The 144,179-nt window shown below is 41.2% G+C and overlaps 1 protein-coding gene across 1 annotated transcript; it reads right to left on the bottom strand.

Moving 5' to 3' along the window:
• Window positions 1-72,248: 72,248 nt before the first annotated feature.
• Window positions 72,249-142,430, bottom strand: FAXC (failed axon connections homolog, metaxin like GST domain containing). The gene is made up of 6 exons (XM_012444296.3): window positions 142,209-142,430; window positions 136,449-136,584; window positions 127,031-127,227; window positions 117,345-117,568; window positions 84,362-84,478; window positions 72,249-75,082 (listed from the first exon to the last, which is right to left on the bottom strand). The coding sequence occupies exons 1-6, from the start codon at window positions 142,313-142,315 to the stop codon at window positions 74,793-74,795; spliced, it is 1,071 nt and encodes a 356-aa protein (XP_012299719.3). The 5' UTR covers window positions 142,316-142,430; the 3' UTR covers window positions 72,249-74,792.
• Between the last annotated feature and the right edge of the window lie 1,749 nt (window positions 142,431-144,179).

Here is a 144,179-nt window from a genome sequence, read left to right as displayed (position 1 = left end):
GTGAGCTAAATAAGCCTCTTTCCATTATCAACTTCCTAGTCTTCAAGTGTTATGTTATAACGACAGAAAACAGACAGGTCAGGCATAGTGACTCACACCTGTAATCCTAGCACTTTGGGAGGCCAAGGTGCGAGGATTGCTTGAGCCTAGGAGTTTGAAATCAGCCTGGGCAACACGGCAAAACCCTATCTCTATACAAAAAATAAAATTAAATAAATAAAAATTTAAAAAGAAAACAGACTAAGATAACCTCACTACAGATAAAGACTTTCAAGTTAAAACTACATGGAAAGATGAAATCTCAAATGGAAAAGATCCTATAACTGATTATCTTCAAAATAATAAGGCTGCTGACAACATGGATAAATAGGTGCCGCAGTTTGAAGTATTTGGAACAACTTATCCACAGGGCAGTTTGGACACAATCATCAAGAGTCCTTTAAATGCTCATTTGCTTTGACTCAGTAATTCCCCCTTAGGAATTCATATTAAGGAAATAAAATATACTCTTCTCCACACTGTTTTTCATCACTAAGTTGTTTGAAATTCAAAAAAAAGAAACCTTGGAAAAACTTAATTCCAACAATAGAAGGGTAGTTAAATAAATGATGCTGTCATTTTAAAATATGTTTTTGAAAAGTACGTAACAAAATAGGAAAATGGTGAAAACACAATTTTAAGTAAAAGAGCAAGATCCAGTCCCATCTTTAAATTTGTTTCATATATTGAATTATCAGTAATTTTTATAATGCTTCTTATTACTACTACTCTTATTCATGTGGCATTAATTACCTCAGGGACCAAATGACACAGCATAAAGTAGAAAACACAGGAGTCAGTGCTTGGCTCCAAATGCCTCATCCCTGACATAGATAAAATAATTGGGAAGAGGCACTGACAAGAAAAGCAAAGCCTCCCCTACACATTCTACCCCAAGATTAGGTAAAGATCCTCTTGCATGGGATAAGGTAAAACTGAACGGGAGATAGAGAAGTAAAAAGCATATACGGATTGTGTGTGTGTGTGTCTGTGTGTGTGTGTGTGTTAGAGAGAGAATGAAGTATGATGATCCATTGCAAAAACAGTGCAAAGAGACCCTAGCCCTTCTTGGACAGAGACCTGGGAAAACAGCAAAGTAATGTGGAGTTCCTAATGCCCAGGAAAGAAATGGCCATGTGCTATGTGTAGGCTGATAAGTCCTTCAATGCACACACACACACCTCCCAGAAAAGCAGGGAACAGAAAGACAAATTAGTGTGTCCAGGTGTGACACAGAGTGAACAAGCCCTTTGACACCCTAACGAAATCTCCTGCAATCCAAGATGGCATCCTACCCAAACAGCTATACCTGCATGATAAGAACCAACAGTGCTGACCTGAGAGGAGGGAATTGGCAGAAAGACCAAAGCCCTAACAACATCTATGGTCAGGAATGAAGCAATCAGGAATGAGGGAAGATTCAGCAGCAGCCTGCTTGATCTCTCAGTACTGGTGACATTCAAGGGACTAGGGCTCACCCTCCCTCAAAGCTTTAACATTGCACCAACCATCTTCATTCTTTCACCAAAGACCAGAAAAAGCGTTCCCTCCTGCTTTGCTTATCATTGTCACTGACTCCACCAGAATCAAGTTTTCAACTTTTGACCTACATCCAGTCAGATATCAAGTCCCTTATCAGCCAAGTCTTTCCACTCTCACTGTCCCACTCAGATGCAGTCCTCCTCCAATATCACAACTGGACTGCTGGGCACAGGTTAAGGCTCTCTTTCCCTCTAGGCTCATGGAACCTCACTGCTCCTCTCGCATGCTGCAGACGGAGTCATTTTCCTGAAACACTTATCTCATCACCCTGCTCAGAAGCCTTCGGCAGGTTCTCAGCCTGGAGCCCAAGCTTCACCTGGCCCTGAGATCACGTGATAACCAGAGCAGTCCAATGTGTTCACCTTAACTCCCCATTCTCTGCAACAAAAACCCTATTTCCTCTTGCTTGGAACATCTTCGCAATCCAAACTAGCCACCCCTCAAATCCCAAGTCAGTCCCACTGTCTCCACAGTACTTCATCCTTTCAGCCCCTACCGCTCTCTCCTTTCTTATTTTCCTATGGCACTTGTTATCTGAATCATTCCCCCAATACCATAAGTATATATGGCCTCACATTTTTTTCATAACTGAAGCCTCTGTAGCTCAACTGCCCAACTAAGTCAAGCTCCCAATGGTCAGGAAAAGGTCTTATCTTTAAGTTACCCAATGATGAGGGCACAGTACATGCTCTTTAATGTATTCATTAAATGTCAACTCCTTCTTGAGTCTTTTATTACCAGCTTATTGTAGGGCAGATGGGAAAGGGAGACAGACTACAATAGGGACAATGGGCAGAGTGTACTTCAGATAGGGACAACGGGACAATGCCCAGGAATGGATTCCCAACAGAGGGTATATTTAAGACTACATTGGTGAGAGAGATCTAAATGTTCTGATAGTGCTAATGCACACTTCACATTTGGGATGGGAAGAAAGGCAAAGTTTTAAAAAAAATAATATGAGCTCTGGATTTCTTTACTAAAGGAATTTCAGCACAGTTTATCAAATAATGGTGCAAAGCAGAGATTACAGAACACCTTTGTGTGTGTTTGTGCACCCACACACATACTTATGGCCAAGAGAGCTAAAAGCTGAGCCATCACAGTTTATAAGAAAATGTTTAATACAGGCGTTCTCAAGTCCCGGGCCATGGACCAGTACCATTAGAAACTGGATGGCACAACAGGAGGTGAACGGCAAGTGAGCAAAGCTACATCTGTATTTACAGCTGCTCCTCATTGCTCACATTACTGCCTGAGCTCTGCCTCCTGTCAGGTCAGCAGTGGTCTTAGATTCCCATAGGAGCACAAATCCTATTGTAAACTGCACATGAAGGGATCTAGGTTGTGCACTCCTTATAAGAATCTAATGTCTGATGATCTGTCACTGTCTCCCATCAACCCAGATGGTACCATCTAGTTTCAGGAAGACAAGCCCAGGGCTCCCGCTGATTCTACATTATGGTGAGTTGTATAATTTTTGCAGTATGTATTACAATGTAATAATAATAATAAAAATAAAGTAAATAATAAATGTAATGTGCTTGAATCATCCCAAAATCATTCCCTTACCCCAGTCTGTGGAAAAATTGTCTTCCATGAAACTGGTCCCTGGTACCAAAAAGGTTGGGGACTGCTGGTTTAATAAATATATATTGAGACCAAGAAAGGAAAAGCACACCCACCACATCAGAAAAAAATAGATAAGAAACACAAACAGGAAATTCACACACACAAAAGTTCAATAAACATAGAAAAACTATTCTGCCTCATTAGTAATATCAAAAGTCTTTTTTCCTTCCTAACTTCTTCCTTTTGACCTATGGGTATTATAAATGTGAATTTCTACAAACAAATTCAGTTAAAGTTTGCTTTAGGTCTATTACATGTCAGACATTGGATAACGACAGAAAGCCACCAACAGGTTCAAGCAAGAAGGTGGGTGTGATATGATCACCTCTATCAATTATATTCTATTTTATTATGCTATTCTAATTGCCCACTAGAATGATGAGGACAATGGCAGTGGTGGTGACAACATTTGCTTCAAACTCAAGTCATTCTCTTCTTTTCTCTAGCCTATCTTCTCATTCTCTAATTTAAATTCACTACAGTTACCAATATTACAAGTACTGCAGAAGGGATGTTTTTATGAAAGGCTAAAAAAAATTCACAAAAACTGTTTCTGGCTTTTACTTTTTACCAAAGTGTTAAATTCTAAAACTTGGGAGTCGTGTACAAATTTACTCAAATTCAGAAGTGAAAATGAGCCATGTATTTTTGCTGCCTGAGTTAAGTGAACCAGAGAGCAGTAGACAAATACTCCCCAGATAAAAATTCAATTCACTTAGTTAAGAATCATTTTTCTTTAATAAATCATATAGCATGATTGTAAATCACTTTGCCCATATCTAGTGCTGCATGACTGATATATAATAATAATAATAGCATTGGTGGTCATCCAATCCACAGCAAGTTGCTATTTGGTACAGAAAGGAAGAGAAAGACATCTAGGGCAGGAGTCTGATCTTAGATCTCAAACTACAAAGGTGTTTGTAGATGTAGAATACATCTACTTTAAATGTATTCTGTTTTACTTCGTTTTGCTTTCTTTCTCCCTTCCCATCAAGTAAAACCAACGCTGGGTGTTATTTTATGAGAAGTCCTAGATCTTCTCATAAGAAATAAATAGCAGAAGTTCAGCTCTTGAGAGCACCTGTTCACCTCAAATGCTTCCCGCAGCTGTTGGAGAGCATGAGTGGAATCAAAGGCCAGATTGAAATCTGTGGTGACGGGCTCTCAGCTTCCACAACTTCTAAAGGAGCAATGTCAACATCTGAAGGTGGGATTTGGCTCTGAAAGAACATGACATTCTGTTAAAGATGTACATATTTGTGCCCTGGCTGTAAGTGAATCCAGGTCTGTTGTTTTTGCTTGGAAAGAGTACTTGGATAAACAGAATAACGCAATACATTGAATCAACTCAGCTGAAAAATATTCTGGAAAGGGGCTCAAACCTCAGTTCATGTAACTGAAGAGAAACTAGGAGCACTCCACAGTTCTCTCCACATGAACAGCACGCAACAGGCCAGTTCAGGAAAAGTCAAAATCAGTTAATCAAATTACTTGGCATCACTGAAGCATAACCTTAGTGTTCAAAGGTGGATGCACTCCAGGGCCCTTAATTGACCAGAAGCCTGCCATGGTTGGCTACTTTTCAGCAGTTGAAGCTGTAGAAACTCCATTTTACCTTTCAAAATTGCTTTTTGGTAGACTACACATTTGAGTAGTGTACACTGCTCAGGTGATGGGTGCACCAAAATCTCAGAAATCACCACTATTGAGCCTATTTATATACAAAAATAAATAAGAAACAAATTTGCTTTTTGGTACTCCTGTTCCAAAGGGCATTCACTCCCACTGCAATATCATGTTCCATTTCACCTGCTATTGTTTGAGCCCTTACCAGGTGGCAGGCATCGTGCTAGACACAGTAGAGGCAAACAGGATGTAAGGGCTGCCTCAGTGGAGCCCAGTAAGAAAAGATACGGTTTTACTACTAAGGGTCACCTTGTGGTCTAACAATGTTTATAATTATTTTGTTAGAGGGGGAGAAAAAAACTTAAATCTCCCCCAAATTATCTTTTTGGTCAGCTAATGAAAATGTTTTGTAACTGAGAGCACTGATGAAAATCCCTTGCAGGAAACTTTCACTTCTAGTAAAGGTAGCACTCAAGGCATTTCCAAGTGAGGAGAGAGATATTATGAAAATGACAAGATTACCATGAGAATAGCTATTAGAAAAAATGTTAAAGAACCTTATGACAAAGGTCCCATCAGCTTCAGGTGACTATTCACCAGACTATAGAGTCATTTGCAGCCATTCACACCATCTGATAAGGAGAAATTTCCAGAATCCACTGTAGGATCTTAGGAGCAGATGGCTTCTATTCAAACGCATCCATGTTTTGTGCCTTTTTGAGCTGTAAAAATTGCAGTATCAAACTTTTTCTCCCATGGACCCTCATTCACGGAAATAAAATCACGGAAAAATGACCCATCCTTCCAAGAAACCTAGGCGACACCAACACACAAAGATAATAAATATTTAATACACAGTGTGATACCTGCCTATCTTTCCCTGGGCTTCAACAACACCATCCACATCCCTGCTTCTAGCACTGGCCATACCAATCCGTAGTCATTTACGTATACATTTGTCTCCACCTTCTAGAGTGTGAGCTCCCCTGAGGCAGAGGCTATGCCAAATTCATTTATGTGAATGCCCCAGAATGGCCAGATGAGCTGATGCATGAGTGGGTTTTTCCCAGTCTTAGCACTATACAAGGAGCCTCTGGAAGATACATACATAGGAAGAGATGCTGCAGCCCTTCCCCTAGGAAGAACCTCAAGAGGGGATATGGTCTCACAGACCCTAAGCCAGAGGGGAGCATGAAATAGAAGAGATGGGCTCCCCTAAGACAATTCTGTCACTGAGACAAGACACAAAATTTGCAGAGCCTGGTGAAAAATAAAAATTCAGTATCCTTTGTTCAAAAAGTATTAAGAATTTTGTGTCTTAGTCCATTTCATGATGCTACAACAGAATACCCAAGGATGCGTAACTTTTAATAAGCAAAAATTCACTGGCTCACAGTTCCAGAGGCTAAGAAGTCCAATGTCAAGGTATTGGCATCTTGTGAGGGCCTTCTTGCTATGTCATTACATGACAGAAGGGAACAAAGAGAGCAAGCAAGAGAGCAAAGACAGAGAGAATGAGAAGAAAAGAGAGAGTTTGCAAGAGGGAAAGAGGGCCAACCCCTGCCTTCTATAAAGGCATCAATACTACTCATGAGGTGGAGCCCTCATGACCTAAATACCTCTTATATGTCCAACCTCTTAATACTGTTACAATGGCAATTAAATTCCAAAATGCCTTTTGGGAAACGACAAACATTGAAACGATAGCAAATTTCAGGACAGTGACAGCAGAAACCAAATGTAGAGCCCTTCTGAATATGGAGCCCTGTGCAACTGCACAGGTCAAATACCCATGAAACCAGCCCTGCTTGTCACTTTCTTTGCTTCACCCACACAATGCCATCTAGTTGCACCACTGCTTATGCCTGATCAATTCTGACTCCAAAGTTTTTGCCTAAAAAGAGAAAATGAAGTTAATATTTATGATATTTTTGTGACCTAGACAAAATCGTAGCAATAGAACAGTGTTGCTCTCAAGTCCTTGGAGAATCACATTTAGGCAGTAACAAAACAATAGATACTATTTGCTACTAGATGGCAGGCAGTATGCAAAGCATTGGCTGATGTCATCCTTAGAATGACCCTATAAGGTACACTCTATTAGGGTCTCCATTTTACAGAAAAAGAAACTGAGACTTTAAAAGGTTAAGTAACTTCTTTTTTTTTTTTTTAATTTTGTTTATTTTACTTTAAGTTCCAGGATACATGTGCAGAACATGCAAGTTTGTTACACATGTATACATGTGCCATGGTGGTTTGCTGCACCTATTGACCCATCCTCTAAGTTCCCTCCCATTGCCCCACACCCCCCAACTAGCCCTGGTATGTATTGTTCCCTCCCTGTGTCTATGTGTTCTCATTGCCAACTCCCACTTATGAGTGAGAACATGCGGTATTTGTTTTTCTGTTCCTGTGTTAATTTGCTGAGGATGATGGCTTTCAGCTTTATCCAGGTCCCTGTAAAGGATATAATCTCCTTCATTTGTATGGTATTAGTATTCCATGGTGTATATGTACCACATTTTCTTTATCCAGTCTATCATTGATGGGCATTTTAGTTGGTTCCATGTCTTTGCAATTGTAAATAGTGCTGCAATAAACATGTGTGCATGTGTCTTTACAGCAGAATGATTTACATTCCTTTGGGTATATACCTAGTAATGGGATTGCTGGATCAAATGGTATTTCTGGTTCTAGATCCTTGAGGAATCGCCACACTGTCTTCCACTATGGTTGAACTAATTTACACTCCACCAACAGTGTAAAAGTGTTCCTATTTTTCCGCACCCTTGCCAGCATCTATTGTTTCTTGAGTTTCTAATAATTGCCATTCTGACTGGCATGACATGGTATCTCACCATGGTTTTGATTTGCGTTTCTCCAATGATCAATGATGTTGAGCTTTTTTAAATATGTTTGTTGGCTGCACAAATGTCTTTTTTTGAGAAGTGTCTGTTTATATTCTTTGCCCACTTTTTGATGGGGTTCTTTTCTTTTTCTTGTAAATTTATTTAAGTTCCTTGTAAATTCTAATTTTCTCCCGTTCTGTAAGTTGCCTGTTCACTCTGACGATAGTTTCCTTTGCTGTGCAGAAGCTCTATAGTTTAATTAGATCTCATTTGCAATTTTGGCTTTTTTTGCTATTGCTTTTGGTGTTTTCATCATGAAGTCTTTGCCCATGCTTATATCCTGAATGGTATTACCTAGGTTTTTATCTAGAGTTTTTATGGTTTGAGGTTTTACATTTAAGTCTTTAATCCGTCTTGTGTTAATTTTTATATAGGGCATAAGGAAGGGGTACAGTTTCAGTTTTCTGCATATGCCTAGCCAGTTTTCCCAGCACCACTTATTGAATAGGAGATCCTTTCCCCATTGCTTGTTTTTGTCTGGCTTGTCAAATATCAAGTGGTTGTAAATGTGTGGTGTTATTTTTGAGGTCTCTGTCCTGTTCCATTGGTCTGTATGTCTGTTTTGGTACCAGTGCCATGTTGTTTTGGTTACTGTAGCCTTGTAGCATAGTCTGAAGGCAGGTAGTATGATGCCTCCCACTTTGTTCGTTTTGCTTAGGATTTTCTTGGCTATATGGGCTCTTTTTTTGTTCCAAATGAAATTTAAAGTTACTTTTTTCTAATTCTATGAAGAAAGTCAATGGTAGCTTGATGCGGATAGCATTGAATCTATAAATTACTTTGGGGAGTATGGCCATTTTCACAATATTTATTCTTCCTAACCATGAGCATAGAATGTTTTTCCATTTATTTGTGTCCTCTCTTATTTCCTTGAGCAGTGGTTTGTAGTTCTCCTTGAAGAGGCACTTCACATCTCTTGTAAGTTGTATTCCTAGGTATTTTATTCTCTTTGTAGCATTTGGCTCTCTGTTTGTCTATTATTAGTGTATAGTAATGCTTGTAATTTTTGCACATTGATTTTGTATCCTGAGACTTTGCTGAAGTTGCTTATCAGCTTAAGGAGATTTGGGGCTGAAACGATGGGGTTTTCTAAATATACAAACATGTCATCTGCAAACAGAGTCAATTTGACTTCCTCTCTTCCTATTTGAATACACTTTATTTCTTTTTCTTGCCTGATTGCCCTGGCCAGAACTTTCAATACTGTGTTGAATAGGAGTGGTGAGAGAGGGCATCCTTGTCTTGCACTGGTTTTCAAAGGGAATGCTTCCGGCTTTTGCCCAATCTGTATGATATTGGCTGTGGGTTTGTCATAAATAGTCCTTATCATTTTGAGATATGTTCCATCAATACCTCGTTTGTTGAGTATTTTTAGCATGAAAGGTGTTGAATTTTATCAAAGGTCTCTTCTGCATCTATTGAGATAATCACATGGTTTTTATCATTGGTTCTGTTTATGTGATGGATTATGTTTATTGATTTGCATATGTTGAAACAGCCTTGCATCCCATGGATGAAGCTGACTTGATTGTGATGGATAAGCTTTTTAATGTGCTGCTAGATTTGGTTTGCCACTATTTTATTGAGGATTTTCACATTGATGTTCATCAGGGATATTGGCCTGAAGTTTTCTTTTCTTTTTTTCCTTTTTTTTTGCCTCTGCCAGGTTTTGGTATCAGGATGATTCTGGCTTCATAAAATGAGTTAAAGAGAAATCCCTCTTTTTCAATAGTTTGGAATAGTTTCACAAGGATTGGTACAAGCTCTTCTTTGTACCTCTAGTAGAATTCAGCTGTGAATCCATCTAGTCCTGGGCTTTTTTGGTTGGTAGGCTATTAATTACTGCCTCAATTTCAGAACTTGTTATTGGTCTATTCAGGGATTCAACTTCTTCCTGGTTTAGTCTTGGGAGGGTGTATGTATCCAGGAATTTATCCATTTCTTCTAGATTTTCTAGCTTACTTGCATAAAAGTGTTAATAGTATTCTCTGGTTGTAGTTTGTATTTCTGTGGGGTCACCGGTGATATCCCCTTTATCATTTTTTATTGTGTCTATTTTATTTTTCTCTCTTTTTTATTTTATTAGTCTAACTAGTTGTCTGTCTATATTTTGTTAATTTTTTCAAAAAAAACAACTCCTGAATTCATTAATTTTTTAGAGAGATTTTTGTGTCTCTATCTCCTTCAATTCTGCTCTGATCTTAGTTATATCTTGTCTTCTGCTAGCTTTTGGATTAGTTTGCTCTTGCTTCTTTAGCTCTTTTAATTGTGATGTTAGTGTGTCAATTTGAGATCTTTCTAGCTTTCTGATGTGGGCATTTAATGCTATATATTTCCCTCTTAACACTGCTTTAGCTGTGTCCCAGGCATTCTGGTACACTGTCCTTTGTTCTTGTTGGTTTCAAATAACTTCTTGATTTCTGCCTTAATTTTATTATTTACTCAGGAGTCCTTCAGGAGCAAGTTGTTCAATTTCCATGTAATTGTGTGGTTTTGAGTGGGTTTCTTAATCCTGAGTTCTCATTTGATTGCACTGTTGTCTGAGAGACTTTGTTATGATTTCAGTTTTTTTGTATTTGCTGAGGGGTGTTTTACTTCCAATTATGTGGCCAATTTAAGAATAAGTGCCATATACACCATGGAATATTATGCAGCCATCAAAAACGATGAGTTCACGTCCTTTGTAGGGACATGGATGAACCTGGAAACCATCATTCTCAGCAAACTGACACAAGAACACAAAATCAAACATCGCATGTTCTCACTCATAGATGTGTGTTGAACAATGGGAACACATGGACACAGGGAGGGGAGCACTATACACTGGGGTCTGTTTGCGGGGAGTGGGGGGGACAGCGGGGGGTGGGGAGTTGGGGAGAGATAGCATGAGGAGAAATGCCACATATAGGTGAAGGGGAGGAAGGCAGCAAATCACACTGCCACGTATGCACCTATGCAACAATCTTGCATGTTTTTCACATGTACCCCAAAACCTAAAATGCAATAAAAAAAAATAAAAATAAAAAATAAAAAAATAAAAAAAAAAGAATAAGTGCCATGCGGCACTGAGAATAATGTATATTCTGTTGATTTAGGGTGGAGAGTTCTGTAGATGTCTATTAGGTCCACTTGATTCAGAGCTGAGTTCAAGTCCTGAATAACATTGTTAATTTTCTGTCTCATTAATCTGTATAATAATGACAGTGGGGTGTTAAATTCTCCCACTATTATTGTGTGGGAGTCTAAATTTCTTTGTAGGTGTCTAAGAACTTGTTTTATGAATCTGGGTGCCTCTGTATTGGGTGTATATATACTTAGGATAGTTAGCTCTTCTTGTTGTATTGATCCCTTTACCATTATGTAATGCCCTTGTCTTTTTTGATCTTTGCTGGTTTAAATATATGTTTTCCAAGACTACAATTGCAACCCCTGCTTTCTATCCCCCATTTGCTTGGTAAATATTCCTCCATCCCTTTATTTTGAGCCAATGTGTGTCTTTGCATGTGAGATGGGCCTCCTGAATATAGTACATGGATGGATCTTGACTCTTTATCCAATTTGCCAGTCTGTCTTTTAATTGAGGCATTAGCCCATTTACATTTAAGGTTAATATTGTTATGTGTGAATTTTATCCTGTCATCATTATGCTATCGGGTTATTTTGCACACTAGTTGATGCAGTTTCTTCATAGTGTCATTGGTCTTTATATTTTTTTGTGTTTTTGCAGTGACTGGTACCGGTTTTTCCTTTCCATATTTAGTGCTTCCTTCAGGAACTCTTGCAAGGTAGCCATGGTGGTATAAAATCCCTCAGTACTTGCTTGTCTAGAAAGGATTTTATTTCTCCTTTCCTTATGAAGCTTAGTTTGGCTGAATATGAAATTCTGGATTGAAAATTCTTTTCTTTAAGAATGTTTAATATTGGCCTCCAATCTTTTCTGGCTTGTAGGGTTTCTGCTGAGAGAGGCACTGTTAGTCTGATGGGCTTCCCTTTGTAGATGAACTGGCCTTTCTCTCTGACCAGGTCACCTACATTTTTTCCTTCATTTCTACCTTGGAGAATCTGATGATTATGTGTCTTGGGGTTGACCTTTTTGTGGAGTATCTTAGTGGTATTCTCTGTATTTCCTGAATTTGCATGTTGGGCTGTCTTGCTAGGTTGGGGAAGTTCTCCTGGATCATATCCCAAAGTGTGCTTTCCAGCTTGTTTCCATTCTCCCTGTCACCTTCAGTTACTACAATCAATTGTAGGTTTGGTCTTTTTATGTAGTCCTATATTTCTCAAAGTCTTTGTTCATTCCTTTTCATTCTTTTTTCTCTAATCTTGTCTGCCTTATCTCAGCAAGGTGATTTTCAAACTCTGATAGTCTTTCTCCCACTTGGTTAATTCAGCTACTGATACTTGTGTATGCTTCATGAAGTTCATATGTTGTATTTTTCAGCTTCATCAGGTCATTTATCTTTCTCTCTAAACTAGTTATTCTAGTTAGCAACTCCTCTAACCTGTTTTCAAGGTTCTTAGCTTCTTTGCATTGAGTTAGAACATGCTCCTTTAGCTCAGTGAAGCTGGTTATCACCCATCTTCTGAAGCCTACTTCTGTCAATTCACCCAACTCATCTTCCATCCAGTTCTGCGCCCTTGCTAGAGGGCATTGCAATCATTTGGAGGAGAAGAAGCACTCTGGCTTTTTGGGTTTTCAGTGTTTTTCATCAATTCTCATCTTCATTAGTTTGTCTAGTTTTGATCTTTGAGGCTGCTGAACTTTGGATGGGGTTTTTGTAGGGACTATTTTGTTGTTGTTGTTGTTGTTGTTGTTGTTGATGCTGTTGTTGTTGCTTTCTATTTGTTCATTTTTCTTTCAATGGTCAGGTCCCTCTTCTGCAGGGCTGCTGTGGTTTGCTGGAGCGTCAGTCTAGGCCCTATTCATCTGGTTTGCCCCTACGCCTGGAGATGCAACTCAGGGAGGCTGGGGAACAAAATGAGTGCCTGCTTCTTCTTCTAGGATCTCTGACCTTTAGGGGCATCAACCTGATACCAGTAGGATCGCTCCTGTATAAATTGTCTGACAAAAAGGTTAAGTAACTTTCTAAAGGTTATACAGGAAGTTGCTGGCAAGACTCACATATAGGTCCTTCTGGAAACAAAGTTCATGCTTAATATACTTACTACCCCTCAGCAACCCATCTGCTATGAAGTACTCCAGTCAGCCATTCATGCAAGAGAATTCACCTACAGAGCTGCTTCCACTGCATACAAAACTCTTTCTTTCTTGTTCCTTGTCATGTTGATTAACCCATTTCTTCTCTCCTCCGTCCACACTTTCTATTTACCCCTATTATTGTAGCACTAATCCTGAACTGAAATTTGCTTACATGTTTTCCTGCTCAACAGTGAGTCCCTTGAGTGTAAAAAATATATCTTGTTGATTTATTTTCTCAACTATTGATATAATATCTGACTCATAATAGGTACTCAATAAACACAAATTGGATTTAATTCAGTGGAATGAAATAGAATAGAATGGAATGCTATGCCTTTTATTTATCTTCTTATCCAGGGTTTCCAGAAAGCTTTGAGATAAAGAGAGGTCTGGGGAACGTGGTTTGAAAAAATTTATGATTCTGTGGCTATGACTCTCCCAGCTGTTGAAAAATGGAAATCTAATTTATCTTTGGAAAGTAGATCCATCTCTGCACCTTCTCTGTCCTTTCTGAGTGACAACACAGGTTAAGCAAGACATTCTAGGAAGGAGTAGAATAGACCCCATGACTTTTTGAAAATATTTTCATCTTCTGAGTATAAATATTCATTTTAATCCTTAAAAACAATTATTTTACGATGTTTTGCCTAATGGTTGCTTTTAAAGGGAAATCCCTTCTTAGAGCAACTCTGTGGGGTTTGCAGCTATGGAAGACCTGGGTCAGTATGACTCCCTGCCCTGCACTCCCTCAGTTCTTACCTCTTACTAATTGACTCTCAGAATCAGTGTCATCCTGAGCCCTCTTTAGCCAGCATTGGTTTGCTCTGAGTAGCACATTGGTACATTTTTGTTTGCACTGTAATTAAATCTCATCTGTTAAGGTGTCAGTGACCCATCTTGGCAGCTAAAAGGTAACATGTGAAAGTTAATTTTCTAAGGTCCTAGAGCACAAAATCCTGACAATGTATAGGGGATACACTTTTGAACTCATTTCAAAAGAAGTGTGTTTGAACTGTCCTATTCTGAGTGAACAGAGGTGGGGGGAAGACTGTCTTTGATCAATGAGAAAATGTTTATAAAAATCAAGATAAGCCAACTCATTAAGTCTATTTGTCTTGACTTAAGTAGTTTATGCTGTCACATTCTTTGGAAGTATGTGAAGCTAATGGGGAGATTATTTATATGGGAGGAAGTATTTAATAAGCCGGTTTGTACTAAAGAATCCCAGAACTAAATGCACTCTAAGAGATCTGAAGTCATTAGTCCAGTTCTCCACTACCATATTAGTTTCCTATTGCTGTTTGTGGTAACAAACTATCACAAACTTGGCAGCTTAAAACAACACAAATTTATTATTTCACAGCTCTGCAGACCAACATAGGTCTCACTGGGCTAAAACCAGGGTGTTGGCAGGGCTGCACTCCTTTCTGAAGGCTGCAGAAGAGAATCCATTTCCTTGCCTTTCCAGCTTCAAGGGGCCACCACATTCCTTGGCTTGTTACCCCTTCTTCCACCCTCAAAGCCAGCAATGTTGCATCTCTCCAACCATTTTTCTGCAGTCACATCTCCCTCTGACCCAAGCCTGGAAAGATTCTCCATTCCTGAGAATCCACATGATTAAACTGGACCCATGTAGATAATCCAAGCTAATGTCACATCTCAAGGTCCTTAACTTAATCGTATCTGTAAGGCCTATTTTGCTATGTAAGGTAAACATATTCACAGGTTCTTGGGATGAGAACGTGGACATTTTGGGGGCCATTTTTCTGCCTCCCCTAACTACCAAGGGAAAAGTGCTCCAAAAATGTGAATATAGGATGGGTATCCTCACCAGAACTCTACTTCAGGGCCTTATTCACATAAAGTTGTTTTTTCATCATCTAACCTAAATCTCTTACTGCTATACTTCCAGATCAAAAGATTCTCACTCTCAAGCCTATAGAAACCCCTAGGCTATCTGTCCCCATGGACAATATGACTCTATACCTAGAAAACCCTAAGGACTCTGCCAAAAGGCCCCTGGAATTAATAGATGACTTCAGTAAAGCTTCAGGATACAAAATCAATGTACAAAAATTAGTAGCATTTCTTCTACACACCAATAACATTCAAGACGGGAATCAAATTAAGAATGCAATCCCATTTACAGTAGCTGAAAAAATATATATATATACCTAAAAATACATCTAAGCAAGGAGGTGGAATATCTCCAAAAGGAAAACTATAAAACACCACTAAAATAAATTGTAGATGACACCAACATTCCTAACTGGGCACAGTGGCTCATGCATATAATCCCAAGACTTTGGGAGTCTGAGGTAGGTGGATCACTAGTTTGAGACCAGCCTGGGCAACATGGCAAAACCCCATCTCTACTAAAAATGCAAAAAATTAGTCAGGGCATGGTGGATGCACCTGTAGTCCCAGCTACTCAGAAGGCTGAGGTGAGAGGATCACTTGAGCCAGGGAGGTCAAGGCTGCAATGAGCTAACATTACACCACTGCATTCCAGCCTGGGTGACAGAGTGAAACCCTGTGTCAAAATAATAAAAAAAAAAAACTCCATGCTCAGATTGGAAGACTCAATATCATTAAAATAGTTATACTGCCCAAAGCAACCTCCAGATTCAATGCTATTCCTATCAAGCTACCAATGTCATTTTTCACAGAACTAGAAAAAAACTATTCTGAAATTCATGTTAAACCAAAAAAGAGCCTGAATATGCAAAGCAATCCTAAGCAAAAAGAACAAAGCTGAAGGTATCACATTACCTGACTTCAAACTATACTATAAAGCTACAGCAACCACAACAGCATGGTACTGTTACAAAAACAGACACATAGACCAATGGAACAGAATAGGGAACCCAGAAATAAAGCCACATACCTACAGCCATCTGACCTTTGATAAAAGTTGACAATAATAAGCAATGAGAAAGGACTCCCTATTCAATAAATGGTACTGGAATAGTCTAGCCATGTGCAGAAGAATGAAACTGGACTCCTACCTTTCACCATATACAAAAATTAACTCAAGATGGATTAAATATTTACATGCAAGACCTCAAACTATAAGAATTCTAGAAGAAAACCTAGGAAACATCGTTCTGTTCATTAGTCTTGGGAAATAATTTATTACTAAGTCCTAAAAGCAACTGCAATAAAGACAAATTGACAAGTGGGACCTAATTATACTAAAGAGCTTCTACACCACAAAAGAAACTATCAACAGAGTAAATAGACAACCAACAGAATGGGAGAAAATATTCACAAACTACGCATCCAACAAAAATCAAACATCCAGAATCTTTAAGGAACTTAAACAACTGAACAAGCAAAAAAAAACAAAAAACAGGCAAAAGATATAGATAGACAATTCTCAAAAGAAGACACCTAAGCAGCCAACAAACCTATGAAAAAATGTTCCACATCACTAATCATGAATTCAATTCAAATGCAATTTAAAACCACAATGAGATACCATCTCACACTAGTCAAAATGTCTATTATTAAAAAGTCAAAAAACAACAGACGCTGGTGAGGCTGCAGAGAAAAGGAAACATTCTATGCTGTTGGTGAGAATATAAATTAGATCAGCCACTGTAGAAAGCAGTCTGGAAATTTCTCAAAGAACTTCAAATGTTTAAAACTACCATTTGACCTAGAAATCTCATTACTGAGTACACATCCAAAAGAAACATTTTGCAAAAAAAAACCCACATGTACTCACATTCATCACAGCACTATTCCTAATAGCAAAAACATGGAATCAATCTAGGTGCCCATTAATGGTGGACTGGAAAAAGAAAATGCAGTACATGTACACCGTGGAATAATATACATCCATTAAAAAGAATGAAATCATGTCCTTTGCAGCAACATGGATGCACCTATAGGCCATTATCCTAACTGAAATAACAAAGGAACAGAAAACCTGATACCGCCATTCTCATTTATGAGTGAAAGCTAAACATTGAGTACTCATCGACACAAAGAAGGGGACAATAGAAAATGGGGACTAATAGAAGAAAGAGGGAAGAAAGGGGGCAAGGACTGAAAAACTACCGATTGGGTACTATGCTCAGCTCCTGGTAGATGGGATCATTCATACCCCAGACCTCAGCATCACACAACACAGCCAGGCAACAAACCTGCACATGTACTATCTGAGTCTAAAATAAAAGTTTAAATTATAAAAAAGCCATGTAAACAAATTAATAAAGTAAAAGAAAACATAGTTGCCAACATTATAAACCAAGATATGACTGAAGAGAGTTCTTGCTTACCTGTAACAAAAGATTTAAAAATATGTTTTCTCTCCTTACCAAAGCTGATTTTGTCTATAAATTTTTACTTTATTTCATTGTTCCCAACCTCCCAACAAAAATAAAATTATGAGAGCTCATTACCTATGCAACATTCCTGTTTCTGTGTTATCCATTATATACTTAAATTAAAAGCTTTTTTAATAGTGAAAATTATGAAGTCTTCCACAATACTTTTCTGAGTTGTTTGGGTTGCTCCCAGGGGATTCTGTCTCTTTTTTTAATTAAGTATTTATCTCTGCTTCCTTTCAGGAGGCAGGAATGTGCAAAGCCATGTCCATCAACCAACTGCTTCTCAGATCTTCACTTTCTTTTTTTCAGAGTCTCACTCTGTCTCCCAGGCTGGAATGCAGTGGTGTGATCTCAGCTCACTGCAATCTCTGCCTCCTGGGTTCAAGCGATTCTCCTACCTAAGCCTCCCGAGTAGCTGAGATTACAGGCTTGCTCCACCACATCCAGCTAATTTTTGTATTTTTAGTAGAGTTGGGGTTTCACCATGTTGGCCATGCTGGTCTCGAACTCCTAACCTCAAATGATCCACTTGCCTCTGCCTCCCAAAGTGTTGGAATTACAGGCATGAGCCACCACACCTGGCCAAATTTTTCACTTTCTTAAGCTCCCACATCTGACTAAGATGCCTGCCTCAGAAACTCAGTAAACCTGAGAGCATTCACTTCCCAGAAACTTCTCAGGCTCCATGGTCTAGGGTCAGAACTGACTGTGGCCAAGGCATTGGAGTGGGAGAAGAGTATTTCTCACCATTACCTTTTGGGTCTCTAAATCCCGGGACCTAGACAAGCCCAGGAAATTTGAAGTAAAGTACTCTCTACCTATGAGTGTTCTTGAAAGGTAACTGTGGAACATACATATTTCTACATGTGTCTCTGTAATGTTCAAAAAACAGACGAGTCAATTAATAGTTTGTAAATGCAATTTAGTTTATAAATGATAAGTATAAAATATAGATGCTTTAGTAATATTTTATAGCTTATTATTCTTTCTCTCAAGGTGTAAAGGAAGTGAGAAAGAAAATGGAAAAGAGAGGAGACAAAAGTTCACAAAGGACGTATTTTGAACGTCTACTGTGGCCCAGGTTCTTTGCATATATCAGCTCCCATAACCCTCCTAATTGTCTTAGGTAGTCATGGTTGTTCCCAGTAACAAGGAAGACAACCAAGGCTGAGCATTTTTGCATCACTTCCACATGGTCCAAGGTGACTGCAACTCCCAGCGCCACTCCCTGAAGCCACTTAATGCACGTTAGTGCCTTGCCCTCATTTTTGGTGAGGTCTATTCCTAGCACACTAACCAATTTCCTTGGCACAAAGAAATAGGTGTCACTTCTATCACCCTGGACCCTGGGACATCAACCAGCAAGAACACACTTCAAGTAGCTGAAAGTCTGAACTGGGGCCTCACCATCTCCTCAAAACTCCCAAAACCCAAAGAATTCCCCAGCCCCCCCACCACCCAATCCCCAGAGGAGTCCAGCCAAGCCCCAGTTCTCCCAGGGGTTTCTTTAGGCTGAGATCAGGCCCTAGGGCACTGTCTGAGGGATTTTAAGGCTTCCCCTCAGTGGTTCAGAGTCGTCTGAATTTTATAGGCTGCAACTTGAGTTGGTTTCCTACCTCCATGGGCAGCTGGCAGCTGTCAGGGAGGCAGGTCTCCCTCTTGCCGACGGCCAGTCCTGAGGCTCATTCACAGAGACAGGGACAGAGTCCAGACTGATAGACTATTTTGGCTCTTTCTGTGAGGCCCCAGCAAACTGGGTTTGGCTGCGAACAGCCTCTTAAGTCAGCAGAACATGCGGATTTCTCGAATACCATCGGCTCAACTGACCATGAACTGGACATAGGTCTGGTTGTAGGCTTGGCTGTCCCCTCCTATAGATTGCTTTGTTTCAGCCAAATATGCTTTTCTTTCATGCCACTAAAATGTTTTGAGCTCCTCCCACATGCTAAAGACTGAGATGTGTTCTACCTAAACCTGCTCTGATAAAGTATAAAGTGGGAGGGAACTTTGTCATTCATTCATTAGTTCATCATTCATTCATTCACTTATTCAATAAAGAGATATTGAATATCTGCTCTGAGGAAAGTACTGTGTTAAGCAATGTGAAAAATAAAAGGAGAATTCACCAGATATCCTACCCTCAAAAACATCATACATTAATAGAGGAGATATGTCAGAGATAGAACTTTCTCTAAGACGAGGTAAAACATAATAGATGCAATAGGAAAGGTACAGGTGGAGTCTTGGGAGTAGGAAAATATTACTTGCATTTGGAGTATCAGGGAAGTTGTCTAGAGTTTGGCCTTCCCCAAAAGCAGATCCTGATACAAGGATTTGGGTGCAAGTAGTTTATTTGGGAGAGAAAGGATGTCAGGACACACAAAAGGAGTAGAAGTAAAGACAGCAAAGGAAGAAAAACCAATAAAGGATTCTTTAATGAGGAGGTTACCCCTGTGAGCAACTGGAGCTCTGCCACATTGGGGAAACTCGGAGAGTGAACATGCCTCAGGGTCACTGCAATAAGAGAAGAAGCTGGAGTGTTTATCCCACAATTCCCGTTCCTTAAGATTGAGGGTTGTTCCTGGAGCATTAAGCCCCTTGCCCAGCATCCCAAAACCCCACTTGTGGCCTGAGAATACCCTCCAAAGGGAACAGGAAGCTGCAAGTGAGCTAAGGGACAATGGGTGAGGCACTGCCAGCATATGCTCAAAAATCTTCACAGAGAATCAGCACTTGAGAAGGGTCTTAAAGAAAGAATAGGATGTGGCCTAGTGGGGACAGGGGAATTTCAAGTGAAGGAATGCCCAAACAAAGACACAGTGGCAAGTACAAAGGGAACAGTGAGTAATTCAGCAAAGCTGGACCTCAGAATCCACATGGCGAGGTTGGGAGAAATACAGAAGGTCAGGCATGAGAGAGTACATTATATATCAACACGCTATAAAATCTGTATGTATGTGGATATTTTGAAATAATTTTTAAATAGAGTTGATATTTTAAAAATTAAATCCCTACATAAAGAACCTTATTCTGCCTCAATAGCAAACCACTTACCTAGAGACAGGCTCAAATCAAATCTACTTTGCCTTTGTGGCTAAAATAGTGTCTGTAAGTGGCCTCCTACATTGATTGTGAAATGTTCCTGCCAATGAACTAAATTTCATCTTTACAGTTCCAAAAGGTGCTTCAAACATGTCAGTGGTGTGACTCTTAGTGTTGATAAATAAGGACTTCAAGAGCAATGCAAATTAGCCCATTCTTCTCTTATATGTTAGGAAATGTCTTTATTGGGTATATCACTTCTTACTGAAGTCTTGCCTCTCTGTCCCTTGGCTGCTCCAGAACTAGAATCTCTCCCTACAGCCCAAGTACTCACAAGAACAATCAAATGTCTACAGGGAAGAACTCCCAGATCATGAAGGAAGGCGCTAGAAGGCCATGGGATTCACACTCCCACATGTATTTCACAACTATCCAGGGTCCCCATTCAGCCCTGCCTGAGAACAATGCAAGGACTTTGTGTCCCAGGACTAATGTTCCACCACACATCCAAGGTCACAGAAACAGAGTTAAGGCTCTACAGTGGGTGAGCTGCAGAAGGACTTGAATTCCGATCTCAGGAATTTAGGTTTTAGGTCCATAGCAAAACCAGGAACGTTTCTCTCCTCCTTAGAGTCAGGGAGCCATATACTCTCTGACACTACAAGGAAAATCAAGTTTTTTTTTCTTACTAACTTTAATCAAAAAAGAAATATCTATGTTCCTCAATTCATGAAATTAACATGTTCCAAAAAACTGATGCAAAGATGAATTTCCCAATGTTGGATCTTATTTTTAATTCAGTACAGAAACTTTATCTTTAAAATCATTTTTCCTATGTAAAATCAGAACTCATTTGTAGTGTGAATTTTAACTTGCTTTATATTCAACCACCATGTATCTGTTGCACAATTCTTTTTGTTCTTTAGGTTTTTGTAGAGTGGAGCACATTCATTTAAAAATGTTATTTAATATTCAGGTCAGCTCAACAACCCTTTGTCAAAGGCTGTTAAGAAGAGGCAAGCACTGAGCTAAAGGTCAGGGACACAGAAGTGAGTGTGGCACAGTCCCTACAGGCTTCAAGGAGGTGGCATCATTATATATATATATTATAACACACACACACACACACACACACACACATATTTGCTGAATGCTGTAGTGGAGGCTATGTAGTGACTATAGCAAAGTGGAATTTTTTTTTTTTTGAGACAGGGTCTCATTCTGTCACCCTGGCTGGAGTGCAGTGGCAAGATCTTGGCTCACCGCAACCTCCACTTCCCAGGTTGAAGTGAATCTCCCACCTCAGCCTCCCAAGTAACTGGGACTATAGACAAGCACCACCATGTCTAGCTAATTTGTATATTCTTTGGTAGAGAGGGGTTTTACCCTGGTCTCAAACTTTTGACCTCAAGTGATCCACCCACCTTGGCCTCCCAAAGTGCTGGGATTACAGGCATGAACTACCACGCCTGGCCGAAAAGTGGGAATATTTTCATGCAATACTGAAAGGGATACCAGATAGTAATTTTATGGACTAATAAAAAAATATTGACTTCAATAGATCTTCTTAGATGATTTGCAAAGGGTATAAAAGTGTAAGAATAGGTCCATACTTGCTTAACTGACATAGACAGTATGTGAGATGAACAATCTTTATATTTTTATTGTCTCTCTAAATAAACATTTGTAATTTCATTTCTTTGCAAGAATTTCTAATGCATCTTAGAATTCTCCCCACAAGTCAAACTTTAATTGCTCTTCAGACCACCTAATTCTTTTCTAATCTTTTTCTAGTCTAATCTTTTCTGTGAGCTTCCAAAGAGAAGCCACTGGAAAAGTAAGTAGAAAAATGCAATGGGAATATTGTGCTAAAATTCTTATGAACGGTATGAGACCCCGCCTGGCTTCCAGCCTCAGCACAGCAGTTCCCTTCACTGTGACCACCAGTACTCCATTTGCAAGCCCATCCTACTCCCAGTTATAACCCTGAGCCGGGACAAAAGAATTTAAGAATGTCCCTTTGTGTGTCTACTCTGTCCTGAGTGCATTATACAACTTACTGCACAGAGCTAGCTCGTGTTACGCATACTCACAGGTGAAATACCTCAGGATTTTACCAAATAGCACACAGTGGTAAAGCCAGGATCAAACCAGGTATCTGACTCCAAAACCCATACACTTTCCACTGTACCACATGGCCAATGGTACTCCACTCCTGTGCTAAGCATCCACCTTCTCTGAGCCTTCACCTGGTGGTCGTGCCCTGCTACCCACTGACTGGCCTCACAAGCAGTTCAGAACACTGCCAGCCCAGGACTCCCCCTGCTGGAACTGGCCTCTCTGCTGGGACCATGTCCCCCTCTCCCCCAGCTGCTTTGTCTTGGATCTCCCTCACTGACTGGCCTCTGCGAGGCTACTTCCTTGCTCCCTGGAATCTCTGCTGCTCTGCCTAGAGCAGTCCTCCCTCAGCCCCTGAAGGCTGACCAACCAGGAGCATATGGACCTCTTCTCACTTCCCCTCAGTCTGCCCCATCTGCCTGCGAGCCCCTGATCCAGGGCAATGTGGATCCTGAGAAATGACAGGAAGCATCAGGACACCAGAGATGTGTAATCACATCTCTGATAATCAGTTAAGGTAATCAATTAAGATAGAACCAAATCCAAGAGGCTGAGTAGAAGCTAACTTTCGAAAGAAATGAATAGGCTTTTGCCCAGAACTTTCTAGTTTTCCAAACCTTCTCCAAACTTTGCTTAGAAATTCATTTGCTATGGACAACCAGAGCCAAATCAGCAGTAACAAAAATGGAAGAACTAAAGCAATTTTCTTGAATAGCAGTCACCAACCTTTCCAAAGTGAGGCACCACACCCGGCTGTTCCCCCCTGATGTTCAGACATGCCTGAGCTGCAGCGAGGAGGTGCCCACTCTTCTCAGGGGGTAGAGAAGCCTGCCAACTCTCAATGAAAACCACATGCTGTAGGTTCCTACCCCAATTTAGAAGACTGCTTCTGTTCAAAGCTGGATCATTCCATCTCAGAAAGCATTCTGGCCTCTGATTGTCTTAAGCCATAGCTACAGTAATAAAGAGGTCTATTGAGCTGATGCAATTTCCTAAATACTTCAGAACAACCAAGCAAAATATTTTCTCTTTAATATCCAAGCAAGAGAGACCAAAGCAGGATGTTGCTTTTCGAGCAGATTGGGAATCACACATATTTTTAATGCATCAAGGAAAACAAAGCCCATGGCTTACCCAAAAAGTGGTTTTAAAGAAGTGATTTTCTCAGTTGAAGGAAATAATGGGAAGGATTATATGGTCCCCAATATATTCTTGAGCATCCTTTAAATCAAAAGTTTCTTCAGTTCGAATATGTTTATATACTTTTTTCTGATTACCACAATAATATATGTTTACAGTAGAAAATTATAAAAGTATAGAAAAACACAAAGATAAAAATTTAAACTAATCATAATCCAGCAACTCAGAGACAATTTCTGTTATCATTTTAGTGAATAGCTATTTCAGTCTTTTCTGTGCATACGTATTTGTCTCTCCTGTTTTTATTTTTGTTTTTTATAAAAATGGAAGCATATAATATACACTATTTGCATCCTGTCTATGCCACTTAATGATATAAATTAAACAGTTTCCCATAACATTAATGTTTCTTCTAAAACATAATTTTAATGGTTGTGTAGTATTTACTGTCAGATATTTAAGTTGTTGCTCATTTTCTCCATCAGAAATAACATCAGTAGTAAAAGTTCTTGTGCATAAATCTCTTTATCGTATTATTTCCTTATTTCTTACTTATTATTTCTCTAAAATTAATTCTTTGAGATAGACAAAGGCAGAGAATATGCATGTTTTTAAGCTTTTGGTTCATATTAACAAGTGCTCATCAAAAATTGTACACACTTGTAAAGTGTGCCCTATTCCCTACACCTTTGCCAATGGTGGGCATTTCCTGGTTTTGCCAATTGAAGAGATAAAATTGAGAGCTTATTGTTTTAATTGCCATTTCTTTGTTTACTAGTGAGATTAAACATTTAGCAATGTTTTTTGGACATTTGCTTAAATATTTAAAACCTCTATCCGTTTTTATACTGTAGTATTTCTCTTTTTCCTATTAATTTGTAAGAGTTCTTTATGCATTAAAAATATTCATTTTTGCTCTACCATACTGGTTGTCAATATTTCCCCCAGTCTATCATTGCTTTTTAACATTATTTAGGGTATTTTTGGCATGAGTTACAATTCACATGCCATTTTGAAAATGCTCCAAGTAAGAGTTAAGAAATTTTCTGTATATAGAGCCTAATTCCCACTGGTGGGCCCCAGTATTACTGGAAGCTATTTGAACAACACACCTGGCATACCCCGGAATGCACAGCAGTATGCAGTGGCCCTGGATTCCAAATACATTGTTCACAGAGACTGCAAAATAAATAAATATAGCTGCTGAGAGTAACACTTGAGCTCCTACTGGAACAAGTTGACTTCTGACCAGGGCTATAGGACAGAGTGCAACCAGACAGTAACTATTTTAGGCTTTGAGGGCCTACATCTCTATTGTCATTGACTCAACTCTGCCACTGTAGCATAAAAGCAGCCATAGATAATACATAAACAAACAAGTGGAGTGGCTTCATCCAAATAAAGCTTTATTCACAAAAACACTGCAATTTGAATTTCATGCAATTTTCATGTGTCACAAAATATTCTTCTTCTTTTTTATTTTTTTCAACTTCTAAAAAGTCTAAACACCATGCTTAGCTCATGGGCAGTATAAAGCCAGGCAGTGGTCCAGATTTGGCCCAAGAGCATTAGTTGGCCAATTCCTAATGCAGGATGAATGTCTGCTTTGTATAGATCTGCTAGAGAAGCCTGAGGAAAAGGACATGTTCTGATTTATAAGCAGAAGAGATGTGCACCCCTTCCAGGCAGGATCTTTAAAAGCCAATACGCAGCTCCATTATATTATCTTTTGCCTCAATTCTACAACATCCCTGCTAGTCAGCCTGGACCCAAAGTGAAGATGGAAAGAACAAGGCCACAGCCAACCTATAGTGAACATGAAACCTGGTTGAGAAATAAACATATATTGATACAAGCCACCAAGATTTAGGGATCATGTTGTTACTGCACATACATTAACTTCTGCTGACGGACACATACCTGAACAGCTTGTTTTGCATTTGTACTTGCTTGAGACCTATAGGCATTTTAGTTTAAAAGTCACTTCATCACCCAGGCTGGAGTGCAGTGGCATGATCTCGGCTTACTGCAACCTCTGCCTCCTGGGTTCAAGCAATCCTCCCACCTCAGCCTCCTGAGTAGCTGGGACCACAGGGGTGTGCTACCACACCTGGCTAATTTTTTGTACTTTTGGTAGAGATGGGGTTTCACCATGTTTCCCAGGCTGGTCTCCTGAGCTCAAGCAATCCACCCTCCTTGGCCTCCCAAAGTGCTGGGATTACAGGCATTAGCCACTGTGCCATCATTTCTTAAGTCATCAGAGCTTTCATCTCTTCATCTATAAATCTGCAATATTATATACCCTCACAAGGTTGTCATGAGGATTAAAATGAGTTATTATGTGTGAGAAATGCTTTATAAATTGAAAGCATTATAGAAAAGTTTTTATTACTTTTATTATCAAATCACCATAAAATAAGACAGACTTTATCAGGTTCTACTACAGAATTAAAAAGTACCATGAGGAGGGAGGTGCTCAAGATGACTAGGATCACAGAAGCCTTCAAGATATTAAAAGACTGGCAGGATTCTAGTAGAAACATGCACACAGGTAAGTAGCAACAGCCCATATTCTGATACACACTTGAATGCCCTTTGTCCTTGCCCTTGTTTAAAGTCCTAAGACTGGTATCTATTCATTAAATTTTGAGAAAGAACAAAGAAGTTCTATTACAGGTAAACAGTGTGTAATAGAAGAGGACTCTGAAATGTTCATTCTGAAATCTGATGTAATATTTCAAATTATTTCATTTCAACTCAGAGTAAAAACAGCCCAGAGGAGTTAGCTATATAATTGCTCTTTTAACAGTCCTGGCCACCCTTAGCACATTTAATTATTCCATAATTACTCATACTTATGGCCTAGTATGGAAATTATATGTGGATTATTGATCTTGATGATGAATATAAAAGAAAAGCAGTCATTACTCTCTGTCCCCAAAAGGTCTCCCCTGTCTTCCCCAGAGAGGACAAACAGCTCTCTCTGGCCATTGGGGAAAGATAAGGGCAAAAGCACCATAGCTGTGAGCTTGGAGACCTCACAAAGGGTAAAGGCATAAAAGGCTTACACGTTTCCAGAAATATTTCACCTTTGGTTTATCTTACCCAGATTCACAAATCACAAATGCTCCCTGTGACACCCAACTGTTCCATTAGAAAAGGTCCTGCCAAACACAAATGTCACGAAAGTCAAAAACATCCCAGCACACTTCTCTGTTCCTTTCAGTCCCGCCTCAGAGCTCACTCTTCCATTGCAAAAATAAACGTGAGCTTTAAATCTTTTGATGCACCCATGACTAGACTTGAAGTCAGAGTACTTTACCCTTACATCTTCAGTTAGACTTTTAGCTTCTCCTGACGCACAGCTCTGCAATTAATAGGAAAGACAATCGATGGCAATGAGTGGGAAAATCATACAAATAACATGACATATGCATCGTGAATCCTATAGTTACAAAAATAATACCAGAAAGAAAGGGAAAGACCTGCCCACAGCTGCTGCCACTCACAGAGCTTGATTCTGTGTTCCTGCAAGAGCACAAATTCTCTGCAACTCTAACATTTCATTATGTGTTTTAGGAAATAATTTCAGGAGAGTAGAATTTGTATAAGACTTTTCATAAGTGAGTGAGCTGTCTGCCTATATTCAGTATTAAATCTCAGATCTTACCTATTTCAAGAGACACCAGGAGCATCCCAAGTATCCAGGAGGAGCACTACTTAGCTCTTTTGTGAATGTTGTTTAAGAGTCAAAAAGTGTAAAATAAAGCTCTCAGCCTTTTATCCCTTCAGAGTCTCTGACTGAGGGACCATTATATTCATACAAAGCCTCTTCCCTCTTAGAGCTTATAATCTAGTTAGGGAGCAAGGCAGAGAGATGAGTCATGAAGAAGCAGCACAGGACTGAGTGGCAGTACACAGCAACTTCAAGGTCATCCAGGCTTAAACAACCAAAGAGCAGTTCTTCAATAATTAAGAGCAAGAGAGAAATCTCTAGGGTCTGTAATGGCCATGGGGATTCTTAGATAGGAGGTGGAATCTGTTCCAAGGCTGGATGGATTTTTTTCTTTATTTGTGAAGAAATGGGCAGAGGCCAGGCTTGGTGGCTCATGCCTATAATCCCGGCACTTTTGGAGGCTGAGGCAAGCGGATCACTTGCCTGGCCAACATGGCAAAACCCATCTCTACTAAAAATACAAAACCTTAGCCATGCTTGGTTGTGCATGCCTATAATCCTAGCTACTCAGGAGGCTGAGGCAGGAGAATCGCTTGAACCTCGGAAGCAGAGGTCGCAGTGAGCCGAAATCATGCCACTGCACTTCAGCCTGAGCAACAGACTGGGTCTCTGTCTCTAAAATTAAATACATATGAAAGAAATGGGCACACAACATTCTCAACATCCCCAATATGCCCAGTGTCAAAGGAGGAATGTGCATCATGAGCTCAGGGACAGTGAGATCTGTTGCATTTGAGTCATACCTGAAGATGAGTTGTGCAAGATAATTAAAAAGACAAGTAGGGGACAAATTGTGAAGGACCTGGAATGACTACCTAGGTGTGAACAGCTAGCATGATCCTCTGATTGGGTCTGTAACAGAGATTAGTGGCAAAGGGCTGAGCCTCAACTTCTCAGCTTTTTGAAATAGGGATAATATTCTCTAGGGTAAGAAAGGTAAAGCAAAAAATAAAAAGAATGAAACTGGTATAACAGTACCTACCTTATAGCAGTATTGATCCAAGAATAAAATGACTATATATACATATACCTATATATGTTTTATATATATATTCTACATATATATATAAGCTGAATGTTTGTGTGTGTATTTATGTGTGTGTGTATATATATATATAATATATATTTATATGTGTGTGTATATATATATTATACACACACACACACACACACACACACACACACACACATATATATATATATATCTTAAAGCAGGACCTGGCAAATAAGTTCTAGGTACAAGTTTGTTATTATTTTATAATTGGGGGTACTATTCCATCATCTTTGGATATGGCTAAATAGGCATATTTCTTTCTTTCTCTGGATTTTATTGACTAAAATAAGAATAATTCTCTTAGTCCAGGACAGCTAGAGACCTGTTTCCTGGCTCTACAGCACTCCAAATAGAAAACGGGCATTCGGCAGAATAAAAGGCCCTGAATCTGCACTCCTGTGAGTACCTCCCTGAGTGCCAAGCCTGTTTCTTCCACAGCCTTCCCCTGGCACCCGGGAATGTCGAATCTTGCCCATTAGAGCCCAGAAACAGTGATTAAGATGGACATCTTCTGAAACAAATCGGAAACTTTTTTTAAAGGAGGAAAAAGACTGAACTTCCACAGTATAAATATTACTAGATGGCCTCGGGCTCAGATGCCATTCACAAACTCCTCAAGCTGTGTGCTCGCAATTTATGACATTTAACAGAGCCCCTGGAGAGACCTTCAGTCCTGCCTGCACTCCAGAGCTAAATATTAGCCTCCTCGTGTTAATGAGGCCGAGTCAGGGAGGAGGAAGAAGGGAGATCATTGGAGTGATTTTGCTTGTTAACCCCCAGCCCTCTTGGCTCTTCCCTTTGCTCCTCACTCCCTCCCTTTAGAGAAAGCTGGAAGCTTTAATGACAAGGATTCAGTGTGTCCCCTTCACCAAGCACCAGGGCTAGATTACCCTCCACCCTCAGTGCCATGGGATGCAAAGCCCCCAGACCCCAGGGCATGGCTGAGAAGGGAGGACAGAAAATACACAGGGAAGAGGTCCTACATCGTGGAGGTCCTACATCGTGAGCAGGGTCCCAGCCTCACCCAGGTCTGCCTCTACTTACCTCTCATACTAGCCTGTACACAGACGTGGCGATGGTGAATCTCTAGGCCCCCAGCAAGAAAGGATCTATACTTGTATACAAGATAGTCCAGCCAAAGCCCACTTCTGGACAAGAGGCCATTCATGTGAACCAGCCCCACCCTTACCTGCTTCCCCTCATCAGGCCTGACCATCTCCTGGGTAGGGCAGTTATGTTCTCCAGGCCTAAGGCTGCCAGATTTAGCAAAAATGAATTCTTGTAATTTTTTTTTTAAGAGATGAGGTCTCTCTCTGTTGCTCAGGCTGGAGTGCAGTGGCACGATCATAACTCACTGTATCTTCAAACTCCTGAACTTTAAGCAAACCTCCCATGTCAGCCTCCTGAGTAACTAGGACTATAGCTACATGTGACCACTTCCAGCTAATTTTTTTTATTTTTTTTGTAGAGACAGGGGTCTCACTATGTTGCCCAGCCTGGTCTTGAACTCCTGGCCTCAAGCAATCTTCCCATCTCAGCTTCCCAAAACACTGGGACTACAGGTGTGAGCCACCATGCCCAGTTTATGAATTAGTTTTAATATAAGTATGTCCCATGCAATATTTGAGATATACTAATACTTTAAAATGACTCTTTTTTCATTTGAATTTCAAATTTGATTTCGCATCCTGAATTTTATCTGGGGATATGGTTCGGCTCTGTGTCCCCACCCAAATCTCATATCAGGTTATAATCCCCACGTGTGGGAGGAGGGACTTGGTGGGAAGTGACTGAATCATGGGGTGATTTTCCCCACACTGCACTCATGATAGTGAGTGAGCTCTCATGAGATCTGATGGATTAAAAGTGCGTGGGCAGTTACTCCTTGCTCTCTCTGTCTCCTGCTCCACCACGGCAAGATGTGCTTGCTTCCTTTTCACCTTCTGCCGTGATTGTAAGTCTCCTGAGGCCTCCCAGCCTTGCTTCTGCACAGCCTGTGGAACTGTGAGTCCATTAAACCTCTTTTCTTCATAAATTCTTCAGTCTCAGGTAGTTCTTTATAGCAGTGTGAGAACAGACTAATACATCTAGAAACCCTGACACAGCCTGTTTCCTCATTGCTATATGGAATATTAAACTACACCAGTGATTTCCAAGCTTTTTAAGTTCAAAATTCCTGTTAAGAGAAATCTTACCCAGAAGCACAATATATGAAACAGATAAGAACAAAGCCACCTAGATTGAGGCAGAAGTGGCAGCCTAAGCCCTCCTCCCATGTTTTGCTGAACCCAGGTCTATCCTGGGTTCTATTTCAACACCAAGGGAGTATATAACCCTGCAATTTCATCTGTCTCCTCCACCTGGGTTTTCAGTGGTCTTCACAAATGAAGATCCTGCAAAACTTTACACATTGATGTCTGTTTGCTTGGCCACTAGAAATTCTTCACATGTACGGTCATGAGAGGTAAGAAGTTTGTCTCCAAATACTCCAGGTCATAATCCCAATCCGCAAACCCCTGAGACATATGCTAGGCTCCTCCTCTTTGGGCACATGTCATAGTGATGAAGTGCCTCAGAGACTGCCCAGAAAGGCTGTGTGTGGCAATGGAGAAAGCATGGTCTCCACTGCCACTGTTTAGCTGGGTAACTAATATGGTTTGGCTGTGTCCTCACCCAAATCTCATCTTGAATTCTAGCTCCCATAATTTCCACATGTTGTTGGAGGGACCTGGTGGAAGAGAATTGAGTCATGTGGGTGGTTTTCCCTATACTGTTCTCATGGTAGTGAATAAGTCTCATGAGATCTGATGATTTTTAAGGGGTTTATCTTTTCACTTGGCTCTCATTCTCTCTTGCCTGCCACCATGTGAGACGTGCCTTTTACCTTCTGCCATGATTTTGAGGCCTCCCCAGTCATGTGGAACTGTCCATTAAACCTCTTTTTCATTGTAAATTACCCAGTCTCAGGTATGTCTTTATCAGCAGCGAGGAAATGGCCTAATACCTTGGAATGTAGTCTCTGAATATCAGTTTCTTGATACTAAGGTTATTATTATAATAATTAATATTTACTTATATTTAAAATACACATATGTTTTGATACATCAGTTTCACTTGCAGAAATATATCCTTCAAGTATTAGTATAAAAAACACAAAATGTATTACCTAATTGTTTAAAATAGCCAAAAACTAAAAATAAGCCATCAAAAGGGGATTGGTTAAATAAGTATAGTACATTCATCAATGCAACCAATCAAAAGGGGTTTGGTTAAATAAGCATGGTACATTCATCAAGGTAAATATCCAGTATATGTTATCAAATATAAAAGTTAATAACCCCAATAGTAGATAAAATTTTATAAAATAAGTATTGGCTATGCATGGCAAAAAAACCCTAGAAAATACTAAATTGGAGGCGATTCGGTGGTTTTCCTCTTTTACACTATAAATTTATATATTGTTTCAATTTTTATACCAACACATATTAGTTTTAGAATCCGATCAATCAATAAAATTTTTTAAAGAAATTTAGAGACTTCTTAATTTTTTCTTTATTTCATTGTTGAAGAAACTGGAGCCCAGAGAATCACACAAGGAATGATTTCTGCTTTTTACATTGTTCACTTTTTTGGCTATCCTCTCATTCTTTGGGAAGCTAGCTTCCCTTCCCTATCTGGAAGAGAGAGATCTATTCTCATTTAATAAGTCTAAGGTGTGGCCTGAGCACTGGGATTTTTTTAATCTACCTAAGTGCTTCTGAAGTACAGCACCCAAGTTTGAAAACCACTGTTTCATGTAGTATGTAATTATTAAGTAGGATTGATTGTAATTATAAATTTGATGAGGTCCAAATGACTGTGATCATGCCTAACATGCATCCTATACCTTTCTAACATAAATCGCATACACCATGCTGTAATAAAGAGCAGAGAGAATGTATAACTTAGCAGCTAGCTCTTACCTAACACTTTCTTCAAAAAGCAGAAAAAAATGTACCATGGGCATATAATTCTGGATGGCCAATTAGAATACACATCCTGCAGGACATAAAGCTTGGTTCAGGGATGAATATGTGACACAAACACAGTCGATTCAAATCATTTTCAGGAATTCACATAGATACAGAGGGGGAGGACTTCATTCCTTTTACCCTCAATTGCTATTTATGAGTAAGGTCTAAGTTTGAAACTGCCTAGGCATATATTTTGCCACAAAGTAGAAAAATTCAACCTGAAAATGACTCCAAAGAGAAAAAGAAAATCTGGGAGAGCAACAATGCTCTATTGACATCCATAGAGCTACTGGATCCAGTTGGGCCTATGGCTTGCTCTATACTCTTGAAATTCCTGTTTTTGCTAACTAGTGTGAGGGAGTTTTGCAGAAAACAGTAACTACAGATGATTGCCAACATCCCAGAGCTCAAAGTTGCAGAGCGAGGGTTAACTCCCCATCCTACCACACCCCCTCCAACCCGCCCATTCCAGTGGTTGTCCCACCACACAAATGCCCCATCACAAGGCCTGGGGAGGCTCTGGTGTTCAGATGCTACCTCTTTGGTGCAAATTTACACTTGCATAAGTCCTCTGGAAGAAAACTTCACAAAATGTATTATGAGCCTTCAAAATATCTGCACTTCTCTGTGACAAGGGGAAGCCGTTGATGAATGGTCTTTTTATTATATTTCGCATTATCGATGAATACATTGCCTTTCTGATTGTAGAAAGTAGTGTTTATACTCTTTGACTCACTATTGCCACTTAGGAAACAGATCCTATGGAAATTTTTTTAATTATGAGCAAAGATTTATGAAGAAACAGGTTTATATAAAACAGAAAAAAGATATCCTAAAGCCTGATGATAGTGAAGCAAGTTATAACATATCCAAAGAATGGAATATTAAACAGCAATTTTAAAAACCTGTTGCACATTCATGGTTTTTAATGACAAGAAAAAATAATTAACTGAAAAGGTAGGGTTTGTTTTACCTATTCCTTTCTACCATATCTAATATGTCTTAGAAGCATTTCATTAAAGCCATCTCTAATTTGGGAAGCAAACTGACACAGTATAGACAAGAGTTAGATTTGTGGAAGAGACCTACAGTGGCAGATCATTAGTATTATTTGGTTGAAATAATATCAGTACATACAATATACATTGCTGAGCACATTTCCAGTCATATCAAATATTCTTCACATCCTAGCTACCAGAGTTCCTATGAATTGCTTACACAAAATCTTTGTACAAGTAGCCCCAGAATGATGCCCTTGAGGCAAACAACTGAGCAAGATGACAAGAATGTATGAAGAATTACGTGAAGCTCCCCTACAGGCAATTTTGGTTCTTCCAGACCAGTTACCGAAGTCAGGCACACTAGAGCCCCCACATAACTAACTAAGGATATTTTCTTTTTAAAATGAACATTCAGTGCATCCCCTGGGACTCACTCATAACCAAAAGGGAATATTTTTATCCTGCCTCCTGCCTTCTGCATCAGTAACTGAAAAACAACTCTTTACCTTACTCTATTTTTTGCTAAAAACTATGTTTCATCAGACAATCTTGCATTTAATTCTTTTCTTGATAGATAGAGTCAAAGGGTTTTATTAACAGGGTAAAGGTTTAAGAATTATTGTCCATTTGGTTTACTACAGAAAATATCAAAAAATCTATACTTCAAAGTAGTGTGGTGCTATGGGGAAAGACTGTGTTTTAGAGTACCACAGACCAGGGTTCAAATTGTGGCTGAGCCTGTTTCAAGCTATCTAATCTGTCCAAGCTTTAATTGTCCCTAAAACAATACTGAAATGTCGCTTTGCTGGGTAGTGATAACTTTAAGCCTTCCACAGTGCCCAGCACATTGTGGGAGCTTAATAAATTGTTTATAAATGAATGACTTTAAAATGCTTAGCAGCGTGCCCTTCAGAGTCCATCAGTGCTCCTGAAACCTTAAAGTGCATATGAAAACATCTTGGGCCAGGCGCAGTGGCTCACGCCTATAATCCCAACACTTTGGGAGGCCAAGATGGGCAGACCACCTGAGGTCAGGAGTTCAAGACCAGCCTGACGAACATGGAGAACCATGTCTCTACTAAAATTACAAAAAATTAGCTAGATGTGGTGGCTCATGCCTATAATCCCAGCTACTCAGGAGGCTGAGGCAGGAGAATTGCTTGAACCTGGGAGGCAGAGGTTGCAGTGAGCCAAGATCGTGCCATTGCACTCCAGCCTGGGCAACAAGAGTGAAACTCCATCTCAAAAAAAAAAGTAAGAAAGAAAAGAGAAAACATCTTGGAATATTGATAAAATTCAGGCTCTGATTCAGTAAGACTGGGATGGGGCGTGAGAGTTCCAACAAGCTCTCAGGTGATACCAATACTGCTGGTACACAAACCAAGCTATCAGTAGCAAAGCTATATATCACAAGTTCTCAAACTTGACTATACCTTTAAATCATCTGAGGAACGTAAAGAAATACTAAAAATTGAGTTCCATCCCCAGAGAGCCTCATTAAATTGATCTGGAGTGTGGCCTGAGTATTGGGATTTTTTTAAATCTCCCTAGGTGATTCTGAGGTGCAGCACCCAAGTTTAAAAACCACTGTTCCACATAGTATGCACTTAATAAGTAGAACCTATTGTAAATTTGATAAGTGCTCAGATGACTATGATTATACTTAACATATAAGACTACTCTATAATAAATAATATATATCATGCTGTAATAAAGAACAGAGAAAATTGTATAACTTAATAGGTAGATCTTAGCTGAACAATAGTTTTTAAAGCAGACTAGAATGAACCAATCAGAGTCTACACCGAATTTAGAGTTTTCTAAACTATATGTGTAACTACTTTAAATGAATGTACATGCAACACTTTAAAGAGAAGTGCTTTGTTTTTTAAGAGTGTCTCTTCAAACGTATTCCAATGCATGGCACACATAAGAAGGTTTCCGTCCTATCTTGTTAACTAAAATGTTTGGGGTTCTTTTAACTGTGCATTCTCATTTCCAGCAGAGAGTGGGAGCACAAGACACATGATACAATAGGGAAAATGTCGAGACAGCTCTTTCAAACATAGTCATCCAAATGTGAAGGGACATGCAGTTCAGAAGAAACAGAGTAAGATGATACAGCAAGAAGAGAGGAGAGCAGGTGACGCAATGTGATGTGACGCTAACATGCCAGATCAAAGACTCTGACGGGACAGAAACATTTCATTTGGGAATCAAGGGAATTGTTATAAAGTTAAGAGAGAGAAGGAGGACTGTGGAAATAATAAGATGGGCTTTCAGCCACCACATCTAAGGACTTTGCCCAGAGGAACTAACTATTCAAGTGCTCATTCAGAATACTCTGACTGAAAGCTTAAATGGAAAGGATCTGGGATTCCAGTGGGATCTGCTTGTCTTTAAATGTCTCCACCCTAATTCAGGGACCTCTGTCTACAGAATGTCACGCATATTCCCACAATCTTCCTCAAAGCATACCAATCTCTTGCTCTTGAGAAATTCTAGTATTCTACCAGTTCAATGACTTTAGCACTTAATTTTACATTTAGCACTTGCAATTGGACTGACTTATTATACATGCCATTATTTTTTAAGTAAAAACTACTTTGCCATGTTTTTAGACTATTATGTCTTTCTATACTCCCTTAAACCAAATAATTTTATAATGTCTTTTTAATTTTTTAACTTTTTCCTACCACTTTACTGTTTTGCATAACAAACCCACTGCTTCAAAGAAAACAATTTTAAGCAATTTATTTGGAAAACTGAAAAATAATACCTATTGAGCAGTCTGAAGAGAGAGCACTGAATGGTTTTCCCGCTAGTTTTGTCAGTCTTTGAGGCTGTTTGAATTTGGCAAAACACTATTCTTTTTGACCTTGTTTTTTCCATTCATAAGGAACTTTAAAATACGAGAGATTTTGACAAAGTGATACAAAATTTCTCAGGCACAACATTAAAACTTTTAAGACAAAGTAGGAGTGGAATTAATATGAACTAATTGTGCAACTTAAAGAAATTTGAACTTATCTGAAACAATAGAATCATATATACATTGACCAGATCATGAATCTTAATAAACAAAGTTGAAAAAATGTCACAAAGTTAATAATAACAAGTTTAAAATGTTCAACTACATATTTCCATAATGGTGACCAGAGTCATAAAAGAAAAAATGAAAAAGTTGAAGATTCTGTCACATGCGGGCAAATGAGAAATCTCAGTAAAGTAAAACTAGGAAGAGAAGATGGAAGGGCCTGACACTGTGGAAGAATGTTCCATTCCTGGACCCACTCAGTGGAGCTGAAGGATAGACGTGGTTGTATGTGCTGGAGCTGTCAGGTGCAACGTGATCTCTAAAGAGTATAGTCACAGAAGATGATGCCTGGCACACAGGGGGGACTCAGTAACTTCTGGATGGATGGGTAAATGAATGTGTCTTCCTATTCAGAATCCAAAAAGAGGTATGAGTTATCAATTTATCTATAAAGGGGAATGAGGGATGCAGGAGAAACGCAGCAGCCCCGACAGGCAGGCAGCATCAGAGACATCCATCAACAGGTGGAGGAAGGTATTCAAAGAGAGAGAACAGAGAGAACTACCAAAATAAATGGAAGATTGTTGAAACAATAATTTACACACAGGGAAATAACAAAAAACTAAGAAGAAAATAACAACAAATAGATATTTATTTCTGCAAGAAGAAAACAACAACAAATGGATCTTTAGTCCTAGACAAAAGCTCAATTCTCAGACCTAAGGTGTAGAGCAAGGTATCTCATGACCAGCACACAGCTTCAGGAATCAGAACTAGCACCAAAGGCTGCTTGCTGCTGAGATCTGGAACTCCTTTAAATCTCCCCCTGCATGGGGGCAGGCTTAATCCTCAAGGCCAGGACAGAACTGAGAACTGCAGGTTTGTCCAGCAAGATACAGCCTTTGGGAGAGGAAAGAACAAAGGCAGAAAACCAGACAACCTGGGAAGCAAATGGGATCCTAATGACTCCAGTGAAGAGAAACAGAAAGTGAAATGGGATTCCAAAAAAGTTGAAACAGCAAATCCCATGGACTATTACAAATCATCTAAAAACACAGTCACTCTGCAATAGCTCTGTGGTTAAGAAGCTTGAATCTTCATGTGGTCTTACTTCTATGAGCCCCAATTACATTAGTAGCCTAGCATACTAGTAACACAGTGGCACCAACTGTCAATACTCCCTGACTTCCCTTCCATGCAAAGAGCCCCATCCCAGGCTTCTGTTACAAAAGTTAATTCCTATGATTTAGAACAAACTACTGACAGAAATGCAAAGACTGAACAGGGATTACATGAAAAATATCCAAGGTTTTCTTTTCCAAAACCAAAACATAGACCATTTCACATCAGGAGTAAGGATATCTGCCATCCATTGGGAAGAATGGAAAATAGCCTGTTGAGCCCATGGGAATACTGCTTGCTGAAATAAAAGAGCCAGAGTGTGCACAGAAATTCCTCCCTTTACAGCTCCAGTCCAGATCTCTTATACCATCATCAAGTCAGGCTCAGTGGCTGAGTCTGTCTCCAGCTAAACAAAGAGGAGAGCTGAAGTCATTGACTCCGTGCCCCCGAATGGGAGCAGTTTGCTCACATGGAAAGAAGTCCCCTCTCCTGCTCTGTCAGCTGCCCATTCTAAGGAGCCTTCCTCACATCAGTATTCTGAAGGGGCCCTCTGATGCTCGGTGGCATTGAGGCTGAGCAGTTGTTTTTGGTTTTAGTCCATTCTGTATTTTTAGCCCCCAGCATTGCCTCCAGCCACTTGCACTTGTTTAAGAGGATCATTTGCTACTGATGTTTGCTCGGAGCATCAGCAAGATGTGATGGTGCTGCCTTTGCTTAGCAAATAAACCCAGTTTCAAAGAAGGAAGACAAGCCGCCTTGCAAACCAGAGCCACTGTGGAGGATTCCATAAGGAAGGTTCAGGCTTTCCAGAACCAGGCTTTTTGGTGCCTCATCCCACAGCTTTGTGAAGCTGCTTGCAGCAGCATCCTCACCCCTGAAGCAGAATGTAGGTCTAACAAAGTAAAAGAAATGCCTCCCCCAAAGTCTGGCTCCAATACTAAAAAAGGAACAGGGGAACCATCTTAGCTCTGAATGTTAATGAACCTTTAAAGAATAGGAGAGCCTTTAAATAATAGGAGAGCACTCTCTACACTAATGGAAGATTCCTGTATCCTCCCACCATAGCACCCTTGATACTGGCAATGATGCCATGAAGAGTTCAGCCCAGGGACCCACTTTGCCGCCATGCCCTCGGTGCTACTCAAAGAGCCAAAGACAAATTTGGCCAGGCCACTCATGTCTCCTCCCCCATGAAAAACTGCTCATGTGTGTGTCAGAGTCTGGATGATTAAGATGAAGCAACTTTACTCCATCTGCCACCTCCTTCTGAGTTTACTCAGTCCTTTTCCTAGCTCGAACTATTGTCATCCTCTTTTTCTGCCTTTCCTTCTTCCACCCCTCTTCTCCCTTCCTAGATTCTCAAAGGGGACAGGTAGGATTAGGAGAAAGGACAAAGAAGCTAAAGAGATGGATGAGGTTGAGGGTGGAGACCTATCCAATTAATTTTGGGGGCACTGTTAATGCTAGCTGTATTAACAGCTTCTCCCATTGTCACCCTGGCAGAAAGTTAAAGACCTCTCTTCTTTGAGCCTAGGTTTCCTCCACTGGGAAACTGAAATGGTAACAACTGTATTGCACAGCTACTGAGGGAATTAAATGGTATGATGAGTGTACATTGCTCTGTACACAGGAGTCATAAAATAAATAGGAACAGTTATGAATAAACTTTTCATTCTCTCTCCTGAAAAGTCATGCAAATCAGCACCCTGTATACTACTGTTGCTTTCTCTACAACTAGCTACCACACATATCACACACAGTTCAACTTCATCACACAAAACAGATGCAGCAATACCTGCATCTGGCTGCCTTCAGCTGTGGCCCCCAGAGAACAGGTAAATTCTCTCTTATCAAGGCTGCACAGCCTCAGAGGATAAACTAAGCTTCACCATCAAACAGAACGACCTTTAACCTCAAATTGAAATGAAATGAGTTCTTTTGAGAGTTCAAAACATCCCGTACCTCTCCTTTTGATTTCATAAAACATTCTAGTACTTGCAATTATAGGCTGGCTTCAGAGAGCAATGTTGTAATTCTAAGGCCAGACTGTATCAATATTTCTGACCTACCTAAAAACAAGGAAGTGTCCAAGAAAATCCTGGACCCTGTAAGATTTACAGACCAATTTTCTAAACCAAAGTGGTTTGCATAGGCTTTGGATAAGAATCTGAAATCGAGTTTTCTTATCTAAACTGGACCACTTTAAAAGAAGAAAAGGAAGAAGATACAGTATTAGCTTTTCGGGGAGTGGTTTGCAGCAATACAAGACAATGGAAAACAATTATCTGGAAAATGAATGTTACAAATCAACAGTTCCTATACAGAAAAGACATGACACCACATTTCATAGAGCTTGAGAGTATACACTTGAAAGAACTAGTATGAAACAAACAAACAAAAAAATCACCAGTTGAACTCAAATTGTATCATTTATTTGGACCCTGACTGCTATCTTTCAGATTATGATGAAAGGGATGTGATAAGAGGAGATACTCCCTATCTGAACAGTGACTGGGGCTGGCTGGGGTCATAAATCTGCTGGGGTGTTAACCTCCCATTACAGTCTGTACACACCTCTCACCATGGAAGTAATGGTGGTCATGGGGCCTATCTGTCTCAGACGGAATGGAAGCATGGGACTCCACTTAGCTACAGAGGAGGTCAGTGGTTTCTTGGGCATAATCTCCCCCTCCACGACGCAGTACCACATGCCCCTAGGACAAACAGGATTTTATTGGGAAGACTACAGGCATATTCTTAGAAGTGGAAGTAACCCACACAACTTAGAATATTTGCCATATTGAACTGGAAAAATGAAAGTTGTGCATGTAAGAACAATGGAAATAAATAATAGCCTTAAATGGGAAATCGATTTTCAACAGATTTTTCAAGTATTTCTCATCTTTGTGGACCATTGAAGGGCTTCAAACATCATTTTGGTCTTCAAATGAATTTTGAACTATTATAACATTTGTTCATAAATCTCAAAGTGGTTTCACAAATTAGTAGATTCTCTATTTCCCTCAGAAATGAATCTCTGAGACCATTTTAAGGCAGATCCTAGAGAAATAGAATCCCAATGCACTAGGAGAAGGAGAGTGTTAAGTGGGGAATATTTAAGAAAACATCTGAATTCAACGTACTGAAATGGTACAAAATGAATAGTTAAAATATGGAACAGTTCTCTCTCATTCACTCTCACATTCCTGCCTTCTGGAAGGGCTTTGCCTCATAAACTATCATGTCCCTGCTAGAGAGATGTTCCTAAAGTAAGAGCTGTCCAGAGAAACCTGATTCCATTAGCAGTGCCCTTGAACCCCATCTCCAAGCTTCACCTACTTTTCTCCACCCAAAACAACTTGCCTCGTTTTTCTCCTTTCTACTAGATCCTTCTCAGATAGGGAGCACCTACAATACCTGGGAGCACGTTAGAAATGCAGACTCTCAGAACTCACTCTGAAGTACCAAATAAGAACCTGCATTTTGGCCGAGCGCAGTGGCTCACACCTGTAATCCCAGCAATTTGGGAGGCTGAGGCAGACAAATCATGAGGTCAGGAGTTCGAGACCAACCTGGCTAATATGGTGAAACCACATCTCTACTACAAATACCAAACTTAGCCAGCCGTGGTGGCACGCACCTGTAGTCCCAGCTACCCAGGATGTTGAGGCAGGAGAATCACCTGAACCTGGAAGGCGGAGGTTGCAGTGAGCTGAGATCGTGCCACTGCACTCCAGCCTGGGTGACGGAGCAAGACTCCATTGCAAAAAAAAAAAAAAAAAAGAATCTGCATTTTATCAGGATCCCTATGTTATTTTCTTGCACATAAAAGTTTGGGAAGCTGCCACATTACTACATTCTTCTTTTTCCTGAGCCCCTTTCCACCTGGCCCCCTGAGCCCTCCCTTTTCTTTTATTAACATCCTAAAGTTTTTCTTAGTGAATTTGTTATGATTTCAGTCACAGGTCTCTCCCTATTGCTATTCTGTCCCATCTCCCACAGTATATGAAGCTGTGTGTAGGAAGATATTACTTTTATTTTCTCTTGTGCTTTTCATTATTTGTGCTTAGCCAGGTTTGCCCTGTCTCCTTCATTACAACTTGAAGTTCAGCTCAAACCACATGAATTCTTTGTCTATTCTGTGCCAGGCATTGCAGCAGGTGCAATGGTTACAAAGGCAGCTAAGATGTAGGACAAGGACATGTCCTCCAGAAGATGCAGTCTAGACTCTCTCTTGCCATTCATTCCAACAGCAGGCTCTCCTGTGAGCACTCCAAGGGCACCAAGAACTGAGAGAAGATCTTCACCAACAAACTAGGCAATACCAAGAACTGACAACAAACAAATTAGAGATATTATAGGTAAAAATTCATTTTTTATTTGGAAAAGTGCCTCACTCTCCTTTCTATACTTTGATTAGATGGTCAATGCTCAAAGCAGAAAGACCACCATGCACCCTCTTCGGTCCACTATGCTTTCTGGTTTCCTCCTAAAAATATTTTTGCAATGCATGCAAGACCCATTCGACACTTTTACCAAAGGTACAGAATGAAGAAATTGCATACCCTAGAATCCTTGGGGTGAGATCTAGCTCTTAGCCTGCTTTCACCAACATGACCAGTGAACATACAATACATGGTACAGACAGCTGGCCACAAATTCTGTCACTCCCCCCATAAAACTGTAGTTTATTAACTCTCTCTGTGATCTAGGCTGTTTCTGTGCCTCCTTAATAAATAGCAGTGACAATGTGCCAGTTCCAGGCCTAAGTTTTAAGAAGGTCTGGCAACATCCCGTTTGCTCCTTTGAGGGCCCTGAGCTGCCATTTAGGTAATCTGGCAACCCTGTTGGAGAGACCCACGGAGAAGAGACGCCAGCAGCTACGTGGAGAAGGAGGGAGGTTCAGCCTTCCCAGCATCCCAATCCAGCCTTCAGACAACTCCAGTTCCACTCACCATCTGGCTGCAGCCACATGAGAGACTCCAAGCAACTAAGCAGAACCACATTGTTGAGCCCAGTCAACCTACAGAACCAATCAGAAATGATAGAATGGTTCTTCTTCTAATCCCCTAAACTTCGGTAAGTTCATTACAAATCTATAAATAATACGTTGAAGCAATATACTTCTGGTAAGCCAGAAATGGCCTTGGGATCTCAAGAAGTTCAACCTACCTATCAGCAATCTACCTTATGTGAAAGAAAACAACCAGCAGTTCCAGATGGTCAGCCTTCAGTCGATTGCTGTGCCTGCTGCAGCCCCAGTGCTTGTGGAATAAACACTCTAACACTTAGCTAAAAGAGGATGACTGATAAAGGACAGGGAAGTCAGGGTCCAGCTACACTTGCTTCAGAGTGAACATGACTGTGGAGAAACATTAAGTTTACCCTGCCCCTATGTCTCCTTTGTGGAGGATACCTCGTAGCTTGTAATTAGTCATAGGCAGGTAATAGCTGCCTACCTGGTATATTCCTGAGTTATGTGTCTATGTTGAACACCTGTGTATTAATAAGAATCACCTGTCAAAGAGCAAATAAATGCATGGATGAATCTCTGCTTGGGGCCTTCAGTCCAGGAGAGCTGTAAGCCCCGCAGGCTCTCAGGCTGCTGGTCCCCAGAGTAGATCCACTCTGTTGGCTATCTGGGTATCTGCCTCTCACTGCCTCTCAATACCTTTCAGCCTGCCTGGGTGGGAGTCTCCTGGCTGAGCTGGTTCTTGGCACATGACTACTGCTTTCGGGTGTGACCAGCCAACTCTCAGCCACCTGAGATAATCTGCCACCTTCCCCATAAACTATGTCACCTTCGTCAATGTTGACCCTCAACTGTGTCACTCCACTCGAGAAGGAGAGACTCAGCAAGAACCTGCTAAGGCTATTTGTAGACATGCCAATGAGGGATCAGGAGTTTTCAGTGAAGAGTGTTGGACCTCCTAGAATCAAAAAGCCCTAGCAACTTTTTTCTGATCAAGTGTGTCCACCCATCTGGTCATATTCCTCCACTCACTTCTCAGTGCTGAGGGAAAAGCAACACACCCATGACCTGCCATCAACTAAACAATCATTTGCCATTAGGTCTCAAAGGGCAGTTAGGTGAGTGCAGAGTAGACCAACCTGAGGCTGATGAACTAGAGACGCTGGATAATGAAGTCAGCAACATGCAGCCAATCAGCATCCCACCATTCAGAGTTCAATATAAAGCTGTGAAAAAGAGAAAGGTCGATGTCCATGATGTCCCAGCATCTTTCTCATGTGACAGCACCTGGAAAATCAAGGGAGATAATCTACCTGAATCATTGGCTGCAAAATAGCACCTAATCCGTGGTTGACAATGCCCTGGAAAAGATGCATATAAAAATGTATATCGAGATATAATCAGCCAAAATTAGAGGAGGAGTAATTAAAGTAACTAGGGTATATTTATGTGAAATTTAATGTTGCCATTAAAAATGATGCTATGGAAGAATACTGATGAATGTAAATGCTCATAATATAATGTTTTCTAGCTGAGTGATCTTGGACACATAACTTCAGGTTTCTGTGCCTCTGTTTCCTCATCTATAAGTGAAGATAACACTACCATATTTAATTAATTTTAAGATGCTTATTTTGTCACATCTTAACATTTCTGGGGAAAAAACAAATTATAATTTATAGTGATTTAAAATTAGGGGTAGTGTTTTCTTCTTTCTTTCTTATTGTACATAAGATACTCTAAAGTGATGCATTTTAGAACCCACAGCATCTTAGACTTGATGAAAAGGTAGGATCTACTATATTAGGTTGTTGTGATGATTCAGAGTTGAAATAGATGGACAAACCTGAAACTGTGTGTCACAAGGGGCAAGCACTCAAAAAACTTAGCTGTTATCACTGTTATAAAATGAAACCTCCTTGTACACATGTACTCATCTTAGGAACAGTCAACTGCCTGCTGGAGAGAGCTGAGCAATGCTGCTAGGCAATCCCACCTGAAACAAATGTACACCTCTCTTTATTTTGGTGCCTGGACTTCACATCACCCATCCCTTTCCATCCACAAAAGCATGGCTTCCCAACTCTGGTTGCACAGAGGAATCACCTGGGGAGTTTTTTAAGTGCCAGTGTCTGGGACACCTCCCTCACCCAAACACACACACACACACACACACACACACACACACACACACACACATTCTGATTTAACTGGCCTGGGAATAAGGCCCTGAAACTAGGATTTTTTTTTTTTTTTTTTTTTTTTTTTTGAGACGGAGTTTCACTCTTGTTACCTACCCAGGCTGGAGTGCAATGGCGTGATCTCGGCTCACCGCAACCTCCGTCTCCTGGGTTCAGGCAATTCTCCTGCCTCAGCCTCCTGAGTAGCTGGGATTACAGGCACGCGCCACCATGCCCAGCTAATTTTTTGTATTAGTAGAGACGGGGTTTCACCATGTTGACCAGGATGGTCTCGATCTCTTGACCTCGTGATCCACCCGCCTCGGCCTCCCAAAGTGCTGGGATTACAGGCTTGAGCCACCGCGCCCGGCCCTGAAACTAGGATTTTTAAAAGCTCCCCAGGTGATTCCGATGTGTGCCCAAGTTGGAAAGTCACTGCATGAAATTATGAGGTCTTTGAGACAAAAGGCTTTCCCAGGAAGAAACCAGTATAATGGCACAGTAGGTCCTCGACTAGCTAAGTGACAGATTGCTTAACTTCTCACAGCCTCAGTTTCTTCATCTGCAAATCAGGAATAAAACCAACCCCATAGGGTTGTTCTGGAGATTCATGAAATGTCAACAAATGAGCTAAGAATATACATTTAACAAGTAAGTTATTAGTGCCATTTTATGACCTTTTTTGCCCCTACCTAGTGACTTGGTACTTAATAAATATTTGTTGATTTGAATTGTGATATGAGAGAAAGACTCTTTCATGATAGAGAAGGACCTACAGAAGAGGTCATCAAAGGATCACAGGTAAGAGCCAATCCCAATTCAGTCTAGACCTGTCTGTGCCTCACATGGTAGGAACACATCCTGCACCAACAGGGTAGCATTCAGCTCCATGGACCTTCACCCTCAAGACATCCTCTCCATGTTCAGGCTCCTGGGTAGGTAAACTGACAATTGACCAGCATCTGATAATTCAGTCAGAGGCACAATCTGAGGGGTTTTTACAAACAAGGGACATTGAAACAAGAAAAGATATATAAATACTCAAGACAAAATGCAGGGCTCAATGTTCCTTTCCTTGGGAATAAACCCCGACCTCAAAAGCTGAGCAGACAGAAAGGCACCATTCCCATAGGCCTTTCCATCCTGCATGCCTGGGTCAGGAGACCACCAGCCAGGACTTGCCACACTCTGCAGTAAGCTGTACTAACAAGGATATGCAGGGAAATGAAACCAGGTCCCATTCCTCACATCAGCATCAAATTTTTATTTCTTGACTACATAGAAGCTCTGTGTCAGAGAAGCAAAATGACTTTTAAAAAGAAACAAAACTAGAATGGAAATCATTTGCTGCCCTCTTGTGGGTGCCTTGGTATCCTGTCTGCTGCTTGCCAAGGGAAGTCTGGGTTATCCCTTAGCCTTGGAAGAAATTGTGGAGGAGGAGCAGCAACAAAAGGCCTAACTTGTACCACAAGAAAATTCTAAATGCTGTGACAACACTGAGTCTGGGCTCCTGGCTTAACCCTGGGCCATTCAGAAGTGGTGGGAGGTAGGAAAGAGCTAGTAAGATGAGGCATTCCAAGACGAATCCCTAGTGTTACATCTCCTCTCAAGAGGAGGTCGGGGGCTTAGGTCAATTATGAAATTTTGGACTAGATCAACTGTGAAACCAAACCAGACTTCAGGGAGCAGGAGGTGAGGCTGATTCACAGTGAAGGCAGCCTGAGCTGGGAGCAGGTGCTGTGCCCCAAACTGCAGCTCAAGTCCTGTCCACAGTGGGCCAAGCTAGACTTTAGCCCATCAGGAGCTAAGCGAATTGTTTTGTTTTTAGGAACATTGAAAGACACTCTCTGTAGCTTGGAATAGACCCAAAGTGTGTGTTGAAGTCATAGTCCCTCTAGAGATCACCCTGTGCTAATGAAAGATTTAAGATTTCCCTGTTAGCTGCCACATCATTTGCAACTTAACTAGAGACAGAAAAAATGAACCTAAATGGATTTTTTAAATTATTACATTCTTAATATATACATCAATCTTACAGAAATGTAACCACACATTTAAATAATCTAAGAAAACAGAGGAGCCTTAATGAAACAGTATTTTATTTACTATTATCTTTATATTGATATATCACAATACAAAGGCTACTAATACTATTGCTGGACTAGTGGTTTTGAAGTAGCATTTCATTTTTATCCCATAAGCATTCACAATAGAAAAGCCTGTTTTATGAGCATCCTCTATCCTAAGATAGTTGTTTTCATTCTAAGGTTGGTCCGTGCAGAAGTCAAGCAATAAATTTTTATTTTTTCCTTACTTGATTGACTGTCCTAGCATTGCACAGATACAGCTTCATATCAATGATTCCTCAAATGATGACTCGTTAAACACATACCTGACTGCATCACTCACCTACCTGGAAACTCCCATGGCCCCCATATTCCTGAGCTGCACTGTCCAATATTGTAGCTACTAGCCATGTTTGTCTAAGTTTATATTTTAATGCACTAAAATTAAAGTTTCCTCATTGTACCAATCACTAGGCCCTTTATTGTTCAGTAGCTACATGTGGCTACTGTAGTAGTGCACCTGTTGAACATTTCCAAGATTACAGAAACGGTTCTTAAACATAGGATATTGATGAAAATCCTCAGCACAACAAACAAAGCCATTTACAGCCTGGTCCCAAATGCCTTACTCTCATCTCTGGCCTATTCCTCCAAATATCCCCACTACATGGCTCCCAATCCCATCACTGCCACTGATCTCCCAGGGATATCTCCCCTCTACTTCCTACCCCAACTACCTGGGATCTGTTTACTCATCCTGTAAGACCCAGGTTCCTTAAATATCACCTCCTCCCTGCAGCTCTCCATAACTCACTTTCTCTCACCACACAACTATAGGAGTCTCTTAGGAGTAATTTCATAGCTGTTTCTTTTTTAATAAAATATGTATTACTTGTTAATTGTTCTTAACAATATATTTTACTAATATATTTTGTTATAAAATATTTTATCTTTTATTAATATTATTTAGAAATTTGGGGAACTACTACTTTTAAAAATAAATGTGAGCTTTGATTTCACCCATGTTTGAAATAGAGCTCTCAGAAAACACCTCCTGTATCCTCAGGGTCATAGTGAACTGGGAAAAGGAAAATTGAACTGGGGTCAAATCCTGGCTCTGGTCTAACTAGCCGTGTAATCTGAGGCAAGTCACTAAACCTCTCGGTTTTCTCATTTGTCACGTGAGGATTTGGGTCTGGTGATTTCTGAGTTCTTCTAGGACCTATGTCTAAGCAGGAAGCCAGTGGAAGAATGATGGGCAACACAGGTGAAATTGGAGAATAGAACACCCCTCTCTTTGTAATGAAGCTTTGGGAAACCAAAGCTAAATGTCTGCTTATTCTCCCCAACTCATAACAAGCTAGATAATTCCAAGAACTGTTGTCTCAGTCAAGCCACCAGAGCCACCAAATTCTTACAGCCAAATCAAGATTCACCACTCAGTAGCAATCTCCCTAGGGTTGGGCTCTCAGACTTGCTGCCTTTATGATTAACTTGCAAATACTAGAAATATTGGGGGCATTTAAAGGTACTAAAAGACTTGGATGCTACACAAGTCAAGTATCCTTAGCCCTCCATGTCTACTGATCTGGCTGTCTCCTGACATGTTGAGGGCTTAGCTCAAATGTCATCTTCTCAGAAGTGCTTTCCATGACTGTGCACCAGCCCCAGTCAGTCTTCTTCACACTACCTTGTTTTGTGTTCTTCAAAACACTTATCAGTATCTGAAATTATCAGGACACTACAAAAAGCTCCAGCAGGGCAGAACTATACCTATCTTATTCACCAAGTTTTCCCTAGCACCTAGAATGATGACTGATACATAGTAAACACATAAAACATATTTGATGAAGGAATGAACAAATGAGGTCAGTGACATGATGGCAGAACCACTCCTACAGTATAACCAACTTTTGCAGTGTCATTAAACCTCTCGCTATTCCCTTGCTTGCTCTTCAGTACTGTGTAGTTATTGAAGAAAATCTCTTTACCGCCCTGACCTTGCTCTCACCTGGACTAATGAGACTATATTCTTATATATTCCAGTATAAATACTTTCTTCCTTTGGCATTCTCTTTATACTATGCCATGTCTTTATTAGGAATCATTGAGGATGAGTAGCTTATAACATGTACCCTTCACTGGGAAGTCTAGAATGCAGGAACTGGGTCACAGGGGTTCTGTGTACGCATAACAAAACCTTGAACTTCTGACTACATGAGCCAGAACAAAGTGGGACTTCCAAAAGTGGGAAGGGCAGAAAGCAAGGCAGCTCTAGGGACCTCAATGACACCCCAGTTGTATCAATCAGATTCTTTCACCAAGAATTCTGAAAGGTAGAATGGAAAGACCCAGGAGCTGAGAGTCACCCATCTCTAGAAAACATCACACTTAGCACCAAATTGCCCATTCCGAGGTTTGATTATCCCATTCTTCCTTTAGACAGAGTTCTTTCAATTGACTGCTATGGCTTGTAATCAAATGAATCTTAATTGACACAAGGCGGGGTGTACGCCTTTCCATCCTGCAGCACATGACTCTGTCCCTGAACATTTTATCTGGAAGATATCAGTAACAGCGTGGATACTTAATTATAGCAAACAAATTTACACATTGATAAAAGTTGGCTGTTCACCAGCAGGACGATGTTAATACAGTGTAAAGTACAGGAACCCAGGTGAAACCAGCAACCTAGAAAGACCCCAGGTTTCTGGAGGAAATGGCACAAAATCAAAATGACCAAATTTTATAGGAATACCTATTGAAACCCAAATTAATGTTATAATCATCTACATAATCAAATAAGAAGAGCTGGAAAGAGGCCAGGCATCATCGCTCACGCCTGTAAGCCCAGCACTCTGAGACGCCAAGGTAGGTGAATCACCTGAGGTCAGGAGTTCAAGACCAGCCTGGATAACATGGTGAAAACCCATCTCAACTAAAAATACCAAAAAAATTAGCTAGGCATGGTGGCGGGCACCTGTAATCCCAGCTACTTTGGGAGGCTGAGGCAGGAGAATCACTTGAACCCAGGAGGTGGAGGTTGCATTGAACTGAGATCCTGCCATTCCACTCCAGCCTGGGCAACAAGAGCAAAACTCTGAGGATTTTAGCTGGGTCCAAACGCAGGATAAGCCAACGCTACGTGAGCACAACACGATGAGCATTATTAAATTGACAGAACTCCCAGATCATGATAGGTAATGATTCTACAGTCTGTGTCAATTAAATATTATTTGAAGTATTGTGTCTGGTTTGTTGACATCCTACAAAGATGACACTGGCTAGAGATCATCCAGGTGAGGCCACTAAAGTGATGCGAAATGTGTAAACCATGTGACATGAGGAACCATTAACACACCTGGGAGGTGTTTGGCTTAGAGAAGAAAAGGCTTAAGAGTCTATTAATTTCTTCACATATTTAAAGAAAAAGCACATAAAAGAACGTCTTCAGTGTAACTCTGGGGGACAGGAGCAGGATCCTGGAAGACAATCACAGTGAGGCAGAATTGTTTTTAATAATTTCACTTTTATTTTAGATTCATGGGGGAATGTGCAGCTTTGTTACCTGGATATATTGCATGATGCTGAGGTTTAGGGCACAACTGATCCCATCACCCAGAAACCGAGCATAGTGCCCAATGGTTTTTCAGTCCCTGCTCCCCTCCCTTCCTTTTTTCCTTCACTCTAGTTTTCCCCAGGGTCTATTGTTCTCATCTTTATGCCCATGAGTATCCATTGCTTAGCTCCCACTTATAAGTGATAACATACAGTATTTGGTTTTTTGTTTCCAAGTTAATTCACTTAGGATTATGGCCTTCAGCTGAAATCCATGTTGCTACAAAAGATATGATTTTGTTCCTTTTAATGGCTGTGTAGTATTCCACAGTGTGTATGTACTACATTTTCTTTATCCACTCCACCATTGATAGGCATCTGGTTTTAGTCTACGTCTTTGCTATTGTGAATAGTGCTGCCATGAACATATACATGCATATGCCTTTTTGGTAGAACAATTTATTTCTTTTAAATAAATACACAGTAATGGGATTGCTGAGTGGAATGGTAGTTCTGTCTTAAGGTCTTTGAGAAATTTCCAAACTGCTTTCCATAGTGATTGAACTAATCTACATTCCCACCAACAGTGTGTAAGCATTCCCTTTTCTCCACAGGGAAGCAAAACATAACCTAAAGAATAGCTTGCTTTCACAGTTCTCCAATAGTATAACAATTCACCTAACCAAGAAATGGGTTGTCCTCCCTGGAAGTATCCTCCAACAGTCTAACTATTTCAGAATAGTTAGAAAGTGTTTCTGTATTAGATGACAGATAGTCTCTTTCAATACTAAGACATACTGCGTTTTTGCTCACGGTCTAGGGGACTTGAACAAGTAACTTAATTTCTTTTGGGCTTTTCAGCCTTACCTGTAAGAGAAGACTAATTAGATAATTCAAGGTGTCTCACATTGCAGAATTCTGTAACTTACAACAGAGAGAGAACAAAATATCCAAGGTGGAGAAAGGGTAGACTCACAGAGAGCAAGAAAGAGGAAGGAGTGGGTAAAGGAATCTGCAATTTGACAAAAAAGAAGAGGCTGATCAAAGACCAGGGTAAATAGCAGTTTTCAAGAGGGAAGTAAAAGCACAAACAGAGTCATGTAGCCAAAAAAAAGGAAGAAAGAGAAAGGTCAAAAGGGAATGGTGTTCTGCCGTTCCCCAGCCCTTGCTGGATCTATTTAATAGCTCCATCCCCACCTTCTTTATTGTTCAGCTATTTTGATAAGTTTCAGCTGACATTAATATAAAGCATATGGAAAATACCATAGTTTTAACTCCCAATTCAATTTTATTACTAAAGGTGTCTTTTTTTCCAAACAAGAATTTCTCTGAGACTCATTGCATTTTCCGTTTATATTCATCACATATTAAAGGTTTCCAGAAGCCCCTAAATTTCCCATTTATGCTGATGTTCCCATTTGGTATGCTGAAGGTACTTCATTGCCATTTGTTATGAATGAGCTGCAACAGTATTGCAATAGTGCTCAGCAAACAGCTCCTGACTTTCAGGTGTCGTTACATGCAAGTTAAACTAAATGGATGAATTTTTAGCAGGAATAATGTAGTTCATGTTGACATTATTCACAGCTTTCCCAAGAAGACAGGTATTAATCAGACAACACTCACGTAGGTCTCAGTATATAAATATTTGGGCGTCTGGCTAAACAGTGCCCTAACCTTTAAAAGGCATATAGACCTTATGCTTTAAATAGGATCATCAGTATAAAGGGCAATTTAGGACAAACAAAAGGAAGAACTTCCTTGCACAGGAGTATGGATGTATACGGAACCTATTATCTCAAGAGTTTGTACAGCATAAAAATAAAAATAAGCCCAACAAGGATTTAGGTACCTCAGTAATTACAAAGTTCTATGAATTCTTCCTTCAAAATCACTCATGCATTTGCCTCTTCCCTTTTATTTCCACCATCCTCACCTTGAACACCATATATTTACTGAATCCTCCAAGAAATGTTTTTTTAAATACAAGAACTCAAGTGTATTTTCTGAAAATTTATAATCTCAAAAGTGGATGTGATATACAACAAGAGATGAATAGAAAATGACATAGGCACATGCTAGTTGCTAAGGGAACAGATAAACAATATTTGCTTCAACCCTTAGAAGAAGGGACCATTTCTTAGGGCAGGAAGACTTCCCAGAGAAGGATAAACTTGATATGGCAACACTATAAGCACAGATAAGCAGACAGGATGCAAATCCCACAAACCAAGACACAAAGGCAACCAAGAATATGACACAATTTGAGTAAATCAGCTGTCTGGATACAGAATGGAGTTCACATGAGGAAACTTCACAGAGGAGAGCAGGAGAATGAGATCTTTAGGAACAGGATATAAGAAGTCTTTGATAAGCAGGCTAAAGAGTTGAGACTATTCTGTAATCGTGAGGAGCCACCAAAGGTGTCTGAGCAGGAGGTTCTGCCAAGGAGAAATAAGGACCCAAGCTGAGAGCAACAATGTGGAAAGAAAGGAAGAAATTTATAGAACAACCTGCTCTTCCCTTCTAAAGCACACTGCTGCTGGATTAATCCTCCTTTATCAACTTGCTAATCTTCCACTCAGAAGGCCTCACTGAATACCATACAAAGTCCAAACCCCTCTTCTTAGTATCCACTATGCTTTACAGTCTTCACAGATCTATTTATAAACTCAGTTGCCACTTACAACATGACCCTTCCACTGCATTCAACCGATCAGTTGACTATATCCAACATACATATAGTTTATTAACAAGGTCACCCACTGTGCCCTGCTCTGTGCTACAGGTGAAAATGAAAGAATGATAAAATAGAGACTATTCTTGAATACCCAAATCAAATGGAATCTCTCTTCCACTGCTTTTTGCCTGAACATTATTCATTCATCTAGGAACATGCTTACATCTTCCCCAGAGCCATTGATGATCACACTTACCTACACTGCCCTCACTTATTCTGAAATCATCTGTACCTATAATCTTTTCCATTTATTTTATAATTTTATTATAATTTATAATCTATATGATTTATTCATAATTATAATTTATGATTCTATTTTATTAATCATTTCTGATTTTCACATATCAAAAAATTATCACTTTTTAAAAACAGATTCAACACCTAAGATTGGTTTCTGTTCACATTTCCTGCAATTTGCACATGCTGTTACCAGGAGGCAATAGTGTGCTAGGGGTACAACAGCACCCAGACTTTAAAAGCATAAATTTCTATTATTTTTATGAGTTTTAGTTTAGTCCTAATGTTATAAACAAGTATAATTAAAACACATTTTTTTTTGAGATGGAGTCTCAGTCTGTCACCCAGGCTGAAGTGCAGTGGCATGATCTCCGCTCACTGCAACCTCCACCTCTCAGGTTCAAGTGATCCTCCCACCTCAGCCTCCCATGTAGCTGAGATTACAAGTATGCAACACCACACCTGGCTAATTTTTGTATTTTTAGTAGAGACAACGTTTCACCATGTTGGCCAGGCTGGTCTCAAATTCCCAACCTCAAGTGATCCACCCACCTTGGCCTCTCAAAATGCTGGGATAACAGTGAGCCAGTGCACCTGGCAAAACACAAATCATTATAACTTCCCTGAATCATGATTTGGGAATAAATTTCTATGAACAATTTACCCTTCAGTTTTGGCCTTAGAAGTGACACTTTAATAACAACTTTACTCAACAAATTCCACTTATTTTCATGAAGCCAAGGCTCCTACTCGTTAAGCCAGGCCCTTTGACAGTCCCTTGCCCATTTGTGAGGTATCTTTTCACATACACATATTTTAGTATTCTCATATTAAAGAATAATCTTTAGTCTCTTCAAGTCCCTAACAAAGAACAGAACATGAAGTGAGGAATAAATATCTTTTGATTATATGATTGATTTGTATATATGGGTGTTAGTTTCATTTCAGGTTATTAAAAGAAAAGAACATTTGGAAATATTCCTACATACTAAGGGAATATCACCAGAGTACCTCAGAATCTCACTTCAGAGACAAAACCCAGGGCTAGGTTAACCAGTTATTTGGGCCAATGAATAGATTTTTATTATCTTATTTTGCAATAATGAAGAAAGAGGTAGGAGCGCATGAGAAAGAACTCAACAGGTGGGAATACTTGGTGCAGAGCCCTTGTGATGAGTGCCTCCCACATCAAGCCTGAGGAGATCAGATACCAGAGTCCTGCTCATCAGTGGCTCTTAACAGACTCATGCCCATCAAGCCCACCTAGAAAGTTACTTGGTTCTCTTTCACATGTATATGCTACACTTAACAGGATATTAAACTGGAACTATGCCCTCACCTTCAACTGAGAGCCCAAGACAATAAGCACCAACTAATCCCGCTCTCCTCAGTGGAGTCTTACTTAGACTACATAAGCAGGTCTAGCAGGGGTGGGTGAAGGATCAGGGAGTCACCTCAAGCTCAGTGAATGAGGCCTGGTAGAGAGTTCAACACTTGAGTGGAGAAGTCTACATTTCAGATAAAGAAAAGCAGAGAATGGTACCATATTATCTTGGAGACTTTGCCTAAGATGGCTCTTAGAAGAGTGGTAGAATTCTAACCAAAGGGCAACAGCGGAGTTCTAAAGGGTCTGCCAGAGAAGATGCATTTGCCTGTGTCATTGCCGCTGCCAGGTCATAGACTCCCAGTACTAGAAAGTCTCTAAAGGGCCCATGAATGCACCCACAAGAGAGCCATCTTTAAGCATCTGCAAACATCTACAACCATTTTGGTGGCAGGAGAGTTAAACATGCCTCCTTTTCAGTTCCAAACTCGATTCCCAGCTTCAGGCAGAGGCCCTAGAAAGAAAAACCAGGTCTGAAGTTTCCAAAGCCAGGCAACAGGCACAACGTAAATGGGCATGACCAATATCTGCTGATTAAACCCTTCACCCCACAGAGGGAGGCCATGCTTCATGGCATAAACAGGCCCAAGAAACTCAACGTTTGCCAACCAGCAGGGAGAGATGGAGGCCTATGTGAGGGCGGTTAATGCCTATTCTCCGGATTTTTCCTGCTTCATGGGTACATATCGCAGTGGTACCTATGGCTGGCTCAGGGATAAGGGGTGGAGAGTGAAGGGAGTACGCTTGCTTTCTCTCTCCATCATACCCTGAGTTTTCTCAGGAAAAAGGAAGGGAATGAGGGATGCCTCTATTCCCTCTTTTAGAATGGGCAACCAGTTCTCTTTACCACCCCCAGCTTATACTCCTCTGGAGTGTATCCTGAACCATTGGGACTGCTTTGATCCTCAGAATCTGAAGGAAAAATGCCTCATAGCCTTCTGCATAAAGGTTCAGCCAAATTATGATTTACAAGAAGGACTGACTTGGCCTCAGGAAGGAACCATTCATTTTGATACCATCTGGCAATTAGAACTTTTCTATAGATGTGAAGATAGATGGTCTGAGGCCCCATATGTGCAGGCTTTCTATAATTTGCAAGGCAATCCAGACCTTTACCGACAGGGTAGGATTGATCCAGCCCTTCTGTTTGCCGTCTCAGGGAAGGCTGCAAGGGGCAACCCCAGGGAAGTAAAGATACAAGTCCCAGAGGCACCCCCAACAGAGCAGCCAGATTCCTCCAGCCCTACCCCTCCAGGTTCATCCCTACCTCCCTATTCAGCTTCAGCTTCTCACTTGCCCTTCCTAAAAATCCTTGCCCTAAACAAGCCCCAGTCTCTCTCTTGCTCCCTCCTCCGACAACAGATACCCAGTGGATTTGGGCCCAGGAGGGTTCAGGACCCCTTCTCCCTACAGGACTTAGGGCAAATTAAGGGAGATCTTGGCAAGTTTTCAGATGACCCTCATAGGCATATAGAGGCTTTCCAGGATTTCACTCAAATATTTGAACTCTCCTGGAGAGATGTTACTTTTACTTTTGAATCAGATCCTGACAAACAATGAAAAGCAGATTTCTCTGCAAGCAGCAGAGAGATTTGGGGATGAGCTTTGTATCACATATAGCCTCAGGGAAGGCGGCAACATCATCCAGCTGGAAGAGAAGCAGTACCAATGGATAACTCTAAATGGGATCCCAGTGATGAGGTAGAAAAGGAGACACTTTCAGGTGTGCATAATGGAAGGCTTATGTAGGACTGGGACCAAGCCTCTCAATTATAATAAGTTGCCCATAAAAGACCAGGAATTTAAAGAAAATTCCACTGCCTTTCTGGAAAGGCTAAGGGAGGCCTTGGTAAAGCACACCTCTCTATCTCCTGATTCAGTTGAGGGACAGCTAATCCTAAAGGGCAACTTTATTACTCAGGCAGCTCCTGATATCAGGAGGAAGTTGCAGAAACGAGCCCTGGGACCATAAAGTACATTAGAGGACCTCCTGAAAGTGGCCACCTCAGTCTTTTCTAATAGAGACTGGGAGGCCCGGGAAAGAGAGAGAGGAGATACAGGTATTCCCAGGGTGCACCTGTTAACCGCTAAAGCTATGGCAAGAACAGCTTCCTGTGTTCTAAATCTTTATCTGCTCCCATACAAGGTTTAATTTCTTTCACCCGAGAGAAAGAACTCAGGGTACACTGTTGTTATTAGTACATTTTACTTCTTGTCTCTGTAATCTTTGGCACTAAATTCTTTCTTTGAATAATAGACATGTTAACTCATGCATACTTAACCTTATAAAACTTTTTTTTTCTCTCACACCTAGAAACCATTAAACTCCAAATGGTCAGGCAGTCAGAGCCTCGGACGTTGGCTTACCTTTGCTAGGAACACTTCTGGGAGGAGTCTGACTGCTGTTTTCCTCCAAAACAATGACTCCTGACAGCAGGAAGCAGCTAAAACGGGTCATTGTCCATATTCTAACAGCAGTTAGATATACCTCTTCAGAGAGAGGAAATGATACGGAAGTGCTGGGAAGGGAAGAGCATGGTCCCTTTAAATGATACGGAAGTGGGGAAGGGAAATGTTGGGTACAGGAAGGGCGTGGTCCCTGGCTAGGGCTCCACCCTCAAGGACCTAGGTGAGGTCAGGCACTCCTGCCGTTGTGCCCAAATGTTGCATTTCCCGAGACCACCCTGGCCTGCCACGCCCCCATCCTGTGCCTATAAAAACCCGAGACCCTAGCAGGGCAGAGATGGAAGCAGCTGGACCTCCAGAGGAGTACATCAGTGGAGGAACACGCAGGCGGCTGGACGTGGAGAGGAACGCACCAGCAGGCCGCAGGCCACCGGCAGAACAACGCAGAGCTTGGCTAGAGCAGTTGGAGGAGAGGCCCGCCGCCAGGTGGCCCAACTCCACCGGAAAACCATCTCCCTTCTGGCTCCCACTGTCTGCTGAGAGTTACTTCCATTCAATAAAACCTTGCATTCGTTCTCCAAGACCGCATGTAATCCAATTCTTCCGGTACACCAAGGCAAGAAACCCCAGGATACAGAAAACCCTCTGTCCTTGTGAGAAGGTAGAAGGTGTAATTGAGCTAACACAACCTGCCTATAGATGGCAAACTGAAAGAGCGCACACCTGGTAACACGTGCCCACAGAGGCTTTAGCTGTAAACATTCACCTCTAGACACTGCTGTGGGGTTGGAACCTCACAGCCCGCCCCTCTGTATGCTTCCCCTAGAGGTTTGAGCAGAGTGGGTACTGAAGAAGCGAGCCACACGCCCGTCACGTGCCCTGCAAGGGGGACAAGGGAAGCTTTCCCATTCCACTACCTCTCTGTTTTTGCGTGCAGAGATCACACTAAATGCACACATGCTAGCACTTAAGCAAAGAAGGCACTGTGCACTAGCCTCACTGGGCTTCATACAGGATGCAAAAACTGACAGCTAAAAGAAAGAAACTTCCAATCCCAAAAGAAAGCCATTCACAAAATGTTAATGTATGTAGTCTCGTTAATAAGTTAAATACCCAGTGGAAACACAACAACATAACACAAAGAAATAGGGAAATTTCTATCTAACACTAGAGGCTTCAACAAAAGAATTTATTGGGCAGCAAAAGAGTGCAGGGGTGGAGAAAAACAGTGTCAACCATGGGCAGAATTTTGGATTCAAATCCATGGCGTGTGTGTGTCAAGGAAACAGGAGCTATTTGAATTATGGGGCTATAATTCCATCGAGGGATGCTGAGGACTGCATAAACCACTTGAGCCTTCAGAAGTTACTACCCCATAATTCAGTCACCTGTGATTTGATCTATGAGTAATTTATTGGCTGCTTTGCACAGTATGTTGTGTCAAACCTGAAACAAGATATTGCTTTGGAATCTGATTTGTCTTTTACCTGAGAATCTGTCCATTTCTGTAACAAATCTTTATTGAGCATTTACTACATGTACTGAGGTATGAGGGGAAGTGGATTGTGGCGTTACCTTCGGACCTCCAGCTGCTGCAAGCTTTAGGCCCATAAAGCTGTTGACACCAGAAAACAGACATCCTATAGCCAGCTAGAGAGCCCTGCCTACAGAGTAAATACCCATGAACAAAAAAATTAAATAAATGTTCAATGAGGACACAACCACAAACGTTTTGGGGTGGGGGTTCTCAGGGTACTCTATCCTTAAACCGCTGTCTAAGCAGTTTCCAGGACTCCACCCATAGGGAAAAGCTGCTGCACAGTGGCTTTGGGATGCTGCTAAGGAAAAAATGAGTAACTTAGTTGATACTCAGATATAAGCTGCCTATACCCAATCAGCCCACACCACCTGCCTCCAAGCAGCTAGCATAATGCTGCTGAGCAAAACCCTGTCCCTCCCTTTAACAGATGCACTCCATGTCCTTTTCGACCTTTTCAAGACACCTCTTTGCTTTTTTATCCCTTCCATGCTAATGTTATTTACCTGTATAAGATGCTGATGGTGGAGAGAGAGTCCTTGACAGTGTGAGTCGTCTCAGGAGGATGAGGATAAACAGAATCTTGCACTTAGAATTCAGGTCATGTGGTCTGTAGACAACTATTTCTTAGACTTCCAGCTTTCTGAAAGTCTTTTTAACCAATAAAAGACATGCTTCTTCCTTTCTATGCTAATGAGAGGGCACAACTAAGGTGTTATGATTTAGAAAAATAAGTTAATCTTCAGTACTACAAGGGCAGGAGAACAATAGCAAGAGGCACAGAGGCTGGAAGGTCACTTCCAAGAGGCCTCCCTGTGTTTCTGGAAGCCCTGAGGTGGAAAGACTGTCTTTACTATAGAGTCCAAATTATCTTATTATCAGTATCTATTTGGGGAGGTTTTCCTGGAGACAGAGTCTTGCTCTGTTGCTAGGCTGGAGTGCAGCGGTGTGATCACAGCTCACTGCAGCCTCCATCTCCCAGACTCAAGTGATCCTCCCACCTCAGTCTCCTAAGTAGCTGGGAATTATAGGCCTGAGCCACCACAGCCGGCTAAATTTTTGTAGACACAAGGTCTCCCTATGTTGCCCAGGCTGTTTTCAAACTTTTGGACTCAAGCGATTCTCCCACCTCAGCCTCCCAAAGTGCTGGGATTATAGGCATGAGCCACCAGGCCCAGCCAGCATCTACCTTTTTTCAGAGTTTTGTGTGCTCATTCCTTATCTTCCATTGAAGACAGGATCAATGCCTAATTTATCTTTATATCCACCACTATGTTAGTCAGAACTAATAAGAGAGAGAGATATATTTATTCTGAAGAATGGGCTCCTAAAATTTTCGGGGCTAAGTCTCTCACTGTCTGCAGGCTGGAAACACAGGAGAACCAGGGGAGCTAATGATGTAAATGCTAGCCCACAGTCAGGAGACAGTGAGATGATATGTCCCACCTCAAGCAGTGAGACAGGACAAAACAGAATGAATTCCTCCTTTCTCCACTTTTCATTCTACTCAGTGCTCAGAAGATTTGATGATGCCCAATCACATTAGGGAGGGCAACCTACTTTACTGAGTTTACCAATTCAGAAGTCAGTCTCATGTAGAAATATCTTCACAGGTGCACCAAAAACAATGTTTAACGTTGACACTGTATGGCCCACTCAAGTTTTCACATAAAATTAACCATAAGTATAGTCAGCAATAATATATAGTTTCAAATAGCTAGAAGAAAAAAATAATGAATGTTTGAGATGATGAATATGCTAATTACCCTAAGCTGATCACTATGTGTACATATCACAATATCACTATCTATTCTATAAATACGTGCAATTATCAAAACTGTTTTGAAATTTCAAAACGTTAAAAAATTTAATAACAAATAAAAATGAAATTAACCATTATAAAACTAAAGTGATGGTTAATAAAATTAACTGTCATTAATCCACTATATCAAAAAAATGAAAGAGAACCTTTTAGTGATCCTCTCTCCTTGGTGAAACTATAGTGAAATGAAGGTGCTCAGCAGAGAACACAGAAAAAATTAACCACAATCAACTATTTGTTACGTATGTAAAGGAAAGAGACAAAGATGTCTGTCTCAGTCTGTTCAGGCTGCTGTTACAAAATACCACAGACTGGATAATTTATTATAGAATAGAAATTGCTGATACCTTAGGCTTGGACTTCCCAGCTTGAGAACTGTGAGAAACAGTGTCTGGTGAAGGCTGACTCTCTACTGTCAAAATGACACCCTCCCATAGCAAATGGGCACAGGAGGGATTCCGGATCTCACTAGACCGTCTTTTATAAGGACATTCATGAGTGTGCTGCCTTCCTAAAAGTTCCACCTCAATACTATTGCATTGGAGATTAGTTTTCAACATATGAATTTTGGAGGGACACATACAGTCAAACCACAGCAACGTCAAATTTTTTTTAAAAACATCATCCTTTCCTTGGTTGTGGATTGCCATGTGAAACATGACTGAAAACCTTGCATAGTTTGGTAGCTCTGCAGTTTGGTGTGTGAGTGTAGAAAGGGCAATAGTGGATACTGTGACCAGTAAAGGAGGCAGGTTCCAGGACATGAAGATTATTGTATGCCTGAACTTCATCTTGAAACCTACAGAAGCAGTATGAACAGGTTTTTGCTTTTTGAATAGCTTGGCAGCAAGGTAGTTAATGGGAGAGAACCCAAATAAGAAACAGCAGCTCCTGGCCGGGCGGAGTGACTCATGCCTATAATCCCAGCACTTTGGGAGGCCGAGGCAGGCGGATCACTTTAGATTAGGAGTTGAAGACCAGCCTGGTTAACACCCCATCTATACCAAAAATACAAAAAATTAGCAGAGAGTGGTGGCAAATGCCTGTAATCCCCAGCTATTTGGGAGGCTGAGGCATGAGAATTGCTTGAACCTGGGAGGCAAAGGTTGCAGTGAGCTAAGACCACGCCACTGCACTCCAGCCTGGGATGACAGATCAAGACTCTGTCTCAAAAAAAAAAAAGAAAAAAGAAAAGAAATAGCAGCTCCAAAAATTCAGGTTGAGCTGAGGAGGAGAGGAATTAAAACTATCTTCAAAAAAGAACAAGATCATGTCCTTTGCAGCAACATGGATGGAAGATAGCCATTATCCTAAGTGAACTAACACAGAAACAGAAAACAAAATACTGCATGTTCTCACTTATAAGTGGACGCAAAGCCCTGAGTACTCACAGACGCGAAGAAGGAAACAAGAGACACCAGGGTTTACTTGAGGGTGGAGGTTTCGAGGGTGAGGATCGAAAAACAACCTATCAAGTACCATACTTATTACCTGGGTGATGACACAATCTGTACACAAAACCAAAACCCCTGTGACATGCAGTTTGCCTATATAACAAACCTGCACATGTACCCTGATGTTAAAATAAAATTTAAAAAAAAATAACTATTTGCAAAAAGCAGAATCTACAGGATTAGGTAACTCGAAATTTTCAAGGGGAAGGTAGGAGCCCTTTAGATGACTCCAAGGGTTTTGCTTAGACATTGGGTGGATTAGAAACATCAGGAAACAACAGACTAGGGGAAAGTGATTATAAGTTCACTTCTGAATATGTTGGGACATGAGAGGCAGTGTCCATAGATGTGTTTATATGTGGGTCTGGAGATGGGAAGCTGGGAGCAAGGTCTGGGGTTAGAGATGTAGAAGTGTGTATCATCTGCTTGTAGATGGTGGAAAGCAATATGCAAGGTGAGCTCCTCAAGGCAGTGGCAGTTGAAGCCCTAAGAATCCTGTCATTTAAGGGTGTTTTCTCCTTTATTTTTTCAGTAATATCCCCAGGGCCCCTGTCTAAGAACTCAGGGTGGGTGAATTGTGTGGAACCAATGGTTATAACCATCAGAATTAAGGTGAACTGGCTGGGCACAGTGGCTCACACCTGTAATCCCAGCACTTTGGGAGGCCGAGGCAGGCAGATCTCCTAAAGTCGAGAGTTTGAGACCAGCCTGGTCAACATGACAAAACCCCATCTCTACTAAAAATACAAAAATTAGCTGGGCATGGTGGTGCACACCTGTAATTCCAGCTACTTGGGAGGCTGAGACAGGAGAATAGCTTGAACCGAGGAGGTGGAAGTTGCAGTGAGCCAAGATAGGGCCATTGCACTCCAGCTTAGGTGACAGAGTGAGACTCCATCTCAAAATAATATAATAATAATAATAAAAGTGAACTGACCACATATAATTCACAAATCAGACAGGCCCCCTAACAGAGAATCAAGGAGTGTCTGAACATAGATCAAGGGCATGATGATACAGATCTGCATGTGTTCTGTAAGAAGGCAAACCCTGCGTTACTAAGTGAGGGTGATTTAACAGAAGTTGATGAAGTTAAATCACTCCTAGTTCAACATAAGCAACTCCCAGTCTTTACAGCCTTCTACCCAGGAGGCTGTGTGATCCGATAGCAGAAGAGATAGAGTGGTGTCGAGCTAGTGTTGCATAGGGTGTGAAAGCTACATTAATAAACCTAGACCCGTTGCTTTCAAACCCTGGCCCTGCTGTTCACTTGGCATGAGAGCTCCAGCGGGTTATGTAACCTCACTTTGCCTCAGTTTTCTAATCGGCGGAGATGACAGTAATGGTGATGGTGATGGTTATGGTGATGGTGATGGTGATGGAGATGATGGTGGTGGTTGTGCTGGTGGTGCTGGTGATGATGACAATGGTAATGATGGTGGTGTTGGTGGTGATGATGGAGTCACATGATGGTGATGATGGTGACAATGACAATGGTGAAAATGGCAGCACCTATTTTATTGTTGTGAGAATTCAATAAGTTGATATATGTAGGTTGCAAAGAACACAGTGTTTGGCACATGGTAAGTGATAGGTAAATGTCAGCTATTTTTAGTTGGTCAATAAACTGTTTTCATTGATATGAGAATCAGCAAAGCAGGAGGTAGGAAAGAAGGGGAGGATGGTAGGAGGTTTGAGCTAGAAGGTCTCTTGAAGATCACCCTGCAGGCCCCCTCATTTTATATAAGAAGATAACAGTGACATGCTCCAGGAGTTACTGACAATATCTTAAAGACAATTAAACATAATACAAATATAAGGTGCTAGTAATTTTTATTCTGTCTCTCGCTCTTCAGCTTATTTGCTTCAACTATCTCTTCAGAGGCTTCACATTACCCTATCACAAGTTCCAGTTCTGTATTTGCTACTGGATCTTCAAATTCAGTGTGACTAAAACCAGACTCCACTTCCCCTGCAAACCCATTCCCCTTCCTCCACATTTCCCCTATCTGACAGCAGCATCACCACATTCCCCCGCCTCAAGGGGTAGGAGCCTCAGCGTTACCTTCACTTTCACCATCTCTCTCCACCTGCTGCTCCTCACATCCCAGGAGCCTCAGCGTTTCCTTGTGCACGCAGCTGCTCCCTCCCACTCCCGGTCTCCACCACCCGCTCCCCCTTGCACTCCTCTAGCTTCACTCTGAGCCCCGGGAATCAGCAGGTCTCATTGCTCTACCATGGCCTCTTCTCTGACTGTATCCAAGCTGTCCTCAGATGAGCCTTATTTAAATATTCTTTCATTGTGTTAGTCTCCTGCTCAAACACCTTCCTTACTCCCAAAGAGAAGACTTGCGTAGAGTCTGACCGTGCGTACTTCCTCCTCACTTACCCCGGTTCCCAAGCTGTGCCACCAGTGAATCTGGACTATTTGACTTTTGACTGTTTGACAGTCACATAGGATTTCCGCCATCTTCCTTTAAATTCTCCAGCTAAAGTTGGGAGGAGGCCTGTGACGGTGGAGAAGCAGGCAGCCGGACCCCCATACAATCAATGCCTGTAAATAGGTAGAGTGGAGAAGGGGCCTGGGCCTGCCCCTCCCTCACACAGACCCTCCCTCAACCCTCGCCCTTCCTGGGCTGCCTTTCATGTTTGTTTTCATCCAGGTTTACCTGGATACAATGTTGAGCCTGGGTTACCCAGTGTTTGCCCAGGCCGAACACACCCTGCAGTAGGTGATTGTGACCCTCCAATCCTAACAGGCCCTGCACTGGAGATGACCCCCTAAGTCTTCATAACAAGAACACTAGCGCTAAAATAGATGTCTTAGGCACACAGGGCAGCAACACACTAACTCCGTAAGGAAGGAAGCTGGTTCTCTTTCCTTTTTATTTTTTTGAAAATCCACTTTTATCCAAAAGATAAGCTACTCTGACCTTGATAGTTTTTAAAAGAAAAGTCTGTTGCTAATGGGAACCAGCCCAGCTGTGAAGGATCTAATAAGTGCCTGCCAGTGATGTCATCTAGAAACAAATCAGGCAGCATCTGGGAGGGCAGGGAGACCAGCTGTTCCTCCTCTCCTCTAAAAGGGAAGAAGAACTGAAATATGAAAAACTGAGACAAGAAACAGTACAAATGGCAGCAAAACATGAATTTTAACGCCTCTGAGAGACCAGCACACTGGAAAAACAAATGACCCTTTTCCCTCTGAGGAGTCCTGAAAGCTAGGGCAGCAAAGCTTCCCTAACAGGACAGACGGGAAGGCCAGGACCTCATTCAAGTTCTACAAGGGTCTGGAGCCAACTGACATTGAAGTAGATGTAGATCTATTTCAAAGTATTTCTGAGGACTGTCTATGTTAATAAACAGGGCTGAATAGTTAGAAATTAAAGGTCAAAAGAAATGGAGTCTAAAAAGATAAAAACCAAACTACAGGTTGAACATCCCAAATCCAAAAATCCAAAATCTGAAATACTCCAAAATCCAAAATTTTTTGAGCACCAACATTACACTCAAATGAAATGGACATTGGATCATTTCAGATTTCCAATTTTGATTTGGGGATACTCAACTGGTATAATGCAAATATTTCAAAATCTGAGAAAAACCCAAATCCAAAACACTTCTGGTCCCAAGCACTTCAGATAAGAGATACTCAACCTGTATTATCACTGAAATGTGGGATTAGGGGGTTCTCTGATTTGCTACTTAACAGATATTCTCATGTTGAGAAGGGAGGGTTAGAATTTTGAATGTTACCTGATTGTAATTTGCTTTAAATGGTAAAAAGCTAATATTTGAGTAACAGTATTATTATTTGACCAAAGAGTTGGTCAAATTCTAAGAATTTGAAACATCTGCATGTCTCTATAGATCTTGACATGCCTATAGGCCTAGCTATCCTTTAAGGTTCATTACTATATACATGTGTGAATCACTTCGTAGTAAGATTTGAATTTCGAAAATCTTGCTGTGAATCTCTGACCCCAGTGACTTGAGCATATCATGGCCATATTACCATATGCCATTTTATCACCCCAAATCTCTTTCTTCATCTGTAAACCTCTTCACCGTAATTACTTTATTGAAGAGGCATGAAAACTAATTGAGACGGTATTTATGCAAGGAGAAATTGGTCTATTATAAGGCCTAGCCATAGTAAAGGTCTTAACATGTGCTCCAGCTCTCCCTGTCCTCCTTTTCTTCTCTCTACCAGTGGTTCTCACACTTCCTAACACTCTGAGGCACACTGAGCATGAAGTAAAAGCAGGAGAGGATGGGACAGCATATTCCAGCAATCTGTTTTTCTTCTTAAAAGCCACTCATTTGAAATTCTATCAGAAAGTTATATGCCTAAAAAATTCATTACCTCTGTTTTAATTATGCAAGAGCCTTACAACTAAAATATTCTCCCAATCATCTAAGAGGCCACCACTTAACAGTATATTAGATGCAAACATTTCAGATTTTCCCCATGAGCCTGAAGTTTAAACATTCAAATTTGCAAAAGAGAAGTAAATTGGAATAAAGACATTCACAGAAAACTATTTCATATCCATTAGTTATCATTTACACATCAAATACATACAGCATTAAGACCAAATATACAGATTTTCCACATTTATATACAGTAATCAACATAGTGCACAATTCAAATCTATCTTACAATCAAGTGTACAAGTTTTAAATATGGCTTCATAAACTACTAATAACTCTGCTAAAGTACCTCATAGGTCCAGAAATAAACACTGAAATGCCACCTTCATACTGGGGTCATCATTCAGCAAGATGCTAATCATTGTGTTTGCAAAACAGCTGGTGCAGGTAAGTGTTTCCAGGTGGTGTCCGCCCATCAGCCCCCAAGCAGCTGAAATGTGGGTTCAAATTATGCCAACATTGGCCCTTCCTATCTCAGATATCTGAAAATAAGTCTGTACATCTTCCACATTTGAAGACACAAGATTATAAACAAATAGAAAAAAAGACATGTAATCAGTGAGATGATGAATTACCAGGCATTATCAAAATATGTTTTTCAGATTGATGCTGAAATCCCCAGACAACACATCCTGTATTTGCATTATTTGGGTACCACCCCACCCCTACTTTCTTTCTTTGTTTTGCTTAAATCAGTGTGTTGTTAAATCTTCCTGGAATTTTCAAGACATTCTAAATCAAGTGGTCCCAAAAGCAGAATTAAAAAGAGCAATCTTAAAGGTGACACTGAATTTTTCATCCTTCTCTTCCCCAACCAAAAATGCCTTTTTTAGGTAAAAGTAATTAAATACCTTGACTTAAAATCATGTGTCCATGCCTATTTTATATGTGCTTTGCCACGAATAGTATATACACATTTTCTAATCAATTACAGCCATCTGGGTGCTAACCCTTAAAGACCCCTTGTCCCATTCTCTAAACTCCATTATGGACCAGAAAATATACTTTAAAAATTTCTATGTTTGCTATGGTTTTTAATGTTTACATCAGTACAACAGTATATACATATACAGCAGTGTATACATATATACATATATATATCATAAATAAATACATGGAGGGGCATGCTCAGAAAGTTTTACTGACAGGTGAATAAGCACAAAGGTTTGGAGACCACTGCCTAAATAGGGATGATCTGGGCTGTCTCCAAACATTTAAAGGGCTTCTCTAAAACAAAATGTAAATTACTGTGTACATTTTATATTTATAAAATGGAAGATAATATGCCGCACTTTTGAGAGACCAGAAGGAAATTCCAAAATTAAAAGAGTAAATGTATCAGGGCCAGAGTCTCTAAGCTGCTATCTAAGGTCCCAGGCCTGGCTTCAGAAGGGGAATGGGGGACACAAGCATGGAAATTAAGGTAAAGACAAATGTTACTTCAGCATTTCCTGGACTGGCCACTTGTATATGCATAGACAATCCTTCCCTACATAGATTGCATTTGTTTTTTATTTATAAACCTGTGCTTTTTATTATTTTAGCAAGATGCCACCACCTAGAAAACTTTCAATTGCCTGATACATCTCTACAACCATACCACATAGTTGCTTGAAACTCTGACATTTGTCACTGTTTTCTTCTCTCCTCCTACTCAGTTAAATTCTAATACCCCAAATGGAGGACTCAGACCCTCATTTTTCCAACCATCACCATAGAGAAACCATCACCCTCATCAACATTTGAGCTGTCAAACATTGTTATGATGTATATCACTGGGAAAAAACGTGTTTACAATAAGCATGTTCTGATCCCACGAGGCTTATTACTTGTAATAAAATCATTTTGACAGCAGTAACACAAACATGTCACCTCTACTGAAGCAGAAGTCTTTAGCCTTATTTCTGCAAAAAACAAATCCCAGATATAATTTTTAAAGGTAAAAATACAATCATTTGGACATGGTTTATATTTTAATAAGTCTAATATAATCTCTTATAGAAGAGAAGCAAATATAAAAGAACATTTCTGATTCTGAAATGTGAAAGGGGAAAGTCATCAACTATTTTTTAAAGAGGAAGAAGATAGTAAATATTCAAATCATTCCTCTTTTTTAGCCCTCACTGAAAAATTATATTCTCTCTGCTATCTGTTTAGCCACCATTAAATAACATGGTAATTCAGAGGTTGGATCTTATTTTTTTAGAAGTCATGGGGTAATTAAAAACAAAAAGGTACTAAAAAAGGAAAAAAGCTTAAGCATTACTAATAAATGAAAGTTACTCTATTCCAGAGCCACAAATAAAAACAAAAATAAATGCATGCCAGTGGGGGTGGGTGGGAGGTAAATTAGTCACATTTAGTAACACAACTTATAAAAAATTAATTGATTATGATACATATATATATATTGCTTTACAGTTTGTGGATTGTTTCAAAAATGCATGATGGCCATTAAGTTCATTGCTAAAATTATTTGTGTACAGAAAACCAAAGTACTGTATCCATCTTTTACTCCAGATGACTTGTTTTCCCACTGAAATGGTCAGTTTGGTGCTGCTAGACCATATCTATAGGTTATTCATTTTATTATTGCAATGGTCCCCTTTATTTATCTACCAATTTGAAAACTTAAGGCAATCATCCTCATGAAATTTGAGTATCGTAGTTTGTCATGGTCCAGCCAGCAGCAGGATTTTTAGAGGGCCTAAGTCTGGGGACAAGCAGAATGTTTGAGGAGGTCACCCTGTCAGCTCCAAAACAACTGAGTCCCTTTTTTTAAATCTATGCTTCAGTACCCTCTATAATCATCTCTAACGGGCAAGACTAATGTTGCTGGTTCCAGCAACCTAATCTCAAAGATTAAGGAAACTTTAATATCCTTAAGATATTCTTGGAAAGACAGGGACCAAAAATCTGAGTTTCTGGTAAGGAACTCAGATGAGGAAAACTTCCCACGTATGTTTGCATCTACCCCGACACTAGCAAGAGTCTTACAGGCAAGAGGCTTCACCCTCCTCCCCACCAAGAAGATCCTTTTGAACTTCCCAAGTTATATCTGGACCACTGGAAGCAACTAAATAAAGGTCAGGCACTTCACAGTCACATGCAGTTGATCCCTGGACCTGTTAAAGATGGGTTCCCAGAGCCCAGCATTTAGCTTCGGAAGTATTTGTCATTGAATGTACTTTTGTCGGTTCTAGTATGACTTAAATAGCACTGCATATAAAGGAAAACAAAGGATCCTGGGTCATAGGAACAATAAAATAACTTTACTCTGTAAAAAAAAAAATAATAAAGGAAAGAAAGAAATAAGAATAACCTGAGTTGTTCCCTATCAACAAAAGGCACCCACCTCTTATTGAAAATACACTCAACGATTGTTGAATGAATGAATGAATGAATGAATACAGGAAAACCTGATTGTGCAGACCTTTCTCCTGTAAAGAAAAATCCAGCTTTTTTTTTCCCACCTTCAGCCCAGACTGGTCGTCCTATCCATGCAGAAGTGGTGGGTTTCAGGGCTGAGATGAAGTGCACTTGGCCCTGAATTCATTTTGATAAGTCAATTTCAGGGTTGGTTAAAAGATAAATGACAACGACAACAACAAAATCCTGTCAATTTCAAAACTCCAAACCTCCAAAACAGTATTTTCTCAAATAACCTAAGATAGCACTTCTTTCTTCTTTTCTGTCACTCAAGATACACTGAACATGGATAATAATAGAGATTACTTTTGCATGAATAGCCTGTACCAATTTTTCTTCTCTCTGGCTATGTTAAAAACAAGAACAAACACGATGATAACATTTAAAGATTGCTTGGAACAAGGCTTTTTAACTGAGGTCCATTAACACCCTAAGGAAACCATGGATAATTTCAGGTCTCTAAATTTCCTGAATTTATATGTAAAATTTTATATATTTGCATATATGTGTTTTTCTGGAAATAGGGTATAGAACTTTCATTAGATTATCAGTGGAGATCCTAACACCCAAAAAGTGAAAAAATCACTATTTAATGGTATGTGACCCACTCTCTGAGTGTCTTTCCCATGTGACCTTCAGTGAAGGAAATGATGAGTGCTTCATTTTCAAAGGAAGAGATTATAATCAGCTAGGAAGCCTTCATGTGAAGCTGACGAAGTCAGACCTTGAGAGATGGGCATGACTTGGGCCAGTGGAGCAGAGAATAGGACATTTCAGGAGAAGGACTGGCATGAGCAGAAGCACAGAGGTAGGACACATGAGGCTTGTTTAGGCAATCGCAAATGGATCAACCTGGCTGCACTGGGTGGCTCCCCTGGAGGAGCTATGGAGACAAGGTAAATAAAAGTGAAAGGAGGCTGAGGCAGGAGAATTGCCTGAACCCAGAAGGCAGAGGTTGCGGTGAGCCGAGATTGCGCCATTGCACTCCAGCCTGGGTAACAAGAGCGAAACTCCGTCTCAAAAAATAAAAATAAGATCCTAGGAGTATCCCCTCACCCTGAAGCAATGTGCACCCCATCAGGGCCGAAGAGCTTTTCACAAAGATTAATCCATTGGTGGTGGGTGGAATGGAACAGGAAAGTGGCCAAGTATGTAAAAGAGGCTAGAGAAGGTCTAGACAAAAGGAGATGCCCTGAAATCGGAGTTCTGTGCTGTTCTATTTGCCACTCTACAACTAGTATAGATCCCAGGGCCAGGCACTGGGTAGGGGCTCCATAAATATTCAGCAAGTGAGGGAATGGGCATAGGTTCTTTAAAAGATTCATAAGAAAGTATGAGGAGTCTTGGTGATTTGAGAATCCATCTTGTTGTTCTTCACAGAGTCTAGCAACGCCCTGCGCAGAGTAGATACTGATGAAAGGTTTCTGTTATTGGCCTTGACCAGGCTGACTGGACATGGACAAAAGTGAAGTAGGATTCCAAGCAAAGAATGGCTGGAAATGCGCTGGTTCTGTGAACACAGGGTGACTTCTCAGGTAACATGCATTTTATAAGACAACCAAGCCAAGGTGGTGTAATGGAAAGAACCGTCAAGGGCAAGATGGTATACTAGAAAGAAACCATCAAGGGCAAGGTGGTGTAGTGCAAAGAACATCACTGACCTCAAGTTTTGGGTTCTGCCCTTCAAATAAGTATGTATGTGACACCAAGACAATAAGGTGCTTTCTACAGCTAATTTTTGGCACAGCTATACATTTCAATGACTACAGTTTCTCTCAAACAAATCTAAGCAAGACCAACGAGGCTAAACTCCTTAGTATGTCTGTTCCTTGAACCCTACCTGTTTCACAAAAACATACCCTAATGCCTCAGTATACGTGGCCAGGGCTTACTTGAGAATGTGACTGCAGCTGTGACTCAAGTCCAAGTTGTTCTAAGTCTCAGATCAGTCTTCTGGATAGCCCACAGCCTTGCTAGTATCACTTTCCACAATTCATTATGTAACAACAGCAAAATGGTAAATGCTGACAATATAGTTCATCTTTGCATAAATATATATTGTCCTTATATCTGTTCTGATGGATAGTAAAGGATATTGATTCTGCTCATTCATCTTGATGAGGGAGGGTGCAAGTGGGCAAACAGAGGTGGATACAAGAGCTTGATTTACTTTTACAATGAGAGGTAAAAAAGAACAAATAGCCCATGGGTCTTCTGTTCAACCAAAAATATCTGTTAATATTAAAGATCACATACTTCAAGTTACCTTCCAGCAAAAAGGAAGCACAGAATTTGAACAAGAAGCCAGATGACCAAAATGTCCCTTAACTTCTTATCGTTTTTTCTTATAATTAGCACCTGTTCGTGAAATTGGAGAACATTTCAAATCTGGGTAGCTTAAGAATGAATCACGTGAAATCAAAGCCTTCTGGATAAAGACTCACACCACGGTGACTTTGTCTTGGTTATTTTTAACCCACCTTGGGAAAGTAAAGCTGGGGCATATTCCAGGGATCGAAATCAAGTTAACACCTACAAAATGTTGAGTGCCCAGACATAAGCTGTCGAGCAAGTGCCCAAGACTCCAGGTAGCAATGTCCATTCATGCCCCTGTAGGAGGTACCTGGATAGAATGACTTATTTTACAACTTCATTTTCAAAGTTGGTTCTCCACATACTTGTATTCCAAGTAATACAAAATTAAAAACATATATGAATCTACATTCTCATAACTTGATCATCCTTTGAGAGAAAATACATCACACTTGGTACTGTACAGTAAGAATAAATTATTTACACAGAAAAATTCAAATACATTTCTTTTCAGCTGAAATGTGGTGGGGAAAAGACAACCCATGCTTTGTAGATACAGGTCTACGGTCCACCTGTTCATTATATTCATATTTTTAGTCCAGAAGTCTCCCTAATCACACAGAAGTGCCACAAGTTGGCCTTAAAACACACTTGCTAGAGACAGGGGAGGCAAACAGTCCTCCCAAACAATGCTGGAGCCTCAAAACAGGCTTATCCACTCATATCTTCTCCACCACATTGTTATTAGGCATCAAACAGTCCCTTTAAATAAGAAGGGTTTTATTAAAACCCTTATAATAAGATTTTAACAACTAAGTTTCCCGTGGAATAAGAATTTCTAACTTAGGGTATCTCAGCATGTATTCCCAGTTACATATGCCCTACACAATTGCTTAAGTGGTAAGTGAACAGCCTCAAAAACTCTTCTCCCTTTACCTCTTTGTGAAGCTAGAGCAGTCTTTTAAGATGATTTTGCAAATGCTGTATTCAAAAAGAGGTGTTTTTTTTTTTCAAGTAAAGTACATGGATGTCTCAGAAGTTGCCTTTAAGAAGTGCCTCTTTAACCCCATAATGAACAATCCTTATGTTGGTCAGAAGCAAAGCAGTTTCATTTGCAATTGTAAATTCTTAACACTCGCTCTCCTAACCCAAATCCACAACCATCACCCAGGATCTTTGCCCCATATTTCCCTGGAAAATGTCCTAAGTCAAAAAAAAAAAAAAAAAAAAAACTTTGGAAATATGGTGCCTTCACAAACATGGGTAAGCCAACAGTTCAGAGAATACTATAGAGAAAGAGAGAGAGAACAGGGAAGACACAGGAAAGACATTAAGACTTGTTCTCAGGATTGCTCTCCTCTCACTGGACAGTGGCCGAAAACAACAGATAAGTTGCATTAATAAAACTGCATATAGTCTATCACTGAACAGAGTGCTTTGATACAAGTATCCTCTGGCTATGTCATCTTTTCAATACATCTCTGCAAGGTTTGTTTTCAAAAAGACATTACAAGTTGGCAAGCCTCTGCTTACAAAAATCAATCAAATACTTTCCCCTTCACCTCTATGAAACCCACTGTATTCCTGAGATTTATTCTCCTCAAATAAATCAAACATAGGCAACTTAACACTCCGGAATCAACATAGAACATGCGTGAGTTCAAGCAATGAAAGAACCACTTTTCTGCAAATACAGAATAGAACTGAAGACTGTTTGTAGCTGTCGATAATTTGAAAAACATTTCCAATGTTCTTTGAACAAAAGATTTTGATTCAACCAAGATCACAGAAAGGAATGATGACAAAGTCCTAAGTGTACCTTTGTGTGCGTTTCATCTGCTCAGCTTTTGCAAGTGACTGTGGTGGTGGTTGCCTGGATATGGAATTCCTTTGCCCTCAAATCTTCACATGCATGAAGTGCAATAAAGAATAAAATGCTGTGTTTATGTTGCACCACTTCCAAGAGGTTTAAAGCGCCGAACGAATGTTATCACATGAATCCCCACAACATCCCTGTGAGGTAGGTAGGTGGAGAGTATTGTCATCCCCACTTTGGGAGAAATGAGGCACACATTAGTTAATAAGAGATTTGCTCAAAATCACACAGCTAGTCACTGGCAGGGCTTAGAATAAAACATATACTGATTAGCACCTAGCATAGTGCTTTGCACATAGTAGGTGTTTGTTGAATATCTGTGGTTTTTATTTGACTTACATCTCAATATACAATATACACACATAAAGTACAAGCAGCCACCAGAAAACATTTATCTCCTACATTTTTTCTGATGATATCTCTCATTACTTCAAATCCTAGTGGATGAAGGAGGTTCAAGAATCCATCTCACAACTAAGACCTCAGGATGAAGAGGATCATCATCAACACTATCAGCTGGCAACCCGCTCTTATACCTGCTCTACCACACAATATTATTAATAGTTTTCTAATGAAAACAAAAATGGATTTCAGGAACCATGCTGACATTATTATTATTATTATTTTTGCCTGTTTGTTTTAAATGAAGTCATCTGAATGGTTCTGTGTTTCGTTTGTACAAAAAAGAAATAAGGCTGCTATAGTCCACTTAGCATGTGAAAACTGTGCCAAGCACGAAGATCTCCTCCCAGCTCGGATGGAATGCTACCTGGGAAAATGGACCGACCCAGGGAATGGCAGATCCCAAGGAAGAGGGTCAGTGAGGCTGGACATCACTTGCACTGTTCGTGGTCTGTATAGTCATCCATGTCTACATCCGAATCAAAGAGTGAGTGTCCGGTAAAATCTGTGTCCGGGGTTCTGGAAAAACTGTTTTCTGCTCCCTCATCTTCAAAGGTCTCTGTCCTTGAGTAAAAGCTAAAATCCAGCAGCGGGGTGTGGGTTTTGCTGCCTTCGCTGCTCTCCTCAGATTCATAGATGGTATTGTCGTCATCATGGTGCCACTCTGGCCAAAATTTCCTCCTTATCCTCTCACAGTACATGGCAAGGTTGATCAGCTCACCTGCAGTGTGGTAAGGAAAGCAAAGGTTAGTTCTCAAAGGCAGCAGTCTACCACTGCTATGGTCTGTGTTCCCCCAAAATTCCAATGTTGAAATCCTAACTTCCAATGTGACGATCTGAGGAGGTGGGGCCTTTAAGAGGTGGTTAGGTCATGAGAGCTAAGTGCCCTCATAACAGAGGCCAGAGAGAACTGCCTTCCCCCTTTTATCCTGTGAGGACACAGCGAGACAGCACTGTGTCCAGGTAGCAGGAAGCCGGCCTTCACCAGGAAGCAGGCCCAGCAGGCAGGCCCTCACCAGAGCCAGATCCTGAATCGGTCAGCGTCATAATCCTGCACTTCCCACTATGATCCTGGATTTCCCAGACTCCACAACTGTGAGAAATACATCCCTGTTTTTTACCAGAAACCTAGCTTACAGCATTCTGTGAGAGATGCCCAAACTAAGACATCCAGTCACTGGGCTTTCTGGGAAACTGGAATAATGAGGCAAGGTAAACATTAACAGTATTTTTCCATAGAGATACTGTGAAAATATTTAGGTTTTTAAGCACATAATAAAAACAGTAAGTAAGAAAAGTTAAATTCAGCGAGTGGGCTGAATGAAATGAAGAAATGAGTCTGACGATGATAAGTGGTGGGGTAGTTTATCCAAAACGGCAGATAAACTACCATGATTTGACTTTATGAAGTATTTTATCATTTTATGCTTGCATATGAAAAAAACTAATGCTTTGATTGGTTCATATATAAATTAATTTATATTCCATGAAAACATATCAACTGCTGGTTGCATTAAGTCAGCCAGAAGTAATCATTTATTCCACAAATTTTTGCAGTGTACTATGGGCTGAGTACTATGCCAAATAGTTGAAAAAAGTTATGTTAGGATAAAAACTTTTCTGCCCAAAAAAATCCATTAAATGGATAACTCAGAATTGTCTTTATGGATAAGTGTGCCTGCAAACACACTTAGTATAAGATATTTTTTAATTTTTATATGAAATAAAACAGTGGTACCCAGGATCCAGGTCCCACTCAGTCACTGAACGATACTTCTTTTTCATGTGAATCAAAGAAACTCTTGTGTTAAGTCACTATTACTGTCTGGGCATTTGTCTGAAATATGACACTATATCTGGCCTTCATTTCCTAATTCCAAATGAAAAACAAAGAAAGAGGGTGAGTTTCTCCTTTTGATCCAGCAGATGGCAACATTGCTTATAAATATATGATTTGCTACTATCTCTTATAGGACATTATTACTCTAAGAATATCTTTGGATTTTTTAAAGTTATATAAACATTCACATATTGTGTAAATAATCCATGCTTCAGTGCTGAAAATCAGAAATAACAGATAAGCAAAAACTAAAAGCATTACCAATAATCCCATTCCCCACAATAACATTTTCATTTATGTTCTCCAGAAATGTACATATTTGCATATATTTATTTACATGTGCTATATAGGATTTACTATATATTCTTTTTCCTATCCTACGTTTCACTTAATAACATATAATAAAAACCTCTGAACTTCACACTCTGACCACAGTGATAACTGCACCCTATGTTATATGGCTTCATTTCATCTTTACCAATCCCCATCACAGGTCATTTAGGTTGTTTCCATATTTATGGTTTTGTTGATTACAGTTTGTCACTACTCTATTTCATTTTTCTATTAAGGAAAATAACATATTCTCATTTTGGAAAATTAGAATTAGTCTGTATTGAGAAACTGTACAAATACATAAAGAAGAAAATAAAAAGTACCTATGATTCCATCAATCCAAGATAATCACAATTACCATTTGGTGTAACTTCTTTCAGTATTTTTCTATTTATCTATCGCCATTATTATTACATGTTATCTCCTATAACATTATTGTACATTTTCCTACATCATTAAAATTTTTCAAAACTTGCTTACATCCCCTGCAAAACGTAACAAAGTAAATCCCCGGCTTCATGGATCCCATAGACTTGTACTGGTTCCAGGTCACCATTTTCAGTCTTCTCAGGTTAGAACAGCTCAACCCTCACTATGTAAAAGTCTATTCTCTTTCAGAAGATATTTGTGCGCATGCTCAGGAGCCAGAAAGTGAAAAGTCAACGCCATTGCTCCTTTTGAGGAGATGCAGCATGGACAAGCTTTACTTATTTTCTCCCTCATCAGGACAGTCATGAAACACCTCTCCAGGTATTGCTGCCTATCCTGGGGAACCAAGAATTGAATAAAGATGTGAAGGCAGCAACAAGAGAAAAAAAAAGGTCTAATTGAGGAGGTAAAGAGACATCAAAGATGAAATACAATCACTTCACAGTAGGACCTGGGGCCAGCCCTGTTTGACTCAATCAAATCCATTCTTTACTAGCTTTTCCTACAGAAAATCAGAATCTATTCACAAGATCCACGGGATCTATGACTGTCACTTCTTACATAGCTTTTCTTTCTACAGCCTTGTTTCTTCACCTTTCTCCAGAAAAGTTGCCTGCTCTGTAACCATGTGACATTAATACCACGTCAGTATGCAATAATAAAAATTAATAATTATAGTAGCAAACCGTTATATAGTCCTGACTGTGTGCCAGGCACTTAAAGTGCTTCACTCACCTGTTGAATTCATATTAACCTCCTTAGTCCTCATGCCCTTCACCTCCACTCAACTCTCTACTGATGAGCTGACAGCATGGCCTGGGAATTAGTAGTAGTGCACTACCTGTCATGGAATATTTTTCTGTAATTATTCCTGAGGTCTCAAAATTTGTGAGGGGAGAGGTGCCTCCCCCTAATGGCAATGTGCTGTCATGAAAGAGGTGAACATTCAAACATGTAGTTGAGAAAGGGTTTGCTTTGATGAGCAAGAACTAGGAGCCCACATATTCCTCAGTTTCTGCCCCTGATGAAGAGTGGAACAGAGAGTGGACATCTGTAGTTGGGTTTTATCTTCTTCTGGCTTTGCCTATACCTTCCTATGCCTAAATTCTCCAGCAGCTGGCAACTTAACATGCTATTGCACAAAAGAACAGAAAAAGGTGGCAGCAGAAACAGGTTGTGTGGAGTATCTGTGTGTGTGTGTGTGCGCGCACACGCACGCGTGCACATGCATGTGCATGTGTGCAAGAGAGAGAGATAAACCTGTGTTAATATAAATGCCTATACAGGCCAGGTACAGTGGCTCATGCCTGTAATACCAGCACCCTGGAAGGCTGAGGTGGGCAGATCACCTGAGGCTAGGAGTCTGAGACCACCCTGGCCAACATGACGAAACCCCCTCTCTACAAAAAAAATACAAAAATCAGCCAGGTGTGGTGGCAGATGCCTGTATTCCCAGCTACTTGGGAGGCTGGGGCAGGAGAATCACTTGATCCCAGGAGGCGAAGACTGCAGTGAGCTGAGATCTTGCCTCTGTACTCCAGCGTGGGAGATAGTGACACTCTATATATATATAAAAAAAAGCCTGTACAGAAGACATAAACTTTGCAAAATAATAAAAAAACTGCATTTCTTCAAAGTGTACTCGACAATCAGGTAGTAACACTGGTTTAAAAAAGTCTGATAACATCCAACGCTGATGAGGATGTGGACGGTCAGGCACTGCACTACGTGGCTGGCAAAGGTATACATTGCTATAACCTTTTTTGGAAAGCAATCTGATGTTATCTATTGAAATTTTAAATGTGCATATCTCATGGCCCAGGATTTCACTTTTAGTACTCTATTCAACTATAATGAAAGCAGTGGTATGTAAAGATATATGTACATGAATATCAAATGAAGCTTTTTTAAGCCAAAAAAAAAAAAAGAAGAAAGAAAATGATGGAAACAGCCTGAATGTCCATCAACAGGTATTGATTGAATAAATTAAGGTGCATCTATGCTATAGAATATTGTGAGGCTATTAAAATGATATGATGTTCTGTTAAGTGAAAAAAACAAGTTATGGATAATGCGTATAGTATAATTCCATTGTTTAGTTTAAAAAAAGTAAAAACAAACCAAAACTCCTATATATGCGTATGTAAATCTGTACATGAAAAAGGCACAAAGGGATTTACATTCAATCCTTAATATTGATTATTCTATAGAAATAATATTGGACATGGATGAAGAGAAGGTCATAAGTTTTTTAAACTATGCCTTTGTAATTCAACTTACTGTAACAATCATGGATTATTTTTCAAATCTAAAAATCCAATGAAATAAATTGGTAAGAAACACAGTGATATTCTCAGACAACTTGAGAGGATATTTATCAGAAAGCCAAGTGCCCGTCTACCCAGAAGATAATCCCAGATAGAATAAAGAACTTTTCTCTTACAGTTTCTCAAATGGAAATACCCTCCCTCCTCTTTGAAAAAAGTGACGTTTTATATTCCTATATCCTCTAATTTCTCTAATAATCAAAACATTCTGTACAATTTGATGCCAAAAACATTGTCAACCAAACCCAGAATCCAGAACTAAGCATCTCCCAGCTGCCAATCACTCAAGGCAGGAATGCAGATGAGAGAGAAGCCTGCCAATGTCTCCCAGCAGCACCCGCCAGCCCTTGGTCACGAACCAGCAAATAACTTGGAAAACACAGGCCAACATCCAAACATACATATTTGCTCTACACGTATTCACTCAGCACCTCCCTGTTCCAGATCCATGCTAGGCACTGACTATACTCTTCTTTGCTCCTTTTAGCATCTGTCACACATGCAAAGAGGACACTGAGCATATATCCTCTTCAGAAAAGTTCCCAAAATACTTGAATACTCTAGTGAAAATATCCCCTCTGCCTTATCTCCTTGAAGCTAAAAAATATTAACTCACAGATCTCCAAATACAAAGACTAGCCAAGGTAACTTGATCCAGCCCTTTCCTGAAACCCAAATCCCCTCACGACAACCTCTTCCTGAACACTTCCCTCCAAGAGTACAGGAGTGAGGAGATATATGCATGCTGGTCAAGAAGAGGCAGCATATTTTCTACTTTTTTTTTTTTTTTTTTTTGAGACAGAGTTTCACTCTTATTACCCAGGCTGGAGTGCAATGGCACAATCTCGGCTCACCACAACCTCTGCCTCCCGGGTTCAGGCAATTCTCCTGCCTCAGCCTCCTGAGTAGCTGGGATTACAGGCACGCGCCACCATGTCCAGCTAATTTTTTGTATTTTTAGTAGAGATGGGGTTTCACCATGTTGACCAGGATGGTCTCGATCTCTTGACCTCGTGATCCGCCCGCCTTGGCCTCCCAAAGTGCTGGGATTACAGGCGTGAGCCACCACGCCCAGCTTTTTCTATTTTTTAATCTATCACATAATAAGTAAAAAAGACATTTAAGTACAATAAATAACTGCTGGTAAAAACTGCTGAATGAGGTTTTTCCTAGAGCACAGAAGGTTGTGCTCCTCCTAATTCAGAAAATCGCATTAAGGTCTGTGGTTTTGATAGGACTCTGGAGGACACAGGCAGATACATTGCAGAGCTCTTGACCCATCGTGGCTTCAGTTTCACTTTTCTCAGCTTTCTTAAGCTCTCCACGTCTGTTTTAAGGAGTGTCTCAATCCACATGCAATTCTCTAAGAGTCCTGATTAAAATATCAAATCTGACTCCACATTAAGAATGTTGCTAATCATAAAACTGAGTTTTTTTAGTATCAAAATGGCAAAAAAATTCAAAATAAATTATATTCAACCCTAATCAAGGAACAAAAATTGGAAGTACTTTCAGATTTTGCTCATGAGAATATAAATTGTATAGTCTTACTAGAAAGCAATTTAGCCATGGAGACCAAGAGCTTATGCCCTTTGAGAGAGTAATTACAGAACAAGAAATTTAGCCTAAGGAAATAACCAGAGATGAGCAAGAGTATATATTTATAACAATGTTCACTATAGAATATTAGTAAAAGTTATTTAAAACAACCCACAAGTCCAGAAATAGATTAGTCACATAAATTACCATGTAGCCATAGGATAGGATATTGTGCAACTACTAAAAATACCATTTTGAAGAGTATTTCATGACAAGGGAAATGGCCAAAATACACAGTTAATTTTAAAACTTTAGGTTATAATTGTATCAACATTATGGTCCCAATCTAAAAAAATATATATATATATATATATACACACTTATATTTGATAAAAGATCTGCTACATACCACAATATCAGAAATCATTCTCTGTGAAAGATGGTGTCACAAGTTATTTTTTATCTTTTAAAATTTTTCTCTATTTTCTAAATTTTCTCCAGTAAGCAAATTATTATTCATATTTATATCTCTATCCAGATAGATATATGCATACATATGTATATTCAAAGCCTGTCCTTGGAGTTCGACACCAGCCTGATCAACCTGGTGAAACCCCATCTCTACCAAAAATACAAAAATTAGCCAGCCATGGTGGCGCACTGCTGTAATCCCAGCTACTCAGGGGGCTGAGGCAGGAGAATCGCTTGAACCAGGAGGTGGAGGTTGCAGTGAGCTAAGATCACGCCACTGGACTCCAGCCTGGGGCAACAGAGCAAGACTCCATCTCAAAAAAAAAAAAAAAAAAAATCCTGTCCTCCTGCTCATCTAAATGAAGGAAAATTTCACACTATTCTACATGGTTCCAAAAGTAGCTGTGTGGCTTTGTAAATAATACATTGGACCAAAAAACTAATATTCATCCAAACGCACTCACAATAAGGCAAGGCCTAGTGGTGTTTCTGCCATTCCAACGCTAAGGCAGAAAACTGCCTGAATCCAAGCCATTCACACCCCTGGGTTTCAGCCAGCTCTAAAATCTCTAGGCTCCTCATTGTTTCTACTTAACCCTACTCATGCTACTTCTTGAGAAAGTCTCTATCACAGAGACAGCAAAGGCAGGGAAAGAGGTTGAGAGCAAATTACAGCAGTAGTAGTTTGGCTGCATGTTATCAGCTCCAATCCAAAGATTTAGAAGGGGTATGGAGCTAATGCCTAAAATGGGATTTAGAGATCCCTGTGGACTTTAATAATTCATGCTACACTAGTACTCAGGGAAAGTTGGAAGTTACTTTAAGAATCAAAGTACATGCAACTATGCGCCAAAAGCCCCTTGAAGACGATGGTGTCAGATTCCCCAGATGTGCATGAGGCCCAAAATCAATCCTCCAAAAAGGCTGATCATTTCTTTTAAAAAAAAAAAAACACTAAATGCCTCAAGTCCTTTCAGGAAGTAACAGAGAAAATGGCCAAATCATAAACAAAAAAAAAAATACATCATTTCTGAAAGAAGGAATTCTATACAGTCTGTGAGTTCTACTGATGATGGGTCCCTAAATACTTCGGACTAAATAACAGATGACCACAATAGTGTGTGTGTGTGCATACTTGTGTATTTAGGGATGTGTTTGGGTCGAAGTGTAGGCATATCTGTACAAGTGAGTGTGTGTGGGGGGTGTATAGAGCATTTGAATAGACGTGGGTGGGTGTGTATATGGGGGTGTGTAAGGATGGTATGGTGGCAGAATGCGGGGAATAGAGTAGGAAATAATAGGAATAGAGAATGGACATAAAACACAGCCCTAAATGAACTACAAGGAATCAATATCTTTTAGCCCACTATGGAAAAATATGATTAAAATAAAGGGAAACTAATATTTTAAATGCCACAAACCTCACCAATGTGGTAACATATTTAATTTAGAGAAATACCAATGTAGTGCAAAACAAGGAACATCCTCATAATGACCACTTAGGAAATTAAATGACAGTCCATACTATCCATAGTCCCACTCAGCTGAACTTCGGAAGACCTTTGATCAATGCCTGACCCATTCCAACCAAGCCTGATAAGGTATCTGGAGCCCCATCCCCACCAAAAAGAAGATCTGGAGAGTGAGTGCTGCTGGCTTCAGCCTAGTTCAACCTCCTGAGCATGTACATGAATCGACACACACACATATATACACACACAGATACACAGAGCTGCAGACTCCACTACCTCCCCACCCATCTACCATGACCACCATACATGACTGCTTGCCTGCCTCAGTTTCTTGTATGATTCTGCCTTGCTCGGTTCCATCCATCCATCTATCCATCGAGCCATCCATTCACCCATCCATCTGTCCATCCATTTATCCATCCATCCATCCGTCCATTCACCCATCCAGTCATCCATTCAACATTTATTAAGAGCATTCTATGTGCTATTCTACTGGTCTCCTGCATACATACCCAGCCTGCTCAGTTGGGCATAAACATTTTGATTAATTCTTGTCAATACCCTTCCCCAAACCTAAATATTGAACTTTGATCCCCACATCCCTGGCCCCTAGGCACTTGCTTGGGTACTCCTTCAAACAGTTCCTACCCAACTATGCAGGGGAAGCGTCTCCCAGAGGCCCTGGCTGCCACATACAGATGCTCCTTGACTTGAATAGGACTACATCCCTACAAACCCATCAAAAGCTAAAAATATCGTAAGTCAGCTGGGCACAGTGGTTCATACCTGTAATCTCAGCTGAAGCAGAAGGATCACTTGAGGCCAGGATGCCAAGACCAGCCTGGGCAATACAAGAAGATCTCATTTATTTAAAAAAAAAAAATTTTAATTAGTTGGACATGGTGGCTCACTCATGAAGTCCCAGCTACTTAGTAGGCTGAGATAGGAGGATTACTTGAGCCCAGGAGTTTTAGGTTACAGTAAGCTATAATCATGCCACTTCACTCTAGCCCAAGCAACAGAGCAAGACCCCATTAAAAAATATATATGTATATATGTTATATATATGTATATATATATATATGAAGTCCAAAATGCATTTAATACCCCTAACCTGCCAAACATCATACATTAGTTTAGCCTGCTTTAAACATGCTCAGAACACTTACATTAACCTACAGTAAGGCAAAATACACCAGAAAGTGGGGAGCCCCCATTGCCCAAAGGAAATTAATGAAGATCAGCAAACCAAGGGCACTACATGGAATTCAAGCCCTATTTCAGCAACAAATCTTAGGTCCACTATGTAAGCAGACAGAATAAAAGTGTTAGCATAAAAACATGGCAGATCTATGTCAACACTGCTAAGTACATAGTCTAGGCAAGACAGCAAGTGAGAAGCACAGTCTCTCTTCCATGCCAAAGTGTCCTGAGTACAGAGAACCAACCCTAGCCTGTACACCACAGCCTGGTGTCTCCATAAAGCACAGCCAAGATCAAAGCATTGGCCTAGAATTCTCCACTGTGCTACCCCACTGCCCACCCACCCCCAGTAAGCCCCAAAACCTGAAGAGGTGTGTAGGGCTTGCCTTTGATCAGCCGCTCGGGTCTTGTCCCTGGTAAGGTCCACATTGCCTGTGCCAAGTGTCCGAAGACAGTGGCGTCGAGAGTGGAAAGCTTGGGCCCCATGATGTACTTCTTATCACCTGCAGTAGATAAAGCAGAGAAGTCACTGGGCTGGTCCACACTACCCTACACTGTCGCAACGGCATTTAGCACACTCTACTATACATACTTTAACTGAATGCCATAAGCTTTGCAGAGTCGAAATGCATGCACACCCTTTTTCTTAAAAAAATAAAATAAAACAAAAGTAAAATGAATTAAGCAATTATGTGATACATCAACCCATAGGATAGCAACACAGGGAACATATCAAAATAAGCAGATGAGGGAGGACATTCATGGAAAAAGGGGAGAAATGATCACCACCAGACCTCTGGGAAACCTTCTTGTCTCAAACTCTAGTTAAGTAAAGCCTGTGATGCTTGAGAAACCTGGAAGTTTGCTTAAACCATCTCAAAAGTAACCCAAACCAAGCACAGCCAACATCAGCACTGACATTATTAATTTAAATACATTTCCCCGGGAAAAACAAGAAGCCTAAGCTTAAGAGTTTTGGAGGTGAGGTTTCCCAGGACACCACATGGTCCTGGCAAGGTTCTCACCTCTGAGGACCGGCTTCCATGGAAAACAGTAAGTAAAGAGAAGCTATGAGGTCACAGGCTCAGCCCTGGCATCAGGTTCCTATGAAAGGATGTTTCACACTGCTGCTCCCATCTCTCCATTTCACACCACTGGCTTCATCCAGGCCCTGTCACCGGACTATCACACTCAACCTATTACAACTGACCCAAGTTATCTCCCAGGCTACAGTCAGATACTGCTGCATACAGAGGAAGCACTGGGGGAGACGGATCTGCTTAGTTCACATCCTGGCATCACCATCATTCACTGTGGGAATCTGGTCATCACGTAACCTCTACAGCCTCAGTTTTCCCATCTGGAAATGGGGATAAAACTAAGAGTGTCTATTTCTTTGGATTATTGTGAGGATGAAATGACATAATGTACATTAACACTCATGACAGCCTCTCCCTTTCGCTAGTCCTTTCCACATCCCACCTGACACTATTAACTTCCTAAGTCTTTTTTTTTTTTTTTTTTTTTTTTTTGAGGTACAGTCTCTCTCTGTTGCCCAGGCTGGAGTGCAGAGGCATGATCTTGGCTCACTGCAACCTCCACCTCCCGGGTTCAAGTGATTCTTCTGCCTCAGCCTCCCAAGTAGCTGGGATCACAGGTGCCCACCACTACGCCTAGCGAATTTTTGTATTTTTAGTACAGACGGGGTTTCACCATGTTGGCCAGGCTGAACTCAAACTCCTGACCTCAACTGATCTGCCCGCCTTGGCCTCCCAAACTGCTTGGGGTTACAGGTGTGAGCCACCATGCCCAGCCCTAAGACACTCTTTTTATCATGTTACTACCTTTCAAACACCTTCCATGGCTTTTGAAATGAGTTATGAAATGAAGTCCAAACTCAACTTCAAACTTAAAGTGCATTATAGGTTGCCTCCAGCCCACATTCCAGCTTTATCCTTCATTCCTCCCTTACCCTAGCAAACCTGGGGACCACCCCCATTCCCCATCATACTTTATGCCTCCCACTGCTACACCTTTGCTCATTATGCCCAACCTTTCTCTACCCCCACAACTTATATGTGCTCACCACTTCTCTCTAATCAATTCTATCCATCCTTCAAGGTCCAGCTCCAGCCTGCTTTCAAAGCTTTCTGGTGGCAACAGGAGCTTTCAGTTCACACAATCCTGTGTTTAGCTCTCCCTTTGCACATACAACCTGATAGGACTTGAAAGCATTTAATGCCTATTAACCTTCTGGACTATAAAATGAAGAGAGTAATAGAGGCGCCTTGAGCAGAGCACACATCAGATATTCCTGCCTCTTCTCTCTCAGGCTTCTTGAGTGACATTTTTCCCATAATGCTCTATGCAGTGTGTGTGGGTGTGTGGGTGTGTGTGTGCGCGTGTGTGCATTTTATCTTTCCAGCTACGTTGTTAGCTCTTTGAAGGTAAGCGTAAATTCTTATTTTTATTTAGCAGACCCTTATACCATGTTTACTACATGCCTGGCCTGGTTCTACATGCTGTACTCTAGGAATATCTACCCCTTTCCATTCTTGAGTGACAAGCTGAGGAAACTGAGTATCTGATGACAATGCAGAGGAAAGACAGGAGAGGGAAATGGCTGGAGGTAGGAACACAGGTTAACAATTGTTACAGCACAAATGAAGGGGGAAGTGATTTTTAAAAATCATTTCTCCTATATATGCCGTAAGGACCATAAATTGCCTTTACTAGGGCAATATGCTGAACCTAACCAAATTTCCTTTTCTGGTAAGGACAATCAAGTCATTCACATTAGAGCCCTCAGCTATTTCCCATTGTCAACCGACTTCTCCATCATTTGAGTCTTATCCAAATACTGGGGGAAAATCCAGAGAAAGTACTGCCTGAACAAAAATAATAACAAAAACTAGACAGCATATGAAGTAACTCCTAAAGTGTTACTTAGGAAGGGTGCATCCCGCTGACACCATGACTCCACCGCACCCCTGCTGGCATTAAGTGAATGCAGGTAGGCAGTGGGAAACTGCACAGGAGCTCTCCTGCTACCCTGCTAGGGCAGGAGGGGGGTGTTGGCCAGGTGGCCAAACAGTCCTCCCTATGGGATTATGCCAGGGCTCAACCCATTCAAACCAAACACAGGACTACCCACACACTGGAAGCCATGAGGGGGCTTCAGGATCATTGTGAAAAGGGCTACACACAGCCTCAGAGAGAAGGAAAAAAGAAAATATTGCTGTCCTTGAATTACTCAAAAGGACTCTAAGGGAAAGGCCAGAGCAAAGTCTGTAAATGTTGAAGCCTGTTGTAGAATCCAAAGACTTTGACGGCAAAATGTAAAACATAAATATGAATAAAAATTTGGAAAACTGGCCGGGTGCAGTGACTCATGCCTGTAATCCCATCACTTTGGGAGGCTAAGGCGGGCGGATCATGAGATCAAGAGATCAAGACCATCCTGGCCAACATAGTGAAACCCTGCCTCTACAAAAACACAAAGCTGGGCGTGGTGGCGCATGAGCCTGTAGTCTCAGCTATGAGGGAGGTTGACACAGGATAACTGATTGAACCCAGGAGGCAGAGGTTGCAGTGAGCCAAGATCGCACCACTGCACTCCAGCCTGGCACCTGACGACAGAGTGAGACTCTGTCTCAAAAAAAAAAAAAAAAAAAATTGGAAAACCTAAAAGTAGAACACACATGACTTTGATAAAAAGAAAAAAATGACAAAAATATAATCATTTGAACACACACATCAAATACTGCACATAATGTTTAGCCAAAATTCACCATTTGGCCTCAAAATGTTAAACCTGGAAGACACTGAGTTAGTAAGTAGAGAAGAAGGAGGAGAATGCTACCAGGTCTCCCGACTTCTGGCTGATGTTCTCAGTCTCCACAATGTGCCACACAGATCTTCATCTCAGAGATAAAGTCCGCATGGAACAGCAGAAGGGCGGAGCTGTGAAAGTTTACAAAATGATGCTTTGGTCAAGAAGGAATGCAGAATGCAAAAGGGAAAAGAGAACAGAAACCAAGTGTTTTTAAAGATGCCTGCAGGCCAGGCGCGGTGGCTCATGCCTATAATTCCAGCACTTTGGGAGGCTGAGGCGGGTGGATCATGAGGTCAAGAGATTGAGACCATCCTGGTCAACAAGGTGAAACCCTGTCTCTACTAAAAATACAAAAATTAGCTGGGCATGGTGGTGCGCGCTTGTAATCCCAGCTACTCGGGAGGCTGAGGCAGGAGAATTGCTTGAACCCAGGAGGGGGAGGTTGCGGTGAGCCGAGATCACGCCATTGCGCTCCAGTCTGGGTAACAACAGCGAAACTCCGCCTCAAAAAAAAAAAAAAAAAAAAAAAGGTGCTTGCAAAAATACAGGTGGAGCTTAGTATCCGTGGAAAATGGTGAGTGGCAGATATAAAATTATATATGTGTACACACACACAGGACAGTTATGAATATAAAGAATACAATAGTATCCCATCATTCAAAAGTCCTCATAGTAACTGATGGCAGAAAGCTTTTTTCAATTTTTATTTTAAAATAATTTTAGATTTACAGAAATGTTGCAAAAATAGCACAGTGTGTCAGTGTGGGTGTCTCTGGATGAGATTAGCACGTGACCTAGTGGACTGAGTAAAGCAGACAGTCCTCCCTAAGGTGGGTGGGCCTCATCCAATCAGTTGAAGGCCTGAATAGAACAAAAATGCTGACCCTCTCCTGAGTAAGGAAAAGACAGATTTCCTTCCGCCTGACTGCCGTCAAAGTGAGACACTGCTCCCTCCTGGGTCCCCAGCTTGCCAGCTCATCCTGCACATCTTGGGACTTGTCAGCTTCCGTAATTGTGTGAGCCAACTCCTTATAACAAATCTTAATGGTTCGGTTTCTCTGGAGAATCCTGTCTAATACACCTTTGCAGGGCATCATATCAGGGAGCACATAATGCCCTATATCTTTTTCTTTTTTTTTTGAGATGGAGTCTGGCACTGTTGCTTGGGCTATAGTCCAGTGGCGCAATCTCAGCTCACTGCAACCTCCAACTCCCAGGTTCAAGTGATTCTCCTGCCTCAGCCTCCCCAATAGCTGGGATTACAGGCACCTGCCACCACATCTGGCTAATTTTTGTATTTTTAGTAGAGACAGAGTTTCACCATGTTGGCCAGGCTGTTCTCAAACTCCTGACCTTAGGTGATCAACCTGCCTCAGCCTCCCAAAGTGCTGAGATTACAGGCATTAGCCACCACACCCAGCCAATGTCCTATATCTTATGACTGTGATATTAACCTTCACCACATGGTAAAGGTGGTATCTGCCAGATTTTTCACTATAAAGTTAAGATTTATTCCTTTGTAATTAATACTCTAAAGAGAAACACTTTGAGATTCTATAAATATTCTGTTTCTCCTCAAACTTTGGCCTGCTAATTTTAGTGTCCATTGGTGGATGATATCCGAAGCAAATATTACTGTGGTGTTTGCTTCATTGTGAGTTTCGGTTTCTCTCATTCTTTGTATTGATTAGAATTCTACTGTCCTTTCTTTGCCATTTCCTAATGTATTCAATTGTTTATCTAAGTATGCACTAATGGATATTTATTTTATTCTATAGGTTATAATCCGATACTCTCATTACATTGTTGCTCAAATTGTTCCAGCTTTGGCCTTTGGGAGCTTGGCAAAAAGCATTTTTAAAAGGGAAATTGAATTAGATTTGACTCTGCTTGGAGACAATGAGACCAAGTCAAAGGCTTTGGACTGCAGCACTCTTGGGGTTCACCAAGTAGCCCCAGATCTCATGACCAGAGGGTTTTGCAAAAGCAAAACACTCAGGATACTTGTAAAGGGCACTGAAGGAGGAGGCTTGGGTGGTGAGACACTGCAAGCTTCATTTTTGGCAGGAGAACCACCCAGTGACTTCCACAGGATGGACAGAAGCAGCTGAGGGATATGTGGGTACCTGAAACTCACCCTGCCAGCCTCCAAGCTCAGAATGTGAACTATGAACCATTGGTGAGGGAAAATGAAGGTTTAAAACTTCAAAGCCCTGGCTGTGAAGGGACCCAAGGTACATCAGACCATCCGAAGTATGCTCCACCTGAGGCCAGCTTCTAAGCACCCAGAACACCTCCCCAAGGATGCAGAGCCCTCCTGACAATGAGGGTGAGTCCACATCCTGATAGTAGCAAAGTGACTTCAGGTGTCTGGAGTGACCCAACAGACCTCATGGCTTGGTCTTCAAGTGGCAATCAAAGAGCAGAGACCAGGGATGAAATATGAGGACAGTGACCATGCAGCCAGAGGGATGGGCCATGTGGGTCTGGAGAAGGAAAGCCCACAGGGGCAGTGGCAGGAACTGGTTCTACTGAGAGGCTGGAGAATGACAGTTGGTCCTGGATATCTGTAGAATCTCACAAGACCTCCAGGGTGGTTTAGGCAGCTCCTCTCTGTGAGGAAGGACATATTGTAGATAAAGGAACCACTGGGGCACCCAAGGATGATCAAAAACTGAGTGGCAAATACAAAATCATGAATAACAAGAATGTTAAAGGGTCCTGATGGATATCAGCTCTCTTACCCAAACTTCAGTTCACTGTGATTGAACTTTGTCATGGATCGTTGGTTATAAGCCTTTAGTGACCTTGATTAACCCAAAGCTGCTTATCTTGACTGCCAAATCTGACCGGCCCTTCCCACGCTATCTTCCACTTCTGTCATGGGCAGCAACAGAGGGTTGACCAGGAGATAAGGGACACAGCAAAGGGTATGTGGAGGAGGCCAGGTCCCTCACCCCAACTGGTACTAACTGAGCAGATGGCTGGATGAGCAGGGCAGGGAGAACAATGGAGGACAAAGACACACAGTTGTCCAGAAGAATGAAAGCAATATTGAGTCTGAGAAGAACGGCCAGGATCCAGGCCTGAAAACTGAGGCAAAATTGAGGGAACAAGTAGGCTGCAAAGTTGAAGCAAGAGAATAGGAAGAGACAAGCAGAAAGCCACATGTGCCTGAAAATTCCATTAGAGGGGGAGACCACACACACCATAACTGAGCAAGGGCTCACAATCCTGAGCTGTTTGCTTGCTTCCTGGCTCTGAGCCACGTCCTTGGGGAGGATGCATGAGAGCTGACCATGTGTGACACTCTCCAGACCTGGGCAGGAGAAGTCAAGCTCTACCTCCTAGTAATGATTTACTTCAGTGAAACATGCAATTGCTCATCCTATCCTCCCTGCCCCAAATAACCTCCATGTGTCTAATCCTGACCTTTCCCATAAGACTTAGACCAAGTCCTGTCTCCTCCACTCCACAAAGGCTTCCCACACTGTCCCAGTCTACTGGAACCACTCATTGCCCACGTCTCTGCTAAATCCCAAAGGGACATGCTGCTTAGAGAGTAGTCTAGCAGCACCAGCAGCACCAGCAGCACCTGAGTGTTAGTTAAAAACAGAAATTCTCAGATCCCATCAACTGAATCAGAATACTTGGGAATGGGACTAGAGAACCTGTGTTTAACAAGCTTTCCGGCCAGTGTTTCTCAAATTCTAGAGGCACTAAAATCACCAGGAGAGCCTGCGATTTTTGGACCAGACTTTGAATAGCATTGTTCCAGGTGATTCTTGTGCACATAAGTATTGGGCTAAACTAGAGTAGATCACTGGTCTCAAACTTGAGCATACAGTATAATCACCTGGAAGTCTTTTTTTTCTTTTCTTTTCTTTTTTAGTAGAGATGAGGCCTCGTTATGTTGCCCAGGCTGGTTTTGAACTCCTGGGCTCAAGTGATCCTCCCGCCTTAGCCTCCAAAGTGCTGGGATTACAGGCATATACCCCACCATGCCTGCCCTTGAAGGCTTTTTAAAAACACTAACTGATGTCCCTGATCCCAGGAGTTTCTGATTCAGTAGGTACAGAGTGAGACCCAAGAACTTGCATTTCTAACAAGAGCCCAAGTAATGCTGATACTGCTGCTCCAGGAACCACACTTTGAGAACCACTGGGTAAATCACACAGCCATCTTGCAGTCTTACCTACGTGTATGTCCTATCTCCTCAAATAATTTTTAAACACCTTGAGCACAAGTAAATCTCTATTTTACTTTTCTGTCCATCTAGTTCCTATCATGTAGGAACCATCAATTAAGGTTATGTATGATAGCTTTAATTATGTTTGATCTCTGTCCTTTCTCAGAATGGAGAGCTATAATAGCAATTAAAAGTATAATAATGTAAAAGCATTTGCAAACTAGAATGTGCTATTCTAACATAAGGAATTATTTTATACTCATCTCCAATAATCAAAACAAGTAATGTGGACAGAGCCAGTCCAACCTCTCTCCAAGTGTAGGAATCCCTTCTCACACTTTCCTACCAGATACTCCGCATCCCTAACCCCACTCTGCTGAAACTTCTCTCCCATAATTTACTGAGCAGGGCAGACTATTCTGCTGTTAGATGGTTCTTTACACTGAAACAAAATAGTCTCCTTAGAACTTCCACCATGTATCTCAGTACCTTCCTCTGGAATTCACAAAAAAAAAATTACGGCCGTATTTATTCTAGCACAGCACCCATTCCTAGTCTCCACTAACATAATTCTATGGAAACACTGATCATCTGTTTTCACATCTATCTTTATGAGATGGTGGACAGAAAGTTTATTTCAGACCCCTGGAAACAGCTACAGGAATGAACCTCTGAATCTCATCTCCTTCCTCCCTTACTAATTCTTTTCCCACTTTCCACTAGTAACTGTCAGCTCCTCTTCCACAATTTAGCTAAATTTCCAAATTCTCTAAGTGACAAAAGAGACAAGACTGGCTATGCTATTAAATATAAATTCAAGGGAGAAACTAAAGAGAATAATCAAAATTTCCAAGACTCATTCTCTATGAGTCTGAGATAAAGTGTGTTTTATATAGGGTTCCCTATTGCTAAGCACTCACATGATTTATGAGCAGGCAATTATTGTAAAGTCAATGTGGACATTATTCCTACTTCTAATTGTCCCTCACTCACCTTTCATTAACTGGAAATTGAAGAAAAATTAAGAAACAAAGATTTTCAGTGCTTTTCCCAAGGAAACAGGAGGTCATGGTAATCTTACACCCAAGCATCAAAGAGCACACACTTAAATTTACACAATTAAAACTTTTTTTTTTGCAAGTGAATCTCCCAGAGAGCAAAGCTAGAGGAAAAAGAAAATCTACTTTCTATTCTCTTATACTCCCTGATCAGACCGCACTTTGTCAGAAATAATTATAAGACAGCCACTTCCTTCAAAAAGCCCTTGTTTTCACACTACAAGCATACTCTAAAATCACTGCATAGATCGTGATTAGCTCAATTGCCAATTAGCTCACACTCTGGGAAAAAATAAAGGGGGGTGGAGGAAATACCAGAAGAAGCTCCTTAATTTAATCCCTCTTCAGATTTCATTCTAGAAAGCAACTAGATACTCCTGTAATTTTTATAAGATTTTCTGAAAGAACACACAAAAATTTTTCTCTTTTCAGCTCACATGAACTATCTCGACACCTTTCTCACTGGCCACCGATACCACCATCACCCAGTCTCTTTGCTGATGTCCCAGTTCTTACAATTCCTTATGGAAGAAAGTAGAAGTACATAAATCCCAGGCTCTAAGCACTGGGTTGTACATGCTCCTCTGAACTTCAGTCCTCTGATTAATGTGTCTGAACACCTTCCGAACTCCAGACACTCAGAGCATCCATGGGCATACTTTCTAATTTTAGGAAACTTGGATGAAGGATTTGCACCAGTGTGGAAAGACTTTACACATCTAAATTAGGAAAGTATTCCTCAGGATGAGGCAAATGCCTACTCAAGCTCACTTATAATTTAGCATCACTAAGCAGCTCCCGGAAGTCTTAAAGATCTATAGCTAACATCACCAACAAAGACACTAATTTTACCAACTCACTGATGATCAGCCTTCCTGGTTCTCTCCCTTCTTGAAGCTGCTCAATATTGTTGTTTCTGAGTGGCTGCACAGTCAGCTGAAATGGTGGGATTCGAGGGCTACAAAAATTATGACAGTCTCTCTTGCCAGTATCACTTTCCCAAATACATCTTCTGAGGATAAAGAATATGTATCACTCAATTTAAACTGCATTCCAGGACAAGCTTTCCCTTCAATTTCATTTCTGTCCTGTGCTGGGCAATCAAAGGAACCAGCCGTTCTATCTCTTTGTTCAATAAAGACGATCTGGTAGCCCCCAAATTCTGGTTAATAAAACACCACATCAGAAAGAACACAATGTCATGTTGAAATTTAAGTTCAAATCCTTTTATAAGGAACTTGTCCATCTTTTGAGAAAGCTGAATAGTAATAGATTCTAGTGGAAGATTTTGTATTCGGCCATTGGGGCCAGAAAAGCTCCACTCTGCAGACAGACTCTACATTCCTGAGGGACTTTTCTTCATTTTATGGATTTTAGGCTTCACCTTAGCTGGAATCCAGGATCCTTAACCACTTTCAAACTTGTACATAATCACCAAAACTGGTAAAAATCTTTAACCACCAGAACTGTCTAGGACCTGCTCAGAGTGGTAAGCCTTACTCAGATTAACTCTCTAGGGACAGATCCCTTAGGAGAAAACCAAATTGCTTTCGACCTTATACTTAAACATGGAAATCCTATACCTTCTCAGACCATACCCTCATCAGTATGCTAGACATCATGTCAAAATTCTGTGTGATGCTTCAAGTGCAGGAGTGAATCTCTATCTTCTACTCCGTGGAAAGCCATGTTACTCCTCTACTGAATGTGCTTGCCTGTGTGTCCTGACAATTCAACGGTTAAGAATGGCCACAGGCACTGCGTGCTTGTATGAAAACACTTCGTGTACCCCATAAATATATATGCCTACTATGTACCCACAACAATTAAAAAATTTTTAAATCTTAAAAAGAAAAGAAAGTGAATAAAAACCAAGGATGGCCACAGAACTTTCTCCAGTGCATACTTTTTTCTCAAAGATCACTGAAGCCAGAAACAGAAACCTCCTGTGTGCCAAGCTCTGTACTCTTGGAATAGATCCTGATTTCTTCACAGCCAAGATGAGAATACTCCTGCTAAAATCAGAATAGATAATAATAATAGTCCCTGGAGAGACTGAAAAATAAGATTCTACTTCTAAAAGACGTAAAACCTTTTTTCTAAATAACTTGAGGTAACCAAGATCGCATACTTGCCACCCACCATAGCAAGAGAAGCTATGACAACCTCTTCTGACAACCCGGCTTTACTCTTCACAGCCCAGCAGCAGCTGCAAGAAGTGCCTACTGGGGTTAATGGGATTGGGGCTATGTAGATATATTAGTTATTGCTGTCTGCATAATAAATTACTCCCAAATTTTGCAGCTTAAAACAACAGACATGTGTTATCTTGCAGTTTCTGTGGGTCAAGAATCCAGATAGCCTTAGCTGGGTCCCTCTGGCTTAAGGTTTCTCACGAGCTCAATCAAGATGTCAGCCCTTTGCAGTTATCTCAAAGGTTGACTTGGGGAGGATTTCCTTCCAAACTCACTCACACAGCTGTTGCACATCTCAGGTCCTCACTGGCTCATGGCCAAAGATATTTGTTCCTTGCCACATAGATCAGTTCACCTCAGAGCTGGCTTCTGTCAGAGCAAACAAGTGAGAGGGCAAGAGGAAGAAAAAAGGATGCCTAAGATGGAAGCCACATTCGTTTTGTTATTGAATGTTGGGTCATCCCAATGCTTCTGCCACATTCTACTTGCTAAAAGCAAATCACGGCCAGGGTGGTGTGGCTCATGCCTGTAATCCCAGCACTTTGGGAGGCCGAGGTGGGCAGATCACTTGATGTCAGGCATTCAAGACCAGCCTGGCCAACAAGGTAAAACTCCGTCTCTACTAAAAATGCAAAAATTAGCCAGCTGTGGTAATGCACGCCTTAGTCCCAGCTACTCAGGAGGCTGAGGCAGGAGAATCACTTGAACTCAGGAGGCCGAAGTTGCAGTGAGCCGAGATCGCGCCGCTGCACTCCAGCCTGGGCAACAAGAGCGAAACTCCATCTCAATAAAATAAAAATAAAAGCAAATCGCTAGGTCCAGCCTACACTCACAGGGAGAGGAATACACAAGAGGCCGCACAGCAGGAGGCAGGGGTCACTGTGATCCGTCTTGTGGGCTGCCTACTACAAGAGGAAAACATTCTTATTTCCCAGAGCTACATTCAAATGTAATTAGAAGTTCAATGTCATGATATCTGTAATTTACTTTAAAATACCTCTGTGCAAAAAAAAATAGGTAAAGCAAATATAACAACATGTTAACTATTAAATCTAGGTGGTGATTATAAAGCTGTTCATTGTACTGCTCTTCGACTTTTCTGTTTGAAAAATTTGATCATAAAAAATCAAAATTGCCTGATCTGGTTCACTAGTAGTGGGGTCAATGGGAAAAAAAAAAGTACCTTAACTATGCTAAATTTTAAATTATAAAAGTTGGGAGACACCCTCCAATGTTTAAATGAGCAATGCTAAATAACCTCACTGACAAGTGAATTAAGTCCTTTGGGACCTATTTGGTATCTATTTGCCCTGATGGTATCATCAGAATGTTTCTCTTGTGATTTTGTCTAGGTTGTATATTCAGTGAGAACAGAAGTCACCCTAGATGATGAACTCTTCTCGAACACTAGAACTGCATCCCAGTACCCAGCCTAGTGCCCAGTATACTGTGGGTGCTCAGTAAATATACTTAACTTTGAGAAAGTGGCAATGTTTATAATATCTTGCTCTTAAATATTTTAGACCAAAATTATCTCTTTCAATACTTGATGACATGGAACCCCAGGGTCTAGAACTCTGGGGTTCAACCAAGGACATGTATAGTGCTTGAACTAAAAATTCATGAAGAAGTATTCTGGCCTGCCCCATACTGCTCTAACGCACTGCCCCAGGGGAGCAAGATGACCTTCTAATCAGGCAGCATGACAAATCAGGCCCCTACATTCTCTTAAGAGAGTGTCCAAGGTTAGACCACCTAGTGTCTAATGCAACAAGACTTCTCTTTTACCAACAACATGGGAGAGCTGTAACTCTGGAGGTCGCCAGAATATTAAATGTAAAATAGTTTCATTCAAGATTGTCATGGCTTGCCCTCTCTCCCACAAAAAAAAAAAACTTATATTAGAAAGTGTGTCTAAGAGATGCCTGTGCTATGTTATAAGGCAAATTATCAAAACCTCTAGGTTCTTTAAGCTCTACCTCTGTAATAAATTTGATCAGAAAAAAATATATAGGAGGTATATTAAAGTAGATCTTCAAAGAAATGCTTTTGGAGCTTCAATTAAACATTCAATCCTGGTGGGCGCGGTGGCTCAAGCCTGTAATCCCAGCACTTTGGGAGGCCGAGGCAGGTGGATCATGAGGTCAAGAGATCGAGACCATCCTGGTCAACATGGTGAAACCCCATCTCTACTAATACAAAAAATTAGCTGGGCATGGTGGCACGTGCCTGTAATCCCAGCCACTCAGGACACTGAGGCAGGAGAATTGCCTGAACACAGGAGGCGGAGGTTGCGGTGAGCCGAGATCGCGCCATTGCACTCCAGCCTGGGTAACAAGAGCGAAACTCTGTCTCAAAAAAAAAAAAAAAAAAAAAATTCAATCCTGAGATTTTATTAAGAAAGGTTTTTAGAAATATTTATATTCAAAAGACACAGTCAGCCAGGCGCGGTGGCTCATGCCTGTAATTCCAGCACTTTGGGAGGCTGAGGCGGGTGGATCACCTGAGGTCAGGAGTTCGAGACCAGTCTGGCCAACATGGTGAAACCCTATCTCTACTAAAAATACAAAAAAATTAGCCCGGTGTGTTGGCACGCACCTGTAATCCCAGCTAGTTGGGAGACTGAGGCAGGAGAATCACTAGAACCTGGGAGAGGGAGGTTGCAGTGAACCAAGATTGTGCCGTTACACTCCAGCCCGGGCAAAAAGAGTGAAACTCCATCTCAATAAATAAATAAATAAATAAATAAATAAATAAAATAATAACAATAATAAACATTGTCCACAAAGAAACCCACTTTCTCTTACATAACATCCACAGAAGAATCTTCTCCTAGAATTCAGGACCAAGAAAAAATTTGTCTCCATTGAAAAACCTGTTTCCTTTTCTTAGAAAATAAACACAAACCCCACGTTTCCCTTTTTACCTTGGTTGTCAAAAGCTCAAAGTTAAATTGCACCTAATCTCAGGAATTAGCTCATTCTAAGAGCACGACATTGTTTCTAACGGGCTTTTGAAATCTTTGTATTAATGTTTTGTAATATATTATGTTGCCCTATCTGATATGAATTATAACATTGTTGAGTGCCTCAACTGACCTTGGGAAGTTAGTATTCATTCAGCAAATAGTTATTGAGTGCCTACTGTTCACTAGGCCTTCTGTTAGAGACCAGGATTGGAGGGAAGGCAGTCATTCCTTCAGGACAACAATGTCCACAGGTCAGGTTATTGGAAAGTGGAGGAGGGAAGGAGGACAGGAAGAACCCAGACAAGTATAACACAGCACTCCCTCCATGGAAGTACAAACTCAGTGAAACAGAAGAGAACCACCTCCAACATAGCCCAGGAGGCTGGTGGAGGCTAGGGAGAACCTTAATAAAGTTTCTAAGTGAAAATAAGTCTTGAGAAACTGTGAAGTTAAGCAAAGCAGGGGAAACAGCCTGTGCAAAGGCAGGAAGCTGCAGAACAGCACAGTGTACTTCAGGAAACAAGGGTAATTTGGTGTGGCAGGAATCAAGGCGCACACGGGGAAGAAGGAGAAGATGAGGCTGGAGATGCAAGAATTCAGGTTATGGAGAAAAGGAGTTTGAATTTTAGCCTAAGAGGAACTGAGAGCCTACAGTTCTAGTCTGCATTGCAAAGTAACCATTCTTAGTGTTAAAAACCAAAACTGGCCGGGCGCGGTGGCTCACGCCTGTAATCCCAGCACTTTGGGAGGCCAAGGCGGGTGGATCACGAGGTCAAGAGATCGAGACCATCCTGGTCAACATGGTGAAACCCCGTCTCTACTAAAAATACAAAAAATTATCTGGGCACGGTGGCGCCTGCCTGTAATCCCAGCTACTCAGGAGGCTGAGGCAGGAGAATTGCCTGAACCCAGGAGGCGGAGGTTGCGGTGAGCCGAGATTGCGCCATTGCACTCCAGCTTGGGTAACAAGAGCGAAACTCCGTCTCAAAAAAAAAAAAAAAAAAAAAAAAACTAGAGGTTAGGACATCAGCTAAGAAGCTGTGGTTAGACTCCAGGCAAGAGGCATCAGATGTTTCTACTATGGTCGTGGGGCAGAAAGGAGGTAGGAGATTCAGGTACCTGGTGAGCACCCTGGTGATAAATTGTATCTATCTGTATGCAAGCACTTACTGAGCATCTGGCTCTACAGCCAAACTCCCAGGGCCAGGCCTGATCCCCACCCTTTATTAGTCATGATCTCAGGTAAGCTAATTAACTACAATGTACCTCAGTTTCCTCATTTACAAACCAGGCATAATAATACTAGTGATAATAATAGTACCTACCCTCATACGCCTTTAGTGAAAATTAATGAGAACAATTTCTACCTCATTTAACTCTCACCAAACCCATGAGAATATAGATATTGTTATTATATCACCATAGGAAAAAAAACAGTAGGTATTTTATATATTATATCTGTAATACATACTATAACATATATACATTATATATAGTTTTGAGGGTAGGTATATTATACATAAGGGTATATATTATATATTGCATTACTATTCACCTAAGCACACTGTAAATGATCCATAAATGTCAGCTCTTATCAATATTAATCAATATTTTGACTATTTGCAAGACACAGCTCTGGGTGCATGGGATACAGTGACAAATGGAACAGACAAGGTCACTGTTCTCACAGAGTTTACATCACATGAAGAGGCAATAAACAAATCTATTAATCAATACAAAAACATCAGCCAATGATCAATGCTATGAATTAAAGTAAGGTGATGTGATAGAGGGTGGCCGGCAGATACATTAGACTGGGTGGTCAGGGAAAGCCTCTCTATGGAAGTGCTATTTACACAGAGACATGAATGTCAAGAAGGATCAAGCAGGCAAAGATCTGGAGGAAGAGAATTCTAGGCAGGGGAAGCAGTGAAGACACATGCCTGAAGGTCAGAATAAGCTTGGAGTATCTGTGAGGCAGAGAGAACAGTGTGGTTAAGATACAGCAGTCAAGGGCCACGCTAAGAAATGAAACTGGAGCACTCAGGCAGTACAGGGCTTTGAAAGTCCATGAAAATGATACAGAAGGAGCCCCCGGGAACGACTTCTGGCATCCAGCTGGAGCAACTGGCTGGACGATGCTGCCATGCACAGAGAGGGATCATGGGGAATGCTGGGTTGGTGGGAGGATGATGAGTTCTGTTTTAGGATGTGCTGAATTTCTGGTGGCTTTAGGACATCTAAGTGAAGATCTAGAAAACAGCTGGGATTCAGGAGGGTGATTATATGTGGGAGTGTACGTTAATAAATATGTGGGAGTATGCAATGTGAGATGAATGGGGCGGGGGCCGGAATCCTGGGAACCGCTGACACACTTAAGGAAAAACAGGGATGAAGGATCAGAGAAATCCAATACTTAAGATAAAGGCTAAAGGGTGTTCAGCAGTGACTTCTGGCTTCTCCTAATCTGGGTTGAAATTTAAGCTCTATCATTTACAAGCTGGGTGTCCTGGGCAAGTTACCTGTTTGTGCCTAAATTTCCTCATGGATAGGATCATTGTGAGCATGAAATACGTTAACACCTGAAAAGCCCTCAGAATAGGGCAGGTATGGAGTAAGTGCCTGCATGTGTTAGCAGTTGCTACACCCAACAACTGGGCATCACCTGAAACCACAAGAGACTAATGTCTCATCAAGAGGGAGCTGGGAATCTCTGGAGCTGAAAAGGTGGGATAAAGCCTCCAGAGGAGAAAGTCTGTCCTTTGTAGTTAATACACCCAAGAAATCTCATTCCATTGGCATTACAGCAGAGAAGAAAGGCTCCTCAGTGCCTCTCTCTCCAGTAGAAGCTTCCTACTTCCAAAAAGCCAAAATAGAAAAGGAAGGCTTTTTTGAATGGCAGGGTATATTTACCCTTTCAAGAGCAACAAGTAGCAGGTCTGGGAGTCAGAGTGCAATGGCCCTTGGAGTAAATGGGAGGTAAGGGAAAAGCATTTGCTACATTTCAGATATGCTTTTGTGTGAAGGGAAAGCAAGAGACAGGACAGAACTGGGTGGTGTATTTAAAGATTGGAGACTTAAAGAAATAAGAGTTAAAGACAGGAAAGAATTTGTACTCAAAGGCCTAAAGCAAGAGAACAGTGAGGCGATGGGACTGACTGAGATGCAAGTAGATGAGGAGGGTGAGAGGCTGGGGCAGTGATGGGGGATACTACGGAGAGAGTGGCTTCCATGACAGAGCTCAGGCTTGACTGAGTGGAAGGAAAGTCAATATGGGAAGGGGCTAATCCACTGTGGGGATGGTGGGGAGGTCTGGAGGCAGGCAGAGATCAAGGGTGAGGTGTTGCCGGCTAAGCAGGAGTACACTTGCAGGCTGTGAGGGCAAGGTCAGGGGTCAGAGGGCCTTAGGAGCCAGCTAAGTCTGGAGCTGGCCTATGGGAGAGGGCGGCTTAATGGAAAGAGTGAGGTAACTGCAGGGCTGAGGCTCACTGCTGTGAGGTGCCGGACAAAAGGTTCACACAAGCTCCGTGATGCCTACAGTGGGGTAGGGATTGCCACAAAGAGGATGAGCCCAAGTCAGTGTCCTTTCACCTAAACCTTTAAGATTCCATGTGACTCTCAGGAAATATTTCCCTCAAACATCAGAGACAACTCTGTGAAATATAAACAGATCAAACAACATTTAAAGAAAACCTCAAAATTCACTGGAAAAATGGGTAAGGGATTGGGACAAATCACAAACGATACATAATTAGAAAAATCCAGGCCAGGTGCGGTGGCTCACGCCTGTATTCCTAGCACTTTGGGAGGACCAAGCAAGTGGAGCACCCGAACACCTGAGATCAGGGGTTGAGACCAGCCTGGCCAACATGGTGAAACCTCGTCTCTACTAAAAATACAAAAATTAGCCAGATGTGGTGGCAGGTGCCTATAATCCCAGCTACTTGGGAGGCTGAGGCAGGAGAATCACTTACATCCGGGAGGCAGAGGTTGCAGTGAGCCAAGATCTCGCCATTGCACTCCAGCCTGAGCAACAGAGAGGAAAAAAAAAAAGAAAAATATTTGTTTTTCATTTTTTTCATTTTTTTTTTTTTTTTAGACAGAGTTTTGCTCTCGTTGCCCAGGACACTGGAGTGGCACTGGAGCCTCAATCTTTTACTGGTCACTTTATAAATTTGTGCATCTTTTGGCAAGCACCATGGTGATGCCTGGAATAGACCTAACAATGCATAATCCTTCACCCGGTAATTTCACTCGCATGAACTTATCTCTGGGAAATTACTGCTCAGAAGTAATGCATCTGGACACAGAAGAGTCATCTATAATACAAAAAAAAAAATTTGGACTAACTTTAAAGGAATCAATACAGGTACTTTCCAACACAATTAAACATTATGCAGCTATTAAAGGAGATAAACTTTTAAAATAGTCAATACAGAGAAAAATGTTTAGTGTTTGCTTTTAAAAATAAACAGGATACAAAGAGATGTGTACATCAAAAATGAAATTTCATAAAAATATGCATGTGGAAAGTACAGGGAAATAAATAGTTACTGAGTTAGGTGATAGAATAATGAAAGATATCTGCTTTCTTTCTCCAATTCTTTAAATTATGGTTTATTATACAAGTTGAATAATTTAAATAAATAGAAATATCTTGTTAGGTTGACCAAGCACCAAACAACTAACAATGTATTACAATGTACCAGGTCATCACTTATCTATAATTCCTCCTGAATTGTATCCAGGCAAATCAGCCCAGCAGAACACACACTGGGAGAGCTTCCACAGCTGGCAACTTAAGGGTGGGGATGAAAGGGAGGTGCTGAGCCTTCCCATTTGATATTCATCTCTAACACATAAACACACCTAAGGGATGTGTACCCATAAAGATTCTTTAAAGACTATTGTTTACATGATGCAATCTTGTGAGGTTTTTTTTTCTTTTATTGTAATCATTCAGTAATTGGAACCCCGATATTTAAGCACAAAGTCAAAGTCACTTTTCTCAGAGGAAAAAAAGCTAATATGCGCCCAGGATAAAGACCCAGGATAGAGACCAGATAGAGCCTGTCAGAATTACACCAACCCTTTTGTACTGATAAATAAGCCAAGAACTGGGTATTTATTAGCATTTAATTTTATTCTGCTAAAAGTAATTTTTTTCATTTTCATGAATAATCAACATAGTTTTACCAATTCAGATAGCAACAAAGCAAATGGAAAACAAACCACAATTCAGGACCTCCACTGCCTGGTCATTGCCAACATTGATGGCAGCTGGTTCCACAATTCCTGGCTGTTGAAAGATACCAGGCCCTCAGCCCTCTGGAAGTCTGGAGTGGTGAGGCTGAGTGAAAAGCAGGGTTAATGCTTTCTGAGTATGTGACCTAATGGTCCTCTCCATTAGAGAGCAGTGAGCAACTTAGAGTTATTGAATAATAAGTAAAGACCTGTCAGAGTAAATCACTTCCACTTCAATGGGTGAGCACAGGACTCCGGTATGAATTTGTAAGAGGGTGAGGTTCTCACCAGAATGCAATCAATACAGGTAAAGATAGAATTTATGGTTTTCAGGTCAGATTATTACTCTTCTGGCATATGACTTTAACAAACCACCAAGGTAAACACAGAAGTTCTACTGAACAGAAGAAAAGCACTGTCATTCGCTGAGTGGCCTTAGACCCATTCCCTATCCCCTCTGAACTCCATCCGGCCCTCTCATCTGTACGATAACTCACTCTCAGGGGTGTTGTAAGACCAGAGTATCTTCAAAGTGCCACTAAAAACAGCATCTAAAATTTACCCACACCAAAAAAATCTACACTCTAGGTAATTGGTTTTTGACATGGAAAGAAGGGCTGGGCTATGAACCAGGCAGACAGACCCAGCAAAGGTAACTTTCCTGGCAAAGCTGTGAAGTAGGCCTGATTTGTTCTAGATTTTATCACCTCCTCTATAAAAACCTACAATATTCTCCTATTTGGTGCTTTCCCAAACCAAGGCACAATGCCCTCACGTGGCCCTTCCCTCATCCATCCCTGCCCTATACTGGGTTATAGACACATTTGAATTACCTGCTGAGTTTGAAACTACCTTTCCCCAGACCCCCTTCCCAGAGGCTGTATTATCTGTTCTGGTGTGGTACCCACATAGCTGTGTTTTAAAAGCACCACCCTCCCCCTCTACACCTCCCTGGGTGATTCTAAATGAGCAGTCAGGGCTGAAAGCCACTGTTCAAGACAGGCCCCTGTCGTTTAAAGAATGCTTAGAACCTGCAATAGGAAACACTGCTTTGAGGTTCCAGATCATTTATTTTAGTTTTTATGTTTTTTTTCCTTTTGTCTGTGTATTTTACCTTTCTAGTTAGATTGACAGGCATAATTACTTCCATGTCTTCATTTTCCTTCTCTGATCTCTGTTCCCAGTTACTCAGCATATGCTAAATGTGTTAACATATGCATAGATATCGTTTTTCATCCTTTTCCACTGCCAGGTTCTGAAGGCTATTCCCCTTCACTTTCACTAGGAGATATGAGTGTGTGGCTGCTGTGTTGCAAGCAAGCAGCTCCTAGCTGAGACTTGAAGGCCTAACGTGGAGATGACGTGAGCATCTCTATGAGGCGTTGCATGATCTAATTAAACAGAGTAGGAAGAGCAGATATTAAAACATCCTATCCTCAAGCTTTCTTAAAAACAAAAATAATTTTGCTACTGTCCAAGTAAAAAGAAAAACCTTAAAAGAAGTGGAAGATTCATTGTTCAAAGCATAGATTTAATAACAAGGGATGTAGAGTAGTGCTGTAAAGATGGATCCTTTAAAGCACTGAGTCTTCAGCAGGTGTGAGTAGCAGCCTAGACGTAAATCACCACCCAACAGAGCAAACAGAATTCAAGTCAACCAATCTTCACTTTGGCCTCTGCCGTGTTTTACGACTTACAAAAATGACTCCAGTCTTCTCCCCCAGAGAGTGAACATAAAATCATGAAACCATTAGAACAGCAAAGACCTCCCAAGACCATTTCTAAACATCTCAGCATCTGTAAAAAAGACCCCTCTTCAGCTATCATGCTGGTGATCATCCAGTCTCATCTGCAGAACAGCAGCTCAGGCCACTTCACAAGACAAGTCCTCCCAATTGTGGGCAGCTCTATCTTAAATTTGTGTCTTACCCTTTGTTGTAAGCTATTATTTCCCCAAATATACATCTTACCTTCCTCTCTGTCTCTTCTCCCCTCCCTCTTATGCCTGTCATCTACAGTGACACCTATGTCCTTAGCCACTTTTAAATATTTTTTAAAAGTTAGTGTATTACCTGATAGCTTTACTTCTCTGTACTATCTATGCCCAGTATCCTCAAATTCCTCACATCCTCATATGAAATTTACCCCCGACTAACCACTCCTGACCAGCCTCCTCTGGAAACACACTAGTTTAGCCATTTTTATCTTAAAAGCATGATCCCAAAACTGCTCCTTACGCTTTTGTTCAATAAACATCTGCTGGATGCCTAATAAGTGCCAGGCACTCAGGCTCTCAAGGCAAAGGAGGAATCTGCCAGGCCTAGCACAGAGTCCAGCTGAGGAAACATTCAAACCCAACAATCAGGGGAGGGTGCAAGGAGAGCTCTGAAAAAGAAAGCACCGGGTGCCTGGGAGCATGAAACAGGTTTGCAGGGCAGACTCTGGGAGAAAGGTCCAGCCTTGGTCCACTGAACTCCAACCTGGTAACACCAATGCACACTGCTCAGCTCTTCAGAGCATTCTCTCTGCAGTAGTGATCATTTCTTTAGATAGTCATTAGAGGACTAACGAAAGGGTATCATTCATTCATAGGGAGACCTACCGATTATTCACAAATGATCTACAAGTGGATGTCTGAAGATATATCAACTTATACATGTTGTGCACCTGTTAAACCCTCAGACTCCCAGCTGTAGAAAGGGAAAGTTGACAACATAAGGGAGAAGAGGGCAGGGAAAGCAAAAGCAACTGCCTACAGTAGCTTCAGTTTCCAGCTACTATCTCAAACAAAAATCAGAGACTCCAGACCAAAAAGCTATGCTATTAATAACTGTAAGATTGCAATATTTTAGTATTGAATTCTCCTTCTAGGTAAATCTTTCTAATATTTTTCCTAGGAAAAGAATCCTGAAGGATGAATTACTTAATAATTAAATGTTAGAAATGTTAAGACATTTTATCTTTTATCTTTTGAAACTATTAAACTCAACTCCAGAAAGTACATACTAATTTTTACTCCTACCACAAGAATATGTCAGTGCCTCTCCCATACCCCTGCTGAGACATTTTCATATTATTTAAAAAACAAAACAAAAACAAAATATGCCAATTTGATTGATAGAGAAGTGCCTCATTTTTTTAGCTTGCATTTCTTTGATATTAGAGGTTGAGGCCAGGCGCAGTGCCTTACATCTGTAATCCCAGCACTTTGGGGGGCCGAGGCAGGCAGACCACTTCAGCACAGGAGTTCAAGACCAGCCTGGGCAACATGACAAAACCCGGTATCTACAAAAAGTACAAAAATTAGCTGGGCATGGTGGCACATGCCTGTGGTCCCAGCTATTCAGGGCGATGAGGCAGAAGGATCGCCTGAGCCCAGATCAAGGCTTCAGTGAGCTATGATTGTGCCACTGAACTACAGCCTAGGCAACAGACTGAGACCCTGTCTCAATGAAAATAAAATAAGCAAATAAATTTTAAAAGTTGAACATTTTTAATATATTTGTTCATTTGTATTGTTTTTGTAAATTACCTCTTTACATCCTCTGACCAATTTTCCCCCTTAAGTATTCAACTTTTCTTACTCATTTATAAAAGCTCTTCGTATGTTAATATGAATTCTTTTGTCACATGTTGCAAACAATTTTCCAACTTACCCTTTCAACTTTAAATATGGTGATTTTTTATATACAGGAAGTTGGTTTTCATTTTTCTCATGTCATCAAGCAATTCAGCTTTTCTTTTGTAGTTTCACCCTACGGCACGTTTAGAAAAACTTTCCCAAGCTCAACATTCTATAAAAGTTTCCCATATTTTATTCTGGCACCTTTATGGTTTTAAGTTTCACATTTAAATGCTTAATTCATCTGGGATTATTCAGGTATATGACATGAAGTCAGTACTGAACTTATTTTGTTCCAAATGGTTAGCCACCCGCCTTAGCACCATTTATTAAATGAATTTGTCTTTTCTCCACTGATCACAGCTGCCTTTATCATATACCGCATCTCACAAGGACCTCAAACTCAGCACACCCACACCTGAAATTCATGATCTTCCCCTCTTCTCCAGTGTCCTCCAACTCTGTGAATGGCTACCTCACCAATAATGTTTATTTGTCCCCTGCTTTTTGTTCTTTTCAGAAATGAGGTTTCACTATGTTGCTCAGGTTGGGATGTAGTGGCTATTCACAGTTGTAATCACAGTTCTCTGCAGCCTTCAACTCCTGGCCTCGAGTGATTCCCATTGCCTTGGTCTCCTGAGTACCTAGAACTATAGACACATGCCACCACACCCAGCCATCCACTAAGTTTTAGTGTCCAGAACTTGATTACACCTGACCCCGCCCCTCTCCATCACCATGACCCTTCCCCCACACATACACATCAAATCACTATATTTTCTCAGTTCTGTCTCTAAAATATAGTTTTAATTCCTGACTCTCTGCCCAACTCTACCACCATGCCTGTAATCCGAACACCATCTTATCTGTCCTGGACAGCGACAGCTTCTTCCCTGGGCCACCAAATCTACTCTTGGACCTTCCCGCACATGAAACAGATACAGGATCATACCATGTCCCAACTTTCAACCTCTTATGGTTTCCACTGCTCTTGGGAAAAAGCCCAGATTTATTTATGTTACACATAAGGCTGTATGAGCTCAGCCTCCACCACCACTGTCTCATGCCACTCCTGCTCTCATACAATTTCCAGACATACTGGCTACCTTTTCATTCCTTGAAAGCTCCCAGCTGCTGTTCATCTCAGGCTCTTTACATGTGATGTTCCTTCTCTGGTCTACGCTACTCTACTCACTGTCCCACCCTGGTTGCCCACACCTACACACCTGTTTGCCTAACCTGGGCTTATCTTTCAGAATGCAGCTTAAATGTGACCTCCTTGGCTGGGTGCAGTGGCTCACACCTGTAATCCCACCACTCTGGAGGCCAAGGCAGGCAGATCACCTGAGGTCAGAAGTTCACGCCCAGCCTGGCCAACATGGTGAAACCCCATCTCTACTAAAAACACAAAGCTCAAGCCCAGCCTGGCCAATATAGTGAAACCCCATCACTACTAAAAAAAAACACAGGTATGGTGGTACGCATCTGTAATTTCATCTACTTGGGAGGCTGAGGCAGGAGAATCGCTCGAACTTGGGAGGCAGAGACTGCAGTGAGCCAAGATCACACTACTGTACTCCAGCCTGGGCAACTAAGCAACATTCCATCTTTAAAAAGAAAAAAACAAGGCTGGGTGTGGTGGCACACACCTGTAATCCCAGCACTATGGGAGGCCAAGGCAGGCAGATCATGAGGTCAGGAGTTCGAGACCAGCCTGGCCAACATGGTGAAACCCTGTCTCTAAAAATAATAATAATAATAATAACTAATAAATGTCACCTCCTTGAAGAAGGCTTCCAGACCCACCTCTTCATCACTACCACCACCATGTTCATTTCCCCTGCAAAAAAATTCCTCATTGCACTTTGCACTTTACAGTGGCACTCCTCACAAGCGCTGAGATTTTATAAATGTTACCTCCAATATCTCCCTCAGGTGGCAGCTCTGGTAGCTCAGAGCTGTGCCCAATGTGTTCATCACCAACTCTTAAGCCCCTCACAAAAAGCCCGGCACACTGTTCAAGGCATGTGTGTTTAACCACACAGTCCTAAGTCACTGGAATTACCCTTCTGCCTGAATTCTAATTATTACAAGTATACTCTCCTCCTAAGGTGTCTAACAATAGAAAAGTGGCTGAAAATAACATTTTTGATAGGAAATGCAGTTTCCACTTGTACAGCCCCTTACCATTTCTGATCCTACCTACTCTTAAACACATTCACAAATTTAAATTTTTGGCTCAGAAAGTACTCCTAGATCCACAGATCCTAGAGTCCATGCTTGGCTATCTGCTAACACCATTCTGAAATTCATTCATTCTTTTCTTCATTTATCCAGTAGATATTTATTGACCGCCACCTGTGCACAGCTGAGCCTCACAACTGAAACTGTATTTTTATTATTCTTCCTCTATATGACTACATCTCCCAAACCAACTCTATTTACCAATTATTCATCTACTTTTCCCATGAGCTAACTTCTGTGTCACCACCCAGGATCTATAAAACTCCAATTAAAAGCAAATAAACATTAGGTTTTAGTAGTCTGTGCTGCCTCATCATGATCACCCACCGAGCACCCTGTACCCCACTATAAGCTTTCGGGGTCAGTAGAGATTAAGAGAAGAAACTCAGGCCCAGCTTTAACCCACTCACCCACCCCACCACCCACACACACACACACACACAAGGGATGCCACTTCAACATTCCTGAATAGCTCTGAGCTCTGGGAAACTTTATGAAAGCTGCTTTCCAGAAGCATCAAAATGTAATCTTGTGTTGGTGCTTGGAGAAGCTTGAGAACCGTAAGAAAAGGTGTATAAAACCACAGAAAGCATCTGACAACCCAAGGCACACACCCCAGAGAGCAGCTCTTCTACGTGTTAACCTACACATCCCCTCCCCTGCCTACTTCCTACAAGAGCCCAGCCTTTTCCTTTGAATTTCGAGCTCATTACTTCTCTCTTTCTTAGCACGCCAGAGCTCTAAGAGTGCCTAAAATGTGGCACCCACCTTTCCAAGGTTTTTGACCTACACTGCAAGGCATCATTGCACCCATATTTTATTTATCTTTCCCTCAACACACGCCCTTCTCTGAGTTTCCCTGACTCTGCTATAGTCCATCTGCCCCCTGAACAGCATCAACACTGCTTCATAGTAAGGCTTCCCAATCTGGAGGGATGGAACCCCAAAGGCATTTCTGGGTAAAAGCAACCTAGAGATTTTCTATGACTAATCACAAAAGCTTAACCCTGTTGTTCTTTGAGAATATTTTCACCTTCCAAATATTATTTAACTCTGAACTAAGTGAACTTAGTGGTTACCCAAGTATCTATGTACTTGGAAAACAAAGCTGCTTGATTATTCTACAGCAAAATACAATCATTCTGTAAAGTGAAACCACGCTATCATTATACATGCTTAGGAAGCTGACATGAAGCAGCAAATGATTCAGTTTTACTGACTTTGAAGGGAAGAATTACTCTGCAACTCCCTATTCTTTATTACAGTCAAGGTCACACTGACATTTACTAAAATAACTACAAAGTTTTGTTCTTAAAAATGAGTTGATCCAATGTCAACAAAGACACTCTGAAAAATAATGACTCCTCAAGCCATTTTCGGATTCAATCAAATGATGTAGCCTGGCAACAACAAAAAAAAAAGTAGAAGAAAAGCACATTACGTTTTTCATTAGTCAAGTGAAGTCTGCTGGAAATCAGATTTTTTTTTTCACTTCCATTTACAAATTCCATTTACCACTTCACTCTTTCAGGAGCAGCCCCTAAAAAGAGAATATTTCTCCTTAAGCATTTCAGCCCAGAGGCTGGGCAGCAAGCCTCCTGATGAAGGACACAGCTTCAGCTCACGAGGCTCAGGATCTCTAAGTCAGTGATAACGCTCCACATTTAAATCTGTATTCTGCCTCTAGGAGCAACCTAACAAAACGTACTTAAAAATTACTTTGAAGACCACATTTTTAACTTGCCAGTGGAAGTTGTGGCAATTTTAGAAAATGTTCTAAAGATGTGATCCTGACATAATTTAACTTCTGAACTTTAAAGCACAATTCCTAAGAAACTTCAAGGTAGTAGTCAGGTCAGAAAACAGGAGAGGCCTTAGGGTCTGACATCCTGGATTCGAATCCTGGCTTCAGTTCTTAGCAGTTGTGTGACTGTTGGCGAGCTATTAAACCTTTCTGTGCCTCATTTTTCTTATCTGTCAAATGGGTGATGTTCTGTTGGGTCTGACCCACAGACCCTGACCCAGCGACAGATGAACAAATGCACTCAGACATAGACATGCAGTAAAAGAGCTGGCTGGGAGTCTGGGCCACTCACAGACACCGAGGAAGGTGCTGTAAAGAGTCAGCAGCCACAGCCATCACCAGCTGGTGCTGCAGGCATCTATTCAGTATAGATTTAATTGACAAAGGCTTTGCATCAACACACATGGATAATTAACATGGCCACCCTGCCTGGAGAGAGGAGTCCTACGAATGATTAAAGGCCAGGTTCTGAGGCTTAAAGCAAACACCATTTGTGGGTAATAACACTGTTGACCCCCCAAGTAGAGAGCAGTCATGCACCTGTGGATGTTCAAGGGTCAGTCTTAGGACCACATGAGTAAACAAGCTCTTTACATAAACTCCCTTACATTCCTTTGTACCTATTACTGCCTGATTGCCTCTGGGTAAGAACTGCCACCTTTGACTCATTCCTTCCCAAGGCTTTTGCAAAAACCTCCTGGCCTTCCAAGAAGATTTGCATCCTTTTCTTTTTAATTTATCTCTTATAATTTATCCCACCACCCTGACTGAACCCCTACAGTGTTCCTTTGACTTTGTACTAGAGTCCATCTTGCATTCATACTTTGTATCTCATGGGTACAGCTGGGGATCTCTGTGCTAACATGGGACACAACTATACAACTCTTATTTTCATTCTGTCTTATTTCCTGTCCACTTCAAGGTCATATCTGTAATCTATGTAGGATTGATAACAGAACAGAAATATTAAAAAGGCAAAAGACAAAGCAGGGTTTTGTCTGATAAATCTATCAGTTTTCCTTGTACCAAGTATGATACCCAGCACACAGAATCACATGGTATAGAATATTTAATAATAGAAGAAATTGAAAATATGTATATACACATATGTATATATAGATGATTCAAAATTATGCATAAAAATATTGGAAAGATATGCAACAAAATGGTAACAGTTGTTAGCAATGGGTTAGAAGATTACAGCAACAAGGAGTGAGGGAAGGATGGGAAAAAAATATATATATATATATATATAACATTTTTTTTTTTTGAGACGGAGTTTTGCTCTTGTTGCCCAGGCTGGAGTGCAATGGCGTAATCTTGGCCCACCGCAACCTCCGCCTCCTGGGTTCAAGCGATTCTCCTGCCTCAGCCACCCAAGTAGCTGGGATTACAGGCATGTGCCACCATGCCTGGCTAATTTTTTATATTTTTAGTAGAGACAGGGTTTCACCATGTTGGCCAGGATGGTCTCGATCTCTTGACTTTGTGATCCACCCGCCCCAGCCTCCCAAAGTGCTGGGATTACAGGCATGAGCCATCGCCCCTGGCCAAAATATATATTTTTAAAATTGCAGTGACTTATTTTCCTTCCCTGTGCTTTTCCGAGTCTTCCCAAATTTCTACGATTAATAAATTCTAAAATCAGAAAAAAGATTTTTGTTACAAAGACATTTTTTCCCAGAAAACAATGTTTCCAATGAAGTTGTGTTAGATACAAAATCAGTGACAGTGATGATAACTAATATTTATTTAGCATTTCCTGTGTGCCAGGCCCTGTAGTAAGTACTTTACAGAAAGCATTTCATTTAGTCCCCACCCTCTAATGTAGGTATTATTCTGACCCTCATTTTGCAAATGAAACAACTCAAGTTATTTGTGTGAAATCAAAGAGCTGGCAAGCGGTGACACTCCAGATGTGAACCCAGGATCCAACTCCAGGACTCCCACACCCATGTGCCAGCCACCAGGCTTCCTGCCTCTAACCATGCTGCTTCCCAAAAACCTCACTGTTCTGTTTTTGATTTTCATATCTTCTTTGCTGTTTATTGATTCTCATCCCTTTTTGGGAGTGTTCAGAAATAAATAATGTATGCATTTCTGGCATGTGGAGGCAATCAGGCAACCACTACACATAGTTCTCTGCTGTGAACACACACACCTTCCCCAAGGGGGACATAAGAACATGAGAATTAAAAATCAAACCCTCCAACTGTCAGCTCTTATAGTACCACGAACCTCTCCTTCCAAACACTGGTCACACCTGCTCTCTACATTTGCTTGCTGTTTGATTACTTCTACCTGCCGACCACTTTTCAGAGCACTTTGCATGCATTGCTTTTCTTCTCACCATTACAGTTTCCACTTTACACAAGGAAACTCAGGCCCAGAGACGCTAAGAGACTTGCTGAAAGTCTTAGAGCTGAGGTTTGAATTCTAGAGTCATCATTCTCAAATCAATAAAGAATGAAGGCACACCTCTCCATTTTCTAAAAAATGTTCTCTCATCAGGATTGCTTCATTTTATTTCTGTAAGTCCTAAATATTTCATAAAAATCATACTTCTAATATTTTTAATTATATTTTCCAACTGGTTATTTAAGATACTTAAGAAAATTTGTTTACATGTTAGCTTTGTATCCTTCTTAAACTTACTGAACTCTCTCATTAACTGTAGTAACTTTAGTTGATTCTCCATTATATCAGCTACATAATCTCCTAATTTCTATAAACGCGAATTTTGTCTCCTCCTTTCCAGTATACGGATATCTTTATTTCACGTTGTACAACTACACTGTCAGAACCCTCCCAAAACTACATTAAATAATAGCGAGAGCAGGCATCTTTGTTTTGTATTTTATTTCACTGGGGATGCTCCTACTGACTCAACATTATGACACCAGTTGTTGGCTTAATATAATACCCTTCCATTGTGTTCAGGAACTAGTCTTTGAGTCCTATTTGACTAAGAGTTTTTATCAGGAATGAATACTGAACCTCATCAAATGTACTTCCTAGACAGATAATTATGACTATCCTCCTAGCTATTCATGACAAATATTATTAATGTATATCATAAAACCATATCTTCTAACTCTACCTGATTTGACTATAGTTTTTTAATATATGAAAATAAAAATTAGCTAATTTTGTTTAATCTTTTATGTAGTTTGAATTTTATTTATTTTAGTTTGAATTAAGTTACAATTTTTAAAACTACATCCATAGCTATTCACTGCCTGTCTCCCATCTCTCTTTACCACCTCCCACCAGGCCTAATTCATCCCCCACAACACGAACAGAGCCACTTTTTTCTAGATCACACATGTGGCTACTTCTCTCTTATTCTCAGAAACCTACAACTTCACCATGTTTCTGTATTATAAAGTACACATCTTTTAGCATGATAATTACTGGCCTTTATAAGATGGCCCCAAACTATCTTTTAATCTTCATTTCAACCATGATTCCCAAATAACACTCACTTGGGATTCCTTTTCTCATGGTTTTCCCAAAAAAATCCTTCCTTATTTTCTTCACTGGGACAACTCTTTTCTTTCTTGGGCCAACACACTGCCACCTCATCTATGTCCCTCCCCAGTCCTCCCTGTTATTTCATCCCAGAGAACCAAGTATACAGGTCTGTGTTGTGGGACTTGCCCCCGCCCGACTTGTGTCGTTACTCATTTGGAGCAGAGGTCAGCAAACTTCTGTCAAGAGTCAGACGGTAAATATTTCAGGCTCTCCAGGTTTCATGTGCACATTTCTATTAAATTGTCCCCTGCATTTTAATAAGGTAAAAACCATTATCAGCTCACAAGCCATATGAAAACAGGCCACCAGAGATCAGCAGTAATTTGCCTCTCATGGTTTAGAGGCTTATCACCCACTGGACTATAAGCTAGCTGAGAGAGGGGGAAATCTTTAACCCATCTTCATAATCTTCAGCTCCTGGTGCTTGGAAGATGTTCAAATCACTGAAGCTGATTGACTGAGAACACCGATAACTAATATATCCTGATGAGTCAGATATACATCCATGGACAATTATTTCCCCAAATTTGAGCTATTTCAACAAAAAGTAATTTTGGATTTTGAGTCTCTTAGGCATCTGGGCATTAAAAATGAGCCATGTCCATGGGGATAGCAGGGAGGTAGTTTGAATTTCACTTGTTCAATAAATAAAATGAGGCTTTTTGCCTCATTTGGTAAGAAAAACTATGGTATCAGCCAAAGAGCCTCTCCCTCTCCAAATATAGAAAAAGTGCTTCTCTGATCACAGAGTTCACAACTACACTGCTCCCTGGCCTCACAGAATATAACACCAGCTAACTCCAACTTTTCAAGTAGCCCACTCAGCTTCTCATCCCAGAAAATCATCCAGACTTTTGATGCTGTTTTGAGTATTTATCATGTATCCAGCCTAGCTATCAGTGATTCATTTTCCTCCCACCTCCTGAAAACTGGGGAGAAAGCATTGTCTAAATCATTAAACGCAAGAGAAACAACTGTCAGTTCTCATTATTATTGCTAACATCCTGCCCGCTGATTCTCCCAACCAGAAATGTCCAGAAACGTGAAGGTCGCCCCTCTCTGGTTAAAAAAGCCACACTGTTAAATTGTTAAAGATGTATGGTGCTTATAGCATAATTTCTGTCATAATTCCAGGGACTCAATTCCTTGCTTACTGGGGCTCACAACAGCCATGAGCCAGTGAGGAAGGTTTGGAAGCCAGAAACAGACACAGCCATTGTTAAGAAGAAATGGCCCAGTTGTGAGCCTACTTTCTGAGGCCAAGAGTCCAGCATTAAGTTTCCAAAGGAATGAAGCAAACTTGGGGTTAATTCCATTCACATCTACATAAGCAGGTCTACCTGGTCCCAGTGGAGCAAAACAACAGGAAGTCTAGACAATGTTAATTCTGCAAGCCAGACAGAGCTTTTGAAGGAGTCCAGCCAGTATCAAGCCCCCCCAGCCCGAGACCATAGCCCCCATAATGAAGCTAGCCAAGAGCTGGATGAGGTGCTGGGATCTCCCCTCTGCAGGCTGGGGTTCAAGGGAAGACCCCAGGTCTAGCAACTGTCTGAAGTGTAGAGCAGAAAGATGCAGTCAGAGTGGGTCACTCTGTAAGGAACAGGTTATACCCAGCACGGCCTCCACCCAGCATGGCTTCCAGTTCCTAAGGTGGTTTTCAACAAAACAAATTCTAAACTCTACTTCCTAGCAGAGGTGAGGTACTTAATGCGCTCTAGAATGAGGATAAATCTGGAAATTAATGCCAGTGAGGGAGAGCCAGTGAAAACCCACCTTCTGGGGAAAAAATTAGTAGCCCTCAAAGGACTTGGTCAGATGGCCAAGTCATATGGAGGACTTGGCTCCATGTACATTAACTATCCCACAGGAGATAAAGCCATTATTTCCCACAGGAGAGAAGCCATTATTTCACACATAGAAGGTCCTGAATTCAGTATCTGTTTATGAATTGTCATCGCGATACATCAGGCTCTGCCCAGTGAAGAACCACATCAGCCCAGGGCCCCCTCAGCCTGCCAGGGGAGCAAGGGTGCCTCAATCTATTCCCAGTCATCCTCACCAGCCCATGGGTACATGCTGCTCCGTGTTTCTATTTAAGGGGTTTCCCAAATAAAATTATGTCATTGTATGTGACAAATACAAAATCAGAGTTAAAATGTGCTAGTAATAAGAGGACTAAGAATACGAACAGGAATAAGAGGGATATACATTCCACATATACAGGGAATGGATGCGAATCAGTGCTGTCAGCAGGCCTCTCAAATTCTTGACGTCAATGGGTACACAGCTGAACCTCTGAGCAGTGTGTTCCTAAAGCAGCCTGTGACCCTGACCTGTTTATAATAAACAGGTGCTTCCTTGCTCAAAACCCCCGTTTTCTCACAGCGCATTCAGAAACGCCAGCATCACTTGCAGCCAGGTGGTGATGCTGAAGCATGTTCCATACTCTCTTCACACGGGCTGACCACACTAAAAACAGTCAAGTACCAGTGATTAAGTAAAAAGATGCATGCTTTTGAAAACTAGAGGATTTGGTTAAATGTGTGGATGGCAATCTACACATGGAAGCAAAGAAATCAACCAAAACTAAAACATAAATTAGTGAATCAACAGTGCTTTGCTAATCATGCAAAAGGTAAGAATATCAAATATAGAATAGAAGGTGTGGTACATTACCCAAAAGCCCTGCTAAAGACCGCATGTCCTTCTCCATCAGCATGTAAATCTCTTCCTCGGAGAAGCGGCCAATGCCGTGGCCGTGCATCTCGCGTTTCACAATTCCTTTCGTTATGTGGCACACGACCCACCTCAGCAGGTTGCTGAAGGGACCACCACCACTAAGAGAGAGCATCTTCCGGGTCTCATTGAGATTGTCCACCCACTGGCAATAAGCTAACGTCCTGGAATTGTGTGGAAACAAGTTACTACTGTGCATCAGGTACATGTCAGCTCCACAGGGTCACTTTAGAATGAGTCGTTCAGAATTCAGTACACTTTGGAGGAACTGAGTAACTGCAGCTTTAACAAAGAGCAATCTGCATGGCAGATATCACAGCAGGCTCTAGTCAATGCCTAGACTTAAGGGGTTGTGGAAGAAATGGGAAAAAATCCAGAGAAAGATGCCATCAAACCTGGTACCCACCCTCAGACCTCTCCCCTCCCCTCCCAGTGCCACATTTCTGCCTTCTCTCACACAACCCCACAAAATACAAGTAGAAACCCACTTGAAAAGTCTTTGAGTCAGGATAGTGAGCACTCCTGGGGGCACAGGGCAGGAGGCAGTAGTGACTGGGGTGCTGGCATCATTCTCTTTCCTGAGCAAAATGATGGTTCCACAGGTTTATGCTTGGTGTTCATTAATTAAGCTGCACATTTCTGTTTTGTATACTTTGCATATGCATTTTACATTTCATGATACAAAACGGTTTAAAAAGAAAGAAAGAAAGAAAGAAACCTTTTTGCCTTTTTTAAAAGAGACACAGGGTCTTGCTATGTTACCCAGGCTGGACTCTAACTCCTGGGCTCAAGTGATCCCCCCACGTCAGCCCTCGGAATAGCTGTGACTACAGGCATGCATCACCACACCCAGCCTTTTTGCTTTTTTGAGAGAGGATTAGGGAGTAAGTGCACCTGACCATCTTTATTATAAATTAAAATATTATGTAAATGATTTGCTCTCAAAGAAAATCAACTCTACCTCAGTTTGTTCTCAAGAACTCTAAAGGGAACACAAATGTCCATGGAACTTGGTCGAATCCTTTTTCCCATCTAGGTGATACTAGTGGTAAACCTGCTCATTCGGGTGCTCCTGAAAATGGTGTAATCCGTATGGAGAGTCCGGCAGCTATTCACTGTTCAAACATTTTGCTGGCCACCATACCCAGGTCTTTGCTGATTTTTTTCTCCAAACAGCAAGAATTTTTTTCATGGCTAACAGTGTTGGTAGATAGAAATTAAAAGGGTTTTCTACTGAAGGCTGCGAGAATGTAGCTGTGTGGGAGTACAGGCATAAGACATTTTCATTTTCCCTCATAATGAGTAATAAAAGATGTACTGGCAATCATCTCCACCCTTAGCGCTGGTTGATTCAGCAGTAAAGGCCACTTCAAGAAATTGAGAAGCCAGGTGTGGTGGTACATGCCTGTAGTACCAGCTACTCAAGAGGGCCAGGCAGGAGGATCGCTTGGGCACAGGAGTTTGAGGCCAACCTGAGTACCACAGTGAGACCATTGTATCAACCAATCAATAAAGATTTAGAAATAAAAAGAAATTCATGCAATTGGAAAGTGGCAGAGCCAGAATGCTGCATTTTTAAAGGTTTTTTTTTTTTTAATCGAAGGAGTAAAAAATATTTTGAGGGAGAACTCAAGGGATGATAGTAAATCAGAGCTATGATAAAATGCTGCTTTCCACCTAAAGAAAAAAAGGTATTTTGATCATTTTATATAGTTCTGTTCTTTAAGAGTTCTCTGTTCTAAAAACAAATAAAAAGAAGATATAGATTTCTCTAAAATTGTTGCATTTCTGATTTTTACCAAAAAGTCTTACAGCCAATTTTAACGTACTCCCTGTGCCATAGCTATAGCTGTTCTTTGCTACCTTTTTAAAATAATGCCTACAAATCTTGTTAGAAAGCTTTGTTGCCTCTTTTGGTAAGTCTCTCAAAATAAAGGACTGAAGAATCAAGAAACAGTTTTTCCCCAAAACAGGAAGAAGTACATCACAATAGTGATGAATTGATGTATATAGTCAGAGCATTCCATTGATCTTTCACTACAGAATATCTTGCATTTTTTCTAGTAAATTCTATATAGACATAGAAACAAAATGTTTTCCTACTTGCTCCTTTTTTCACACCTGCAGTAATTAAGGTGGCAATTTTCACATTCCATTAGAATAATTCAGCACTTTGATTCTAATTGTACTAGGTCTAAATTCACGACAACAGAGTTACACAACCTTCTACCATTCTGGAAGTCAATGGTCTTAGGATAAAACTCAATTATTCTAAATTGAACATGTCCAAGTAATAATAGCATCCGAAAAAAGCATCTAAAGTGGGAAAATGCGGAATGTGTGGCTCTAAGCTGACAGGTTAGAAGGGGAAAAAAATCCTTTGTGACAAAATACTCAGGTTTAATCATAAGCATAACTGATCAGGCTCACCGGGCAGATCAGAGGGTGAAGGTGTACGCATGAAGGGCATCGGCGGCCTGATAACAGGAACAACTTTCGTAAGGAGCACATGGCTACAGGATGCTTTGGGGAAGCCTGGAAGAGGGAGGCTGGAGGCGCGGGCATGAGCCTGGTCAGGACAGGCCTAAGGAAAGGGAGCTGAACTTTATTCCCAAAGCAAAGGTTAACTGCCAGAAGGCTTTAAACAGACAAGAAACATACTCAGATTTGTGGCAGTGTAAAGGAAGAACTGGAAGGTGGAGAAAATGCTGGCAGGAAGGCCAGTTACCACACTACAGCAAAACCAGGCAAGAGATGATGCGCTGGGTAAGACAATGGCAGAAGGAATCCATAGGAGAAACACTGCGACAGAAGAAAGACTCTATCGGACTACAATGGATCTAAAGATTTATCAGTAGGAGAAATTAGGTATTTTCTTCTAAAATAATAGTTTGATTGGATGATAATACCACTAACCAATACTAGATTACACAAGGTAGAATATATTTTGGGTGATGAAAGATTAGTTAACCTGTAGCATTTGAAGGTCCCATGGAAGCCCTAGGTGAAGATGTCTAGAAGGCTTAGAAGTCAGGAGATAGGTTTAGACTCCAACTAGAGAACTGGTGAGCAGGGGCATGTTGGTGGTGGTTTTAAAGCTGTGAGAGAAGATGAGGTCTCTTTAGGAAGTTTCTAGAGTGTTGAGGAAACCACAGTTCAAAGGGCAAGTTAGAAGATGTGAAGGTCAGGCTGAAAGAGGCAGCCTGGAGAGAGGTAGGGACATCTTTCTCTGCGCTGGAGAAAGAGAGAGTGTTGTAAGAGGTGAGGGACTACAGAGAAGTTTAGAGTTCCTGCCTGATGACTTCAGCTTCCCCTGTAGCACAGGAAATGAGAGCACGCACACCAGGTAAAATCACAGCAGGAGAGAGTTTTAGGAGTAGCAGGCAGGAAGGGAGAGGCAACTGTTCTGGGCCACACAGCTTGGCAGGGAGGAGTCTCTGCCAATGCAATGGTGCAAGGTTCTCTACCTGCAGCAGGCTGAATGCAGGACACAGAAGAAGGAACACTGGGTGGGTTCAGAATTTCACAGCTAGAAGTAACCTCAGAAACTGTCTGGTCTTCCTCCCTTCTCCTTCCTACCTTGCTCTTGATTTTTCTTCCTCTGTTTCACTCTCTGTGCCCAATATTATCGACCAGTGTCAGAAAAGAGAAGTAAATGAGGGCCAGGCAGGCTCTTTAAGGGTCGAAGCCAGTGAAATGTATATAAACTTTAAATACCAAAGAAAATAGATTCCTAAATCAACTGCTACAAGCAGAAGACATCACATTGTATGTTTCCGTGTTATTGCAAACAAGAATCCATCTCCTCTCACAACCAAGATTCTTGAAAACTCTATTCATGTGGTTGGAGTCTCTACCCTAATCACTCCACCAAAATCACTCTTGTTCAAGTCAACAGTGCAACATCTAAATAAACCATCTTTCTATATTCTTGAACGCTCTAAAGCATCTGACACTATTGGCCTCTTTCTTGGAACTCTCCCTTAGCTTACACTGCTAGTATTTTTCCTTCCACCCCTTACATATTCCCAAGATCTCTATCTTCATTCCTCTCTTCCTACTCCATACTTGTGGAGCCATCTAACTCACACTCATGACTTCATACCCATGTTTCCCATAACCAGCCTTCTCCTGAGATCAATGGATCCTATGTGGGTGACCCTCAGGAGGTGCAAACCAACATTTCCAAAGTAGGACTCATCATCTTTGTTCCATTCAAACCTGATTCTCCTTGCCCAAGCCAGGATCCCAGGAGTTCTTCACTATCCCCTTTCCCTCACTCCTGACAGTCAGTCACCCTGTCAATTTGCCCTTTCTCCAACTCCATAAACACTGCAGTTCAGCCCTTCATTATTTCTTAACTACGAGGCACACAGCCTCCCACCAGGTCCCCTGTCATCCCTTCAAGGCCCTTCAGAAATCCATTTGCTCCAAGGGACACAAAGAACTTCCTAAACACAAACCTAGTCATAACACTAATGCTTCTTGGAGTCATTCATTAACTCTAATATTAACCAGCTCCTCTCCCCACGTTGTAACCCCTCTATGACCTGACCCTTCTCTGGCCCCATCTCCCAACACTGACTCCCATGCACCCTATGCACAAGCCATACAGAATTACATGCACCTCCCTGCTATAGATTGAACGTTCACATCCCTCTAAAATTCATGTGTTGAGACCTGACACCCAGTATGATGGTATGTGGAGGTGGAGCCTTTGGGATACGATTAGGTCATAAGGGCAGAGCCCTCAGGAACGGGATTAGTGTCCTTATAAAAGAGACCCCAGAGAGCTACCTTGCCCCTTCCACCACATGTGATTACAGGGAGAAAGACGACTGTCTATGAACCAGGAAGCTGGCCCTCACCAGACATCAAATCCACTGATGCTTTGAACTTGGACTCACCAGACTCTGGAGCCATGAGAAACAAACCTGTTCTTTATGAGCCACACAGTTGAAGGTATTCTATTATGGCAGCTCAAATGGCCTAATATACTTCCCAAATGCCTCCTTCTTGCCTCTAAACTTCTGCGGATGTTGCTCCCTCTGCCTGGACATCCTAAGCTTTCCCTATCACCAGCCCCTCATCTGCCATTCCAACTGTCCTTGGATTCCATTTTGACAATATCTCCTCTGCAAAGCCTTCCCCTCTTCTCTCCAGTAGTGGCTGGCTGCCTTTCCTTGGTTCTTCAAACCCTCCCCCAGCACTAACCATTACAAAGATTTGATGTCTCCCTCCAGCCTTTGAGCCACTTGATGACAGGTATACCATCCCGGCCACTAATAGTCATTCATTAAGTTTGCAGAAATAGTGAATTATTGATGAAATGAAAAAAAGGCTTTGCTTTTGAGTCAGCTACTGCTAAGTAATGTTCCTAAGGGATGACACATACTTAAATAGAAAAATGGGAAAAGAGACTAAGAGACATGCCTATGGAAAACGAAGAAGGGGCTGCCACTTTTCTCTTGGAATCCACGGCTCTTCACTCTCCCCTGGGAAGAGGCCCACTGCAAAAGGAATCATGAATTATTAACTGCAGAGGACAGGGAGGGTCAAGTTGGAAAGCAGACAAGGCTAAGCAATTAAAGTAATTTATCATTTTGAGAATCTATTTCAAGAAGTTGAAATACTCATTTTCCTTATCACAACTAATGTATCTTATCTCTTCTGCAAAGATTGGGTCAAAGAGATTTTTTTAAAGACTATCTTAGAACAGAAGAACAAAACCTGCTCAAAAATGTTTAAAGGTGAACAAGAAAACAATCAAAGAGAAGCTGACCCCTGATATTTTAATGAAGATATCACACATTATAACTTAATACCTGGCCCATGATAGAAATGAATATGTATAAGTGGAAACCCATAACAAATAATAATTTGATGACTGAGTATCAACACCCAGCCTTCCAAATCATGAGAATGCCTTTCTCTGCATAGAGATACACCCTTGCTGTCTTTTGCTTATGCTCTGAATATCTGCTCAAAAATATAGGAGCATATGATATGCTTCTGTAGTTTCACCAAGTTTCACAAGCATTAGATCAACCCCTCCAAACAAGGGCCCCCACTACATCTAAAACTGGGGTGGGGAGAAAAGAAAGAAAAGAAGAACATAAGAACCAAGCTGTAAGCAGAAAGAGTAGTCTCTTGGCTTTTAGAAAAGATCTTCTTGGTTAAGTGAATTTATGAAAGTATCCCACCTCCTCCCATCTCGAGAACTACATTCAAAATTTTAAAATTATGGTCAACCTAGAAGTGAGTCTGAATTCACTGTTCTAATGCCTGTGTGTTCTAATGCCCGTGCGTGGCACCATGCCTGGATAACTTTTTTGTGGAGACAGGGTTTTGCCATGTTGTCCAGGGTAGTCTCGAACTCCTGGGCTCAAGAAATCCTCCCGCCTCAGCTTTACAAAGTGCTGAAATTACAAGCATGAGCCACCATGACTGCCCCTAATGGCTATATTTTTATGGGTGAAAATATTATAATAACTACATAGTCTGAAAAGGAAACCCGTATGGGGTTGAAAGATTGAAGATGCTCACTGACATCCACAAGGGGGCAGTATGTCACACTGCAGAAGCTGTAGTGTGCTACCAAAAATCAATTTCATTCCAGTAATTTGATCCCATGTCTAGCTGACTTCCCTTTACACCAGCTTCTCTGTACTTAAGCATTCAGTAGAACAAAGGGGATTTTTAAAAACCGTGTTCTTGATCTTCAATAATAGTTTTTATAATGCAAGGGGAACATCATGGTATAGATTTCAAGTGGAAGAAAAGCCACTTTAGAGCTGAGTGTGTTTATTTGAATAGACCTAAAACAGTTTCAGAATTACGTGATATAACATAACAACGCTAGCCTTCCATTGCCTTTGCTTTTCATAAAAATCATACCTGGGGTGTTTTTAAGGTTTCAGCCAAAATAAACATGAAAACTCAACATAATTGAATCAATTGAGTCAAACAAGGTAGGTTTATTAAATTTCCTCTTCTGGCTCTGTGAGTATAGACACAACCTAAGAGCTCATTGACTGGCAGAATTTAACAAGATATCATGGAAAGCTCATACTTGTAATATTTTCCTACATATTTTGGTCAGATCCCTATACGCTGGGCCTCGGCTTTCATGGGTAGATATTTCATGTGTGGCCTTGGAACCCGAAGATGGGAGGAGGGGAGGTAACTGAGGGAAGAGTATCTTAAGATTCTGTGCCTGGGGCATGGGGAAAGGAGGATCTTTTCTCCATTGGGATTTAGAGCTCTCCTAAAAGTCTCTTCAGGGTTTCCCCAAAGCAAGAAGTTGGCTAAAGGCTTGGAAACCTTAAGAAACAGAGAGAGACTTGTTTTTCCTTCTGCTACTAGAGACTAAATGGAACTGTAGGAATTAGCAGTGTTAGTTTGAAAGTTTATTAGACATGCGCATCTCAATCAAGACCTTTCCTCCCACCTTCACTATATTTTCCTCGAATTAACCATTGAGAAGACATAAGCAAAAAATAATAGCTAGCCCCGCCAACATTTTTCAAATCAAAAAGTGAATTAGAGAAATGTAACTGTCTTAGAAGAATCTACATATGACCCAAGCAGATCCCCAAGCCTTCGGGAGTTTGTAGTCCACAAAATTAAAATCCTTCTCCACCGGGTACCACTTCCCAAGTCTTACCCCCACCGCTCATCCCCGCCCACACTCCACCCTCCATGGAGTATCAGCTGGGGCCGGTGAAAGGAGAGATGGAAAGGGAAGGGCAGAGATAAACTTTTGGCAGGGAGTAAAGTTATATAAAATGACATGTACACACACATAGAACAAAAAGCAGTGATATGTGGTAGTTGGAAATGTTTCTGGGTCAAAAACTTTCTAATGGGAATATATATTTTCTAAACCACTACGGAAATCAAAGAGTTGTAGCCAAAGTGACAACTAAAATGTATGGCTTTCGGCTTTTCAGACAGCTAACAAAGCGATAGCTCTGGCAATCAATGGGCCCATCAATCAAATGAGGCAGCACCTTGGAGGGTCGCTGTGGAGGGAAGGCACTTGGGTCAGGTGACCCCGTGCGGGTCCTTCATTTCCCTTCACAGAGGCAGAACCGACTAGAGCCCAGTAAGCAACTGCGTGGGCTCCTCATGAGGCTTTTCCCAGAAACGAAGTTGTTCCTGGAAGTTATGCATGTCAGATGCAGTCATGCATTTTGGTTCTCACTGTGACTGCTGCAATTCTTTGGGAGGGGAGCCCCAGCAGTTCCCCACTACTATCATAAGGAAAAGACCAGGTTGATTCCATGAACGCTGAGTCTGATTACTTCCACACTGATCTGTACCCCTGTCTCTGGCCTCTCTCCAGCTCCCTCCTTGCTCCCCACTCTATCACCTCTGTAGCGAAGGGAGGGTAGAAGTGGAGCTTAGGTCAGCCCTGGAATACACTGGGCAAGAACCAAAAGCAGGAGAAAAAGAAGAGGGTCACTTAAAATCCGAGAGATAGGAACAGCAAGTTTTCCATTTAGAAAGAGAGTGGAATAAATGAAATAGGGAGAGGAGGAGGAAGAACCTTCTCCAATCAACCCCACACTGAGGATATCACTCAGCGGGAGAGGTTTAATAAAAGCTACTGGGCCAGCATCTGCCTGGAGATAAATTAACACCAAAAATGGTGGGTTTAACAATTCTTAATTCAATCTTTGGAACAAAATAAGGTTTGCAGAAATCAAGAGAAACTTTCTCTATCTACTGGGATACAGAAAAAGGTACAGAAACTCCAGAAAATGAAAGAAAAAGTTTTAAAACCATATGACTAATAAGTTTGTAAAGCAAAAACCATATCTGCTTAACTCACATGGTACCACTGCCAACTCAAAGCTACGAAAAAAACAGAACAGGGAAAACTCATCAACTCATGTGATGCTTCAAACTTGGGGAATTCAAAAAAGGAGTTTGCATCAGGCCAAAGAAAACCCAGAAAGGAGTAGTATGCTTTATTTCTGGAACATGGGGAAGCTCTTGTTATCTATGGAAAATTGACCCTAGGAATTCTATCTTGACTTGTCTTCCAGTCCCTCCTCTGAGTGTTTGACATATTAATTTAATTCAACAGTTTACACAGAATTGGTAAAAAGCCCTGGGCCCAATCAACTGAACAATCTTCCTCAACTCAGTGAGTTCTAGTCTAGATCAAGGGCCATCAAATTATAGTCCACGGGCTAAGAAGTTTTCACACTGTCAAATGGTTGAAAAAAAATCAAAAGAAAGATATGGTCCATTAAATGAAATTCAAGTTTCAGTATCCATAATAAAGTTTCAGTGGAACATGGTCATGCTCATTTGTTGGCATACTCTCTATGGCTGCTTCTGTGATAAAACAGCAGAGTTGACTAGTTGCAAAAGAGCCGTATGGCTGGCAAAGCCTAAAGTATTTACTGGCTGGTCCTGTACAGAAATGGTTTGCTGACCCCTGATCTAAGTAACCAGAAACTCAACAGTCATAACTTTGACGACTGAGCCAGTCAGACTTTTCATCCGAAACTGTCAAGGTAGAAAACTTTTGAAAAGGTGGAAAGAGGATCTGAAAAGTGAAACAGAACTTGGGGCTTACTTCGAAAGGATGGGGACACCCAGAGGGGACTCACCAGTAGAAGTGCTCCTCCACCATCTTGGTCACCGCTCTGGAGATGGCTCTTTCATGAGGGCCAAGGTTTTTGTTTAAATTCACTCCAAGTTTCTCTTCCAGAAAGTCAATTATGAATTCTGTGCCAGAAACTTTTTCATGATTATATTCAATCCAAGGCATTTTCCCTTGAGCAGAAAGTTTTCCACCAAAATAGTTCTAAGCAGAAGTACATTTTTAAAAAGAGAAAAGCAATATTGTATTTAAATTCTACTGCATGATTAATAGAAATAAACATTCCAACCTTATGTTTGACAGTGACAGTACTCTTCAAGTGAATGAACTCAGGGCATGAACTCCTTAAGACAATACATGGTTACTCTAGGAAAAAAACTTGTTTAACCTCACATAAAGATATCACTTTATTCTCCCATAGATTTTATCATGGACTTTGGCTTATTATGGAAAAGAAAAAAAAGACCCCAAGGGCAAGGGATGGTGGGGGTAAGGGGTAGCAGGTTGAAAGTGTTGAAATGACCCTGGTAATAATCAGTCTAGTTTTAATGTACAATCAATTAAAAAACTCAAAAAGTAAAAATAAACCACAAGGAGGTGTGTATTGACTGGGCAGCTAACCAAAGACCTCACTTGAAAACCAGTATCTCATACCTGAATAATACTTAATACCATACACTGTAAATGAGCGGTCTCCAAAAATTATAATGCTTAGGTGTAACAAAGTACAGACAACAGGCTCAACTACTGTGACTCTTAAAAATGCAGGTTCTGGGCCAGGTGTGGTGGCTCACACCTGTAATCCCAGCACTTTGGGAGGCTGAGGTGGGTGGATCACAAAGTCAGGCATTCAAGACCAGCCTGGCCAACATGGTGAAACCTCGTCTCTACTAAAAATACAAAAATTAGCCAGGCGTGGTGGTGGGCACCTGTAACCCCAGCTACTCGGGAGGCTGAGGCAGAGAATTGCTTGAACCCGGGAGGTTGGAATGAGCTGAGATCGCGCCACTGCACTCCAATCCTCCAACCTGGAAGACAAAGTGAGACTCCATCACAGGAAAAAAAAAAAAAAAAAAGGCAGGTTCCTGTGCCCCAGCCTGGACTTCTGGATCGGATCAGAATCCTGGGGATAGTGCCCAGAAATCTGTGTTTTCTGACAAGCTGTCGTTGGAAGAGAGAATAATGGAGATTTGGACTAATCTCTGCTTCCTGGTGTCTTTTTATCTCACTGCTTATTTTAAAGAATAAAAGTGGGCCTAACCTTGAAAACGGTAATAATTATTGGAGATGTTATAGGGGCTGCTGTTAGTCATATTGCCTTTGTGCAATTTAGAAAATAGAACCTCCTCTGGGTAGAAATGGTCCATGCCAACATTTGCAGCTTGGGAAGTAGAACTGGGTCAAGACTTCGCCCCCCACAACCCTTTGACCAGGCACTGTTGTGCAGTGAGCAACCTACACAACCATACATGGCCTCTCTAGACATTACCCCTGATGTTAACCAAGAGAAATGTCAACTATTTCTAAAAGTTGCTAATACATCTAATATTCTTGTAATCTGTGTACATACTAAAGATGTAAATTTACCACATACCATAACCCCCATTTCAGATTTCTCTTGATGCCATCAATACCCTCTTAACACATTCCCTTTCGGACTCTTGTCATTCTCAGGTGCAATCTATCTTCCACACTGCCACCAGAGGGAACTGTTTACAATGCAAACAAGACCCAAGAATCCTGCTGCTCAAAATTATCCAATGGCTTTAATAGCTCTAGTCTACAAACTACCCCTTTTCACACAGCAATCTAGACCCACACCCCTCATCTAGCCACTGCCCACCTGCCCGGTCTCATTGGCTATCAGTTCCTCTTGTCTCCTGAATTCCAACTCCCCCTACCCAGCCAGGTCAAGGTGTTTGCCCACCTCCCTGACTTTGTGCACTCTTCACCTTTTACAGGAATCCTTTTCTCCATCCTCTGTAAAGTCCTATCCATGCTTTAAAAAAAAATCAGTTCAAATCTCACCTTGTTAGGTAACTATTTCCCCAGGAAGCAACCATTATTTGCCCTTCCTCTGTGCTTCCACTGTATGGTGCATAGTACCCTAACCTTACAGAATAACTATTTACATATCTGCCCTTCCCTCGAGACCACCCTTTCCCCTGAGAACTTGTTACATGTTTATCTTGACTATCTTTTAAAATAGGAGTAATAAAAAATAATAATCAATTTTTATGGAAATGGAAGTTCTAGTATGTTTTCATGATCAAGAATTATATTTTGATTGCTAGGTAAAAAGCAAGAGACAACATTTCAGAGACACTCTGATTACATCTAAGTAAACTTAGATGAATGAAAAAAACATTAAAAAAGAGAGACTCACAAATATGTCACTAGTAATTGGCAAGACTAGGGGTGAGATGCAGGTAATCTTTTTATCCCATACATTTCAATGTTTCTAAATGTGGTTGTATAATTTTTAAAATAAAAATTATAGAGACAGGATCTCACTATGTTGCCCAGGCTGGTCTCAAACTCCTGGGCTCACACAATCTGCCTGCCTCAGCCTCCCAAACTGCTGGAATTACAGGCATAAGCCACCATGCCTGGCCTAAAAAAAATGTTAAAAATGTTGACTTTTTTCTTTTCTCCCTTTAATTTTTTCTTAAATATTTTTATTTCAAAAAAAATGAGACAGGGTTTAGTTGTGTTGCCCAGGCTGACCTTGAACTCCTGGGCTCAAATGATCCTCCTTCCTCAGCCTCCCAAGGTGCTGGGCTTACAGGCATGAGCCATCACACCTGGCCAAAATAATAATTTTTCTTAACTTCTTTAAATCTATTGAAGATTTTCTATGGACTATTTTTATTTAAGCAATTAGACTCTGACAATTCCACTGAGGGTAGCTTCTGGAAAGTAATTTTGAAATGATGAAAAGGTAAATCCTCCATATTTTTTCCACGCTTTTTCCTTCTGTGAGTCTGCCCCAGATGAGACTGATGGAGCCACACATATACTACATTATAAGCATGGCAGTGAAGGCAATAGGCTTTGGATTTCAAAACATCATTCCATCATTTATTCACTGAGTGACCCTGGACCTCCCTGGGTCTCCCTTAACTGTCCCTGGGCCTCAATTTCCTCATCTAGAGAGTGGGGATAACAGTTGCTAGGACAAAATGAGAAGATGCACAGTGCCTTCATCAGAAGTATTTAGAGATGAAGAACTTGACACTCTAAGAGAGATGCCACAGTCTTGGGACTCTGATTTGCTATACTGGCCATGGTACCCATAGGTTTCAGGTAAATATCTATTACATTCACTCCGACCTGGAGCTCTCTTGAGTCATCTTCCACTGGCTACATCTGTAATAATTTGAGCAGTTTGTGTGGATTATAACACCTTGAAAAAATCCATGCATTCACTATGTATTTCGTTTTGAAGAAGAATGTCCTTATTTTTTGAAGCTGCATGTTGAAGTATTGCAAGGTGATGTGTCATGATTTCTGCAACTTATTTTAAAATGGTTTATCAAAAACATTGTTCACAGATGTATATGTAAAGAGAGAGGAAAAAGAAAAGGAGGAGGAGACACATTAACCATTCATGAATGGTTTGGGCATGGGGGTGTGCACTGTACTATTCTTTAGTCTACAGCTTAGAAGAAAAAAAAAAGATGCAGGAGGGGAGACAAGATCAGCAAACAAATACATCAAAAGTTAGGGCTGACAAAAAAAAACTTAGGGCTGTCAGCTGAGACAGAGAGCTCCAAAGGAAACATTTTCTTTTTTCTTTCTCTTACTTAAAAAGAATTATTTTCTGAAATGTATGCTTCTTATACAACTACTTATGTCAAATGATGTATGTGTCTTTATATATGTCTAGAGAAATGTAAGGAAGAAAAGTCAACAATATCAGTTATGATAATAATCTCTAGCTCATAGGATATCAGGTAATTTTCACTTTCCACATACCCTTTTTAGTGTTGTTTGGAATTTTTCTAAGCTATTTTCTTTTTACTAACTACATCCCCAGGACCTCCCTGTACATTGATTGCAATTTTCTATTAAGTCTATCATTATTACAAAATAAAAAGATTTTAAAATTGAACTACCAATATATCTTGATAGAGAAAAATAATAACTGTGTTCAATATATTAAGCTTTTTTAAAAAATAAGCCTTGTGATTTTCTAACTAATGGTCATCAAATATTCATTCCCATTCCATTTAGGTTAAAAAATTCAAGAGCTTCTAATATAAAGTCATGATCTGAGGAATATGGCATTTTAATCTTTTTCAAATGGCACAGGCAAAAGAAGGGGCAGAGGGTACAGCTCCCTGGGTCTATAAAAAATATTTCTCTACTAATCAATCCAAGAAATGAAGTTTCCAGACACCCACTGCATCAATACAAATCCCTACTGAAGAAACAGGGCTCAAGGCACCCCCGACCCCTGCAGCAGAGCATCCCTTTCTAAACCACAGCACCATTTTTCTTTTACCTAAAATCTGCCACCCCCACCTGGCATCACCCCCTCCATTTATTTTCCATAGAGACCTCACAGAAGAAAAACAAAAGCCCTATGCAATTCTTTTTTTTTTAATATACTTAATAAGAAATAATTTTGGAAGGGGTAAGCATGCCCCTTCTTGAAGACCTCTGTAATAGCTGCAGGCTTCACAGCAAGGCATGAGTCCTGCTGCTCCAGTTACACTAACTACAGGCAGCTGCTCTAAAATGTGAACAAAGGTAGACAGGCTGCAGGTAAAGACAGGTCTGCAGCAGCAGGGCTTGATGGCTTGAAGGGCAGAAACGAAAGTGCAGAAAAGCCTGGCAGCAGCTGCAGCCACCACAAATGACAGGATTATTTTATCAAAGGTCGGGAAGCACAAAAGATCTTGAAAGTAGTCAGAGATAGCAGTGCAGAAAATTCAGGTTTTGGACTCTCACTGCCCCAAAGCTGTCATGGCTAGGTGAGGCAATCTGGTCAAGAGTGATGATGGAATAGAGACAGGTGGCTGTTGGGTAGCAATCTCTTCCTTCAATTTGAGTCTCCAAGTGACGCATATCTTCAAGTGCAGACTGCCAACACCAAGATGAACAATGATCTTTCAAATCTGATCCAATGCATTTAGATGCTGCAGGCCTTGTTTCCTCCTTTGCTGTCTTAGCAAGTCAGTCCTGTGTAGTCTTCTCCCTGCTGCTCTCTCTAGACTCCCCCTGTGCATTCCAGTTGCCAGTTATAAAGATCCCCTTTCTAATCCCTTTCTGTTCCCAAACATCCCATGCCCCAATCCGAAGTTTGAACTCAGTGCCACTCCACCATGTCCCCAGAGGACCTGCATTATAGCACTTACAAAACTAAAACATGTCAACATGTTGTCCCAGCATTGCCTTAGGAGGATCACTGCCAGCCCCATCCCCTCTTCTGTACAGAAGCTGGCTCAAAAAGCACAGGCTACGGGGAGTCAGGAGCTGGAGGGTAATACCATTATCCGGGCAGGCAAAAGCTTGGCTGAGTAGGGAGCCCACCCTCTCCAACCTCCCAGTTGGTCTGTTACAACCTGAGGAGAATACCTCCTCCCAGTGTTGGTGCTTTATAAGAGCCTACAGGTGAACCCCGGAGCTGCAGGAACCATTTGGGGGAGTGGCAGCAGAGCAAAAGGACCAGAGTAGTTTGGGGATGCCTGAGACTCACCTCCTTTCTTTTTTTAAACTCCCTCAGAGGAACAGGACCTGTGGCCTGTGCTTTAGCCCAAATTCCCAGGCAGAGACGTTGGCATCCCTGGTAAAAGGAGCTCTCAAACCAAACTAACTAGATAAGTTCCACTGCTATAAGAGAAGGGCAATGCCCTGAATTATATGACACAAAGCAGAATTATTGGGACAGACCATAAAATTTAAGTAACATAATAAATATCCTCCAATGGATAAACGAAGAGATTACCAATACAAACTAAAAGAAAACATTAAAAAGAAAAACACAATAGTTGAAATAAAGAACACAATAGATGGGGTAAATAGCATGACGGACACAAAAACAACAACAAACACACACAGAGCAATGCAAGGGAAGCTCAGAGAGAGGCTGCTTCCAGAGAGCAGCAGAAAAGAATTCAAGCAGAGAGTAGAGAGATACAGTAAATAGAAGCAGAGGTTCCAAAATCCAGGGAAGAAGAGGGGGAAGACAAATGTAAAAGAAAAGGAAATATTTTAAGAAAATTGATAATTAATTTTCCAGAATTCAAAAGAGATGAAAGACCTCAGATAACAAGAGTTTATAAAGGACCAAACAGGATATAAAAAGACCCACACCAATGCATGTCTTATTGAAACTTGAGAATATTAAGATTAAATAAATTCAAATTCTAAGAGAATTTTAGAGAGAAAGAAAAAGAAGAATGAGATTAACATCAATTCTTTCTTTTTTTTTTTTTTGGGATGGAGTCTCACTCTGTCACCCAGGCTGGAGTGCAGTGGTGCCATCTCGACTCACTGCAACCTCTGCCTCCCAGGTTCAAGAGATTCTTCTGCCTCAGCCTCCCGAGTAGCTGGGACTACAGGCACCTGCCACCACACCTGGCTAATTTTTGTATTTTCAGTAGAGATGGGGTTTTACCATATTGGCTAGGCTGTTCTCAAACTCCTGACCCCATGGTTCACCTGCCTTGGCCTCCCAAAGTGCTGGGATTACAGGTATGAGCCACTGCACTGGGCCAACATCAAATTTGTCAATAGCAACATCAATGTAAAAGAGACAGTGATTTTTTTTTAAGCTAGGATTACAGGCACACGCCACTACCCCCCAGCTAATTTTTGTATTTTTTAAAGAGATGGGATTTCACCATGTTGGCCAGGCTGGTCTCAAACTCCTGACCTCAATGATCCACCGGCCTCAGCCTCCCAAAGTGCTGGGATAATAGCCATGAGCCACTGTTACTGGCCTAATATTTTTAAAGCATAGAAGGAAAAGAACTTTGAACGTAAACTCATCAAGCGTGAGAATATAATAACAATATTCTTAGGCATGCAAAGCCACTGAAGGTTTGCCATGTAAAAGCTCACTCTGAAAATATTCATCAGGAAAGTTCTCAAATAAAAAGACAAATAAATCTTGTGACATGGGAAACAAGGCCAGTTGAATAACATAGTAAAGGTTGTTGTCTAAAAAGGATAAAAAACAAAGGAAAATAATTGCTAAAATTCCTTTTTCTTTTTTTAATGGAGTCTGGCTCTGTCACCCAGGCTGGAATGCAATGTTGAGATCTTGATTCGCTGCAACCTCTGCCTCCAGGTGCAAGCAATTCTCCTGCTTCAGCATCCCAAGTAGCTGGGATTACAGGTGCACACTACCACGCCTGGCTAACTTTTGTATTTTTAGTAAAGATGGGGTTTCGCCATGTGGGCCAAGCTGGTCTCAAACTCCTGACCTCAAGCGATCCACCTGCCTCAGCCTCCCAAATTGCTGGAATTACAGGCGTGAGCCACCATGTTCAGCCGAAAATTCCAGAATTAAAATCTTAGACAACAGTAACACAATTGGGATGAGGGCTGGGAAGAAAGGGAGAGACCCAAAGTACATGTAAACTGCTAATGTGTTTGTATTATAACAAGATAAATACAGACTTTAATATATTCAACAAAGTAATAATCATAAACACAAATTTGGGTCTTAAGAGTAAATACAATAACAACAAAAATATAATTTGTTTTAAATAATGAAAAAAACTGATCTATTAGAAAGCAGAAAATGAGAAAAAATTAAAATGAAGTATAGTAAGGGGAAAAATATTAAATATTAGAAATAAGCTCTAATAAAACAATTATTCCAATAAGTGTAAATGGATTAAAGTCACCGATTAAAAGACTCTACAATTAGATATGTGAGAAACAAATACAAAAAGAGAGAGGGAGAGAGAGAGGATGAAGCAAATATCCTAAGCAAATATGAGCCAAAAGAAGTCTGGAGAATCTATCTCAATATCTGATAACACAGAATTCAAGTTTTTTTTTTTAAATCAAAAGAGACATCAATGGATGATACATACTAGAAAAATAAACAAGCGTAAAAGATGTGATCTTTTATATGTACCTAACAATGTTACAATATCTACCTAACATTGTAACAATATAAACAATGTATTTATATGTAAAACATATAAATACTCTTGAATCAACAAATACACTTGACTATTTTAACATATGCCTTTCAGAAGTTGCTAGAACTGGCAGACAAAAAATAAGCAGAACTATAGAAGGTCTAAATAATACACTAAACACATCTAAGCAAGTAGATATATAGAGAGCTCTATACCCAAACAGAGAATATGTAATTATTTTCAACATTTTTTAAAAGTAACTACAAACCAGGCTAGGGCTTCAGTAAATTCCAAGGAATCAATATCACAGAGACTATCTTCTCTGACCAGAAAATTAAAAATGATAACAAAAATCAAAGGTTAAAATAATTCCATATGGGTAGAACTTGGTTAAAAATAAAAATATAAGTGAACTTAAAAAAAAATACATAGAATTGGATGACTGTGAAAACACAGCGTGTCAACTTTGTGAAACATAGCTCAAGCATTACTCAGAGATATATACCTTTAAGTACATTCCTCTTCCTTATTTACTGCTAAAAGGAACGAGTGTTTCCCTGAAAGTCACACAAACAGAACATGGAGTGCTGTGGGAAAGCTCTCACTACATATACAAATATCTACCTCGTGGCCCCCAAAATTCATTAGGGACAAAATAAGATGTGTCAATAAATTAAAACCTAAAAAAAAAAAAAATCAGGTAGTGGCACACCCATCTTTGCCAAGGCCCAGGAGACAAACTATTAGCCAAAGCATACTTTTTTTTTTTTTTTTTTTGAGATGGAGTCTTGCTCTGTTACCCAGACTGGAGGGCAGTGGTGTAATCTCAGTTCACTGTAACCTCTGCTTCCCAGGTTCAAGTGATTCTCCTGCCTCAGCCTCCCAAGTAGCTGGGATTACAGACATGCGCCACTCCACCCGGCTAGTTTTTGTATTTTTAGTAGAGATGGGTTTTTACCATGTTGGCCAGGCTGGTCTCGAACTCCCAACCTCAGTTGATCCTATCACCTCGGCCTCCCAAAGTGCTGGCATTACAGACATGAGCCACCATGCCTGGCCCAAAAAATAAAGAAAAATATCAAGGCGCTGAATCTCTCAATAGTTTATACTTTTTTGATCCATTATTAAATTGGGTATAAAAATCAACAGACCCTGAAATCAAGTAATTTATTTCCCTCTTACGAAGGACTAGGCACTGCTAGTTTCAGCTCCCATTCCCGCCGGCATCCACTGTGTGAGATGAAATACTCCCCCCTTTAATTAAACATTCATCCCCTGATACTGATGTCTTAAGAAGAAAACATATTTGCAAACAAGTACCTGATACGGTAAGTCAGCCATCCTTAAATAAGTTTCCATTTTTAAACAGAAAGGAGATAAACTGGGAACACCATTGTTAGGTCTTGCAAACTGATGCAAAATAATAGCATCTTTAGAGTCAATCTCTTGCTGTTTCCTGTCAAAACCAAAACAGAAATAAAGAACAATCCACATGTTATCCACATTCAGTTCCCTTACTTCTTGAGAGGACTCTGAGGGGCTGTAGCTCCTCAATGAACAAGCAGATCTGTCTGGCACAGGGGCTTACCTCACCCAGCACCCAGTTTGTTGCAGGGGCTTGCCTCACCCGGCACTCAGGGAAGCTTAATCAAAACACAAGAGAACCTTACAAACTCCAATATTACCATGACCCCAGTGGCTCAGCAAAGTAACTACATAACAACCTCCTTCTGTTACCGGTGGCCTCTGGGCAACAAGAACATTTTCTGGTATTGGTCCATCTCTTCTCCAGCTGGCTGTGTTTACTGCCAGGGATAGGCCGGATGCATAAAAATAATATTCTGTGCTTACTGTGTGTCACACATTGTTCTGAGGGTCTCACAGGTCTTATCGTCTTTAATTTTCATAATAACCTTATGAAGTAGGTACTACTGTTATCCACGTTTTATAGATGAGGAAATTAAGGCACAGAGTGTTAACTTGCCCAAAGTCACATTGCTAGTAAATGGGAGAATGGGTACTGAACCAAGAAGTCAGAGCCCATGTTTTTGGCCATTAGACTATACCGTGAAACAGTCTATTCATCCATAAGACCCAAGAATAACAGTGCAGATTTGCTCTGCTATGACCCAAGTCTGTACGGAATCTGAGACTGAATATTTTGATCCCTCTTCCCAGCTGTCCATGCCCTCACCTAACCCTTCTTTCACCTGTAATGCCGCGGAACCTGCCTTCTGGATGCTCTCTCTCTAGCTCTGTCTTCCTTATTCTCTGCCTTCCCAGCATCCCCACTTTTTACTACACAGCATGTATTTTAGTACTCCTGCTTTTCTCCTTTCTTCTGTCTCAGCCACACATCCATCTTTTCCTTTGGCTACTCTTTTGAGTGAGGAAGACTTCCCTGCATACGGTTTTTCAATAACCACTACAGAGTGGAATGAATGCTGGATTCCAAGTCTGGACACCTGGGGTCAAATACAAGCCCTGCTTCCTATTGGCCACATTAGCCTAGATCTCTCCACCATCTTCACGTGGAGAGTGAGGACAGTGCCAATTCTGTACGGATGATCATGAGTATTTCATAAGGTAATACTATAAATATTTAGTGAACTATCAAGCATTAAGTAATAGTGGAATTTATGCTCATCCAAAGAGATATAGTCTCATCCCTGCAAACTACAAAATACTCCTCATTCCTCACAGCCCACTCATACTCCACTCCTCAGGACCCTTTTGCAATTTCCATCTTCATTCAACCCAGCTAATTCCCAGTCAGATAAACTCCACTCTTCCTTCCCCTTGGCCCCACCTCTGTTTCCCTCGAATTGTTCCCAGTACAACACCACACACCCTTCTTTCTACCCAAGCAAGAACAAGCTCTTTGTATCTTTATCACATGGATGCCCACTTCCTGCAGATCCCCTTTCAGTAAAACAAACTCTCTTGAAAAGTTTACCACCCAAGGGCCCACTCAACTTCAGGGTTCAGAATGACTCATTTTGAAAATATCTGCCAAGTCAAAAAAATAAAAATATTTGCTGCTTTCTCACAATATTCATTGTAAAAGAAAGGTTTTCATTTAGATGGAATGTTTGGGAAGTAAGATATTAATATCAAGAACTCATTTAGACAATATTCCAAGACAGCACAAACTATAGACATGACAATTAACTGATTTTTGTTCAAATAATTCCCATCACAAAGTGGTATTTTCATGTAAATTAACCAGGCAAAAATTTCAGAACTGACAGGAGAGGAGACAAACATAAAATCCTGCTCCATCAGCCAGAACGATCTAATTCTAATTGTAATTTGGTCCATGTTATAGTAAGAATGGATGCTAATTTTCTACCAAGCATATGCCAATGACTTTATACGTTATATATGTTAACTTATTTAATTCTGACAATGACACTTTAGAATGGGTATTGTTATAGTTTAAATTTGGGTTATCATATTATACTATTTTATAGTAGATAAGAAAACTGAAGTTCAAAGACATTAAATAACTTGCCTAAGGAACATCAATTTAAGATTGACTCTGAAGTAACTCCATGCTCCTAAGCACTTCAAGGCCACCAAAATGGGCAATTCCTCGGTTAATTGTATTAAAACTGCCAGTTTGACTCAGGCCACTGAAGCCTGGAACTTTCTGATAAAAGTCACAGCTAACGATGGCCAACTTTTATTGACTTTTCACCTTGACAAACTCTGTTCTAAGCATTTCACATGTGTAACTCATTTAATCAATTGTATGAGAAAAGCTACTATTATGATTACCATTTTACAGATGAGAAAACTGAGTCATCAAGAGCTTACTGTCATATCCAAGGTTATGTGGCTGGTTAGAGTCTGAATTTGAACCCAGACAGTCTGGCTCCAGAGCCTTCCCTCCAACATATGAGAAACCCCTCTCTAATTTAGGATCAGAGGATTGGGTGGTTTGTTTCCTATACAGCTATATTTTATAAAGTGACCTTATCATAGGTTTGTATAAAAGGACACCCACAGAGCATTAACTAGCTAGTTTACTAGTATTCCCAGGACTAATGATATCACAGATAAATATGTCTCTATAAACAGCTGATGATTTGTTAGTTTGCAGAGATCAGATGTTGATTCACCAACTAAATCTTCTAGAAGAGGCTGAGCCCATGTGCCAAAAGTGCAAATAAGCACTGGTAATGAAGTTATTACTTAGTCATTCAAACAAAAATTTCCAAATGCCTGATTGAATTTAAGATAGCTGCCAAGCTATCTCCACTTGGGGAAAACAAAGCAGTGGGGTGGGTTGGGACAATATTTATTTAAAAATACGGTGCTTAAAAAAACATGGATAAAACCCCAAAAACCTACTTTGGTTATATTCATTAATTAAACTCTAAATAATTCTCACCTGTCAGCTTTACTTTTCCACTCTAGAGACGTAATCATAGATTAAGGTTATGTCTATGCAGCAGAAAATCCAAGTAGGCTGGGGAAGAGTTTGCAACTGCCAGTACAAGACAGGGCAGTCATTGTAAGGTGTATTACATATTTCAGATTTTGTTTTGTTTTCTGCCTAAATTATAGACTACTGAAACCTAGATGTCACCTTAAGTGGAGGTATCTATCATGTAACCTCTAAAGCCTTGGTCTTTGACCTTCCTGCCTTTTTCCCTTTGCCCCCACCCCTCCCCCAACTCCTTTTCCCCTACAGTCTGCAAGAAAGGCACCTGCTACAGGCCTGTCTTCCCTGAGCAATGCTTCAGTTCCCGTATTTCTCTCCCTCTTCCCCCAACAAAAGAGATTTCAAAGTAGGAACTGTCTAAGAGGCAGTGGTTAAAAGAATGCAGGCTCTGATGTGAATCTAGACCCTGCTACTCTGTGTGATCTTGGGCAAGTTGCTTAACCTCGCTGAGCTGCAATTTCCTTATCTATGAAATGGATGTCAAGCTTCAAACAACAGTTGTGAGGAATAAATGCAGTCATACATGCAAAGCCCATATATGCAGAGTCCCTACTGAGTGTTCAGAAATGGTCAGCCCTTTTTTATTGTTTGCATTACTTTAGAGTTTTCTAATTCAACTCAAACATTTGTCCAGAAACATACGTGACCAAGCATGGTGGCTCACACCTGTAAACCCAACACTTTGGGAGGCCAGGGAGGGAGGATCACTTGAGGCCAGGAGTTTGAAACCAGCCTGGGCAACACAGTGAGACCCTATCTCCACAAAAAAGTTAAAACAAAATTAGCCAGGTGCAATGGTTCATGCCTGTAATCCCAGCAACTCAGGAGACTGAGGCCAGAGGATTGCTTGAGCCCAGGAGTTCGAGGCTGCAGTGCCACTATAGGGCCATTGCTCTGCAGCCTGAGTAATACAGTGAGACTCTACTGAAAAAAAAAAAAAAAAAGCAAACGTGAATCAACTTAGGATTTAACTCTTTAATCCAAATAAGCATCCAATGCTGAGGTTTACAGTCCCCTAAATAAGTTAGGAGCTATCTGTGGGCAGAGAGCTTTCCAGTCTCCAGTAACCACACCTGCCGGGGCATGGCTTACTCCCAAGCTGAGCTCCATACTGTTTCTGCAAGGTCATTTAAGCTGTTTTAAACTTGGTCCTGTGAAGCCTTCACTCCCTCCACTGCTGAGAAGCCTCATGGTTCGGGATCTCCTCAAAGGCTTTAGACTAGAATACAACTGAGAAACAACTGGGTTACCATTAAAATTACTGCCCAAATGTTTTAGTTCTTCAGATAGCTTGAAATCTAACTTGAAATACAGTTCTAAAACTAGCATAATTGTCAAATAATCTAGAGAGATAATTCTCTTTAAATTGTTTTATTTGGTTCAGCTAGATTCAAGGCACTGTATTAAGTGAGAGAACTAAATGTGCAACAAGCTTAAAATAAACTTCCTCAAATATGGCTAAATAATATGAAAACCAATACATTTCCCCAAACCTAAAGATTTCCCACCCTCTCAGAGATGGGAACTATTCAAAACACATGTTAGGCAAAAGACCTACATTAGGCTATCACAATAATCTCCTGGGATCCCTGCAAGCTAATAAAGGTCACCTGTCACTGTCTTTGTTTATAACCTATTGTGTAGGATTCCTCCACTGGAAAAAGGCAGTATGGACACATTTCTCTCACTTTAGAAAATACTGGCAAAGGGACATTCTGAGCTATTGAAAACTGCTTCTGGTAATCTTCCAGTGACTGAGGGCTCAAATGCATGGAAATTTTAACCATTAATTGATGTATCAATTAGCCAAACGACAATCTCAGTGCCCTGTGGTATTACTCTACTCAAACAAAAATCTCGTGCCGGATGGATGTACCAACAGCAGGGGCCTCCATTTTCTGGTATTCCCAACTCAATCTTGTAAACATTCTGCGGCAGCGGATGCAACTGTTTACGGCACTGGGCGACTCCGTGCTATGCCCAACACGCCCATGTGCTAGCCTGTCCTACTGCTCACACAACAATGACATCTAAGCTTGAAGAAGGTGCTTGGCGTTCAATACCAGATAAGCAGAGAACCAGGTTAAGGCTGCATCAAAACTGCACACCACTACACTTGGTCATGCATCTTTAATAGGGACCCGCAGGTTCCTGGAGCTTTTGCAATTTTTCTCCCTTTTGATGTTGACATTTAGGGAAGGATGGTGAAGAACTAATCTTTTAGATAAAAGATGAGGTTAGCAGTTAATATTCCAGCATTATCACCTATAAACAAATAAGGCATTTCATAAGAGTGTAACCTATTTCTGCAGGGCCCAATTTCTATTTTGCAAACACACTGCACTAAGATCCTCCTAAGGACATTTCTTAATAGATAACGACAAGTGACCCAGAGCATTTTGGGAGACAAATGTTTTTCCCTCCCAGCACCGGTTTAATTCTTTTTTCGACTGCAAACTGCCCCTCACGGCCAGGTGACCACCGAATGCCTTTAGGGAAAGGTAACTGCAGGACGCTTGAGCATCTGGGCAGCGTGACCGAGGGGCTGGCACGGGCCCCCCTCGCGCCAGCCCTGCCCTAGCCAGGTGCCCCTCTCGGCGCCCCTGTGCGGGGCCCTCTCTCCGGCTCACCTAATGACCAGGAGTTCGTGGAGCAGATACGCAGCTGCGGCCAGCAAAGCTCCCCCAGTCAAGTAAAGGGTTTTCTTCCACCAGGGATCGGAGCCCAGCCCTGCCATGATCCCACCGTAATCCTGCAAAGGGAAAGCGATGATGTCCCCATAAAAGGAGAAGGGCTCCTCGGACCCGGCCCACCAGCCGAAGAAGGAGACGCTCTGGTTCCAGCTCAGATCCACCACGCACGGCCTGGACGATGCAAAGCCAACCCCCCAGTGCATGCTGCGCGGCTGGCTCCGGGCGCCCCTCCCAGGGCCCGCGCCGCCCGCATGGGAAGGGGCCGGCGCGGCCCGGCGCGGGCTCAGAGGCGCGCGGAGGGCGCGGGCGGCAGCGACTGAGGAGGCGGCCGCAGAGGAAGAGGAGGAGGAGGAAGGACGCCGGCCGCGGACGGCGGGCCTGGCTGGCGGGGCCCCAGGGCCCTAGGCGGCAGCGGCGGCCGCCGGCTCCCCCCGCAGCGGCCTCTCCGCCCCGCTCTTTGTGTCGGCGCCTGGAGAAGGCCGCGTGATGTCATTGCTCCCCGGGGCAGGGAAACAGAGGCGGGATAAAGTCACCTACCCCGCGCCCTGCCCCCGCCCCGCATCTCCGCGGTCCGGCAGCCTCCGCCGGGGCCGGAGCTGCAGGACTGGGGCGCGCCGGGCGGGCTCCGCGCCTCCAGGCGGCACGCCCAAAAACCGCTGGCCGCGCGCGGGCAAGGGCGGCGGAGGTGCCTGGAAACGCGGCTCCACCGCGAGAAAGCTGCAGTGAGGGCCCGGATCCCGGTCCTCCCCCACCCCGGCCCGCCCTCTGCCTGCGCTCCAGCCCCTCCCGCGGGCCCCGGAGCGGGGAGCGCGCAGGACTCACCTGGGGCGCGGAGCTGCGGGCCAGAGACGCCACCCGGCGGGGGCTGGGAGCGTGGGCCGGGATTAAAGTCGGGAATCAGATTGTTCTGGCCATCAGAAAAGCGCTGTGTATTTGCATAATTTATAAAAACACTCTTATTACATTACACAGTTACCTCGGGCTTGGCCAGGTGTTCGCAGAGACGAGATGTCTGGTTTTACAAATAACAACAAAATACTCTACCTAGAGAGATTTCTTTGACAAACCCAGTTCAAGCCTTTTCTCTTTGAAGTCACTATCAGGGAACTCGCTGATATAGGGTTTTGGTTGAGGGGGTGAGGATGCCTCATTTGGTTAAGAAAATCTAAAAACTGTGTGTGTTCAGTGTATTTTTTTCCTTTAACTTCATTTATTAAAGTTCATAAGTGCAAAGAATAGAAGCTTATAATATATGCACAGATTTTAGCAAGAGCGTGGATAGTTTTAAATTGTTTAGAAGAACTGAAAAAGGAATCGGGCCATGGAGGTGCATCACTCTTAAGGTGGAAGGATGGATAAAGGAAACCTCCAGGCTTTTGCCTGAAGAGCAGAGACTGAGGCGAAAGAGGACTCCCTCTTTTTTTTCTTCTCCTACCACACCAGCTCTTAGAACAGGCCATGAGTGTGGTCGTATTGTTAATAAATAATAAATATGGACATGTTGCCTCAACGAGACGGGGGACGGGGGAGGGGCTAGAGAGCTGATGCCTAGGCATCAGCATGAGAGAGCCCCAAATACTCCTGGGAACATGTGACCTCCCAGGAAGAAGAAATGTGTGTGGTTGAAAGTGAAGCTCCCATGAGTAGGTTGCAAGGAGTGAAACCCAACAGCCTCCTGGGATGACTGAGGTAGTCACCAGACGGTCTTCCAAGGAGAGAGGCCAGAAGGCTGCCTGGCCTTGTCCGTAAGAAGCCAAGTAGTTAAGTTTGGGACCAGAGCTGCAGTACTCTGGAAGAGAGAACAAGGAGAACTGGCACCAGGGATTCTCCATGCTCCGTCTGTGCCCTTCCCACAGAGCACTCAGCCTTTGCTCTCAGTAAACACTGAGACAATATTTGAAGAATATA

The sequence above is a fragment of the Aotus nancymaae genome, unplaced genomic scaffold (assembly GCF_030222135.1).
Source record: "Aotus nancymaae isolate 86718 unplaced genomic scaffold, 86718_ANA_hifiasm-v0.15.2.pri h1tg000040l, whole genome shotgun sequence".
Classification (NCBI taxonomy): domain Eukaryota; kingdom Metazoa; phylum Chordata; class Mammalia; order Primates; family Aotidae; genus Aotus; species Aotus nancymaae.
This window is presented reverse-complemented; position numbering and strand designations above follow the sequence as displayed.

Bases quoted from the DNA above. Each gene is read 5' to 3' on its own strand.
- FAXC (XM_012444296.3), bottom strand. From the start codon at position 142,315: ATGGCAGGGCTGGGCTCCGATCCCTGGTGGAAGAAAACCCTTTACTTG. The intron at 136,585-142,208 runs GTGAGCCGGAGA...TGGTTTTGACAG, and splicing joins CACGAACTCCTGGTCATTAG to GAAACAGCAAGAGATTGACT. The intron at 84,479-117,344 runs GTAATGTACCAC...TATCTACTGCAG, and splicing joins GTCTTTAGCAGGGCTTTTGG to GTGATAAGAAGTACATCATG.